Source organism: Panthera leo, chromosome F3, assembly GCF_018350215.1.
Source record: "Panthera leo isolate Ple1 chromosome F3, P.leo_Ple1_pat1.1, whole genome shotgun sequence".
Classification (NCBI taxonomy): domain Eukaryota; kingdom Metazoa; phylum Chordata; class Mammalia; order Carnivora; family Felidae; genus Panthera; species Panthera leo.
The window spans coordinates 63,509,938-63,614,744 of NC_056696.1; the positions used below are offsets into that span (position 1 = coordinate 63,509,938).

Sequence of the window (104,807 nt, forward strand, 5' to 3'; positions counted from 1 at the left end):
GGAAGTCAGCAATCTCTCCCGAGGATTCATCTGAAGCTTGGCTTCCTGAGAACAAGTGTTACAAAACAAAGCGATTGTTTTCTTTGCCATCAGAGGAAAAGAAAGAAGACATGGAAACCAGAAGATGTGTTTGCTGAGAGTAGTCAGTTTTTTTTTTAATTTTTTTAAATGTTTATTTATTTTTGAGAGAGACAGAGACAGAATGCAAGTGGGTTAGGGGCAGAGAGGGAGACACAGAATCAGAAGCAGGTTCCAGGCTCCAAGCTGTCAGCACAGAGCCCGACTCAGGGCTCGAACTCACGAGCCGTGAGATCATGAACTGAGCCGAAGTCGGACGCTCAACCGACTGAGCCACCCAGGTGCCCCAAGAGTAGTCAGTTTTAAGTGGGACACTCACCCTATACTCCAAATCTTCCCTCTCCTCCACCTCCTTCCCATCACCACCTGCCCAAGATTTATATCGCTGGAAAGAAATAGACCTGTCTACACTCCAACCAATACGGCCTTTAAAAGGGAAAGGGAAAGTTGTTTTTATAGTATTTTATTATAAAAGGAACACACGGTCCGTGTAGAAAAATAAGGAAGGAAAATGGAAAGCACCCATAATTAACGCCATGACCCTGAAACAACCACTTTTAATGTGTTGGCCAATGTTAGTCTGTTTCATCATTTCTGAAATTGTACATACTCCCGTAATGTTTCTCATGTGCCTGTGACATAAATATTTCCCATGTTGCTACAATCTCTTAATAAATGTAATTTTTTATCTGCCGTGTGGGTGTATGCAGAAGAGTCTCGATGGTGAGAAGGACAGAGACGCAGAAGGACTCACTACAGTCAGTTATCTGGGGCCGTATTATCTTTGAGGACAGGGAGCTTCAGGATTCACACAGGTCGCTCTGGAAGAGTCCTTCTCCTTCTTTGGAACCGCAGCAGCCTCTTGTCCTCCCCAAGGGGAGTTCAGGCCAGGCAAGAATTCTGATTCTCCGATTCTGGCCCCTCTGATTCTCCTCCCCCGGTCTCAGGCAAGACAACGGAGATTAAATGTGGTTCTGGTAATCCGGCTCCTCTGCTTCTTCCTCTATGGCTTCCGGGTGCAAGAGAAGTGAATAGGTGATGGCATTCTCAGCCTAGAGAAAGCAGAAAGGAGAGTCACAGGGATGGAGGCAGCAGAAGAGGGGGGAGAAGGAGACGGCTGGGACAGCTCACCTCAACTTTGGCGGCATCTTCAGCATCCGTGAGATTGGCTGTGGGCAACAAGAACAGAGATCAGCCAGGGCACTGTTGCAGAAGAGGACCTACCACACTGCCGCAGAGGCTGCAAAGACAAAGCCCGAACCAGACCTGCAAGAAGGACCTGTAGGCCAAGAGCTTCGCTCACCACCCAGGCTCCCCACCCTGGGCAAGCTGGCAGAAGGAGGCAGTCTGTGCCGCGTGCGTTTCAGAGAGTGGCTGACTTTTTCTAGAGGCAAACTGGCCAGCTTGGGGGATCTGAGAACCGGGGAAGAGCTGGGAGCTGTTCAGTATCACAGGGAAGTCAAGTCCAGATTTTTGCCAACCCCAGGAGACCGGGGGTGGGGGTGGGGGGGGCGTCTGGGCATTGGCCAGATGCCCTGCATCTTGCTGGGAACTCTCAGAAGAAGGTGATGCTCCCTGACGTTAAAGGGAAAGAAAGCGCAACGGTGAAAGCGAGGGAGGGAAAGAGGGAAGCAAGCAAATCAGGCCAGTCAACTCCCTGGTAAATCGCTAAAACACACCAAATTCCCACATGTGTTTTGCCAAAAAGCTCACTTCGCCAGGGCGGGAAGTAGCCTCAGTATCTGCGAAGCAGCATTCCTCAGGAAGGGGCTGGAGGGTCTGGGACAATACGTTTAGTGTCTCCACTCGCCCTCTGAACACAAAGAGTCTCTGTTCGCCATGCTGCAAATTCTGGGGCAAACCTCTTCCCCAATTCTCCTTCCAATACATTTCTCAATAATCCCCGCAACCTCGCCAGCTGATGGGAAACAACCAGCCCCAGTGCCTGGCTGTGAAATAAATACTTGTGGAATATATTTATGCCGGTATGGACGGAGCCAGACCTCCAGGTGGCTGTCCCAGTTGTGCTGGGGCTTTATTCTACATCTGCTTTGGCCTGGTGTGGGCTCAGGCCCCGCGTCCCCACGTGACCTGGCCAAGAACGCAAGGGCCTTGCTCAAAGCACAGCGGGACGAACGCCATTTTGCTCAAGCTCTCGAATCTGTTGGTTCTTTTCTGAGTCACACTCCTGCCGTCTGACCCAGAGTCCTCGAGGGCCTCCTGTTCTTCTCTTGCTGCTGCTGGGGAGCCCCTCGAGAATGTCTTGGGTTCCCTCATGCTCCAGCTAAACTACAGTCAGGAGGTCGCCTCGAATACTCCTGTTCCTACCTCAGCCGGGGGTTGAATGGCCACTGACTCTCAGAGTGTCAGGCCTGGAAGGGCTTCGAGGTCATCCAGGCCACTCCACTCCTGTCCTCAGGGAGGTCCCTGCACCCCCATGGTGGGGAACATTCAAGATTCCACCTGATGATGATGACAGAGCTAGGACCACGTCCATGTTTAATAAACTTACTCAAGTGGCCATCAGAACCAAGCTTTGCCCACAAGTGAAGCTCACTGGTGAAGGCACCCAGTCCTCTAGAACTTTCTCAAGCCCAGATCTCCTCCTGATGCCCCACCCTTACCCCATCACTCCCAGAGACTCCTCACCATGTCCTGGGAGTATTCCCTAGGCCTCCCCCTCCTTTCCTCTCAATCCTGTTTGTCTCAGTCTTACCACTTCTAACCTCTGTCCCGTGCCAGCTTGGCCAACCCCCACAGAGAGGCCCAGATATCTCTTATTTCCTGCTCTGGAAACGTTCCCAGCGTTCCCGGCTCCGAAATTCGGACACGGCCCTCCCCTCTCTATCTGGGACAGGTGGTCTTCTGCCCCTCATCCCCCGTGAGGTCCTCTTGAGGCCCAGGAGTTAGTCTCAGAACTGACCAAGCGATTTGAGCCCCTGTCCTCCTCCCGCCGCCCCCTCCCTCTCCTGCGCTCCCAGCTGAACTCACACAAGCCGCTTCCTGCTGACTCCAATCCACCTGGCAGCCCCAGGCAGGGCACCTCAGGCCCCCAGGCGGGGAGCTGCACTCACCTGGTTCCTCAGGGAGGGTCTCTCCCATTTCCCTGTGCTCAGGGTATCCTAGGAGAGCCAGGGGGGAGGGGGGGGGTGCACATAGAAGGTTAGTAGGACAGTGGGCTGGGGCCTGAGTCCTGGGACAAGGACCCAGGGCAGGAATGGATTAGAACCAACACAGACCCCTCCCCCACAGAGACTCCTCCCCACGCCCTGGCTCTCCTGCCCAGGCCCTGCCTGTAAAAGGGCCTGGTCCAGAGAGACAGGTTGGGCGCTTGGGTTAACCGTGGCGTCTCCTGGGACCGCCAGAAAGGCCCCTCCGAGGCATCTTTCTCAGGCTCGTTCTGCCTTTTAAAAAAGCACTACTTTCTCCCAGTCAGTGTCTCTCTCCGCATCTCCGCATTTGCTTGCCATCAGTGGCTGAGGTGCAGGCTTGCAAAGTGCTTTGCGAGGTGTTAGTAACAGTCTTTCCTCCTCTCAATGGCTCTGAGTCATTTTCTGCCTTCCTCCCCTGGGTGTCTTCCGACTTCCTCTCCAGCAAGCCAGCTTTTCCACGTGATGAACAGCGACGATTTGCCTATTAGATCTCTATGGCACCTGCCCTCCTCTCTCAGCTCCTTTGCGTTAGTGCTAAGCGGGAAGGAGCTGGTTTCCAAGGGCCCAGAATCTTCAGCGCGCCCATCAGTGAACGGAAGGCTGCCTGGCAAACTGTGCTGGGTGGTGCTGAGGGGAAGTGAGCGAGGAGTTACGGCTACTTCCCTCCTGTGGTCTTGCCATCCTCTTTGGAACACAGTTTCGTTCTTTAATGTGGCCTCCGCGGTCTGCGTGACCCGGCCCTCGTCCATTTGCCTGCCTGACTCAGGCCTCCTTCCTTCGTGCCTTGCAATTCATGGCCTCAGTGCCTCCAACTGCCTCCAGCGCCCTCCTTGCCCTTCCCTCAAGTCCCAGCCCAGCTGCAGTGTTCCCCATTTCCATGTCTAGAATGCTCTTCCGGCCCACTTGGCCTGGCTAACTGCTCCCCTCACGTACGGCCTCCTCCATAATGACAACGGCTCTTACTTGCGTGCTGTTTGCTAGGTACTCGGCACCGTCGTGAGAGCTCAGCCTCGTTTATCCTCCTCCAATCCTGCGAGGTGGGTTCGATTAGCGTCCTCACTTTCCAGATGAAGACACGGGGGCCCAGAGGTGGGGAATAACTCACCCAAGCCCACAAAGCGGGGGAGCCGTGGAGCCGAGATCTAAACTCGGGTGGTCTGGCCCCACCACGTGCGCGTGGGTCACTACATGTGCCACCGCGTCGCGAAAAAGCTTCTCTGATGGCTCACCGCGTGCTGCCTCGTGTGGGCTCTCGTGTCCTCTGAACCCATAGCCTTTGCAACTCTCTACCATTGCTGTCATCCCACCCAGTTGTAACGATTCGCTTGTACTTCTGCTGTTCCCACATCTGTCGTTGCCCCTGCACGGTGAGCTCCTTGAGAGCGGAGCTCGGACTTAGCCTCCCCTGCCTAGCACGGCGCTGTGCACGTACACAAGTTCGTTCGAGCCTTGTTGAATGAATGAATGAATGAATGAATGAATGAATAAAACGTGGGTTGTGGGGGCACCTGGGTGGCTCAGGAGGTTAAGCACCTGACTCTTGATTTCAGCGCACATCATGATCTCACGGTTCGTGGGATCGAGCTCCGCACTGGGCTCTGCACTGACAGCAAGGAGCCTGCTTGGGATCCTCTCTCTCCCTCTCTCTCTGCCCCCCCCCCTCTTCCTCTCCCTCTCTCTCAAAATAAATAAATAAACTAAAAACAAAAACAAAACAAAACAAGGGGCTATGTCCGAATTACAAAGATTCTCTTAGCCCCAAGAGAAGGGTTCTGGAAATGTTTGGGGTTAGGGCGTTGGCCAAGTAGGAACTGATAACAAGAGGAACCAAGAGAAGCCACAAACCTGAAGTCTGCTTTTGCCTGTGGCGGAACCAGGCCACAACGGCAGCAAGGATGGCCACGGCAGCAATGCCAGCGACCGCGACCGCAATCATCACCGTCACTGAGGAGTCGCTCCAACTGGACCCTGAAGAGGAGAGACTTCAGGACAGGCAGTACTCTCCCACCTCCCACAGTGCTCAGGGCTTCTCCCTGGGAGCTGCTTTGTGTCTGGGTCCCTTGCAGATGCTACACTCACTTCCTCCCCCACCTCCCCTGAATGGGGTTGCTGTGGCTGGATGTGTGCCTCCCCCACACCAGGTGCCTCCTAGAGGCACTCGAGGGCCTGTGTGGGGGCAGAGGGAAGGGCTCCTGTCAGCTTCAGGGAGAGAAGGGAGGGGGGCCTGAAGCCTTCCTTGGTGGGAAGCACCACCACTGGACCCAGCAAGACCTTGAACTGTCGGGGACACGCCGTGCCTTGGGGAGCAAGCCAATGTACATGGCACGAGAACTAAGAAGAACCGAAACCCTCAGTTCTTGGGGACGTCCAGGAGCTCAAGGAACCTCTGCACCAATGAGGGAGCTCTGTGCCATTGCTGTCCTTAGTAGGCGCCTGCATTTTCAGCGGCACCCAGCCTTTTCAGCTGGGACCTGAGGCTGGGGGCTCTGAACCGTAGCCCCTACTGCTGCCCCTTGGCCAATATTTATCAAGCCCCCCCGCCCCGTGCCTCCCCCCTTTGCCTCAGCGCCCAACTGCTTCGGCTGTGGCATTTCTCAGGCCTCCGAGGAGGCCCGTAGGACCTCGGCCATAACTGTCCAGCCCCCAGTCCTCTCTCCATCCTGATGGGGCTCCCACCTTGGACGGTGATGGCCACGGGCTGTGACGCCTGCAGACTCCTCCCTATCAGTCCCGTGCAATGGTACTCGCCGCTGTGACTGAGGTTTGCCCGTGGGATGGAGAAGGTGGAATTCATGGGGGAAAACTGCTTGGATTTTCCATTCTGGAAGAACGTGATCTTGTACAGAGGCTTGTTCCTCCAGCTGTGGCACCTCAGCACGATGGGCTCCCCCTTCTGGAACACCAGGCTAGGGGTCTGGAGCACCAGCCAGTCTGAAAGACACAAAGGGACCCCAGGACCCAGCAGGTCTTGACTCAACTCTGAGACCCACCCTGTCCTTACTGGTGGGACACAGTGTGTGGAGGGAAGAGCTTGAGATCGCAATCCAGCGGCCCTGGTCTCCAAAGCTGGCTCCATCATTTGGGAGCTCGGCAATCTTGGGCCTCTTCTGGATTCCTCAGCTGTGAAAATGGATGACGTAATACCACGCATCTACAATAGTTTCTGGCACGTAGTAGGTGTTCAGGTTACGCCCGTCTTCTCTTTCCTGTCCTGAGAGAGGGCAGCTACAGCCCCGTCCTGCCCAGGAGGCCCTTGTGAGAAGGATACAAGAGACCGCACCCAAAAAGGGGGGGGCGCCTGGGTGGCTCAGTCAGGTAAGCTGTCGACTGCGGCTCAGGTCATGATCCCACAGTCTGTGAGTTCGAGCCACGCGTCAGGCTCTGTGCTGACAGCTCAGAGCCTGGAGCCTGTTTCAGAGTCTGTGTCTCCCTCTCTCTCTGCCCCTTTCCTGCTCATGCTCTGTCTCTCTCTCTCAAAATAAATAAACATTAAAAAAAGAAAAAACAAAACACCAAAAAAAAGACCCCAGGATGCGGTCCCTTCCTTGGGGGAGCGATGGGAGAGATCCAGTCTGACCTAGGAGGTAACATGTGAGGGGACACGGCAGCGACACGCATCTTCTGGGAGAGTATGAAATCATGGACATGAAAGAAATATTAGTTTATTTGGCGTATGTTGGTAACGTGGAGTTTTACTTCAGCGGGGTCTTTGCCTGAAGGCAGCATTGTCATGGGCGGGGCACTAGCCTGCTGCGTACCCCTTCCCCCCCAATTTTCATCCTTTTACCGAGGAAGAAAAAAATATTTAGTAATTTTGTTGTATAGGGAACAGAGCCTATGAGGGATATTTGTACTCCTGACCTCAGCCCAGGTACTCCTTTTCTTTTCTTTTCTTTTCTTTTCTTTTCTTTTCTTTTCTTTCTTTAATTTTTATTTTTGCGAGGGAGAGAGAGAAAGAGAGACAGAGACAGAGCATGAGCAGGGGAGGGGCAGAGAGAGACGGAGACACAGAATCCCAAGCAGGCTCCAGGCTCCAGCTGTCAGCTCCAGGCTGAAGCAGGGCTTGAACCCGCGAAGATCATGACCTGAGCCGAAGTCGGATGCTCAACCAACTGAGCCACCAGCCACCCCACTCCTTTTCTCTAAAGCCGGAGGACAGAGCTGAGCACGAGTTGGAAAGAGAGGTGGAAGAAGAGAGCAGAATTATAGGGAGGTAGGGGTGGAGGGGGGTGGAAGGGGCGGGAAGAGTGACAACAGCCAGGCGCGGGCCGGCCCCAACCAGAATGAGGCCAACCAAGTCTCTACACTGGCTGGTGACCCTGCCGCGGTTACAGGAAGAGATACTCAGTACCCAGGGGGTGCCCCAGCTACAGCGGGAAATCTGGGCACAGAGGATGACACCAAATCCTGCTACTTGGGTCCCACCGGCTAGAAAAGCCTACCCCTCCTGCTGGGGAGACGCGTTCCACCCACTTCCTCCCCTTTCCCTTCTGCAGATTCCTCCTCTCGGAGAACCGGGACCCTGGCTGGACACTGCGCTCCGGGGTGAGGCCAGGCGGCCCTGGTCCCCTGGACTGACTGCCTCTTTCAGAAGATGGGACGAGGGTAGGCAGGAATGCTGAGACTGTCAAGCTTTTAAAAACTAAAGTAGAGGGGCGCCCGGGTGGCTCAGTCTGTGGAGCATCCGATTCTTGGTTTCAGCTCAGGTCACGGTCTCACGGTTTGTGGGATCCTGCCCCGCGTCGAGTCGGGTTCTGCGCTGACAGCTCAGAACCGGCTTGGGATTCTCTCCCTACTACGTCTCTCTCTGCCCCTCTCCTGCTCACGTGCTCTGTTTCTCTCTCTCTCCCTCAAAATAAATAAACTTAAAAAAGTAATAATAATAAAGTAGAGCCCAGAGAAAAAGCCAAAGCTGCTGCCACGTGGCCCCAGCAACCGATTCCTGCACATCTCTTCCCTGTCTAGGTGACTGGCCCTTCCTTCCCTGCAAAGTCTGTGCTCGTACCAGGTTTGGACCTGAATACTGGGGAGTGTCCGCCTCAGGCTGGGTTGCGAGCGGGCCACCTGAGGTCTCCTTGAGCACATGGGTCTTGGGGCAGATCTTGAGAGCAGGGCCCAGTTTCGTGTTCGCGGCCCCCATATGTTCTTCGGGTAATCCAAGGGCCTTTCTGTCAATCTGGGAACGAAAGTCCTCTGCAATCTTCTGGAAGCCTCGCAGAGAAGGCGCACACAGCCCCTCCCTGCTCCAATGGCTGGCTGCGGACGCACTGGGGGGGGGAGGGGCTGGGGGGGCTTGGTTGAGGGGGATTGTCTCACCTCCTTCCCTTCCTGGAGGGACAGGGACACACAGGTCAAGGCCCTGCCGGTCCTCAGAGCTTTCCCTCCAGGCCTGTCACTTCCTGCTGGGCTGAGAGTGGGCCGTGGGGGTGGGGTGGGCAGCAGGCCCCGTGCTTTTGAGGAAAATTCGGGAATCAGGTGAGGGAAAGGGACGACAGGAAGAGTAACAGGGACGGTATGCATCTCAATTGCCTGGTGGCTTTTCTTCAGGGAGAAACTACTGTTTTGCCCGGAGCTTTGTATAAACGGTCCTCTGTTTAGCAAACATCCTTTAAGGCCTGCCCTTGTCAGGGGCTGGAAATGCAAAGATAGTTAAAACACAATTTTCAGGTCAAGTTGCCTGGAGGGCAGGGGGCAGGGAAATGCTGGTACCACCAGGACCCGGGGAAGGAGGCATAATTAGCCCCCAGGAGCAGATGAGGAAACAGGCCCGAGGGCAGACCGTAGCTCGGTGTTTACACGGCTGGTAATGTCCAGGCCAGGGACCCAGCTGTGGTCCGTCTGCGCTCCGTGACTGCTACAAAAATGGGTTTCTATGCAGTCAGAATTTCCTTCTGCTTCTCTCACACCCCGGGGCTGCTTGTTTGTAGCCCTCGTAAGGTTCTCGCTCAATCAGGAATCTCTTAGGAACACACACCGAGCAAAGGGGGTGGGTGAAAAGGGAAACAAGTGGAGAAAACAACTTCAACCAGCTCACGGCGATGCTTCCCGGTAAACAGGCCACCTCGCTTCCCTAAAAAACCTCTGTAAGCAGATTCCGTCTCTCCTTGCCCTCCCGGACCGTCCCCGGGGCCTTCCTCCACTGACCGGAAAACACATCCAGATACACGGGGTCACTGAGGCTGGTCTGGTCCGTCTGGCACGCGTACTCCCCTCTATCCTTCTCGGTGGCCTTAAAGCTGTAGTTGGGCCGGACCTGCGTGGGGATGGAGCTCCCATTATGGAACCACCGGATGGAGTGGTCCCCGGCTGTGTGGGCCCCCTGGCACTTCAGAGTCACATTGTCCTCCCGGAGCACGAGGATCCACGGGGGCTCCAGGTCCACCACAGCCTTCGGGAGACCTGCTCCGGGGCAGAGAGAAGGGGAAGCATGAGGAAAAGGGGCCCCAAGAGCCTAAGCGGGCCCCGAATTTCAAGCACCTGAGGTCCCGCTGGGGACATCAAGCGTGGAACCCGGCCCAGAACCGTTCTGCAAATGTAGGCAGCTCCTTTTACTCGTACACCCCACCGCAGGGGCCCCTGGGAAGCCAGGTCCCCTCAGAGAGTGTCGCCGTTCCTCAGAAAGATAGGGCAAGAGGTAAGAGAAAGGGAGAAGGGGCAAGGCAAACATTCTGGAAGTGTATCTCACCGGGGGCCATCCAAAGCAGGTCTTTCTTTCTTTCTTTCTTTCTTTCTCTTTCTTTCTTTCTTTCTTTCTTTCTTTCCTCTTTCTTTTCTTTCTTTCTTTCCTCTTTTCTTTCTATCTTTCTTTCCTTTCTTTCTTTCTTTCTTTCCTCTTTCTTTTCTTTCTTTCTTTCCTCTTTCTTTTCTTTCTTTCTTTCCTCTCTTTCTTTCTTTCTTCCTTTCCTCTCTTTCTTCTTTCTTTCTTTCCTCTTTCTTTTCTTTCTTTCTTTCCTCTTTCTTTCCTTCTTTTGTTTCTTTCTCTTTCTTTCTTTTTTTTCCTCTCTTTCTTTCCTCTCTTTCTTTCCTTCTTTTTTCTTTCTTTCTTTCTTTCTTTCTTTCTTTCCTCTCTTTCCTCTCTTTTTTTCTTTCCTCTCTTTCTTTCCTCTCTTTCTTTCTTCTCTTTCTTTCTCTTCCTTGTTTCTTTGTTCCTTCCTTCCTTCCTTCCTTCCTTCCTCTCTCTCTCTCTCTCTTTCACACACACACACACACACACACACACACTCTCCACATACATGCCCTTTTGGAACTCACTTTCCTCCCCTGTAACCTGAGGCATGTGAACACTGTGGATAAAGTCTCTGCAGAGCTGGATGAAGACCGTGGGAGCATCTGGTGAAAGTGTCAGGCATGAGGCAGACATCAGGTTTCCGTTCGGACCTGATGTCAATCTTTATCCCTTAGACTAGACCTATCCTCACCCAGGTTCAGTGGAGGCTCTGTGGCCTCAAATGGATAAAGAAAGAGAGAGAAAGGCTGGGGTGGGGGGGGGCAGTCTAGGGATCCTGGGTTCAGTGCCCCAGGGAGAACCTCCGCCTCCCCCCTGGGGGGCCTGGGACCTGGGGAGCTTAGTGGCAGAGAGAAAGAAGGCCCTGCAGAGTTTGCTTCAGCAAGCTGCACCCAGGGGTCTCTCCTCCTATTTCTCTCCAGGGAAACAGGCCCTGAAGCCCTCAGATACACCCAAAGTGGAAAATTTATCAACACGCGGAGACATCCCAGGCAGATGATGGGATTTTGTGTGCAGCTGAAACTAAAATTGTCCGGGCTCTTGATTTTACTTGGGGAGAGGAAGGTGCGAGAGAGACGACGAGTTACAGCTCACCAGCAGGGAACCGGAAGGGCTGAAGCCACCTATGCCCCCAAGGCTCCCCTGCTTCCCTGGGAGAAGGGGAAAGAGAAAGGAGGGGAGGGGGCGGGGCATCTTCCGGGAGACTCCACTTCAGTATGGGGTTACTGGTGCATTCAGGGCACCTCCAGATGGGGTGCTGGGAGTAGAGGAAGAAGGTGGCTGGGGGAGGGAGAGGATGTGGGGGGAGCACTTACCAGGTGTCCCAAGGACTGGACCTGTAAGAGAGAAAAGCAAAGATCAGCCTGGAGTTTAGATCTGATGATTCATCATTACAAAGCATCCCCTCAAAAAAAAAAAAAAAAAAAAAAAGGCCCCCTATGCAAATCCCCTTAACTTCCTTACCCTTGGCTGTCTCTGTATTGTCCCTGTCTTTACTGGTTCAGCTGTGTGTTACTAAAATCACCTACACAAGCAGGCAGATGGATGTTTCTATAAATTTGCGGTCACCATATTCAAAAGGACACTGAACTGTCATTCTGAAAATTTTTTTTTAATTTTCTTTTTTAATGTTTATTTTTGAGAGAGAGAGAGACAGAGACAGAGACAGAGCCTACGCAGGGGAGGGGCAGAGAGAGAGAGACACAGAATTGAAGCAGGCTCCAGGCTCTGAGCTGTCGGCACAGAGCCCGACGCGGGGCTCGAACCCATGAACCCCATGAACCGCGAGATCACCACCTGAGCCAAAGTAGGGCGCTTAACCAACTGAGCCACCCAGGCGTCCCTCGGACAATTTTCTCCAGTAAATTTGCTCTGCTGCCCAGTAACACTCATCTTTTCTCGCTGCCAAAACTTCCCTGCCCTCTGCCTTGGAACCCTTCTCTCCTAAAGCCCGACTCCTTCCTCCATAATTCACAGAAAACAAAAGCTGGTAGGAAACCTCACGCCTTCCCCCAGCTCAGTCTGCACCTCTGTCCAACTTCCTTTCTCCCTGTTCTCTGGGCAAATCCTCCCTGCGTCTCTCCCTGGTCCGTCTCCAGGCTGTGTTGTCCTCTCCGTCACCCTGGCAAGCATTTCCCTCTCTCTGTTACTCCCACCCTCTTCTGCATCATCAATTTCTCCTTCTCATCCGGGTCTGGCCCGTCAACGTAAACATATCCCAGGATCTTTCATTAAAAGAAAAAAAAAAAAAAAGCTTCTCGCTTGATCCCACATGCAATTCTAAAAGCGTTTCTCTGCTCCCTTTCAGAGCCAGATTTCTCAAAAATGTTTTTCCCCCCGTGGGCCACCCTCGTTTCTACTCCTTCCATTCACTGTTTCGTTCGCCGCAGTTTGGACTCTGCCGTTGCCGGTTCGCTCTAACGTCTCTCTCCCGTTCTTCCCCGCGAAATTGTACGTCTTCACTACCTACCCAGTTAGCCAAGCCTGGAAACTGCAACTCACCTCTATTCCCCTCCTTCTCCCAAGCCCCCCACCCCCTTTCACATCAGTGAATCTTGTTGATTCTGCTTCCCGCTTAGGCCCGGAGTCTGTCGGCTTCACTCCGTGCCCGTGACTGCCGTGCAGGTTTAGGTCACCACCAGCTTTTTTCCACCTCCTAACTCCTCTCCTCACTCCTGTGTCCCCCTACAATCCACTTCCCACAGAAAGGCCGGAGTTATTTGTAAAATATCACATCCGGGGCGCCTGGGTGGCTCAGTGGGTTAAGCGTCCCACTTCGGCTCAGGTCATGCTCTCGCGGTCCGTGGGCTCGAGCCCCGCGTCGGGCTCTGTGCTGACAGCTCGGAGCCTGGAGCCTGCTTCGGATTCTGTGTCTCCCTCTCTCCCTGCCCCTCCCCCATTCATACTCTGTCCCCCTCTCGCTCCCTCAAGAATAAACAAACATTAAGAAAAATTTTAAATATCAGATCAGAGGGGCTCCTGGGTGGCTCAGTTGGTTGAGCATCTGGCTTTGGCTCAGGTCATGATCTTACGGTTTATGAGTTCAAGCCCCATGCTGGGCTCTCCACAGACAGCTCGGAGCCTGGAGCCTGCTTCGGATTCTGTGTCTCCCTCTCTCTCTGCCCCTCCCCTGCTCGTGCTCTCTTTCTCTCTCTCAAAAATAAATAAACATTAAAAAATAATAATAAAAGTATCAGATCGTATAACATCACTCCCCTGCTTGCAAGCCTTCAAGGGCCTTCCTTTGCTCTTGAAATAAAGTGTACATCTTTATGAGGCCACACAGGGCAAGGGCTCTGCTCCCCTCTCCCCTCCCATCTTGAGGCCCTCTTCCCCTACTCACTGAGCTCCTCTTTAGATTCCTGACACTTGGGGCTTTTGTGTAAGCTCATCCCTCTTCTCTAGACCTACTTCCTTTTTCTCTTCCAATGGCTAGATCCTTGCTATGCTCAAAGTCTCAGCTCAAGGTCACCTCCTCAGAAAATACTTTTCCTATCATCCTGTTTAAGTGAGCCGCCCTCTCTTCTTCCCCACAAGGATTTTTCTTATAAGAGTATCTTGTTTACATCTTCACGGCCCTTTCCAATTTATATTTACGCCTCTGTGTTTGCTTACTTGTTGTTTATATCTCCCAGGAGAATGTGAGCTCAAAGAGGGCAGTAGCCGTATCAATTGTATTGGCCAAGGCTGTGGAAATCGCTTATTGAATGAGTCTAGGTGGGAAATAAGAAGGGCCACAGTCGTATTGACAATGGGAAGTGAAGAAGATACACACACGAGAGAAATTTAAGAGGCAGAACCGGGGACAGTGGTAATGTAAGCAGATGGCTAGGAGAAAGTTACTCCCGTTTGCACAGATATATGTGTTAGGAGGAGGTGTGCATTCGTAAGGCGAAGATGTTAAGTTGAGTTTGAGTATGTTTTGTTTCTGAGCTGGCATATCAACGTGGAGGCGTCCAACCGGCAGGTGGAAACACGCAATTGTAGTTGATACAAACAAGAGGGATGGGTTTGGAAGCTTTGACGTAGAGGTGAGAGCTAAAAACCAGTGTGGGACTGGCGAGAGGGACAGTGCGGGACAGGAGAGCAGATAAAGAAGTAGAGCCTACGAGGAGGGGAAGAGGAGAAACAAGAAAAAGATGAGAAGAGCAGAGAGAAGTCATCGGCCATTTATTCATTCCACACTCAACAAATGGTAGGGAACACACCCTCGGTAGAATCATTGTAAGGGAGACAAAGACCGCGTGCTTTAGGTCAGGAAGGCCGTCTGTCTTATTCATTGGTAAATCCCCAAGTCGTAGAACAGGGCCTGTACATAGCATTTATTTAATGTTTCAACAGGGCAGTTTGTGGAATCTGTAGAAATTCTGCAGGAAACGCAATGTACACATTGCCTGGCTGTAGAGGAAGATCCACTTGGGGCAATGGGAACATGGTTAAGAGGGTAGAATTGGGGCTTTACTGGGGCGCCTGGGTGGCTCAGTCGGTTGGGCGTCCGGCTTGGGCTCAGGTCATGATCTCACCGTTGGTGGGTTTGAGCCCTGCGTCAGGCTCTGTGCTGACAGCCTAGAGACTGGGGCCTGCTTCGGATTCGTGTCTCTCTCTCTCTCTGCCCCTCCCCTGCTGGGTGCTCTGTCTCTATCTCTCTCAAAAATAAATACACATTAAAAAAACAAAGAACAAAAAAGAAGGGAGGCTTTATTCAGTAGAGCAGCACTGGAGGCGTTTCTGAAGTGCCAAGACTCAGCTGTGGCCGTACTTGAAGAGGTCATGGCCTCAGTGTAAAGCATGGATTCAGAGTAGAGGAGACAAGAGACTCGAGGTGGGGTCAGAGGCCGTTCTAAAAGTTGAGTGATCGAGTGACGAAGACCTAAATGTGGTGGCCCAAGGAAGAATGGGAAAAATGGACCAAACCCTCGGTGACTTAGCAAAAGGGCAAACGGGAGAAAACATCAAGTGTCGACCAGGTGACCTGCACGTCAGTAGCACTGTCAGCAGAGAAGCATAGCCCCTCTCCAGGCCTGAGCTTCCCCCTGTGAAAAAGGAGACCGTCCAGTGCCCTTTTGACATGCTCTGCCCCTTCAGTCCATTTTATCCTGCTCCTGAGGGAACACCCTCTCTTTCTCACCTCCACCCCCTATCCCGGTATCATTCAGCACTGAGGGCCGAGGGCTCCCGGAGATGCCCAGATTTCATTATCAGTCAGAGTCCCTGACTTGCGGGGTTCTGGGGCCATCCTGAGGTGTATTTGAGGCTGGAAACTCTAGCAGTTGAGCTTGGAGAGACAATCCCGGCAATAGAGCTCCCCTAGTTGGTCTCCCCCGACTTCTGCCCAGCCGGCACCATCAGTCTTTGGCTCTCCATCTTGGCCTAGGACTCTGGCTTTCTCCACGATCAGACCCAGGACCTAGCCCCGCGCGTGTGTGCAGTACAAAGAGGCATGCGTGGTTTCTCTGGTCCTACGATGGGCGATTCCAGAATTGTCCAGGTTGGGTGTCCTCTGAGCCCCTGTTCCCTGGATAACCCAGACCCTCTTGTGCTCCTTCCCAGGGAAATCTGACACATGAACAGAAGAGGCTTCTGCTGCCTGAAGTGGTTTCAGGGGCACAGAGAATGGCTATTGCTTCCTCCCTACCCCTTGTCTCAGACAGCCTTAGCCCTCCCGCCTGAGATCTGGTCCCTGGGAAACACAAATTTCTAAGGAAGGGAAACGTGCTGGCCACTCATTAGTCACTCAAATCTAGGTCACTGGACTTTTCGGGTGTAATGAGTGGCAGAGCACCAGTGACCTGACTGCCCCGGGGATCCTGGGCAAAAGACACTAAAAACAACCACCAAAACTGCCAGTGTTCTTGTTTGCCAAGGCCAGCCGGGTTGTCCGAGTTTGCTCTTCATCAGCTGGTCTTCACCCTCCTCGTTTCCTTGATGGGCTTCCCGTGCCACCCCTCATCCTCGCCCGACCTCCGCCCAACCAGGGTGGCAGCAGCTGAGGTAGGAAAGTGCACCTGCCTCTGGGGACCCGGACTCACCCAAGAAGAGCAGAGCTGTCCACAGTAGCATGTCGCCCAAAGGGGGGCAGGGCACACACTCGGCTCGGTCACTCCGGGCAGCAGGGAGGGGGCGGGTTGAAGGGATCTGCATCAATTCCTGGCACACGGTGGCCCTGGCAGCACCGGCGTGGCAGTCCCAGACTTCTCTCGAGGCCTGACCGATTCCACCCGGGGGAGGACAGACCAATTCTGAAGTCCCAAAGAGGAAGTGAAAAGAAATGTTGTTTTACCATAGGCCCCTCCCCTTCCACCCTTTTTCCTCTCAACCGTTCCCTCCCAGAAGATTCGGAGCTTCCCAGAATGGATCTGGCTCAGCCCAATTCCAAATTCACAGAAATTTCAGCAACTGGGAAACAACTTCTTCCTCTTCTTTTGGGACACAGCCGGGCTCAGCCTCTGGGAGCAAGAGGGGAATGGCCACCCAAGCTCAGCTCGGACCCTCCTATCTGTTCCCAGGTCTTTAGAAAAAGCAGTGGGAAAGAATGTGGAGTCAGTCTTCTCTGACTTCTAGTTCCATTTGGAGGCCCAGGCGCCCACCATCATTCGATTTTCTTTATTATCCAATCCCTGACTCACTCCTGGATGGTGGAACAAGAACAAAGAGGTGTGTCAGGTGGAATCAGGATGATGATCCCCGTCCCCTTATTCCCCTTGGACATGCGTTCTTTTGCTCGTTCCTTCAACAGGGATCTTTTGAGCACCAAGCTGTGCCCTGGTTCTTTATCTTTGCCACCCTCGTTCCCATCCCTGTCCCTGTCACTATGGCCAAGCAGCGCGGGCCTTGGAGCTAGATAAGTCTAGTTTTGAGTGCTAGGTAGCTTCTCAGAACCTCAGATAGCTCATCTGTAAAAACGAAGGTAATCAGGGGCACCCGGGTGGCTCAGTCGGTTAAGCGTCCGACTTCGGCTCAGGTCACGATCTCCCGGTTCGTGAGTTCGAGCCCCACATCAGGCCCTGTGCTCACAGCTCAGAGCCTGGAGCCTGTTTCGGATTCTGTGTCTCCCTCTCACTCTCTGCCCCTCCGCTGCTTGCACTGTCTCTCTCAAAAATAATAAATAAACATTAAAAAAGAAGAAGAAGAAGGTAATCAGGACTACCCTTCAAGCAGAATTTCCCAGCCTCAGTACTTTTGATATTTGGGGCCAAACGGTTCTCACGGGGAGGGCCTGTCCTATACATTGTAGAATAATTAAGAGCACCTCTGGCCTCTACCAGCGAGATGCCAGGGGCCACCCTAGTTGTGAAAATCAAAATGTCTCTAGACTTGGACAAATGTTCTCTCAGAGGCAGAGTTGCCCTGGGTTGAGAACCACTGCATCCAAGGTTCTTTTAGAAGAGAAATGAAAACTGGAGGGCTAGCCAAGTGCCTGGTGCATCATGAGTACCCAATGAAGGCTAGTTTCCTTTTCTTGCTTTCTATCACCATCCTCATCACCGTTTCATCCCCAGAACATAAGATTCTCTTCTCAGGGCCCTTTCCTGGGGCCTCTTTCCCAAATGCCCTCACAGGAAGCAAGCTTTAATACTCAAGGAAATAACACCGTCACACCTCTTCTCACACCCGTAATTTTCAGAAACCTCAACAGCCTCGGCCCATCAGCTGCAGGCTTTTACTACTGGCTTCATTCAATGCTCCTAACCCCAATCTATTTCCAGCCCTTATCTGATTTTCAGGTGAATTTCTTCCCCGGTGACAAGACACCAATGATCGGACATCAATACTTGAAACATATCATTAGAAACCAATCAGGTTAATTTGTATCTCGAGACTCACAAAATGGAAGCCCCCCTGCCAGTGGCCTGGCCCACGTCACAAAATCTAAATCTAAGTCAGCCTGTGCTTACAGGAAACACCTGTCAAGGAAACCTCATGTACACCAATCACAATCTACCTACGTGGCTTTGGCTAGCTTTCCATATCCTAGAAAAGAGGGAACTGCCAGCCTTATAGGGAAATCTCCAACCTTCCAGCTGATCAGGCCATTTCCTAGTTGCCTCTTCCAATGATCTATAAAACTCACTGTTCCCCCAAATCCCTCAGGAAGAGTGCTCTACTGCTTGTGAGGTCCTGTACTCCCCCAACCCATGGAATGTTTTCCCTTAAATAAAGGACATTGAACTCGTTATTAATTGTTTTAGTTTTGTCATTTGGCGGTCTTGCCAATGAGGATGGGAGCCCAAGACGGTTACTAAGAATCTGGGGTTGGTGCCTAGATGCAGGCGAAGGTCTCCACAGAGCCGTTTTCATTCCCTGCCCCTTTGGCTGCTTTCTGGGATCTCCGGCAAACTTCCTTCCAGTTGAGCTCTGCCCGTTTCATACGCTGAGTTCTTCAAGTGTGTTTGTTCTACTCCTTCCAGGAGGAAAAGCAGGGTGTGAGAGACCGAATTTTTCACGGTGAGACATAGTGAGCCACCATATTTGGGTTTGGAGTCCACCTCATCTCCAAGGGAAGTGTCTTTCGGAGGTGCTGATAGGTCTCAGGGACGGTGCTCAGGCAGCCTGAGACAGCAAGTCTGGTTGAATTAAGGAGGATTATTTCAACAAGGGAAAATAGTGGGTCTTCTTCAATCAAAGAAAAGTGTGATGGGAGCCATTAGGGGGACGTGCAAAGCCTCAAGGCAAGTCCACAGCATAAAGAGTTGGAGGACCTAAGGAAATAAACAGAGACCAAAAATGTGGACCTTTCTGGTGGACAGCACATCAAAATCTAAGAAGACACAAGCAGACTGCTGAAATTCACTAGAGGGGCACCTGGCTGACTCGGTGGGTAGAACATGTGACTTTTGATCTTGGGGTTGTAAGTTCGAGTCCCCCATTGGGTGTAGAGATCACTTAAAAATAAAATTTAAAAAAAAATCCATTTGAGTGTCTGCCACTATAAAGAAATATTCTCGGGGGTGAAGGTGGGGGATAATCTTTGTAAAAAGGATAAGAGATCTATTGCTAATGAGAATCTTGGAAGCCAAAGCCACAAAATTAGTAGGCATGGGTCAAGGTCTTAAAAGCCATTAGAGCACTTACCACCCAAATCTAAGGTTCCCATGCTAGCAGAAGTTTGGTCATGGAACAGTTTAGACCGACACTAGGTCACCTGCTAACCCAAGAAAATTCCCAAGCACTGATGTCTGCTGGACAACACTACACAGCCCTCAACCCAGTGGCACATCCCCCTCGGTTATTAATTTGGCTCCGAGAGACCCACGCCTTAGCTAACGAAATGGGATCCTCAATTTTCAAAGAATCAAGCATTGTCGTCTGCCAGCACACCTGCGTCTTTGATGTCTGAGAACCACGGTCCTAGAAGCTGTAGACATCTATAAATAATGGCAAAGTCTTACTAAAACACACAAGAATGACCACAGCTATTCCGGGAAACATTCTAATAAGGCAAGATCATTCATTTAAGAAGTGCACTTGAGGGGCACCTGGGTGGCTCTGTCAGTTAAGCGTCGGACTTCAGCTCAGGTCATGATCTCGCGGTTCATGGGTTTGAGCCTGGAGCCTGCTTCGGATTCTGAGTCTCCCTCTCTCTCCGCCCCTCCCCAGCTCCCCCTGGGTGTGTGTCTCTCTCTCAAAAATAAATAAACATTAAAAAAAAAAAAAAGAAAGAAAAAAAGAAAGAAAACAAGAAGTGCACTTAAACGTAAGGTTTCCAACTCAAACAGAGTGAGCTCCCTATTTTTTAATTAATCAATTTATTTATTTATTTATTTACTGAAAACTAGACGTTACAGTTCATTCCATCTTCATAATTACAGACCTTACAAGGCAAATACAGCAAACTCTTCTCCCGTTTAACCAGGTGCAGCATTTGGGCACTTTTCTGATAAACACAGGTTGGCCTAATTAATCGGCCTGGGTTGAAAGCTGGCAACCGCAAATCTTTGCAACGCAGGATGTTCCTCCACAGTGACTCCAAGGATCTTAACTCCTCAGCTACACTGTGAGCTCTGAAATGGTTTTTACTGCAACATTTTTCAGGCTTTCACATCTTAACCTGAAATCTGACCCCTCGTCTTACGGCAGGGAACTCTGTTCAAGCGGTCTTCCTGTTGGCCAACCCAGTCCGCCAGCGATCTTAACAGTTATGTACAAATACAGCCGTGCTCCCGAGCGCTGATTAAAACTTGTGCTGGGATCCCATTTCAGAGCATCAGCTCCCTGAGGGACAAGAGAGATCCAACCAATTGCTTCCATGAGTCATAACCCCAGGACCGTGTACCTAATGTCCTTTGCAGCAAAACTCAAGAGGTCAGGCAATCTTCATCATCCTGACAAGTTTATCAGTGTTTCCATACAAAGGACATTCGGAGCTGATCCCAAGCACTGCAACCACAATCCCAAGAAATCATTCCGTTTTAGCACAAAGAGTGCCTGCAAGATGCCAGAGTACGCGAGAAATCATCTCGAAGCAAAGAGTGATGGTTCATCCTCTTACAAGCGAGAGGAAATCCAGGAGGAAAGAAACCTCCTCCCTCCTAAACTCCTCATTCACACTGATGGCTACTTTCATAGCCTTAACTGACGAAACCCAGTGCCCTTTACTTCCTGATTCAAGGAGTCTATTTTTAAGGTGACCGTCAAGGTCAAGAAGAACTGTGATCTATGAATTCTAGTTCTTCAGTGGGAAGCTCTTTCTCCATTATCGCTTTCTGAACACATTGCTGGTAGCGCTTGAAGAGGTCGGTGCGCGGGTCCCCAGAGCCGTCCCCGTTGAGGAACCTCTCGGCAAACCAGTGATTAAAGCACTTATCTTACGGGTGCTTCCTGTCCGTGCAGGCCTCCCCTGCGCTGTTCATGGTCATGGCGACGGAAGTGCTGGGCTACCTATTTTAATTGGCGTGAAGAAGCTTCCAAAAGTCTTCAAGATTCGAAAATAACTTCGTTGAGAGATTCACTGCAAAAGGCCAATGAAAAGTTAAGGACATAAGAGGCATCTAAAACAAAAGACTGTGAGACTAGCATGACTCCCCTTTTTCACTCGAGTATTCACACCCTACTCGTTCCTTATCTGAATTGCCTTCCACTCTGAAAAGACTACAAGGACATAAACACGAGCCTGACAAGGTAGTGACCTTGTGGACACCTCCCGTATCTACCCTCAGAGGAATTCTCCAGTCAATTGCTATCAGTTATTCCCTTAAATAGCCGAGGGGAAACTAAAATTAAAATTAGGGGTGTCTGGGTGGTTCAGTAGGTTAAGCATCTGACTTTGGCTCAGGTCATGATCTCAGGGTTTGTGAGTTCGAGCCCCGCGTCCGGCTCTGTGCTGACAGCTCGGAGCCTGGAGCCTGCTTCCGATTCTGTGTCTCCCTCTCTGTCTGCCCCTGCCCTGCTCACACTCGTTCTTTCCCTCTCTCTCTCTCTCTCTCTCAAAATAGTAAGTAAACATTAAAAAAAAAAATTCTTTAAGCTATTTTTAAAAAATTAGTGGAGGGGCACCTGGGTGGCTTAGTCAGTTGAGAGTCTGACTCTTGGTTTTGGCTCAGGTCATGATCTCATGGTTCATAGGATCGAGCCCTATGTCAGACCCTGTGCAGACAGCTCGGAACCTCCTTGGGATTCTCTCTCATTCTCTCTCTCTCTCTGCCAAAATAAATAAACTTTTTTTTTTTTTAATTAGTGGAAAACCTTTCCAAATTCAGATAGATAATGGAGCTACCCTCGACTTCAGATCCCTCTCAGTCTAGAATCTGCAGATGGGATCTTGGGGAAACTGGCAAAAACTGGCCAAGAGTAAGAATTTTTTTTTTTTTTTTTTTTAGAGAGAGATGCAGGGGCTTGATCCCACGACCCTGGGACCATGACCTGAGCCAAAATCAAAAGCCAGATGCTCAACTGATGGAGCTACCCAGGCACCCCAAAGAGTGAGAATTCTTATCCGAGTCAGCTCTCCTCCATCTCTGTAGTGCCTGGCCAAGAGAAGAAAATACAATTTCGCATTGTCTTTTCCTTTCTAAATTCAGGCTCCTGTGACTTTGGTTTGGGGGTATCGATTACTTCCCAAATCTTTCTTTCTCAGGAGCATCTACTGCCTTGTTATTTGTTTTGTGTCCTGAGAACTTCATGTGGCAACTGTGAGGTTGGAGGCCCCCAAAATACGGCTAGACAGAAACATGGGTTGCCCCTGTCTCTAGCTGGAGTCTTTCCAACTGCTGCCAGCTCTCAGAGAATTGTCTAAGTCCTTCTTTTGGCTGTCTTTGGGAGTGGCTCTGGATCTTGGGAGGATTAATACCTTTTGCACCCTCTTTGGGGGTGCCTCTTAGGTCCATGGGATTGTTTAATATTGCAGGGACAATGGGGTGCCTGACATAAAGAAGCAAATTGAAGAAAACGTAGCTGGCCTAGTGGGCCAGCCCTTTAAATGTCATTCAGGTTGCAACCCAATTCTCTGAGGAATTAAAAACAGCTCTTTTTGTCTTGTTGAATCTTTCAAGAACAGAAGGTCAGCTCTATGAGCAATTCAAAGCCCACCTACCCTTTTGCTGATTCCAAAACTTCCTCTATGTATTTCAAAAGGTTTGTGGGTATTGTTGAATTCTAATTTACGGAATGGAAGTCATTCTCGAAGAAACTTGCATTCTTTCCCTGTGCTTTCAAGATAGAAAATTCTACCCACTCTTCTCTAGGAACCCTTATCTGGGCTAGCTCTGTGAAGTGTAAGGTTTAGGAAAGCAATTCTTATCAGAAAAAAAAAAAAAAGAAAGAAAGAAAAGGAAAGGCTATTTGGAAACTAAGCGAATGAAAAATCTTTAAACTTTTCACAAATATTAAGGAAAAGTTTAGGGGCGCCTGGGTGGCTCAGTGGGTTAAATGTTCGATCGTGATCTCACGGTTCCTGGGTTTGAACCCCACATGGGGCTCTGCGCTGACATTTCGGAGCCTGCTAGAGATTCTCTTTTCCTCTCTCTCTGCCCCTCCCGTGCATGTTCTCTCTCTCTCTCTTTCAAAATAAATAAATAAACTTAAAAAAAAAAGTTTCCAGGGGCGCCTGGGTGGCTCAGTCAGTTAAGCGTCCGACTTCGGCTCAGGTCATGATCTCACAGTTTGTGAGTTCGAGCCCTGCATCGGGCTCTGTGCTGACAGCTCGGAGCCTGGAGCCTGCTTCGGATTCTGTGTCTCCTTCTATCTCTGCCCCTCCCCCACTTGTGCTCTGTCTCTCTCTGTCTCTCAAAAATAAATACATGTAAAAAAAAATTTTTCCAAAATCTTTTCGGTAACTTGAAATCTTAATGTCGTACTAAGATAAGTTAAATGATGGGTATCTGTTGCCTATCCAGATCATTTCTAAATGAAATACTGAAACGTTACTTCCTGAACAGAGGTTTATCCACTTTTGGCTTCCTTTTACAGAGTAAGTAAAGGTGTCTGGGTGTATTAGTAAACGTGGTTGGTGCCACATTGAGTGAGGAAGAAAATGCTAGAAATTATGAAATGTGTTTGTAAATTTGCCAGTCCAAAGAATGCTAGCCTAACAGTCCACAATTGTTTACCTCTTAGTTTTCACTAAGAATTAAGGATTCTGAGGGTTAAGAATTCTAATTAATATATGTAATTAAATCTACAAGAAATAATAAGGGAAACGTCTCTAAGCAAGCAAAGTAGTATGTGTTTTTGGTAAGAAGAGGTATGAGAGATGGAGATCTTTTTGTTAAGGGAAAAAGAGAGTAAGCTTGTCCTAATTAAAATAATTGTTCCAAAATGAGAAAGAGGAACAAACAGGACAAACTTTAAATGGAGATAAAAAATGTATAGAAGACTTATGGAAAATGAATCTTGGGAAAGCAATTTTAGGTGTGGTCAAGCCGGCTAAGATTGGAATGGGTCTATTTAAGTTTTGTTTTGTTTTTTGTTTTTTAAGAATTTTAACGTAGGAACACCTGGGGGCTCAGTAGGTTAATCGCGTGACTCTCGGTTTCGGCTCAGGTCATGGTCTCAGGGTTTGTGAGTTCGAGCCCCACATCGGGCTCTGGGTTGATGGCGCGAAGCCTGCTTGGGATTCTCTCTCCCTTTCTCTCTGCCCCTCCCCGGCTCTCTCTGTCTCTCTCTCTCAAAATAAATAAATAAAGTTGAAAAAGGAATTTTAATATAAAAAATACACCGATGCAAAATTAGAATTTGGCTTTCTCTTTGTCGAAAATGTAGCTGGGGTGCAGGTGTACAAGAACAGCAGGCTCTGGGAGTCCCAGACAGACAAGATCCGGCCACCCGCCCCTGACAAAATCCAAAGGCAGAGAGTTGAGTAGTGGTAAAAGAAGAAAAAGAATTTATTTCAGTGAGGCCACCACCAGGAAGACAGCAGAGGAACGGCTCGAAGACGGTCTCCAAAGTGCTGAAAATACGTCCAGGTTTATATAAGGAAAATGTGGGACAAAGATGGGGGAGTACGTGCATGTGGGCAGTCAAGGTCAGGTGCATCATTGTCTTAGGTTCAATCTCAAGCTGCGTCTTGCTGGCTCGGGGCACTCCTGATTGCTTGAGGGGTAGTTTCAGTTCCCATCACGGGAAGCTTTGCCCGCAAGGTCTGTTGCCAGAGTTGAGTTAAAGAAGCATTTCATCAATTAGAAAGTTTGAGGTCAAAGTGAAGGTAGTTGAAGTCCTCTTTCAAAAGGACAAAGTTTCCTTGGACTCTTGGTCAGCTCCCTTTTTTTTTTGATGGAAGTATCGTTGACACACAATGTTACATTAGTTTCAGGTGTACAACATAGTGATTAGACAAGTCTACACTACGCTATGCTCAGGCAGGTGTAAATACCATCAGCCACCATACAGTGCTTTACAACACCATTGACTATATTCTCTGGGCTGTATCTTTCATCCACATGACTTATTCATTCCATAGCTGGAAGTCTGTACCTCCCATTCCCTTTCGATTTTGCCCTTCCCCCCACTCCCTCCCTTCCGGCCACCAGCAGTTTGCTCTCTATTTATGGGGTCTGTTTCTACTGTTTGTTCATTTGTTTTGCCTTTTAGATTCCACTTATAATTGAAATCATCTGATATTTTTGTTTGACTTACTTCACTTAGGATATTCTCTAGGTCCAACCATGTTGGTCTGTTCTCGGTAAGAGCTGTGAAAGATTTTTTTTTTTTTCAGTTTCGTTATTCTATTTGAGAGAGAGAGAGAGAGAGAGAGAGAGAGAGAATCTTAAGCAGGCTCCACGCTCAGCACAGACTCTGACAAGGCTCCATCCCACAACCCCAGGATCATGACTTGAGCCGAAAGCAAGGATCAGATGTTCAATCCACTGAGCCACCCACGCTCCTGAAAGTTGTTTTTTGTTTTTTTTTTTTTAACCTTTTGGGTAATCTACCTGGAAAGCAATGATTTTGTGTCTTACCAAAATAATTTCCTGTGCTTCATGTTGTCTTTTTCAGGTCTTTGATTACTTAAGAAAATTCAGTCTTCTCAATATTAAAAGAGCTAAGTATTAGCTCATATTAAAAGAGCTAAGTATTAGCTCTTTTATTATCTTATTAAGCTCAATAATATTTTATTAAGAGCTCATAACTATGTAACCTTCCATATTTGCCTTTAAAATCTTTTATTGTCACTTTTATTAAATAGGTAATTATGTATTATTTCATAATGATCTGCGATGTTATTGAGTCAAATGTTCAAACCCTTTGCCATTTTGACAACTTTTCTAAATCATTCTAAATAGAGTCTTTGTGATTTGAGATTTCCTACAGGGTCCCTGGAAACCTCAAAGGACTTATCACCTCTGTGAAGGAGAGCTAGTAAACTAATTAGGCTTATTTGGTGTGTTAAGTTATATGGGAAGCATTATAAAGTAAGAAGTGATGTTAAACCTTCTTAGGTTATACGCATGTGGATCTATTTACTGATTTAGGTATTCCAGAAATTGTTTAAAGGTTCTAGAAATTTGTCAGTAGCCTCATTGTTCAGTTATCACCCTAAATTATTTTTTGCCACAGAAATAACTACACTTGCTTGTGAAATGAACTCTCATCAGATCTTAACCCACGGGCATTTTTAGGTTTTTTGGTCATTTACAGGCAATCACTGTTCCAGTCTGATGCTTTTGTTACTGAACAATCTATCACAGCCACGAACTCAGGAAATGAATGAGTCAGCCCCGGTGCACTGCCCTGGCCAACTGCTCCAACTAGGGGAATGAATCCCAAGGTTCATTGACCTAGACAAATCAAGGTCACCTGTCCTGTCTGGGTTTGCCAAGACTGTGGCCTAACAAGCAGCCAAACTCCTCACTCAAGAAGACAATAATGCAACAGATGAGGTTTGGGAAGAGAAAGGGGAAAATTGGTTTTGGTGCCAGCAGCCAGGGGAGGTGACAGACAACCAAGCCTTCCCAACCAACTGCTTCACTTACAAGATGGACACCTAGAATTTCATAAGGAGAGGTGGGGGGGGAGGGGCAGTACATACAAGAGAGCAGGCGGAGAGCACATGATCATGGGTGGGGGTCAGTATGTGTTCTTGATCATTGACCAGGAAAGGGGTGTATGGGGGTGGTCTTCTAAGCATCTCTTGCTATCAGGGCTTTTCTGGCCTGATGGTTGGAATGTTCTCTGGTCCTTGCAAATACTTTCATCAATGCTTCAAGAAAGTGCAATAAGAAATGAGCACAATGGGGGGCACCTGGCTGGCTCAGTCAGTGAAGCATATGACTCTTGATATCAGGGTCCTGAGTTCAAGCCCCACACTGGGAAAGGAGCCTACTAAAGAAACAAACAAACAACAACAACAAAAAATGAGCACCATGGGTTTCAGTTAGAGCATGAATTAAGTGGTCTTATTTGTTTCTGTTTTTAAATGTTGGGATCTACTTTTGAGCAAGAGAGTCCCTAACACTTTTACAAAAGTGAGACTCATAGAACCCTACTAAGAATTCTTGACTACTAATCGTGGGGTTTTGGAGTAGTGGGGGTCCGGAGCTGATGGCCAAGAAAAAAGACGTCTTTGGTGCAAAAAGGTGATTTTATTAAAGCACAGGGACAGGACCCACGGGCAGGAAGAGGGACACTGGGGTAGTGAGGAGTGACTCATTATATACTATGGAGTTGGGGGAGGTAAAGGCCAAAGGGAAGCCTCTACAAGGACTTTCATATGCTAAAGAGGACTCAAAAGATGCCAGGGGTTTTGCTATCGTCAAGCTAAGGTTGTTTTCCCTCTAGGAAGGCATTAACATTACCTCAGTAGGGGGTTCCTGGAGAAATGTTCTACTCTGTTTTTGCCTCAAGTATTTGTCACTGGGCTGCCAGTTATAAGGAAACTTAATTTCACCTGCCATTTCCTTCTTGCCTTGGTTCCCCATATCACGATGGAAGGGTGAGGTTGGGGCTCCAAGAAACCGAGTCTACAGGTTTCTGGAGATTAGGCGATTGATAAGATCGCCTTTTTCTTGTAATTTACCAAGATATTTGTAAACTGATGGAGACCCCAGTGCTCCGTGACTGTGATCTCTGATCAGCTAACCATGTTTTCCCCTTTCCTTTGTTCCTGGGCAGCCAGGAGAGCCTGAGGAATGTCACACCTGGGGTGGGGGGCCCTGTGTTTGTGGGTGACAGCTTGCCTGAGGCTCCCTCCTGGCTGCCACTGTTGCCAAATTACAAAGTGTTGAAATTTGAGTGCATATTTCACAACTGAAGGAGGCCCCACCTGACATCTGGTCCTCTACAAATGCCAGAGACATCAAAATCAAGCTCATTAGAACGAGAACATGCTGACACCACGGCAGGGACTTCTTCCGCCCAAGACACTGGCATTAGAATCCTGGTGCCTCCCCCTCTCATCACGACCCCCTTTCACCCTTTCACACGTGCTTTGCCATTCTTCTTTCTCATTCTGCCACTTGGAAATGTAATGCTGTTGCAGGATTTTCTTTACCTCAATACCCAGGGTTGGTTGTCCCGCGGCTTCGAAGACTACCGAGATGGACACAAAATGAGTAGCAGGCAAGAGCTTATTAGAGTGTAAGGTCAGAAAGTAAGAGTAGGAGGAAAGCTCACTTTACAGTGCGGACATTAGAAAGTGAATGCCCGAGGATCACAGGCCATGGGCCTCGTTTTGGGAGGTTCTGGTCACCACCCCCTTCCCTTCCCCCTTGTTCCTTCTCAGCTCCTACCCTTATTGGCTGGATAACTCTGGGTGCTGGGTTGTCCATTCCTGATTGACTGGTTTCCACTGTAGGAGGAGTGACCTATGGCCATACTTAGGTCTTTCAGTCAAATTCCTGAGGGAAACCTGAGGGGGAGTAGGTGGGGTCTGTTACATTCTTTTTTAATTTTTTTAATTTAGTTTTTTATTTTTAAAATTTACATCCAAATCAGTTAGCATGTAGTGCAACAATGATTTCAGGAGTAGATTCCTTAGTGCCCCTTCCCCATTTAGCCCATCCCCCCTCCCACAACCCCTCCTGTAACCTTTATTCTCTATATTTATGAGTCTCTTCTGTTTTGTCCCCTTCCCTGTTTTTATATTATTTTTGTTTCCCTTCCCTCATGTTCATCTGTTTTGTCTCTTAAAGTCCTCATATGAGTGAGGTCATATGATTTTTGTCTTTCTCTGACTCATTTCGCTTAGCATGATACCCTCCAGTTCCATCCATGTCGTTGCAAATGGCAAGATTTCGTTCTTTTTGATTGCCGAGTACTACTCCGTTGTATCTATATACCACATCTTCTTTATCCACTCATCCATCGGTGGACATTTGAGCTCTTTCCATACTTTGGCTATTGTTGAAACTGCTGCTATAAACATGGGGGTGCATGCGTCCCTTTGAAACAGCACACCTGTATCCCATGGATAAATCCCTAGTGGTGCAATTGCTGGGTCGTAGGGTAGCTCTATTTTTAGTTTTTTGAGGAACCTCCATACTGTTTTCCAGAGTGGCTGCACCAGCTTGCATTCCCATAGGGGCCTGTTACATTCTTAAGAGGAACCTTAAGCCTGAGGGAGTCAGACACTCCCAGCATTGTTCCAAAATAAGTGTTTTTCCCCACCCAGGGACCTCAAATCCTAATCCTTCCCTCTCTGCATATTTTATCCTATCTTTTCCTATCATAATGCTATCGTCTGTATTTCTGGAGCTCTAGCAAAGGGGGTAACCTATATGATTTTTGGGTTTGCCACCAAAGACCACACTTGGTCCACGATGCTGCTGATCCTGTCATTCTGCCCATTAAAAACTTCTCACTGATTTCCAGTGCTTCAGTTTAATGGACTAAATGAAGCCCCTCTCTGATGACTGAGCATGAGGCATGCTGAGGGGCCAAAGCACAAACTAGCACCCCACCCCACCCCACCCCCACCCTGGTGGGATCTGTGTGATGGGACACTCCTGCTACCCAAGAACAAAGGAAAGGGGTTTAAGTGCTTGCCATGGTGATGTGGGAAACTAAGGCAAATGAAAAATTAAATTCCCTTACTGTCTATATTCCATTGACAAGTCCTTGAAACAGGCAGAGTGACCTCCCTCTAGGAGCTCAGCTGCAAAAAGGATGACACTTTGCTAGTGGCAGAAGAAAACCTTGGCTTAATACTGTCCCAACCTTGAGGATCCTGTAATTCACTTCCTTTATTTCAACTGCCCCAGGTTATATGCTGGCAATCATGCTCCAAGCTTATGCCCCCCCCCCCCCCACCGCCCCTCATATGCATCTGAAGGGTCTCAAGACTGAGGTTTCATTAAAGGTGATAAATAGTGTTTCTCCACCAACAGCTAGCCCCTCAAGGTCCTGGAATCCTTGCTTCCAAAATTCCTTAGACTTAATCTATCCCTGACCCTCTCCCAACCTGAGGGCATATAATGAGTTACTGTCACAACCCCAGTGCAGCTCTTCCTGTCCACGGGTCCTGTCCCCGTGATTTAATAAAATCACCTTTTTGCACCAAAGACATCTTCAAGAATTCTTTCTTGGTCGTTGGCTCTGGATCACCCCACCATCACTCCAAAACTTCATTATTCTCTATCATGTCAGACTCCCTAAAATAAAGGACATCAAACTTGTTCCTTCATTGTCATTTGACAAAACAAAAGCATAGAGTAATATATAGTTAACACATTAAGAGACCAAAACTAATAGTTATGTAAGCATATGAATGCTTACCGGGGAGGAGGTATTTTATACATATTATCCTTAACACAACAATTTCAGAAGGTAAAGTATATCATCCTCTGCACATGAAGAAACAGTTAAAGGATAAACCGAGGCATATTAAAATGTCTTAGTTTATTTGAGCAAAAATCAATTCCTGTTGGGAATCTGGACGTGTTTTGGAGCAGTCCACCGACAGAAGCTTGGGGAAAGACTTCTATAGAGAAAAGGTGATAGCAAAACAAGGTAATCATTTTATTGGCTCTTGCTTAAGCAGTTGCATTATTTGCAAAAGCCTAGTTGGCTGTTGTTGATTTTTTGTGAAGGGGAGCAGAATATGCTGCCCCAAAACATGCCTCTTTAGCATAAAGATTATCTTGAGCTGGTTATTTTTAAGTAAGAGCAGACACAAGAGAAGGTCTGAAACCAAGTAGGAGTTAACTTTACATTTACATTTATAAGGGAATTTCCACTTTTTAAGGGTGTCTCTCTCTGTACCAAGATGAGAAGGATGACTCTGAATCACAAGAAACCCTTATCAATGGAGAGGGCACAGACTTAAGTCTCTGTAAGAACTTTATGTTTTCCTGTGCTTTTGCCAGTAACTTCCTATAACTGGTTCCCCCTTCCAAATTTTATTCTTTTGTCTTTAGCTGAAGATAACATTTAAAGTGATGGCTTGGGCCATCTTGGGGAGTCACTCAGTTTTCCCGGATGTTTCCATTGTTTTTTTTTTTTTTAATTTTTTTATGTTTATTTATTTCTGAGACAGGGAGAGACAGAGCATGAGCGGGGGAGGGGCAGAGAGAGAGGGAGACACAGAATCCAAAGCAGGCTCCAGGCTCTGAGCTGTCAGCACAGAGACGATTTAAAAATCAGGAAGTCCCCCCCCACCTCCCCCCACCAGAAAGTCAAGAAATTCCAGTGATTACATGCATAAATTTTGGAGACAGACAAACCCAGATGATCAAAAATCTCACCCTTGCTAGCTGTGTAATCTGTAAAAAAAAAAATTTTTTTTATACTTTTTTTATTTTTGAGAGAGAGAGAGAGCACAAGTGGAGGAGGGACATAGAGAGAGAGAGACAGAGACGGAGACAGAATCCGAAGCAAGCTCCAGGCTCTGAGCTGTCAGTACAGAGCCCGATGCAGGGCTCAAACTCACAAACTGTGAGATCACGACCTGAGCCAAAATCGGACGCTGAACCGACTGAGCCACCTAGGGTCCCCGAGCTGTGTGATCTTTGATTTGTTATCTGATGAGGAAGCAGAAGGCAAGCTGAGGGCCAAGCACAAGCTAACAACCCCCCACCTCCAGGTAGGATATGTGTGATAGTCCTCTGGCACTCCTGGCTGCCCAAGGACAAAGGAAAGGGACAGAAAACCAATGGTTAACTGATAGAGCTCACAGTCCTTTGGGACATGAGACTCCTTCAGTTTATAAATATCTTAGTAATATTACAAGAAAAGGGCAATCGTATCAATAGCCTAATCTCCAGGAACTCCTACTGTGTTAACGATAATGCTTTGCTAGAAGAAAGACAACCTTAGCTTGACAATAGTAAGGTCCCTGGCATTTTATGAGTCCTCTTTAGCATATGAAAGTCCCTCTGGAGGTTTCCCTTTGGCCTTTACCTCCCCTAACTCCACAGTATATAACCAGTTACTGTTCACAACCTCAGTGCAACTCTTTCTGTCCGGTCCCCATGCTTTAATAAAATCACCATTTTTGCACGCCAAAGACTTCTCAAGAATTCTTTCCTGGCTGTCAGCTCTGGACGCCCATCACTCCAAAACCCCATCAGTCATAACTGTCATTAAAGGACCGGGAGAGTCTAGTCTACTGCTTCCAGTGGGGAACATTATCTATGGACCCACTTTGGAAAGGGCCAATTAATGCTATAAACTCCAAGGACCCCAGTGCCAGACACTCTCCGATTCTGGCCACTTGATACAGAAGGTGCTCTTTGCTCTTCTCTGCTTGGCTGGGTTTTGTTTCTCTTCCTCTTAATACTCTGACCACCCTTTTAGTGGATCCCCGTGATTGTTTTATCAGTTCTCTCTAGGGTTTCCTCATTACAGCCACTTCCTTAAGAACTGAGCCACCCCATGCAGCACTACAATCAGCTGCTGATCCAAAAGAAGAGAAAACCTGGGAGGAAAGACAGCCAGAAGGGAAGAAAGGAGAAAGAATGACTGAGTTATGGAGACTCTGGTTTGAGGTATCTCGGCCAGGTCACCGCACTAACCTCACCAGCCTACCCCAGAAACTTCCTCTGAGAATTCATGTATTTGTGCTAAAACACTGTCATCTTTAACAACCTCTTAGAAATGCAAATGTCCTAAGCTAAGTGGGTCATTAACTTCAGACTATGCATTTGTTTACTGTTTCCCAAAGCAGCAAGGTACTGAAGAATTTTGATGACAGGAGAAGGAACTACTATGACAGAAAGGCTATTTCCCAGGAAGCTGAGAGCCATGACAAAGTGGCGGGGTGGAGGGGGGGTGGGGCTTAGACAACAAAAGGCTATCCCTGGGGACCTAAGTTAGGAAGAAAGAGATGAGACCTGATTTTAGACCTACCTTTCCCACTCAGTGGTCTTGGACAAGGCATTTTGCTTCTCTGGACCTCAGCAGAATGAAGGGAATGGACAGGATGCTCTTTATCAGATAGGACTTTTGCAAATATTCTCTTCCAGTCTGTGACTTGTCGTCTGATTCTCTTGACAACATCGTCTGTAGAGCAGAAGTTGCTAATTTTAATAAAATCCGTCTTGTCAATTCTTTCTCTAATGGAGCATACTGCTGTGTTACACGTAAAAAAGTTATTGTCATATCCAAGGTCATCTAGATTTGTCTCCTTTGTTGTCTTCCAGGAGTTTTAAAGTTTTGCATTTTACATTCGGGTATATGGTCCATTTCATGGGCAGGAGACACAAAAAAACTTCCATGTTGTTCCACCATCTTGGCTCCTCTCAGGTCAATGGTCCATTTTGAGTTACTTTGTGTGAAGGGTTTTAGGTTGGGGGCTAGATTCACTTCTTTGTAGGTGGGTGTCCAGTTAGCTGTTCCAGCACCATTTGTTGAAGAGACTCTTTTTCTCCATTGGATGGCTTTTGCTTCTTTGTCAAACATCAGTTGAGTGTATTTATGGGTCTATTTCTGGGCTCTCTATTCTGTTCCATTGATCTATTTGTCTATTCTTTTGCCAATAACCAGATGTTCCTTAAGAGTTCTTGTTCTAACCAGTTCTTCCTATTCACTGACCTATATGTTAATGAAGATAAACGTGGACTTATATTGGGCAGGAAACGTTTCCTCTACCCTACAATATTCTTTTGGTTAGTCTAAGAATTGATTTGACATGCAACAGATTAACAGGGGAAAATCAATTTAATTGCATTCATACAGGGGCTCCATCAGGATAGGAGGCCCCCAGTCAGTCAGGCAATTAAGTCTTATATGCCATCCAGAGCTAAGGAGAAAGAGGTAAGGGCCTGGAACTTCATTTTTTTTTTTAATTTTTTTAACGTTTACTTATTTTTTTTTGACACAGAGAAAGACAGAGTATGAACGGGGGAGGGTCAGAGAGAGAGGGAGGCACAGAATCTGAAACAGGCTCCAGGCTCTGAGCTGTCAGCACAGAGCCCTACACGGGGCTCGAACTCACGGACCGTGAGATCATGACCTGAGCCGAAGTCGGACGCTTAACCGACTGAGCCACCCAGGCGCCCCGGGTCAATTCATAAGGGAAGGAAGTCAATTCATAAGAAGATGAAAAAGAGTACATTTTTTGTAAACAAATATCTGCTGGACCATACAGAAACAATGGAACGTAACTTCCTCCCTGTGTACCCCTAACTCACATCATACTGTAATCCTCTATGGAGATATGGTGGTAGCTCCCTTTCTGGAGAAGATCCTTGGTCTAAGTTCCTTTAGGCAGTTACTGTAAGATCAAAAGTTCTTCTTGAGCCTTTGGTTTCTTAAAAGTAATTAGCCTACAATTATCCACATGCCAAAGAGACTCATTTTGGGGCGGTGAATTTTGCTCCTTTGAAACTTCTCCAAAAAGTTTCTTAGTCCAGAGGCTAAGTTGGTAGATGATTTCATCTTACTGAAACAGTCTCTTAGTCCTGACAACAAGTCAGTTCAGTTAAACTCATTTCAGAAGGCAGCGATGCAGGTATGCTCCCAAAGTTGGGCCAATGGTTCAAGTAATCAGGTATTAAATAAGAGACATTTTTATGGGGATAAAAAAAAACATTAGTTAATGATTGGAGCAAATTATCAACTCAGCTTCTGAGTGCTGAAGGCAGCCAGTTGAGATGACTTTTAAGTGTCCATCTTGAAGCACCTCTAGACAGAGTGAGAGCAGGCCGTGTCAATCTGGCATGAAGATTATCCATGCATGAGCTGTTGTGGTGATTTCTCTAAACTTTAGGTTAAGTCATTCATATTTCGTTGGTAGGGCTTCAGGTAAAAGAGTAGCTTCATTTCCCGATGATTTCAAGTCAGATGGGTGAGACAAAAATTGAAAGCATTCGTTTGGAGAGTTGTCAACAGACATTAGAGGTCCCTGGTAGAGTTGGGATCTAGTCCACTTTACAATGAACAGTATCAGAATCTAGTAATCCCAAAGGTGTGCTACTGAAACATTTTTCCCCTCCATAATCACCTCAATTTCTGGCAAAGATAAACAAAGTAAGAGCAATCTATTTGCAACATAAGTCTAGTTTCAGCAAACTTGGCCTTTATTATTTGCATAATTTTATGATTTGCATAATGCTTTATTATTTGCAAAAAGAATGGAAGTTAATCATATAGGCGGCAACTTCTCATAAGGAATCTCCAAATTAAACTTCTGATCTCGAGACCAAGAAGCCAAGCCAAATACTTGGCATCAGACTTCACCTGCAAAATTTATAGATTTGGGTTCATTCTTCTCTTCTCAAGGTCCCTGAAATATCCTGAGATTCCTGCACCTGCCAGGAAGTGGCATTCTTTACTCACCCGGTAAGCTGCTGGGAACCCTATAAGCAAGGTATCAGGCCAGTATTTCCAAAGGACTTCACTGGCTCCATAAAGTCAATCTTAGTTCCTTAAAGCTCTCTGACCACATCTGGGTCTATAGACATCTCTCTCAAAGATGACATTCCAGTCAAAGCCTTGGTAATATAAGCAGTATTTCCAATCATGTCCTGTTCCAAGGAGAATAGATTCTCATATGCAAATAAATATACTGGCATAAAAATAAGAATATTCACTAGGTTTTCCAATTCTGGAGGGGTCCAGAGGGAAGAAAAAGATAAATGTTTCCATTCTGCTTACAATTTGCCAAATTGCTATAAGTCATAGTTAGTTTAAGAAGAAAAGTTTTGTTATATCTGAAAAAACAAAAAATTAAAGAACCAGCAATATTTGAAACAAAAAGTCATAAAAGTTATAATCATCCTCAGTCTATTCAGTCCCATGTAATTAATTCTTGTTCTCCTTAAATCCATTTTTTTCCCCATTATTCCTTTTTCTGGAATACTCAGTTCAGTTTCAAGATCTTTTTTTAAAAAATGTTTGTTTGTTTGCTTATTTATTTATTTAGAGAGAGAAAGAGAGTGTGGGGGAGGGGCAGAGAGAGAGGGTGAGAGAGAATCCCAAGCAGGCTCTGCACTGTCAGCCTCACAAACTGTTAGATCATGACCCGAACCAAAATCAAGAGTTGGATGCTTCACCCACTCAACCACTCAGGTGCCCCCAGTTTCATAACCTTAAAGGTGTTTTCTAGCAATCCTTATCAAAATAACACTAGCATTCTTCACAGAGCTACAACAAACAATCCTAAAACTAGTATGGAACCAAAAAAGGCCACGAATAGCCAAAGCAACCTTGAAAAAGAAAACCAAAGCTGGAGGCATCACAATCCTGGATTTCAAGATATATTACAAAACTGTAATCATCAAGACACTGGCACAAAAACAGACACTCAAATCAATGGAACAGAATGGAGAACCCAGAAATGGACCCACAAACATATGCCCAACTAATCTTTGACAAAGCAGGAAAGAATATCCAATGGAATAAAGACAGTCTCTTCAGCAAATGGTGCTGGGAAAACTGGGCAGCAACATACAGAAAAATGAACCTGGACCACTTTCGTACACCATACACAAAAATAAACTCAAACTGGATGAAAAGACCTAAACATAAGACATGAAGCCATCAAAATCCTCCAGGAGAAAGCAGATAAAAACCTCTTTGATCTTGGCTGCAGCAACTTCCTACTCAACACGTCTCCAGAGGCAAAGGTAGCAAAAGCAAAAGTGAACTATGGGGACCACATCAAGATAAAAAGCTTCTGCATAGCGAAGGAAAGAATCAGCAAAACTAAAAGGCAACCGACAGAATGGGAGAAGATATTTGCAAACGACATATCAGATAAAGGGTTAGTATCCAAAATCTATAAAGAACTTATCAAACTCAACACCCAAAAAACAAATAATCCAGTGAAAAAATGGGCAAAAGACATGAATAAACAATTCTCCAAAGAAGACATCCAGATGGCCATCCAACACATGAAAAAATGCTCAACATCACTCATCATCAGGGAAATACAAATCAAAACCACAGTGAGATACCACCCCACACCTGTCAGAATGGCTCACATTAAAAACTCAGGCAACAACAGATGTTGGGAAGGATGCAGAGAAAGAGGATCTCTTTTGCACTGCTGGTGGGAATGCAAACTGGTGAAGCCACTCTGGAAAACACTATGGAGGTTCCTCAAAAAATTAAAAATGGAACTACTCTATGACCCAGCCATTGCACTACTAGGTATTTATCCATGGGATACAGGTGTGCTGTTTCAAAGGGACACATGCACCCCCATGTTTATAGCAGCCCTATCGACAGTAGCCAAAGTATGGAAAGAGCCCAAATGTCCATTGATGGATGAATGGATAAAGGAGATGTGGTATATATATATATATATATATATATATATATATATATATATACAATGAAGTATTACTAGGCAATCAAAAAGAATGAAATCTTGCCATTTGCAACTACATAGATGGAACTAGAGGGTGTTATGCTAAGCGAAATTAGTCAGAGAAAGACAAATACCATATGACTTCACTCATGAGGACTTTAAGAGACAAAACAGATGAACGCAAGGAAGGGAAACAAAAATAAAAACAGGGAGGGGGACAAAGCATAAGAGACTCATAAATATGGAGAACAAACAGAAGGTTACTGGAGGGGTTGTAGGTGGGGAAATGGGCTAAATGGGTAAGGGGCATTAAGGAATCTACTCCTGAAATCATTGTTGCACTATATGCTAACTAACTTGGATGTACATTTAAAAAGTAATTAGTAAATTAATTAAAAAATAAAAAAATTAAAAAGAATAAAAAATTTAAAAAAGGTGTTTTCTAGGGGTGCCTGGGTGGCTCAGTCAGTTGAGCATCTGGCTTCAGCTCAGGTCATGATCTCATGGTTTGTGAGTTTGGGCCCCGTGTCGTCAGTCTCTGTGCTGACAGCCCAGAGCCTGGGGCCTGCTTCGGATTGTGTCTCCCTCTGTCGCTGCCCCTCCCGCGCTCAAGCTCTGTCTCTCTCTCTCTTTCAACAATAAACATTAAAAAAAATTTTTTTAAAGGTGTTTTCTAGGTTCCATTTCATGAGTCTCCCTTAAGATGAAACACTTTTTCAGGAATTCTTTTGTAAAATCATCTGAGTAAAAAAGTAAATGTCTGTAAATGATAAAAGACTTAAAAATGGCATAAAAGTCTGATTAGAGTTCATTATAATGCAATTGCTGAGGAAATTTAGTTATTTCTGTGACATACAATATTTTCAGACAATAACTAGATTTATGACTGATAATGTTATACATATCACATATCATAATTTTAGGAATTTTATAGAATTTCTAGAACATTTATATTGATAATATTTACCCACACAGCATAATCTAAGAAGGTTTTACGTCACTTATTTGACAATGTTTCCCATGTAATGTAACATATCCAATAAGCCTACTTAGTTTAATAGCTTTCTTCTATAAAGAGAGAGAACAAATGTTTTGGTTTTTTTTCAAGGACCCTCTGAAAAAAGTTATTCTGAGGTTTAAAAAAAAAAAGCTTCGTGTAGGATTTGATTTTTTGGAACTTTGTGAAAAATATTAAAATTTGGGGTGCCTGGCTGGCTCAGTTAAAAGGGCATAAGATGCTTGATCTTGGGGTCATGAGTTCAAGTTCCACACTGGGTGTAGAGATTACTTAAAGATAGATAGATAGATAGATAGATATAAATAAGTAAGTAAATGAACTTAAATAAATATGTGTGTGTATAAAAGTTTTAAAAACAATCAAATAGGATCATAAGTTACTATGTAGTATTAATGATACTTAGTTATCCATTTAACCATGGTGACAAAGATTTTGCAGGCAAACACAGAACATTAAATGGCTGTAAGAAGGGAAAACGTAGGTCTTATGATATTGAGAAGATTCAGTTTTCTTAAGAAATCAAAGACAATCTGATTAAGACCACATGAAGCACCAAATATTATTTTGATAAACACAATTTTTTTTTTTTTGTTTTCTGGGCACATTACTTTAAAGGCAAAGAAAAACCCTTCATAATCTCTTGATATTAAGAGCAGACCAATAGTCCAAGAAAAGTTTGTCCTCCTAACCCATAGAAAAACCAAATTTGGAGGTGCCTGCTGGTTTAGTTGATAGAGAATGCAACTCTTGATCTTGGGGTTGTGACTTCGAGCCTCGTGTTAGGTGTAGAGATTCCTTAAAAATGAAATCTTGGGGCGCCTGGGTGGCGCAGTCGGTTAAGCGTCCGACTTCAGCCAGGTCACGATCTCGCGGTCCGTGAGTTCGAGCCCCGCGTCAGGCTCTGGGTTGATGGCTCCGAGCCTGGAGCCTGTTTCCGATTCTGTGTCTCCCTCTCTCTCTGACCCTCCCCCGTTCATGCTCTGTCTCTCTCTGTCCCAAAAATAAATAAAAAACGTTGAAAAAAAATTAAAAAAAAAAAAATGAAATCTTAAAGCCAAATTTTAATTTTGTACCAGCTTACTTTTGACATTAAAACTCATTACTTAATTAAATTCATTCCAATATTAGCCAGTCTTCGAATTTTGTGACCATACATAAAATTTACCTTCAAAGATTTCTTGCCCATAAACCTTCTACAACTTATTATTATTTTTTTTGACATTCAGATTTTGTCCTTTCTCTTTCCCATAACCAGTTTTACTTTAGGACAAGTTTTCTTTCTTTTCCCTCGACAAAACAAATCCATATCTTTTTCTTATCCTACTTTAATTGTACTATTATTTCTAGTAGTTTCAACTACATATATTAATTAAAATTAACCCTTAAAACTTTAATTTCTGGTGAAAACTAAGTAGCAAGCAACTGTGAAATATCTGTTACATGAGCATTCTTAGATTGGCAAATATATGAATACATTTCATAATTTCTAGAAACATGTGCTTCTCTATACGCAATCTTTCAATAAAACCCAAAACGTGTTTATTAACAGACCCAAACTTATCTTTACTTTCCCTGTAATAAGAAACCAGAAGTCGATAAACCTAGCTCAGTAATTAATGTTTCATTATTTTATCTTATGTGGAAATAATCTGGATATTTGATAAATTTCCATTATTTGACTTAACTTAGCAAAAGTTTAAGGTTTTAAGTTACCAAGGAGATTTGGGAAACTGTTTTTAGGTATGTATACTGGTGCAGAGAACAAAGGCAAAACAAATACAGAAAAAGTTAAAGTTTCTTATAACTTACAGCCTAGTGGTAAGTACTTGAGACAGAGTGACCTTCCTCTGGGACTTCAGCTGCCTCAATGTGAATACTTCCCTAAAAGCAAAAGACAACCTTAGCTTGATCTTAGCCCAACCTCCAGGATCCGGTAAGTCTACTTTAACATATGAAAATCCATTTGGAAACTTCCTTTATCTCTACCCCTCAAGATATATATTGGTCATCATCCTCCAAGCATAGGGTCCCCTGATACACATCTGAAGGGTCTCATGACTAAGGGTTTACCAGACAGTAGGAAATGACCTTATCCTAACAACAGCTTGCCCCTCAAGGGGGGAGACTTGGCTTCCAAATTCCTCAGAGACTCAAGTGTCCCTAACCTCTTCCCAACGTGAAGGTATATAATCAGCCACTCCTCACAACCTCAGTACCTCTCTTTCTGCTCTGGATCCTGTTCCCGTGATTTTTTTTTTCCCCAAAGAAATATGATTTTTAATTGTACTCAGTTTTCATCGTACTCATTTGTTGCGTGTATATTAAGTTCTATAAAATTGTATAACCAGTCTGGTTCCGTGCATCCACCACTGCCATCAAAGTACTAAACAGTTCCAACATTAATCGAATCTCTTGTGTTCCCCTTTTGCGACCACACTCATTTTCCTCCTCTGTTCTGCAAGCCATAAACCCCAGCAACTCTTACTGTCCTTTTTCCAGAATTTTTTCATTTCAAGAATGTTATATAAGTGGAATCATACAGCATGTAACTTTTTGGGATTGGCATTTTTCATTCGGCAGGATTCTTGGAGATTCATCCAAGCGGTGGCCTATACGGATAGTTTTTCCTGTGGGTAGTATTCCATGGTATGTATTCACTTGTTGAATACAGCCGGTTGAAACCGGCTGATTCCGGTTTTTGGCTATTATAAACAAAGCTTCTGCGAACATTTGTGTACAAGTTTTCGTGTGAAGATACGTCTTCATTTCTCTGGCATAAATGTCCAAGGTGCTATTGCTGGCTCTTCATATAGTTGCGTGTTTAGTTTTATCAGAAACTAGATTTGGCTGTACTATTTTGTCTTTCGACCAGCCACAGATGAACGATCCAGTCTTTTCATATCTCTACAACCGTTTGGTCTTGTCATTATATTCTGTTTTAGTCATTCTGGTAAGTGTGTAGTGATATCTCATTGTAGTTTTTTTTTAATTTAATTTATTTTTTTAATTTACATCCAAGTTACTTATCATATAGTGCAACAATGATCTCAGGAGTAGATTCCTTAATGCCTCTTACCCATACAGCCCATCCCCCTCCTACAACTCCCCCATCAACCCTCTATTGGTTCTCCATATTTAAGAGTCTCTTATGTTTCATCCCCTTCCTTGTTTTTAATTACGTTTGCTTCTCTTCCCTTCTGTTCATCTGTTTGGTATCTTAAAGTTCTCATATGAATGAAGTCGTATGATATTTGTCTTTCTCTGACTGACTACTTTCGCTTAGCATGATACCCTCTAGTTCCATCCATGTAGTTGCAAATGGCAAGATTTCGTTCTTTTTGATTGCCAAACAATACTCCATTGTGTGTGTGTATATATATATATATATATATATATATATATATATATATACCACATCTTCTTTTCCATTCATCCATCGATGGACATTTGGGCTCTTTCCATACTTTGGCTACTATTGAAAGGGCTGCTATAAACATGGGGGTGCATGTGTCCCTTCGAAACAGCACGCCTGTATCCCTTGGATAAATACCTAATAGTGCAATGGCTGGGTCGTAGGGTAGTTCTATTTCTAATTTTTTGAGGAATCTCCATACTGTTTTCCAGAGTGGCTGCACCAGTTTGTATTCTCATCCCGTGCTTTAATAAAACCACCTTTTTTGTGCTAAAGAGTTCTCAAGAATTCTTTCTTGACCGTTCCCTCCCAAACTCCAAGATTTTACATCATATGCCATAACATATAATTATTGCTAGAAATGTTCATCTAAAATCTTGTTCTCCTTACATCTATTCAATGTACTGGTTATCAATAATTATCCCTAAATTACCCACGAAGGGGCACCTGAGTGGCTGAGTTAGTTAAACGTCCAGATTCTTGGTTTCGGCTTAGGTTATGATCTCGGTGGCTCATGAGTTCAAGTCCTGTGTTGGGCTCCACTCTCACAGTGCAGAGCCTGCTTGGGATTCTCTCTCCCTCTCTCTCTGTCCCTCCCTGCTTGTGCTGTCTCTCTTTCTCTCAAAAATAAATAAATAGACTTAAAAGTTTTTTTAAATAAATTACCCATGGAAACTTCATGAAACATTAGACAAAATCAGCCATTGTTTTTTGCTTTATTTTTGTCCGACAATTTTGTAACAGAGATAATATAAACTTGTAACTGAAGCAACGTGAGTTCACTCCTTGGTGAGTTAGAAACTGCAAGTTGAGGTGTCCCACAAAGAAAACTTTCATTTGCCACAACTAAGGAGATCACAGGGAATGGTTTCCAAAGCTATGACCTTGAGAGAGGGTGAATGGATTCCTTTGTTTGGAGTTAGGATGAATATTTAGATAGGAAGCTTTTGTCATAAGGTTGCCCGTGTGCCTTAAAATAATCCTAGATCCTAGAACTTGAATGCATCTGGGTTAGTTTCTAAGTATTGTTAAGATTTAGAAATGCCTAATTTATAAGGTCAATTAAACAGAACTCTTTTAGAATTAATTTTAGCAATACCATCCAGTGGTTTAAAAAAACAACAAAAACCTTGTGGCACCTGGGGTTGCCAACTTAGCAGTTGGCTAAGCTCAGGTCATGATCTCGTAGCTGGTGAGTTCAAGTCCCATATGTCTCTGCTGTCAGCAGGGAGCCTGCTTTGGCTCCTCTGTCTCCCTCCTCCACTAACGTGCACACACATGCTACATACTCTCTCTCTCTCTCTCTCTCTCTCTCTCTCAAAAATAAACATTTAAAAACATTAAAAAAAAAAAACAACCCATATCTATAATGTACATACATATAGACACATACAGAGTTCTTATAGCTTCTGTTTCAAAACAATATAAAACACACTAGCTTATAAGTACTAGTTGGAATAAACATAATTTTACTCACTCAGATGGCTGGTCTTTTACTTTTTGTAGAGAAGACTTTTAAGATTTATATTTGTCTGTGTAAATAATCTTAAGGAGGCTTTGGTGTAAAGTTTGGGCACAACAACCCTTTATACAGTTTGTAGTAGTTGGAATAAACATAATTTTACTCACTCAGATGGCTGGTCTTTTACTTTTTGTAGAGAAGACTTTTAAGATTTATATTTGTCTGTGTAAATAATCTTAAGGAGGCTTTGGTGTAAAGTTTGGGCACAACAACCCTTTATACAGTTTGTAGTTTTGAAAATAACTTTTTTCCTTTCCTTTCCTTTTTTTAAATTTAGTCTTAGGTGAGTATGGGCATTGTTTTAGATACTTCTGTCATCAAAATCTAACCTTTATGCTTTGGAGCCAAAATATAAAGCAAAGACAGAGAATGGGTATAAAGAAGGGAGATAGGGACGTCTGGGTGGCTCAGCCGGTTAAGCGTCCGACTTTGGCTCGGGTCATGATCTCACGGTTCGAGTTTGAGCCCCGCATCAGGCTCTCTGCTATCAGCACAGAGCTTGCTTCGGATCCCCTGCACCCCCCTCTCTCTGCACCTCCTCTGTCATTCTCTCTTTCTCTCTCTTGAAAAAATAAATAAACTTGAAAGAAATAAAAAAATAAAGAAAAAGAGGGGCATCTGGGTGGCTCAGTCGGTTGGGCGTCTGGCTCCGGCTCAGGTGATGAACTCACTTTCTTGGGTTTGAGCCCCGCGTGGGGCTCTGTGCTGACAGATCAGAGCCTGGAGCCTGCTTCGGAGTCTGTGTCTCCCTCTCTCTCTGCTCCTCCCCTGCTCATGCTCTGTCTCTCTCTCTCTCTCAAAAGTAAATAAAGATTTTAAAACATAATAATTAAGAAGGAAGATAGTAGGTTGCTTTGCTGGGCAAAGGAGTTTGCAGCAGGCTAAGACTGCTGGAGGGAGGGACTGGGGTTGGGAGATTTAGAGGGAAATACAGGATCTAGCTGGTTTCAACAGGAATTGTGTGTGTGCTGCTAACCTCCTTGGTCGTTTTCAGGGTGTTACTGGGTTCCTGAGACAAAAGGTAAGAGAGGAGGAGGGGAGGCCTGCGGAAGAGAGGGTAAAGTTTACACTAAAACCGTGCTTCACTGAAGGATTCATGCAGCCATTTTAATTTTTGTTCAGCTTTGTGTTTTAAGTGAGAAGGAAAGCTGGTAAATGCGAATAAAAAGGGCCAGCCAGATGTCCGAGGCTTCTGCAATCTTGCTTGTCTCTTGCATAGCCAGCAGCCAGGAACCAGAAGCTTGAGTATACTAGTCCCACCCAACGTGGAAACACATATGTATAAAAGGTCAGTAAAACCCAAGCCAGATGCTCAGCCTTTGGAGGTGACTCTGCTGGGCCAGGACCAGTGCAAAATAAACAGTCTTTTCTGATTCCCCCGAGTGCTTGTCGCTTGTCTCTTCCTGGGCGCCGAGTATTTGCTATAATATAAGTGGTTTCAACTTCTGGAGTGTTTACATTTCAAAGGTATGGTAACATTTATATGTTCAAGGACAGAAAAAGAACATAAGTCCCTCCAAGAAGTACTTTGGTTTCCTAAGGTCATTGATTTACAAATCCTTGTGATGAAGTTTTGGGTGATGGTGCGGTTCGTGGGGTCCAGAGCCGAAGGCCAAGAAAGAATTCTTGAAGACATCTTTGGTGCAAAAAAGTTGATTTTATTAAAGCATGGGGACAGCACCCAAGGGCAGGAAGAGCTTCACTGTAAGTGTGGGGGGTAACCAATTTATGGAGTCCAGGGAGATAAAGTCAAAAGGGAGTTTCCAAAAAGACTTTCACATGCTAAAGACTTACTGGAGGCCTTGGCTAAGGTCAAGCTAAGGCTGTTTTTCCCTCTAGCAAAGCATTAACATTAAGACAGTAGGGAGTTCCTGGACTTTGGGCTCTGAGGGGATTGCCTTTTTCTGGTAATCTGGTGGAGACTTTTATCAGTTTGACCATTTGTTTTTTTGTCCTTTCCCCTTTGGACACTTAGTCGGGAGTGTCCAAGGAGTATCATGCATGGCCCTCCTGGTGGGGCGGCGGGGTGCGGTGGGGCTACCTTTCGCTTTGCCCCTCAGCCTGCCAGATGTTGGACTGCCTCTAGGGCTGCCTTTGTTTTTTGTTTTGTTTTTGTTTTTTTTTTAGTTTTGCACAGCTTTGTAAGATCAGGACAGGTGCTCTCAAATTTCTTTTCTTTTCTTCTTTAGTGCAGGGCAATTGTAGCTCCAATGCCCTGATTTTTTTTTTTTTTTTTTTTTTTTTTTTTACAATATCTGCAAATGTCTGAAAGCCAAGAGGAAGGGGTCTGAGTGGACTTCAATTTTTGTTCTATGCCTAATTTCTGTTTTCCATCTTGTTAAGGGAGTCCCTAAGCCCAGCTGTTACACCAATAAGACAATTGTTTAGAACGAGAGCTCTCCAAAAATTTTTTTTTTCTTTCAAATACAGCTAATTTAAAGGATCCATCATCTGACCATTGGTGAGTAGGATCTTATATCAATCTCAACAAGCCTTTTTATGGCTTAACCAAAAGTGTTCTCCAAGAGAAGGCAAAAATGCCGACTTCACAAGATCTAGAAAGTTCACACCCAAAGATAGTCTAAGAAAGTACAGACAGTAACTATGAAGGGCCCTATTCTAAACAACTGTTTCAAAACACAGGAAATCATGTGTTTTCCCTCCTTTTGAACAGAATAGAGTGACTAACCAAGTCAAAAGTTCACCACTGCCCCCCCCTTTTTTTGATTCCCTAAACTTGGGTCCACAGCTTATTCCGCTGCCTGCCAGCTGATGGAGACCAGAGAAGATTCTCACTGATCATAGACTAAAGAAACCAATGACCAACCCTGGGAGAAAGATCAATAGAAAATATTTACAACAAATTTTTACCAAAGTTGCTGTACCCAAGGAACCAGTTTCAGAAATATTTTCTCTTCTTAATCTAAATTTAGATTTTAAAAAATGTACTCCTACCACTGTCACTTCGATTAGACCCTGCAGGCAAATTTTCAGAAGAGGGCCTTGGTAAGAAGTCTCATCTGAGCAGGTTTTATCAGAAGTCCCAGGATCTCTCAGCTGTAGGAATCCTGGGGCAAACAGTGTCCAGTCAAAGTTTATCCTGGCAACTACACTAACTTTGGGGTAAGGAAAAATAGTCCCCTATTCTACGGTAGTCTTTTGATTGGCCTCAGAGTTATATTGATATGCGACAGATTAACGGGAGAAAATCAATGTAATTACATTAATACAGGGGCTCCATCAGAATAGGTAGACCCCAGGCAGTCAAGAAATTGAGGCTATCCAGAGCTAAGGAGAAGGGGCTAAGGGCCTGGGACTTCAAAGAGAAGGAAGTCAATTCATAGCGAGATGAAAAAGTAAATGTTTTGTAGACAAGTGTCTGCTGGACCACACGGAAACAATGAGACATAGGAATTTTAACAAACCAGCTTTGCTAATTTCCTCCCAGTCTACCACCTCTAGTTCATATTATATTGTAGCTCTTTATGGTGATAGGGTGATAGCTCCCTTCTCCAAGAAAACCCTCCGTCTATATCCCTTTTAGGCAGTTAGTGTGAGATCAAAGGTTCTTCCTGAGCATTCTGTTTATTTTTTTTCAAGCTTATTTATTTATTTTGAGAGAGAGAGAGAGAGAGCATGCAAGTGGGGAAGGGGCAGAGAGAGAGAGGGAAAGAGAGAATCACAATCAAGCTCCGCATGGTCAGTGAGGAGCTGAGATCCCATGAACCATGAGATCATGACCTGAGCCAAAAACAAGAGTTGGGTGCTCAACCAACTGAGCCACCCAGGGCACCCTGAGCCTTCTGTTTCTTAAGATTTGCTAGCATAATCCACATGCCAAAGAGGCACATTTTAGGATACAAATTTCATTCTCCTATGATTATTTCCAATTTTACCCGGTACAGATTCCAGACTCAACTTTCTCTTTAACGTTGATTCCCAATTTTCCATAACCTGTCAGGAACAAGAGAGAGCTGGGATCCTAGATCATACCCAGGCAGGCTGCCTTCTGGGGCAACAAACAGAAGGATGGGAACTAAGATATAGTATACTCTAAGTGCTAAATAGGGTGCTGTGCCAGGAGGGAAGATGTATACCACGACCTGGACAGAAAGCAGAAAAGACAGTAGCTAGAGAGGCCCACTCATGAGGTTTCTAGAGCAGAAGTACTGGAGCATGAAGAATCAGAGACAGATGGAGGTGTGGTGGGTCTAGACTCCGTTTGGAACAAATCTTATCAACACTAAGGCCCTACCATTCATTTTTCTTGTGCATTGACTAGAAGATTGCTAGGAAAGGACAAATCTTCAAAGTACAGGAATGTAAATGAAAGAGATCTCTCCTGACTATAGCAGTTGAGGGAGGTTGCAAATATAAAACGTATGTTGGGGGCACCTGTGTGGCTCAGTCGGCTGAACATCTGTTGATTTTGGCTCAGGTCATGATCCTAGGGTCATGGGATCAAGCCCCACATGGGGCTCCATGCTGAATGTGAAGCCTGCTTAATATTCTCTCTCTCTCCCTCTGCTCCTTTCCCCAACTTGTGTGTTCTCTCTAAAGTAAATAAAATAAAATAAAAGGTACGTTGTTGCTCATTGGAGACACTTAAGAAAAAGTCCCTCTAGGGAGTCTCAGTTTATTAGTCTAGAAACTGAGAAAAGTCATTTTGTACAAAAAAATAGTGGGAGTTGTTTGCTTAGCACCTGTGCTTTCCTGTGGCCCCTAGTCTCAGCAGAAGCCCCAGAAGAAGAGTTTACCCTGGTAAAGGTACGGAGCAGGAGGAAAGGGTAGAGGGAACTTGTGCCCTGGCAGAATTGCAGAAGTGAAGCTGGTCTTCTGGAACCACTGGAGGGAAATGATACTGAGGCTAGCAATAACACCAAATGCTGAGCAAGGGATAACTTGCCCAAGGGGAAGGGGTTACCTAGAAACTGAGTGACTCAGTTAATACCCAGTACTCAAGCCCTATGATTCTATGCTCATAAAAGAGGTGCGGGAAGGGTGGGAGGGGAAAATTAAGGAATAAAAAAAGACAAGAGTCTCTGTCCTGAGGAACTCTCAGTATAATGGGGAAAAGCTAATACATGCCAGAGACAGATATAAAAACAGCAAAACTACATCCTCTCTTTTACCCGTATTAGCAGAATACAAGGGAACTTTGAGCTTATGACTAAATCAAAAATTGAGGAAAAATATGAGTAATTAGAAAAAAAACATGATTATTGATTGTACAGCCAAAGAATTTCATCCAAAGGGTTTTGATTTTGGACACAAAATCAGGTTAGCTGCAAGGTAGGTCTGAGTATCAAGCAGTAATAACATAAATGTGAGTAACACTGAAGAACATGGTAGCTAAGAGAATGGCTTGTGCCATAAAGGGTTGGTGGGGGGAGGGAGTCATAAAATTAACATTATGCTTATATTACAAACAACATAGCCTCAGGGAAAACAAATATCAATATCCCATGTGGTGAGTACTTAGCACAGGAGAGATTTCAAACTGAATGTATAGTGGTGAAAAGAACATATAGAAAAGCCTGCCACCATAGCATGGCTCCTGCTTGCATAGCTCCCTTGTCATAGATGGGGTATAACTCTTAGTCACTTTGGATGAGGACTTTGAAAACACACCCTTTCTAGATAGAAACATGAAGAAAAGAACAATGAAGATTCAAAACAACCAGAAGGCAAGCAATAGATGGCAGTAGTAAGTCTTTACATGTCAATAATTACTCTAAACACAAATAGGTTGAATTCACCAATCAAAAGGTACAGAGTGGCTGGATAGATGTAAAAAAAACAACAAAACAAAACAAGACCTGGCTCCGTCAATAGACTATGTGACTCTTGATCTCAGGGTTGTAAATTCAAGCCCCACATTGGATGTAGAGGTAACTTAAAAAAAAAAATCTAAAAACAAACAAACAAACAAAACAAGACCCAACTGTATGCTGCCTACAGGAGACTCATTTCAGCTCTTAAGGCACATATAGGCTCAAAATGAAGAAATGGAAGAGGATATTCCATGCAAGAGGAAACCAAAAGAAAGTGAGCATAGCCATTCTTATATCAGACAAAATAGACTTCAAGCCAAAGACACTAACAAGAGACAGAGAAGGCCATTACATAAGGATGAAAGGGTCAATACAAGAATATATAAGTCATAAATATATATGCAGTCAACATTAGAGCACCAAAATATATTAAGTAAATACCAACAGATCTAAGGAAAGAAATAGACAACCGTACAATAATCCTAGGGGACTTTAATACTCCCAGTCAGCAATAAATAGGTCATCCAGACAGAATATCAACAATGAAACCTTGGAATTGAACCATATTCTAGAACAAATGAACTTAACAAGTGTATACAGAGCATTCCATCCAATAGGAGCAGAATATATTCTTCTCCAGTGCACATGGAATATTCTCCAGGATAGATCATATGATAAGACACAAGACAATTTTAGCAAATCTAAGAAGACTGAAAACATACTAACTATCTTTTCTGAGCACAATGGAATGAAACTAGAAATCAACAACTGAAAAAAAATGGAAAGTTACAAATGTGTACAAATTAAACAACATACTTCTAAACAATCAATGGGTCAAAGAAGAAATCAAAAAGAAATAAAACTTATCTCAAAACAAATGAAAATGCAAATACGCCATACCAAACTTATGGGATATGGCAAAAGCAGTTCTAAAAAGAAAGTTTATGACAATAAATGCATATATTAAAAAGTCAGAAACGTCTCAAATAAGTGACCTAACGTTACACCTCAAGGAAATATAAAAAGGACGAATTAATCCCAAAGTTAGCAGAAGGAAGGAAATAATAAAGATCGGAGTGGAAATAAATGAAATAGAGATCAGAAATACAGTAGAAAGGATCAATGAAACTAAGAGCTGATTCTTCAAAAAGATAAACAAAATTTACAATCCTTTATCTAGACTAACCAACAAAAAAGAGAGAAGATTCAAATAAATAAAATTAGAAATAAAAAAAGAGACATTACAACCGATACTGCAGACATACCTACGATCATAAGAGACTGTTATGAACAATTATATGCCAACAAATTAGATAACCTAGAAGAAATGGATACATTTCTAGAAACATACAACCTACTAAGACTACATTAGGAAGAAATAGTAAATCTGAACAGATCAATAACAAATAAAGAGATTGAATCAATAATCAAAAACCTCCCAGGGCACCTGGGTGGCTCAGTTGGTTAAGAGTTTGATTCTTGGTTTTGGCTCAGGTTATGATCTCACGGTTTGTGAGTTCCAGCCCCACAATGGGCTCCATGCTAACAGTGTGGCACCTGCTTGGGATTCTCTCTCTCATTCTCTCTGTCCCCCTACCCCGCTCGCTCTCTCTGTCTCTCTCTCAAAAATAAATAAATAAACTTAAAAAAATTAAAAAACAAAGAAAACACACACCAAAAAACCCACAAAAAAACCTCCCAAACACAGAAAATCCTAGAACCATATGACTTCGCTGGAGAATTTTACCAAACATTCAAAGAACAACTAACAGCAGTCCTTCTTAAACTCTTTCAAAAAGTTGAGGAGAAGGAGATACTTCTAAAGTCATTCTATGAGGTCAGCATTGCCCTATACCAGAGCCAGATAAAGACACAAGAAAACTATTGACCAATATCCCTAATGAATATAGATACAAAAATTCTCAACAAAATATTAGCATACCAAATTCAAGAACACATAAAAAGGATTATACATCATGACCAAGTGGGATTTATCCCTTGGATGCAAGGATGGTCTAACACATGCAAATCAACAAATGTAATATATTGCATTAATAAAATGTAAGATAGAAATCACATGATCATCTCAATAGATGCAGAAAAGACATCTCACGAAAGATAGCATTCTTCCATCATAAAACCCCTCAGTAGATTGAGTAACATACCTCAACATAATAAAGGCCATACATGACAAACCGAGAATTAACATTCTACTCAATGGAGAAAAAAATGGAAGATTTTCCTCTAAGATGAAGAGGAAGATAAGGATTCCCACTCTTTCCACTCCTATTCAATATAGTACTGGAAGTCCCAGCTATATCAACTAGTCAAGACAAAGAACTGAAAGGCATCCACACCAAGAAGGAAGAATTAAAACTGTTGCTATTTGCAGCTGATATGTTTTGTATTAGAAAGTGCCAAAGACTCAACCATAAAACTATTTGAACTAATCAATGATTTCAGTAAAGTTTCAGTATACAAAATCAACACACAGAAATTAGTTGCATTTTTATACACCAATGATGACACATCTGAAAAAGAAATAAAGAAAAATATCCAGTTCATGTTAGTATCCAAAACAACAAATACTTAGGAATAAATTTAACAAATGAAATAAAACATCATTCAACTAAAATTACAAGACTTTCCTGAAAGAAATCAAAGAAGACATAAACATATGGAAAGACATCCCATATTCATGGATTGGGAGAATTAATATTGTTAAAATGTCCATACTATCCAGAGCCATCTACAGATTCAATACAATCCCCATCAAAATACCAATGGCATTCTTTAGAGGAATTAGAAAAGGAAAAAAAAATCTAAAATTTGTATGGAACCTCAAGAGTCCCTAAACAGCTAAAGTAATCCTGAGGAAAACAAAACTGGAAGTATTATATCTCCTGACTTCAAACTATACTACAAAGCTACGGTAATAAAAACAGTACAGTGCTGGCACAAAAAAATAGATACATAGACCAAGAGAGTCCAGAATTATGTTTGTGTGGTCAACTAATATTCAACAAGGCAGTCAAGAGCACACAATGGAGAAAGGGTAGTGTCTTCACCAGATGATGCTGGGAAAACTGGATGAACACATGCAAAGTGATGAAATTGAATCCCTGTCATGCACGCTCCCAAAAATCAACTCAAAATGGCTTAAACATAAGACCCGATAATATAAAACTCCTAGAAAAAACTGTAGAAGTTCCTCAAAATTGGTCTTGGCAATGATTTTTTGGATATGACACCAAAAGCAAATAACAAAAGCAAAATTCAATGGATGGGACTATATCAAACATAAAAACTTTTGCAAGCAAAAGAAACAATGGACAAAATAAAAAGGCAACCCACAAAACGGGAGAAAAATTTTGCAAACCATATATTAAGTAAGGAATTAATACCCAAAATATATAAGTAATTCATACAACTCAACAGCAAAAACAAAACAAACAAGCAAACAAACAAAACAAACAAACAACAACCTGATTACAAAATGGGCAGAAGAACTAAGGAGACATTTTTCCAAAGAAGATATCCAAATGGCTAACAGGGACATGAAAAGATGCTTACCATCACTAATCACCAGGCAAATTCAAATCAAAACCACAATGAGCTGTCACCTCACACCTGTTAGAATGGCTTTCATCAAAAAGACAAGAGATAAGGGTGCCTTGGGTGCCTCATTCGGTTAAGCATATGACTCTTGATCTCAGCTTAGGTCATGATTTCATGATTCCTGAATTTGAGTTCCGCATCGGGCCCCATGTTGATGGTGTGGAGACTGCCTGAGATTCTCCCACTTTGTCCATCCCTCCCTCATGTGCTCTCTTTCTCTAAAAAAAGTAAATTAATTAAAAAAAAAAAGAAGACAGATAAAAAGTACTGCAAGGATATGGAGAAAAGGGGATACTTATACATTGTTGGTGGGGATGTAAACTGATTCAACCATTATGGAAAACAATATGGAGGTTCCTCAAAAAGTTAAAAATAGATTTACCATATGATTGAGCAATGCCACTTCTGGCTAAATACCAAAGGAAATGAAAAAAGAATTTTGAAGAAATATACACACTTCCATATTTACTGCAGCATTATTCACAATAGCCAAGACATGGGAACAACCTAAGTGCCCATCACTGGATGAATGGATAAAGACGATGTGGTGCAAACACACACAGACATGCGTGTGCGTGTGTGTAAATGTGTGTGTTCACGCACAATGGAGTAATATTTAACCATGAGAAAGAGGACATCCTGCCATTTGTGACAACATTGATGGACCTTGATTGAGCACATTATGTAAGTGACATAGAGAAAGACAAGTACTGTATGACATCATTTATATGTGGAATTTTAAAAAGCCAAATTTATAAAGACAGACAGTAAAATGGCAGTCACAAGAGTTGGAGGTTGGGACAGATGTTATTTAAGGGTACAAACTAGACAGCAATATTGTATTGTAATCATCAAACTTGATAAGAGACTAGAACTTAATTATTCCAACTGCTAAGGAAAGGATAATTATGTAATGTGCTAGAGGTGACGATCACCACTATAATGGCAATCTTATTACAATATATAAATGTATGAAATTAACATGTTGTATACCTTTAATTTATACAATGCTATATGTCAAATATATTTCAAATTTTTAAATATTTATTTTGAGAGACTGGGGGAAGGGCAGAGAGGGAGAATCCCAAGCAAGCTTCGGGCCATCAGCACAGAGCCTGATGCAGGGCTCAGACTCACAAACCATGAGATCATGACCTGAGCTGAAATCAAGAGTCGGACGCTTAACCGACTGAACCACCCGGGCACCTCTCTTAGCTTTTTAGATTATCAAGTCCTGTGAGGAACAGATATCCTCACCTAATTCCTGTGCCTACATGCATCATGCCTGGCCCTTCTGGTGATTTTTCATTTTGGACTTGGTCATTTTGGTTCAGTGGTATAAAAACAGCTTCAAAAACCAGCCACCTTAAATTACTTTAATTAGAAACACACACACACACACACACACACACACACAACGCCAGATAAGATTGAGACTCTTTCTTGAGAACCCTTCAGAGATCTGAGGCAAGAGTTTCTTCCAAACAGAGCTAGGACGGACGTGCTCACCAGCAACAGAGTGTAGGGGGAAGAAAGGGCTGCCATACAAATGGGTTAGAAAAATTCAACTAAAAGTTTAAACAAATTGCTAAAACCCAGGTGTGGCCAAGAACTGAGGGCTGCTGATGCAAGCGCCATTCACACCCGCTTCCAGGGTCTTCTCTGTGGATCTTCACCCGATGCTCATGAAGAGAACAGGAGCAGAGAGGGAAATCAGAGAAAGCCTCTCTGGTGACACACACCTAGATAACAGGAATACTGTGGGAAGGGCGTGAAGCCCTTCTCCCTGACCCCTTCTCCCTAACGGATGACAGATACCCTTCCATCACTAGAAGAAGGGCCCAGGGCATAGGTGAAAAACCATTACACCTGAAGAAGGGAACAAAAAGAAAACTTCTACCCCTGGGGGAGGGCCTCCAAACCATCCCAGGCCCAGAGCATGAGAAGGCTTCTATCATTGGAAGGGGTGCAGGATTATTGACAGGGTCCTATTCACAAGATCTAGGGACAGAGAGCTGGCCTAAGACTGAGGCAAGTCCGGCATGACAGAGAAATCCCTGTCCCCACCTCCCAGGCTAACAAGTCCTGAATAAGAAGCAGACACACCCTACCTTGTGGAGAGACCACCTGAGGTGCAGACACGTAGGAAAGCCTAAAGTGGAAGGGGGAGCAGAAACATTGAGAAAAACCCTCCAGGAAAACCAGCCCCGTACCTCAAGCAAAGATGACACTACAATAGACACCAACCATAGCAACCAGAAAATCCAAGCCCGGGTCTACTCCTGACAATTGCCTCAGTCCTCCACACTTAACAGAAGAAGGGGTGCTCATTTCCAAGCGTAAATAGCATTTACTCCAGTCTCTATGGTCCTATATATGATGTGCAGAATTCAATGAAAAATTATGACACTATGAGACGCCCGTGTGGCTCAGTCGGTTAAGCGATGGACTTCAGCTCAGGTCATGATCTCAAGGGTTCATGAGCTCGAACCTGGCATGGGGCTCCATGCTGTCCCCCTCTCTCACTGCCCCTCCCCTGCTTACATTTTCTTTCTCTCAAAAACAAATAAACATGAAGAAATAAAATAAAATGGGGCGCCTGGGTGGCTCAGCCAGTTAAGTGTCCGACTTCAGCTCAGGTCATGATCTCACGGTTTGTGGATTCAAGCCCTGCATTGGGCTCTGTGCTGACCGCTCGGAGCTTGGAGACTGCTTCGGGTTCTCCCTCTCTCTCTCTCTCTGTCAAAAATAAAATAAAAACATAAATTTTTTTAATAAATAAAATAAAAATTATGAAACTATATTTGCGCCTGGTTGGCTCAGTTGGAAAAGCATGCAACCCTTGATCTTGGGGTCGTGAGTTCAAGCCCCATGTTGGCTGTAGAGATTCCTTAAACAAATAAAAACTTTAAAAAAATTATGAAACTACACAAAAACACAGCCCTGTCAAAAGACAATGCAGGCAACAGAAACCATCTCAGAGATGATCCACATGCGATACTATCAAACAAGAAATTTAAAATAACTATATGTGGGGTGCCTGCGTGGCTCAGTGGGTTAAGTGACTGAATCCTGATTTCAGCTAAGATCATGATCTCACAGTTTCGTGGGTTCAAGCCCTGCGACGGGCTCTGCACACTGAGTGCCTGGAGTCTACTTGGGATTCTCCCTCTCTCCCTCCCTCTCCCGCACTCACGCTCTCTCTTGCTCTCTAAATAAATAAATAAATAAATAAACTGTAAATAAAATAAAACAGCTATAAGTAATATGTTAAACGCTTCTGTTACATGCTCTGGTGGAAAACACAACAACTTGCGTGGACAGATAAGGACTTTCAACGGAGCGATAGAAACTGTAAGAACAGTCAAATGGCAACGTAAGAGTGTTGTGAACACAACAGGAGAGAGGAAGGAATATATTCCACAGGGTCCTTCATGGACTCCATACAGCTGAGAAATAATCGGTGCCTTGAAGATGGGTTCATAAATACTAACCAAAGTGAAATCCAAACTGAAATTCAACAGGAAAAGAAAGTAGAAAAAAAAAGAGGTAGAACAGAATGTCCAAGAAATGTGGAACAATATAAAATGGTCTAATATACGTGTCATTGAAATTCCAAAGAAGAGAGAAAGAATGGGGCCGAGGAAACATTTGAAGAAATAACAGATCAAACCAGAGATCTAAGAAGCCGAGAGAACCATAGACAGACTAAGCATATACACACATACGCATGTGCACACACACACACATACACACACACCCCAACACATCTGACCCAAACTCCTACAAACCAAAAATAAAGAGAAAATCATTAAAATACCAGTAGACTTTTCTTTTTAAAAATCTTAGAGAGAGGAGCGCCTGGGTGGCTCACTGGGTTAAACATCTGACTCTTGATTTTGGCTCAGGTCATTATCTCATGGTTTTGTGAGCTTGAGGCCCAAGTTTGGAGAATGCTTGGGATTCTCTCTCCCTCTCTCTCTGTCCCTCTCCTGTTCACGCTCTCTCTCTCTCTCTTTCAAAACACAATGAGATATCACTATATGCACAGCTGATGGGCTAAAATTAAAAAGATTGGCAATACCCGTATATACTTCAATTAAAAACAAAACAAAACCAAAATTGGCTAACAGTTTGGGTTACCCCTCCTCAAAATCCTTCAATGACTTCCCATTGCCTTCAGGATGGGAGTCCTTCAAGATGGACCCTTCTTTTTTTTTTTTTTAATGTTAATTTATTTTTGAAAGAGAGAGACAGAGCACAAGTAGTGGAGGGAGAAAAAGGGAGACACAGAATCCACGAAGCAGGCTCCAGGCTCTGAGGGGTCAGCACAGAGCCCGATGCAGGGCTTGAACCCACAAATCGAACTCATGCACCACGAGATCATGACCTGAGCCAAAGTCAGACGCTCAACCGACTGAGCCACCCAGTCGCCCCCAAGATGGACCCTTCTCAATGGCACCTATACCCTTCAGGGTAGCACACATAGTGTGAGACAGCTTATCTATCACTGGTGTCCTCACCCCAATCCTGTGCTCCACGAATACCAAATGTCTTGTTGTTCCCTAAATCTGCCATGTGTTGCCATGTTTTTGCCCATCCCGTTTTCTGTGAGTAAAGCTATTTTGCCAACCCATAGTCCTTCTTCGAGGCCACTCCACGAGTGGCACACAGCTAAATTCTTGTTTGCCAGAGGAGGAGTCATCTAAGAGTTGCAGACTTTCCAGGGGCTTCCCTCCCTTCACAAAGATCTCTCCCGTCCAGTTCATGAATACATGAAGCGTGGTGTGTTGTATTTGGGGACCACTGGGGTCATGGAAACTGACTTTTTTTCTCTGAGCTGGGAAATGTAATCTGTCAGTGGCTCTCTACTGCCCTCTGTTGAAACAAAGTGGACAATGTGAGTCTCTTCTGCCGGACAAAGATCCCCAGTTTTCAAGAAGACTAAAGATCTGAGTGAATGGTTTGACACCAGTTGACAGCCAGCCAAGGGGCTAGGGAAGCAAGAGTGAGTCAGGTTCAGAAGCAAGAAGAACCAACCGGAGGACCCTCTTGCTTTAAGCCACCTGCTCTGCCCTTCTTGAGTGACTCTTGACAATGACATTCAAAAATGGTCTTGCTTTCATTCATCGGCACTCTGGCTTTAGTAGTGAGGGTAGGATTTGAAATTGTAGCAGGAAGCTAGGAGGTAGAGCCCAATATTTAAGGTCTGCAACTCAGATAAGCTTTGACCTCCTGCTCAGACCAGCTTGATACAGACTTAACTGTATCAAGTGCACAGGTCTCCAGCGAGCGTGAAGATTCAGGGAGGTAGGAACACGGTCCTAAGCCAAGCATGCTGCGGGCTACTTCTGCAGAGAGTGAATCTGCCCCACTCAGTAGCAAGTAAATACTTGCCCAGAACATTCGAAGCACTGTAAACAAGTTTCTAAGAGGTTCAAAATTATCTTCTCATCCCTGGAAATCCATCTACCTCAAGGCCTCAGCAAATAAGGGAATCACTTCTATGGCTCCCAGTTAATTTCCTAAAGTACAACTCAGCTCAAGTCTCTGTCTCTGGTTCTAGCCCAGCCCTCTCCTTCTAGCCGATTCCGACCACTCACTGGTATGTCCCGCAGGCATCCCAAGCCCAGAGTCTCCACATCTGGACTTATCACGTCCCTCCAGCTCCATCCTGGCTAAATTTCTTCCCTTCATATTTCCTACCTCAGGGAATAGCACCTGCTAAGCCAGAAATCTGGGTATCATCCTGGCTTCCTTCCTTTCTTTCAGAACTCGCATCCAGTCTTACCAGTTCTCCTTGCTGACTAGCTCAACCCCACCACCATTACCTTAGCAAAGGAATTCAAAGCAGGATTTTCAAGTGATATCTGCACCCCATGTTCATTGCAACATTATTCACAATAGCCCAATGCAAATGCCCATCAGCAGAGAGGCAGATAACGAAAACGTGACATATTCATTCAATGGAATCTTAGGCAGTGTGAAAAAAGAGGGAAATCTTCTCGCATACGACATCATGGATGAACTTCAAGGACATTAAACTAAGCAAGTAAGCGAGTCACAAAAGGACAAATACCGTATGATTCCACTCATAAGGAGTATCTAAAGTGGTTAAAACCATAGAAGCAGAAAGCACAAAGGTGTCTGCTAAGGGCTTGGAAGAGGGGAGAGGGAGAATTAGTGTTTCATGGGTAAAGAATTTCAGTTTTGCAAAATGCGAAAATTCGAGAGATCCGGTATGCAACAGTGTGAATAGATTTAATACTACTGAACTCTATACTGCAAAGTTGTTAAGGTGGTAAATTTAATGCTATGTGTTTCTTACCACATTTTTTTCTTAAAATTAGGAGCATAATAAGGTAAGTTGTTAGACCACTGTCAAAACTCACAAATGCATTTCAGAAGGAGCACAGAGTGAGTCACAAGAACCAAGCTATAGGAAGGGCCCTTGGGTGGTTCAGTCGGTTAAGCGTCCAACTTCGGCTCAAGTCATGATCTCGCGTGGTTCACGAGTTCAGGCCCTGTGTCGGGCTCTGTCTGTGTCTCTATCTCTGCCCCTCTCCTACTCATGCACGCTCTCTCTCTCTCAAAATAAATAAGGAAAACATTTCAAAAAAAGAAAAAAGAACCAAACTATAGGCAACCCAGAATACAATAGAACTGAACAGTGATCAAATTCTCTGAAGGAAGAAAGATTTCTAAGCCTGGGGTGGGGGGAGAGGAAAAGATCCTCATAAAACTTTTTTTTGAGAGAGAGAGAGAGAGAGAGAAGGAGCAAGTGAGTGAGGGGCAGAGATAGAGGCAGGGCTCACCAGAAGCGGGGGTCCAATTCTTGAACTATGAAATCGACTTGAGCCAAAGTCAGATGCTTAACCCACTGAGCCACCCAGGAGCCCCTCCTAAAACTTTTTAAATTTCTCAGTAATACAAAACTAAAACCAGCTCTAAATAAACTACCAATTGCAATCTGGAAAAAAAAAAAAATTTTAATTATGCCCCAAAGAGGTATTTTTGTTCTATAAGTAATTAAAGAGAAAAACAGAGTTTTGAGAACTAGGTGGGATGGGGGAGCCAACAGACATCCAAAGACATTTGATTACACAGACATTAAATGTCTAAATGTGCCAGACACTGGCTTAAGTGCTTCCCACCTAATGGAAATATAAAAGAGAAAACGCAGCCAATAAAATACATGGGAAATATTCAGTCCTACTAGTCATCACAGAAAGTTAAAATGATGAGATCCCATTTCTTGTCTATGAAGTTACCAAAGATTACGAAAAAGAATGTGAAAACAAATGAAAGCGAGAGAGAGAGAGAGAGAGAGAGAGAGAGACCAAGAAAGGGACGATACAGAACACCCTGCTGGTCACCAGAGGGGAGGTGGGGGGACCGGGGAAACAGGCGGTCGAAATGAGCAGCACATTTACCTTATGAGCATTGAGTGATGTAGACAATTGTTGAATCGCTATGTTGTAGGCCTAAAACTAACATAACGCTGTATGTTAACTATACTGGAATTAAAATGAAGAACTTAATTTAAACAAGAAAGTGATTGCATGGATTCTCATAGATTTCTAAATGGAGTACAAATGTACAGAATTGTTTTGGGGGCACGGGGGGGGGGCTCAGTTGGTTAGACCTCCGACTTTGTCTCAGGTCATCATCTCGCCGTTCCTAGGTTCAAGCCCCGAACCTACGTAGGTTCAAGCTTTCGGGCTCTGTGCTGACAGCTCGGAGCCTGGAGGCTGCTTCGGATTCTGTGTCTCCCTCTCTCCCACCCCTCCTCCACTCATGCTCTGCCCCTATCTCTCTCAAAAATGAAAAAAATATCAAAAAAAAATTTTTAACAAAGGAATTGTTTTGGAAAGAAACATGGAAGCACTATCAGAAAGCTTGGAGATGTGCAGAGCTACGACACTACAAACGCGGCCTTTGGAAATATGCCAAAAAATAAAATAAAATAAAATCTTGCTGCTCTTTGCAGAACTCTTGAGAATACCGAAAACTAGAAACAACCTAAAAATGTACAAATTCTAGCTTTAGGTTCACTGCTGTACAACTACATCAGCTGGAGTCGCCCTAAACACTGAGAGAGAGGTTTCTCTCTGCAAGTGCTAGAAAGTTCCACTCAAATGGCTTAAGCAAGAAAGAAATCTTTTATGATCTCACATGTCAAAGTTGTAGGAAGATGGGGCATTTCCAGCGCTGGTTACTCTATAACTCAGTAATGTCACCAGTAACCCAGATTCTTCCCTCTTTGCTTTGTTATCATTAGCCTGTCAGCCACTTCCCTCATGGGAGCAAAACAGCAGCAGCTGCACCCAGCATCACACCCGCAAACATCATCATATCCAAAGACTGACGGAGAATTCATTGCTTCTTGTGTTCCACAGCCCCCCAGCAGGTTGCCTCCGGAGGGTTCATTGTCCAGAACTGCATCACACGTTCTGTCCTAAGTCCATCACCGGCAGGGGGAGTGGTTCTCAAAGTGTAGTTCTTGAATCTGCAGGGTCAGCATTGCCTGGAAACTTATTAGAAATTCAAGCTAAGGGGTGCCTGGGTGGCTCAGTCGGTTAAGTGTCCGACTTCGGCTCAGGTCATGATCTCACAGTCTGTGAGTTTGAGCCCTGCATCTGGTTCTGTGCTGACAGCTCAGAGCCTGGAGCCTGCTTCAGATTCTGTGTTTCTCTCTCTCTCTCTGCCCCTTCCCCACTTGTGCTCTGTCTTTCAAAAGTAAAATAAAAACATTTTTAAAAATGCAAGTTAAATACAGAAAACAAACTGAGGGTTGATGGGGGAGGCAGAGGGGAGGGGAAAGTGGGTGATGGGCACTGAGGAGGGCACTTGTTGGGATGAGCACTGGGTGTTGTACGTAAGCAACGAATCATGGGAATCTACTCCTGAAACCAAGAGCACACTGTATACACTGTATGTTAGCTAATTTGACAGGAAATTACATTTAGAAAAGAAAAAGAAAAAGAAGGCAAATTCAGGGTGCCTGGCCAGCTCAGTTCACAGAGCATGCAACTCCTAATCTCAGGGTCGTGTGTTCAAGCCCTAGGTTGGTGAAGAGATTTTTTAAAAAAATAATAAGCAGAGGCACCTGGGGGGCTCAGTCGATTAAGCATCCGGTTTCAGCTCAGGTCATGATCTCACAGTTCTCTAGTTCAAGCCTCGCGTCGGGCTCTGGGCTGACAGCTCGGAGCCTGGACCCTGCTTCAGATTCTGTGTCTCCCTCTCTCTCTGCCCCTCCCCCGCTCTCTCTCTCTGTCTCTCTCTTTCTCTCTCTCTCAAAAATAAACATTAAGAAAAGAAATTTTAATAAATATGAAAAAAAGAGGAAGAAATACAAATTCTCAGGCCCCACCTCAATCAGAAAATCTGAGAGTCAGGCCCACTAATTTGTATTTTAACAGGACGGCCAGATGACTCCGATGTAGATCAAATTGGAGAAGTACGACTTGGACGGATGAAAAGTCACCTCCTGAGGCTGGTAGGAGGTTGAGCTTCCCCTAAAGCTCCGGGCCTTCGTATTTCTGAACATAATCATGTTCTGTTGGCAAGGGAGAGACAGCGGCGGGGCTGGCTGACTTCTTACCAGAGAAATCCCATTCTGGTGCCCATGATGAACTGAGTCTCTTAGAAATAACAGGTCAAAGTAGTAACACTGCCTCTTCCTTTCCACACATCCCTCAAAAATATTTTTGTAGCATTTTCCCCCTCCCGCTACCTAGTAAGGTGTACCTATGTATATGTGGAATTACTGTAAAAAAATCTAGTTGCAGAAAAAGCATGTAATACAATATGTAAACAACGTCGGCAAAAATGAACAAAATATAAATATATGTAGGTAGGTCTGTGCCTCCATGAATCTGAATGCACAGGGAAAGTTCTGGAAGAACACAATAGACTTCTGAGTGGTTACCCCTGAGGAACGGGGTACAGGTCATTAGAAGTCACTTTCACTTTTGCTTTCTTGCCTTCTGAATTGTTTTGCTTATTCCGCAGCAAGAGTATATTATAGCTTCGCGTGCATATTTTCCAGCAGAAAATGTTTAAAGCAAACAACGACCAGACACATCGTGGAGAGGGACAGGGACTGAATCTCTGGGGATGGTTCTGGGCTCTGCTCACACTCCTGTGGATGCCTCCAAACCCCCCTCATCTCCAAAGGGATGGCACCCAGTAACCAAACGAAACCATTTCCGTTTCTTTTTCCGAAACCTTTCTTTTTTGGTGTTGCCTTTTGTTTTCCTAGGTAGTGACTAGTGCGTGGGTGAGCGAAAGCGTGAGTTCAGGTTTTGTAACTGATTTTTAAATCTTAGAGGTATTAATCTGTTAGCTTTGCTAGAAAATTCCCTTAGCTCCTAAAATTTGTCCAGTGGCCTTTGTTACAATTTTTTTTTAATGTTTATTTTGAGAGAGAAGACAGACAGCGTGAGCAGGGAAGGGGCAGAGAGAGAGGGAGACACCGAATCCGAAGCAGCTCCAGGTTCTAAGCTATCAGCACAGAGCCCGACACAGGGCTTGAACCCATGGATCATGAAATCTTGGCCTGAGCCAAAGTCCAGAGGTTCAACCCACTGAGCCACCCAGGCGGCCCTTCATTAGGGTTTTTAGAAGCCAAAGCCTCCTGCATTCTGCAGTGTCTGGAAATCACATGGGAAGCCAGCATATTTAAGATAGAAGGGGGCTAGACATAATCATTACCTCATTTGAGGAAACAGAGGTTTAGGGAAGAGAAGTGGCTTGACAGCCAGCAGTGGTCATGCTGAAACCGAAAACTGGATTTCCTTCCTCCTTGGCTAATGTCCTCCCCATAACACGGCAACACCTTCTTTTGAAACTTTAAATGTTTGCAAGTCCAGGGGGACTCTAAGCATGTTCTGACATCGGATGAGAAGGTAGGGCATTTATAAGTCACTCTAGCAGATAACATCGAATTTCTGGGACACTCTTTTATGTCAATAAGCTATATTATTAAAAAAAATTTTTTTTAGTTTATTTACTTTGGGGGGGGGCAGAGAGAGAGAGGGAGAGAGAGAGGGAGAGAGAGAGAATCCCAAGCAGGCTCCACACTGTCAGCCCAAAGCCCAATGCGGGGTTCGATCCCACGAACCGTGTGATCATGACCTGAGCCGAAGCCAAGAGTCGGATGCGTAACCGACGGAGCCACCCAGGCGCCCCGATAGGCTATATTATTTTAACGCGCACAGCCAAAGTAACAGGCTGTAGCCTAAGGTCGCGCCACAAAGTCAGTTTTATTTCCTTGTGGCTTCCCACCCACCCCCCCCCACCCGCCCTTGCATCGATGACTTCCTGTTGTTTGGAGGTGACCCTTACCTTTCCCATGACTTCTTGCATGTGTCTCTGTAGGTGTGTCCGATTCCAGGCCTCTGTGTGCCTGTCCTATTATGTGTGTGTTTTCCGTCTACATTTGAGACTCAGTGTCTGTGAACCCAGGTAACTTTCCTGCTACCTTTTACTTCTCCAGGCTGTTTCGTGTTACCTTCTGTTCCCATTACATGTCTTCCCACCACACTCTCTGCCTTTCCCCTCCCTTCTCTGAGTCTGCCAGTCTCCTTTCCTGTTTCTTTTCCTAACTTTACGGGACATGTAATGGTGAATATTTTCATTAAATGACTTTGATGTCTATTGCAGTCGTAGTTCAGAGATTGCTATATTTTGCTATTAAAATGAACCGGTAGAATATTTCCTTAAAAGGCCATTACATTTCCTTTTGCCGCTCTGTGGGCTTTCATCGTTCATTTCTTGGCAGACCATCTTTCCTCTAGTTGACGTTCATTAAGACGGAATTCTTTAACCAGAGGGGATCTTGGCAAACAAGATCCTTCTACCTTCTTAGCTCACGGACCTCAGAGACTGAGATCTGGTAAGATTCAGTGCCTTGTTCCAGTTCACATAAACAAGGTCTACAACTCCTGGCTTCCCTGTGAATAGTTTCTCTTCTTCCTTAAATGCCAAGTTTTCTCCCTTATTAATTAGGAGGTCTTTCCAGAAAAAGAGGGGGGTTTTAACGTTTATTTTTGAGAAAGAGAGAGAGAGAGAGAATATGCATATGCAAGCAGGGGAGGGGCAGAGACAGGGGGACAGAGGATCCCAAGTGGACTCCAGGCTAACAGCAAGGAGTCCAATATGGGGCTCAAACTCACAAACTGTGAGATCACGACCTGAGTAGAAGTCGGATGCTTAACCAACTGAGCCACCCAGATGCCCCTCTTCTTTTTAAATGTTTATTTATTTACTTTGAGAGAGAGAGAGAGAGAGAGAGAGAGAGAGAACAAATCGGGGGAGGGGCAGAGAGAGAGAGGGAAGGAGAGAGAGAATCCCAATCTCAAGCAGGCTCCACGCTATCAGCACAGAGCCCAATGTGGGGCTCAACCCCATCAACCGTGAGATCATGACCTGAGCCGAAATCAAGAGTCGGAAGCTTAACGGACTGAGCCACCCAGGCACCCCAAGAAAGAGAGTTTTTTATTCTTTTAGTTGGTACGCGGCAAATACCTGCGTGTCCATTAGGATGCCTTCCTCTGAAAGCCACAAGCCCTGACTTAAATAGGCTTAAACAACAAGGAAATGTATCTCAAATTATGACAAGTCTAAATTGGTTGCTTCAGAAGTTCAGTGATGTCACCAAGGCCACATTCTATCCCTCGCCTCCCTCCTCTCTGCCCTCCTTGGTATTTTGGCTTTGGCCTCATGCTCACTATCCCCACAGTCTTAACAACAGCTGCCAGCAAAACTTGAGACATAATGGGTCCTTGTTCACAGCCAGTGGAAGAGAGACACCCTCTCTCCCAAATATGACGTATAAAAGCCATTCCTTTCTGCCTGAATGGATCTTTTGGACAGTGTCCCCTCTGCCCCCACTTAACCAATAAAAGCCAGGAGAACGCTACACCCTCAGTGGCTTAGACCAGTCGGGAGACACCTCTGCGTATGGGGTGATGCCAGTTTCTGAATAAAATCAGCACTGTATCGGGAAGGAGGAAGGATGGATGTTGGGTAGTTCTACCCCCTCACTGTACATTGTATAAGACTTGTGACGTCAAATGAGTCAGAGCAATTTTTGAGTTGCAAAGAACTCAGAGGTTACCGTGGATTCAAGTTCAAGACGTCCTTGTTTCCTAGATGTCTCAGCATTGTACTGTAGCCCTGAGCTAAGACAGTGCTATGACACACACTATTTCTTTGCTGCTATAATCTTACCCAAACTTTTGAGTCTGGGACGAGAGTCATGGATAATGTCTGTCTGGCTTTCTTCTCTCCAGTTAACACCGACTACCTCCCTTCTTCCTGTGGTTATTCTTTCTTTTAAATTTTTTATTATTGTGTTTCCAAAAAAAAAATTTTTTTTTTTTACATTTATTCATTTTTGAGAGGCAGCGAGAGACAGAGCGTGAGTGGGGAAGGGGCAGAGAGAGAGGGAGACGGAATCCGAAGCAGGCTCCAGGCTCCGAGCTGTCAGCACAGAGCCCGACGCAGGGCTCTATCCCACAAACTGCAAGATCAGGACCTGAGCAGAATCATGAAATCGGATGCTGAACCAACGAAGCTACCCAGGCACCGTGGGAGAATCTTAAGCAGGCTCCATGGAGCCTCAAGGCTTGACTTGACTCAAGGCTTGACTTGAGCCCTGGGGATCATGACCTGAGCTGAAATCAAGAGTCGGACACTCAACCGACTGAGCCACCCAACCCTCTCTGTTTTAAATATTTCCACTTTAATCACCAGACCCTCAAAGGATCAGGAAATCCCCAAAAAGTTACTAAAGCGGCTGGTTGCGACAGTATTGAAACATCGCTACAAATTCTTTGACACTCTTTCCATCGAGAGGTGGGATCTATATCCCCTACCCTTGATTCAGGATGGGCTTTTAACTGGTTTTGTTGCCAGGTGAACTGGGGAGACACCAGGCCCCGGGGCTCAGCCCAGCCTGTCCCAAAGATGTCGCTGAAGGTTTTTGGTCTCTTCATGAGAAAAAAAATTCAAGGACAGACACACCAGTGAATGAGTGACAAAATGGGGACAGTTTATTAAAGCGAAAAGTACACTCTCAAGATGTGAGAGCCGGAGAGCTCGAGAAAGAGAGAGCTGCTCCCCCTGGGGTTGAGTTTCTATCTTTTATTGGTAGTTGTTAACTAGGAGCTAGACTATTCATTTCTTGGTGTGGTGCAAGGTTTGACTATTTTCTTCCTTATTTGGTCGGGGGTTTTCTGCCGTGGCACCCGCTATCTGGGGCTTGTCTGGTTTGATCCGGCTTCCTGGGGAGTGCTTTGAGCCTCTGACTTTCCCCCCAACCATTCATCATAATGGCCATTAAAAAACTTAAGTGGCCTGTATACGAGTTGGCCGGAAGCCGAGCTATCCAACCAGCCTGATGGCGGGGCCTTGGCGGTGGACAGATCGGACTGCAGGCCGCCCACCGACAGCGAAGCTTCTTATATTCCCGCCTTTACGTAATTTGGCCTTAATAAAAGTACCTGGGGAATTGTCTGTTGGAGAATTGCCCTCCACAGGCCCCCTGGGAAAAGAACCACTGGGGAAAGAAAATAAGGTTCTGCAAGGAAATTGTGCGGCCCTACATTTAGCCCTTGCCACCCCCTATAAAGACTCCTCTACCTAAAGGAAGGATAGCCTCCTACATTTCCCAGCCAAGGAAGGAACAAATGGATTTGAAAGCCCCACTCCCGCAACAAAGGAGTGTATCTATGGGCACAAATTACTCCCACCCCTAGGCCCACTCCACCCCACTTGGCCCCCAGGAGGCATTCCAGATGATGACTGAACCTAGTCAGTACAGAATGGTACATTAGTTCCTAGGTGCATTGTCTCTCTGAGAATGTGTAAGGTGTGGGTTCCTAAGGCCCTCTTGGCCCCCTTCTAGCACCTTGGACCGAGGCGAACACTTTTGTTCCCCAAACCACCAATGGTTAGGGGAAACAGCTAAGAGGTCATGGCCCCGTAACTGTTCCACTTGAGGTGTTGAGAGATAGATGACCTTTCATGAAAACAGCAAAGCAAATGCTCTATAGATTATGGATAAACGTAGATACATAATGAAAATAATGTAAGAAATTAATCAATAAGCAAAGGGCAGGAGGGAACCTTATGAGAAAATAACCACGTTATTCCTTAAGGGGTGATTACACATAGGAACATTTTCAGAATTAGGTAACGCCAGAAAACATAGATGACGCACGCTACAAGGAAATTGCTAACAACTATAATGCCACGTTTGCCACAATAAAGCGGCCACTCTAACCCACTGCTGTGGTCTGTGTCCATTTTATTTTTGTTTTATTTTATTTTCACTTTTCCGCCGACGCCGTTCATCCTTCGGGAACCCCTGGACCCGCTGGAGCTGGACTCCAGCACAAGTTCAAGTCTTTCACTTCAGGCAACAAAACAAACGAACAAAAACAAAACTCCTCGTCTTTCCTTTCTTTGATCCCCTCTAGTTACCATCTTCTGGTCCTCCTTTCCTACTGTATCACTCAGGACTCTTGACTGTAAGCAACTGCACCAGAATCTAGACATACGAAGTAAAGGAAAGGAATTTATTGGATGGCAACTGGAGGCAGGTCAGCCTGTCCCACCACTGTGATGATTGGGACCCAACCATCTCCTTCCCTTAAGAACGCATCTTCCTGACATGTGAATAATGTCGGGTATTCGGGATTCAGCATCCCAGAGGAGACAGGTTGGCCAAGCCTACGTCACAGGTCTGCTCTTTGACTTCCTGTATTAGTCAGCTCAGGCTGCTATAATACATATATGGTCTGTAAAAATACCACAGACTGGGTGGTTTAAACAACAGAAATCTATTTTCTCATAGCTCTGGAGTTCAGCGGTCTGAGATCAAGGTGTAGACAGGATTGGTTTTTTTCCAAGTCCTCTTTCCTTGGCTTCTAGGTGACCATCGTCTCCTTATGTCTTCACATGGTCTTCCCTCTGTGCATGTCTGTGTCCTAATTTCCTCTTCATTTTATTTTATTAAAAGAAATTTTTTTAATGTTTATTTCTTTTTGAGACAGAGAGAGACAGAGCATGAGCGGGGGAGGGGCAGAGAGAGGGAGACACAGAATCCGAAGCAGGCTCCAGGCTGTCAGCACAGAGCCCGACATGGGGCTTGAACTCGTATACTGAGAGATCATGACCTAGGCCAAAGTCGGATGCTCAACCGACTGAGCCACCCAGGGGCCCCTACTTTATTTTATTTTATTTTATTTTATTTTATTTTATTTTATTTGAGAGAGAGAGAGAGAGCATGAGCAGGGGAGAGGGGAGGGGGCAGAGGAAGAGAGAGATTGAGAATCTTAAGCAGGCTCCACGTTCAACGTGGACCCTGACTCGGGGCTCGATCCCACCACCCTGGCATCATGACCTGAGCCAAAATTAAACGTCAGACACTCAACCGACAGCATCTCCCAGGCACCCCAGTAATCTCCTTTTCTCATAGGGGCACCAGTCATGTTGGATTAGGATGCATCTTAATGACTTCCTTTTAACTTCACCACCTTTCAAAGTTTCTGTCTTCAAATGCCGTCACTTTCTTGGGTACTGGGGGATTAGGACTTCAAAATATAAATCTCTGGGAGACACAGTTTAGCACATAACACTGGTCCAAGTAGGGAAAAGGGGGATGTGGCCTGTTTGGTTTCTGCAGTAGAAACCAGTCTCCACTTTCTATTAAGACTACTCGAAGTGGGAGCTTCCTCAAGGGGGGATGAGATGCTGATATGGACCCTGGACTGTCAGGACAAAGGTCCATGATGCCTTTATAACAGAGATTCTTTTTTAAAAAAATAATTTAATGTTTATTTATATGAGAGAGAGGCAGAGCGCAAGCAGGAGACGGTCAGAGAGAGAGGGAGACAGAATCAGAAGGAGGCTCCAAGCTCTGAGCTGTCAGCACAGAGCCCAACACAGGGCTCGAACTCACGGACTGTGAGATCATGACCCGAGCCTAAGTCAGAGGCCCAACCGACTGAGCCACCCAAGTGCCCTCATAGCAGAGATTCTTAAAGGGAGTAGCAATTCATTAAAACCCTTTTTCAGGAGCCTGGGTGGCTCAGTAGGTTAAGCAGGTTAAGCATCCAACTCTGTTTCAGCTCAGGCCATGGTCTCACAGTTCATGAGATCAAGCCCAGAGTCAGGCTCTGCACTAACAACGCAGAGCCTGCTTGGGATTTTCTCTCTCTCTCTCTCTCTCTCTCCCCCACCCCCCCACTTCTCTCAAAATAAATACACACACACACACACACACTTTTTCACTTCTACTCAATCTTCAACCAAAAGTTATCAAGTGTCTGTCCCCCCACCCCAGCCCCTGAAATTATTCAGGGAGAGGTCATGAATAGTTCCTGGATTGCCTCATTGAAAGAGCTTCTTGAACTTTCTACGGCACTTAATATGGTTGACTTCTCCCTTAATACGGAAGCCCCTGCTTCCCTGTTCTCCTCTCTTCTTTAGCCCCTCCTACCCAATCTCCTTTGTCAGCTTTTCTTCCTTTTCACCCTATGAAAGTTGCTGTGCCAATTTTCTCTCATTGTTTCCCCTTATCTCCTGCCCCTCCTCTCCCATCTCCTTCCTTGCCTCCCTGAAGCTCCCCTTTTTTCTCTCTCTGATAATCAGAGAAATTTTACCCCTGCTTTATCTTAACCTAGGATCTCTACATGGGCTTCACATGGGACTTCTTAAATCACAAGGAAATTTATGTGTATACTTATTTGCATTTTTTCTTAGGAAAAGGATCGAAGCTCTTATCAAAAGTGTAAAACACCATGCTGGTACCTCATAAACCTTGTGTTTTGTCCAGACCTGCCTCCTGAGTTCCAGGGTCGTGTGTCCAACGACCTGCTGGGAATCTCCACCTAAACTCACAGCTATTTCCAACTCAACAATGTCAAAAGCTGAGGTCATTATCTCCCCACCCAAAGCCTGCTCCTCTTCCTCTATTTCTTAGGTCCATGAAATGTACCACCCTCCTCCTCATCAGGCAGATCAAAAAGCTGACTGAGCATCACCCCCAGACCCCTCCTTGTCTATTACCCTCACAGCCAATCCCTTGTCCAAATCCTGTCCATTCTACCTTCTTCACACCTGTCTTACATGCTTCCCTTGCATTTCCACTACGTTAATGGCAAATCTCCTCTCAGCTACACTGTTAAAATAACTTCCCAACTTTTCCTTCCACCTTCAATCTCTCTCCTCTCCAATCTATTTATTGGACTATTATCAGGATGTTTTTTAAATGTTTTTTAAAAATTTTTTACTGTTTATTTGTTTGACAGAGAGAGAGAGAGAGTGCTAGCAGGGGAGGGGCAGAGAGAGAGGGAGACACAGAATCTGAAACAGGCTCCAGGCGCTGAGCTATCAGCACAGAGCCCGACTCGGGGCTCGAACTCAGGAACTGTGAGATCATGACCTGCGCGGAAACCAGGAATCGGAAGCTTAACCGACTGAGCCCCCCAGGTGCCCCCAGAGCAATTGTTACAATACATGAAACTGATCATGTCATTCCCCAGCTTTGAGTGTTGATGACTGGCTTTTCATTTTATGAACATTATTCTGGCAGCAATCTAAGAAGGTATAGACTGTTCACCGTGACAAAGTCCTCCATGATCACCCAATGAATACTGAGTGCCTAGTATGTTTCAGTCACTGCACTAAATGCTGAGGATACAATATAAACAAAGAAGAACAGTTTCCCTGCCCTCAGAGTCCTTACGGTTCACAGGTATTATGAGTACCACAAAGGAGAAGCGTGGGCTTTTAAAGGAGAAGGGACGAGGGTGTCATCCTGATTCAGATCACCAGGGACGGCCCCAACCTCCATGTTGCACTTCGAATAACAATCAGTAGATACGCGTCCGGATATGGAACCAGTGCCTTTGCAGACATTGTTTCATTTAGGCTTCACCTCGGAGTTACCACCGCTATTGTTAGCCCCATTTTACAGATATGAAAACCGAGGCCCTAGAAGGGTTAAGTAAGGGATGGAGTTGAGATTCTATCCCAGACTCATCTGAAACCCAGCGCCCTTCCGCTTCCACTTCTCCTTTATGGGACTCACTAACCTCGTGGCACTGTACGTACCCAGCTCTGAGAACATGCCAGCCTATTTCCCTCCATCTGTGGTCACGCTTCTCTGTTTGCCTGAAATGCCTATTTCCCTCCAAACCTGCCTGCTGAACACGCAATTACCTTCTGTGATCCAGTTAAAGTGTTCCCTCCTCCCACAGATGCCTTCTGTGGGCATAAACAGAACCGTGTCGATTCTCTCATAGTCCCCGTGGCGCATCTGGTGGTCTCCCCCTGAGAAAGTGTGAGTCCCGGGGTGGGGGTGGGGGGATGATAACTGATTGACCTCGGTAATCTCAGAACCCTGTGCTCTGGCTGGCGTTTCAACGTTGAAGGCAAAGTAAGGGAAGAGAAGAAGCCGGAGAGGAAAGCACGAAAGGAGAAAAGAAAAGGCAAAAGGATGAGGACAAACACTCGAGTATAAGAGATCCCAAGACTATCTGTGCTTCAAAAAAAAAAAAAAAAAAAAAGTGCATTCTACCCACACCATAAAAGTAGCCCTTACAACCTCAGGCTGGAGCTGAGGCTTGCTCAATGAGTGCTTCATGCAAACCTGCAGACAGCTTCCCACTCTTGCGTCCTCCTGTGCTCTCTCCTTCCTGTCCAGCCCATTTTCTGCAGCTAGCAATTCATTCCTCCCTCCATTGGAAGACCATGGACAGAAGCTGAGTCAGAGGCAAAAATGCAACTGCAAAGAAGGAAAGCTACAGTGAATGCCATGCGCCACGACTCACGTGCCCGAAAGCCACTCCGACAACTATGAGGAACAGAGCGCGCGCGTGGAGGGTGTCCCCTTCGGCCTGGGAAGCCTTCCACGGACGGCCCTGAAGGCACTCTCTGTGCGTGGGTTTCCCAGATAAGGACCTGAAGTGCCAGGAGAGGTAGCTAGCCGGATACTAATCTGGATTTTGCGAGGTGTAAATGCGGCACCTGAAAGGGAACACCAGACCTGCTGCCTGGTGCGTTTTCACTGTTGATGCTAAGCACACATCGAATCCCAGGGCCTGTGAGCGGAGAGGTTGCTGCAGAATGCGTGAAGGGGGCGGGTGGATGGGAGGGCGGCACCGGGAAACTCTACCTGGGAGCAACAGGAAACGAAAATCAAGTCCTGAGAAGTGGTTTTGAATACGACTTTGGAGCGGGGAGGGGCACTGGTCCAAAGCAGAGGTCACGGGCTCCTGTGCCGGCCCCGCCTCCACGCTACCCCTGTCAAACATCGCATCTGTCTGCTGTTCACCTCCCAGGCTTTCCCGCGGCTTTTATAAGCGAGGCCTGTCCCAGATGTCCAGGGACCCCCTGGGGCCTTGGCACTGCTAAGCAGAGCCATTTGATGCTGTGTCTGGGACCAGGATTTAAGCGAAGAGGGGGTGGGAGGGGGAGGGCACAGAGGTAGGCGCGGGTGTTGGGGGTGGGGCGCGCTAGGGAAAGCAGAACAGGTTAGCAATCTCACGACTTCCTGGCCACAGCGCCTCCACCTTTTCCAGTCAGGAGCCCTGGGACCGTGGCTACAGGCTCACAGAGCAGCCCAGAGGCTCCCTGACAGGCTAAGCTCACCTGAGCTGCTGTGACTCAGCCCACCCCTGGTAACGGTGGATTGAAGGAAACAGCTCCCGGCCTCCCCTCCTCGCTGCTTTCCCCACTGGTCCCCCTTTCCTGCCTTCCCTTCAACCAATCAGTGGCATCCCAGGGCCCCGTTTCTGTCTCACTGCCCGGGTTTCCTTTAACAGAAGGTGTGAATCTCATGGTCAAATTCACCCTAAGAAGCGCATTACAGACCCCAAGGCACATGCTTTTTGAATTTTGAAAAATACGTCAGTGGAGAGATCGCTGGGGGGACAGACATACTTCTAGGGGTCTGAAGGTTTAAATGACTACTTCCCGTATGCAGGCAGGTCCAGGCTGGCTGGAGGCAGGTCTGGGCCAGGCGGGAGAGTGACAAGGTCTGAAGTAGAGCGCCAGATCCCCCGATGAATGCCCTCCCTCTTGAGTCTCATCCCCAGGGTCCCGATATCTTGTTCTTGGCACGGAGTAGATCCAAACCTACCAGGTGGGGGAAAAACCTTGAGATTTACTGGGACGCGTTCGGACAGACCCTGTGTCACTAGACGCTTAGCTGTAGACCTATGTGGACCAAAGGGGGAGCCTCCCTCAGCTCCTCTTCCAGGCTCTTCTCCTCTTCCTGCCCTATCTTGGGGCTCACTGGTCAGAATTCAGATTCAGAAATCAGATGACTTTCCGGGAAAAGGAACCTAGAGAGTAATGAGCTGGGGGTGTGGGGGAGGGGGGGTGAGGGAAAGACAGTTTACTTCCTCTCTTTGACTCAGCTCTGTCCCTTCAGAGCTCAGTGCATCTGCAGTGACTTGTTCATTCTACCGTGGCAGCATGTGGCGGCTGCTGTCCCCGACAGCCCTGCTCCTTCTGGGTAAGTCAGAGTCACCTTCTGGGTAAGTCAGGGCCACTCTGGCTGATGGAGAAGCTCAGGACGCCCTGGGTTCAGCAGATCCCACTTCTCAGGTCAGGGAAGGGAGCCCTCCCAAGGAATAGGACCCCTTACCCCATCTCTAGCGCTAGATTTCCTTCCCAGGACAAACATTTGGGGGCTAAACATGGGAGCCCTCTGAGGTGGGCATAACCAGGAAGTAGAGGGGGACTGTGAGGTCCCTGTGCCCTCACCCTGCGGGGTCTCAGTTTCCCTATCCGTAAGATGAAGACTGTGGACCCGATAGATGCTCTTTAATTTCTGTCTCTTCCATTCTGACATTCTGGGCTTGCCCGCTAAGACTTTTAATTTCCACCCTTTTGGGGGGGGGGGGGGGGACACGGGTCGAGGTTGTTTCTATGGCTTGATTCAGGGAAATTCAGGCTGTACCCTTATTTTGGGAGTTTGACTAGGGACTAAGGAGTAAGGTTATGGTGTTGAAGACAGGGACTTGGCTGGAGAGGAGAGCAGGGGGCACAGACACGGGAGAACAGAGGGCGGGCAGCGGGACAGCTAGCCATGTATACGCCTTGATTCCTGGCAACGCTGGACTCTCAGGAAAGGGATGGGCTAAGGAATTTACACCCGCTCTGGCCGCCCTGCTCTCTGCCTCTGCTCAGTATTTGTTTCCCTCTTTTGTCTTGCAGTTTCTGCTGGCACGCGAGCTGGTGAGTTGGCTTTGTGCCCTTGGATTGATCAAGCGAGGCACATATATGGCGTGTAATGGCCACAGGGTGTTGGGAAATGCCTTCTGCCTGGGAAGCTGTTGAGGGTTGTCAGGGGCACTTCCCCCGCACAGTGGGGCTTGGCGCTAGGCTTCTCTGGCTACTTTTCCTCAAGATAAGGAGAGGCCAGAAATGGGACTAAGCGCCCTGAAGCCAAGATGCTCCAAGCCTGAGTCACAGGCCAAGGCTGAGTCGCCAACGATGGGTTTGCAATGGGCTCGCTCTGGCTCCGAGCGTCCCCGGGGAGTGCCGGCGTAGGGCCTGCTCACCTCCTTGCCCTGACCCACCTTCTCCTCTCCTGGCTCCTCAGCAGACCTCTCGAAGGCCATGGTGGTCCTAGAACCTGAATGGAACAGGGTACTCTTTTCGGACAGTGTGATTCTGAGGTGCCAGGGGGCCTACCCCCCTGGGGACAATTCCGCACAGTGGTGGCACAACGAGAGCGTCATCCCCCATCGGGCCCCCAGCTACTCCATCAAAGCTGCCAGAAGTGAAGACAGTGGCGAGTATAAGTGCCAGACGGGCCTCTCCGAAGCCAGCGACCCGGTTCAGCTAGAAGTGCATATTGGTGAGTAGGGGAAGGGAAAGGAGGGAATCTCCAACAAAGGGTGAAAGGGGAGACGCTGAACGACTCGGGGAGAGCCAGAAGATGTCATTCTTGAGGGTTACAACTGAGATGAGAGCCTCTGTGGTCCCCCTGAAGGATATCAGAGTTGTGGTTCTAACCATAAGCGGGCCTCCGGCAAAAATGTCAAAACCTGGGGGGTCATGGGTACGGGACCGCTGCGGGGCGCAGTCCCAGCCACTGCGGCTCACGTAGGACGCGCCCGGCACCCACGGTGTCCTCCGAAGGTCGGCACCTGACACCGGCGCTCGATAATATTTACTGAATAAAGTGACGAATCTGTTTTTCTGTGAGCTCCATTTCCTTCTGACTCTCAGACACACCGCGCCCTAAGCTCTCCTCCTAACCTTCCTAACCGCCTAGGGTCATATTTAGCCCCTTCCACCCCCCATCAGGGCCCCCTCTCTCACTCACTCTTCAGTGCAAATCACCTAGTGGAGTGCAGTGTCGCCTCGCAAGCCCGACTACTTCCAAGGCTCACTTGCCCACCGGGTGTGGATGAAACAAGGCGGGAGGGGGGAAGGAGGGCCTGGCGGAGGTGGGCTCGCAAAGAGTTTCACGGAACTGGGCCTCTGGAACTGATTTTGTTTTTAATTTTTTAATGGTTATTTACTTTTGAGACAGAGACAGAGCACGAGCCGGGGAGGGGCAGAGAGAGGGAGACACAGAATCCGAGGCAGGTTCCGGGCTCTGAGCTGTCGGCACAGAGCCCGATGTGGGGCTCAAACCCACGAACCGTGAGATCATGACCTGAGTCAAAGTCAGATGTTCAACCGACTGAACCACCCAGGTGCCCCTGGAGCTGATCTTTGTGGTTCCTTAGCCCCTGGCTGTCACGCAGCTGACATGGTCGTCACACTACAGAATTACAAGGAGGCATGTCTCTTACTAATGAGGTGAGAGATGGCCTCCATGGACCAAATAAAAGGGGGAATTATCAGCAGGACGTAAGAGAAAAATCAAGTCTGAGAATTATAAATTTGCCTTGAACCTTGATCTAGAAACTGGCTTTAGAAGGCCCGTCAATGAGGGGGCACCTGGGTGGCTCAGTTGGTTGGGCGTCTGACTTCAGCTCAGGTCATGATCCCACACAGAGTTTGTGAGCTCGAGCCCTGTGTCGGCCTCTGTGCTGACAGCTCAGAGTCTGGAGCTGCTTCAGTTCTCTGCCCCCTCCCCTCTCTCTCTCTCTCTCCCTCTCTCTCTGCCCCTCCCCCACTCACACTCTGTGTCTCTCTCAAAGATAAATAAACATAAAAAAAAAAAAAGAAGGCCTGTCAATGAGGACCATATGAAAATGAGACTATGAGCATTAACTTCACCAGGCCAACACTTGATTATCATTGTTATTACTTCACTTACCTCCTCCTCTGATAAGTCCTCTTTACTTTTTTGGAGATCACCAGTCTCTCTCTCTCTCTCTCTCTCTCTCTCTTTCTGCACACAATTAGATATACACACATGTATATGTATATATTCTTATAACCATAATCTTATGATAATAATGATGTATCTCTTCACTGAAAAAGTAAATGGATATATGGGTACATTGTCTTTTGATAAATATCTCTGGATAAGTAATTAAGGTTACTTTCTGTTTGGCAAATCTCCCAAGCAGAGAATTTTTGTGTTCTACCAATTTTGTGTAGCGTAAGGCAGCAGACCTTTTTTTTTTTTTTAATTATAGGAAGTTTTATTGTCCTGTTCTTATTACAAAAGTCGTTTGGGTTCAATCTCAAAACTATGTAAAAGAAACGAAAATAACCGTAATCCCATCCCTCAGAGGAAACCCCTGTTAATATTTCAGCACATTTTCTTTCTTTTCCTTTTTTCCGTGCTTCTGTGCTTTCTGTATTCTGTCTTTTTCACTTAGCATTATCTCGTGACTGTTTTCTTGTGTCATTGTAAAATTTATCTGCAATGTCATTTTTCATTATTCAGGTCAACCTCCTGGCGGTGACTGTCGTGTTCTCTCTGTGTGAAATGTGGTTACTTGGTGACAGAGTTGTGAGAACAAGTATCCTGGTGATACACGAATTTTCTCTCTAGCAGGCTGTGCTCAGTGATGAGGGCCCTGGGGCCCTTCAGAAAGTAGCAGTTACCATGAGCACTACCGTTCATGCCCCTCTTTCCCCTCCTTGACTTTTTTTTTAAGCTATTTGAGCTTTTATTTTAATTTTTTTGTTTATTTATTTTGAGAGAGAGAGAGAAGTCACGTGTACGCAGGTGCGCGTGTGAGCGGGGGGGGGGGGGGGGGGGCAGAGAGAGAGAGGGAGAGAACGAATCCTAAGCGGGGTCCATGCTGTCAGTGCAGAGCCTGATATAGGGCTCGATCCCACAAATCCTGAGCCATGATCTGAGCCGAAGTCAAGAGCTGGGCGCTTAATGGGGCGCCTGGGTGGCTCAGGCGGTTAAGCGTCCAACTTCAGCCCAGGTCATGATCTCACAGTCCATGAGTTCGAGCCCCTCATCGGGCTCTGTGTTGAGGCCTGGAGCCTGCTTCAGATTCTTTGTCTCCCTCTCTTTCTGCCCCTCCCCTGTTCATGCTCGTTCTCTCTCTCTCTCTCTCTCTCTCTCTCAAAAATAAATAAACATTAAAAAAAAAAGAGAGAGTTGGGCACTTAACCAACTGAGCCACCCAGGCGCCCCTCCCCTCCTTGACTTTTATTTTGAGTTCTACTTCACGATTTCTGTAGCAACTCCCGTGGCCATCCAGTGACCTCACTCCTGACTGGCAGGAGTCTTCGAATATTCCTATAATTATCTATCCTTTCTGATATCTACCTTTCCTTGGATGGGGCAAATCATCACGTTCAAGTGCAATGTTTACTCTTTGATCTAGAACCTACGGCGGCTGCTTATCAGCTGCCGTAGCAAACCCCAGCGCAGGCCTTAAGGACCCTGTGGATAGCTCCTCACCTACCTCATCACTTAAGTCCCTCAGCTCTAACCTTACGGTTTGACGTGTGCGTCTCTCTTTCCCATTGGACAAAAAGTCTTGGTGCGACTTGAGCTCTCCTGCGGGGCCCAGCGGCCTTTTTCCCAAAGGGAACTCTGCAGGGATGGCTCCCAGTCTGGCTCTCCACGACGTCCCAGGATCTGGGTGGTGTCTCCTTGGGAAGGTGTTTGCTCTCATCGCTGAGGCCCCCGGGGCCTGTGGTCTCGGTGTCTTTCAGGCTGGCTGCTGCTTCAGGCCCCCCGCTGGGTGTTCCAGGAGGGAGACACCATCCAGCTGAGGTGCCACAGCTGGAAGAACAAGACTGTACAGAAGGTTCAATATTTCCAGAACGGAAGGGGCAAGATGTTTTTTCATAATAATTCCGACTTCTACATTCCAAAAGCAACGAGCAAACACAGTGGCTCCTACTTCTGCAGGGGGCTTATCGGGAATAAAAATGAGTCGTCAGAGGCTGTGAACATCACGGTTCAAGGTGAGGCTGTGCAGCCCTAAGAGGGCCCAGAGCCCCCTGTGCGTGGGGTCTGCGTTCACCCTGGGAAGAAGAGTTCAGAGGATCGTATGCTTTTTGCTTTGCGTCCTGATTATTGCCGAGGCGTCTTTACGAGGGGTGCTGAGGGGCGTCATTCACTCTGCAATGTGACGGCAGGAATGGAAACCGCGTTTCCTTCCCCATAAATGCACCTGTCCTCACTTACGCCAGTCAAACCATGCCCGCAAGGGTATGTGTGCACATGATGCTGGCCATCTTGACCTGCCTTCCTGTCCTCTCCAAGCCCAAGGCTTAGCCACAAGCCCACCTGGTGGGAGCCTCTCACCCCCTCACGGAGAGGGCCTAGAGACGGGGTTCTGGTTTTGTGGCTCATTCATCGTGTGACAGTGGGCAAGCCACTTAGTCTCGCTGAATGTCAAGTTCCCCTTCTGTAACAAGGACGAGTTGACATTTATTGGGCAACTTCCGGTGTGTTGGACACTGTGCCAGGTGCTTCCTCACAGGCACCCAGTGACTCTTGACAACAACGTTAGGAGATCACTAGCTAGTTTGGAGTCTACTTTGCAGATGCAGACACTGAGGGGAAAAGGAGCCGGGGCGGGGGGGGGGGGGGCAGTGGTCGTGCAGGGAGCGGGAATAATGAACTTTTCTCCAGGATCATTCCCAAGATTCAAAGCCTATGTAGTTAACCACTGGACGAAATGAAATAATTGGACAGACACCAAACTTCTGCCTTAACGACTGTCATCTTTCTCATCCCTGTGCTTCTCCCGTTAGGTCCGCCAGTTCCCTCCACCTCAACGTTCCTTCCACATTGGTACCGAATCGCTTTCTTCCTGGTGACAGCACTCCTGTTTGTAGTGGACACAGGGCTGCATGTGGCTGTGCAGAGAGACCTTCAAAGCTCCGTGAAGGAGCGGAAGGACGGCAAAGTCACGTGGAGCCAGGGCCCGTAGGACAAACAGGGGCGATAAAATCGGCACCCCCGAACCTCTCTCTGGATTCACAACCCCATCGTCCCCGACAGGCAGCTCTGGGGGCAGCGTCCAGGCTGAGGGTCCCTCACCCCATTCCATTTGCTCTCGGTCTCCGCTGGGAAGGCAGGGCTGGCGACCTTCAGGTGCCCACAGTGACGCCCCAGTGAGTAGCCGCATCCCTCAGAACTGAAGTCTCAGAGCCACACAGATGCTCTCTCTGCACGACTGCCCTGTCACAGCAACGCGACAATGCAGAATCTGGACGGTGACCCAACATGCGAACGTTGTTCTTAAATAACCGAATGTGTAGGTAAGAGAATTATGGCCGAGGGCCAGCAGGCTGATGGTCTACGTTTGTTGTGAGGCACACTAAAACTCCTTCCAGACAGATCGTGGGGGCTGTGGAGGGTCTAGGGGAGACGGCAGAACCAGTGAAGCGGGTGACTGAGAAAGAACACGGCAGTCCAGGACAGATCAGAGAAGACCTCTGTCTTCCTAGGATATGAGCCATGGTGTGGGTGGCAGAAAGATCACAGGGGTGGTATAGAATTGAGTTTTTCAGGGGGCCCATGCCAGAATTGGGATGGTCTGTGAGTATATAATGATGGACCCTCTTGATGTCATGAGCCGAAGATGGTCCTGGAAGGAGGTTGGGGATTGGAGGGTGTTGGAAAAGAAAGCACAGAACAATCCCCACGTCCGCAGGAAGGAGGGCAGCATGGCTGTCCCAGATTGAGCTCAGTGAACAGAGCCATCTCGGGTCTGAACTGAGAAAACATGGCAGGAAAGAGTCCACCACAGCTGCTCAGGAGGCAGGACACCTGGCCAGGATAAGCCACAGTCGGAGAGAGGAGAGGCAGGGAACAGCAAACCAGCTTTCTGCTTCAGTATCTAATTCAGGTGCAGTTTTGTTTACATCACTCACCAAACAAACCTTGGCTAAGCGATACTCTATGCGCTCAGGTCTGCTGAGTTAAGCTAGGACAGTTGGAAATCCGTCCGCCTGTCAGTGACAATGAGTAAGGGTGGGGTCACCAGCATTGCTTGTGGAAGAAAGCTTAGCGACCTTATTTCTTTGTACAAGCTTTAAGCACATGTCTTGATTCCAATAAAGCATTTTACAAGATTTTGCGTGCTACTCTCAGCCAGAAGATGGAAAAACCGGGGTAATAAGACCTGATAATAAAAACCCATTTTCCCTCCTGTTGTCCGACATTCTACCAGGGATTAGTGTGGGGGGTAACTAAATCATGTCACCGCAGCTCATGTGAATCAGCCAGTGGTGAATTCACCAGTCCTGCTGAGGCAATGGGCACAGGAGACTTTTACAGGTGGTGTGGGATGGGAGTAGGGGAGGGGGGAAAGTTAGAAGTAGTTCCAGAGCAGGTGCTGGGCAGGAGAAGGCACCCCTGGGAAGGAGCCAGGGGCCTGGACAGAGGTATAGGGGCAGCCTAATTGTTATGAGCCATATGCCATAGCTCATAACTGAGTTATGAGCTATAGGTCAAGTTATGAGCTATAGGTCAAGACGATTCAAGCTTGATGTATGAATATCGGATGAGATTCAGACATAAGGCAGGTGCACTGGGAAACCCTGGGCATCCACCTCACATCTATTTAGGGCCTACAATATGCCCAGCTTGAGTCCAAGTGCCGAAGACAGAGACGTAGAGCACAGGGTCAGTCCCGGGAGGAGTCTCCATTCTAGGGAGAAAAGCCTTGAGGAGAGAGTGGAGAAAAGGCTGCAGTGTTCTTGTGGTGGTGAAGGAGGAGTTCGCCAGGCAGAGAGGAGGAACGCTGAAGATCCGTGGGCAAAGATTCCAAAGCCAGATTAGGGTTCAAGAAGGTGGTTCGGCCCTTTTCCAGTGTAAAGAGCCAGTGAGGGAGAAGAGGGAGTTCAGGGGCCAGATCATCAAAGGCACGGCCTTCCAAGCAGAGGAGAGCGCCTCCGGGCCCCCAGCCAGCCGTGGAGGGATTTCAGGCAGAACGAGTTTTAGGAGGCCTCTCAGACGGTTCCCTCCTTGCAAGGAAGGGAGAGGGGAGTTGAAGACAGGAAACCGCCTAGAAACCTAGGTAGTTGTTGCAGTAACTCAAGGGGCGGTGGGGGTGGGGGGTGGGGGACTAGATAGTGAGGAAGTGAGTGGCAGCGAGGCTGGGGACGCAGGTGCCTATTGGAAAGATATTTAGAAAGCAGACTCTCCAAAAACCGGCAACCAGTCGGACGTGGCACGACTAGGGGCCCAGGCTCCGGACAAGCCCGTTTGATGAGTTAGGCAATACAAGGTCAAAGGCGAGGCAGGCACAGGTTTGGTAAGGAACTCACCTTCGGATTACCAGTGCTGGCTTCCTTTGGTCGCCAAACATTTTTAGAACAATTTCACGAGGCAGTTTTCGTAGAACTGAAGTCAAGCGGCTAAAATTCTCACTCCTGACCGCAACCCTACCCAGGCGGACCTCCTGCTAGGAAACCCAGGCTACGGGGGCGAGAGACGAGGGGCGAGCGAGAACCTGGCCACGCGGAGGATGCCCCGCGGCTTCCGGGAAGAACACCCACGCCCGCGGTTCAAAACGGTCAGGCCCCGTCCCTGGGTGGGCTCGAACCACCAACCTTTCGGTTAACAGCCGAACGCGCTAACCGATTGCGCCACAGAGACAGGCGGAAGCCAGGGCCTCTGCCAACCCAGTTCACCGAAGGAAAAAAAACTCGGCCGCGCTTTCTGCTTCGCCCCGAAGAGGTGCTCGGGGCTGGTGTGGGAACCCGTGGGGCGGTCCCCTTCCGGCGCGCCGGGTGGCCCCAGCCAAGCAGGCCTTTCCCCCGCGCTGCGGAGGCACCTGCCTAGACCTGGGACAGGCCTCGGTGCGCACCCAGATGATGCTGAGAAGCCGCAGCAGCCCAGCTCCTTCGGGAGTCCAAAACGAAGTCTCTCCGTGCGCTCGCGAGTTCACTGGGCTTTGCTCCGGGAGGTACAGTCGACTTTCCTGCTGATCTGGACGATTTATGCGCTCGTGCCTGGGCGAGTGGTAACTCACAATCAGCTTGCTCTTGTGAATGTTTAAAATACCGTATCACGTGTCCAATCACGCCCGGCGAAATGTAACGTCTAAGCAAGGAAGCCCAGTAGAACAAGACTAATCTCCAAGCCCAGCGGTTTTTGAAAGGTTGCTACTCGTGCATTAGGCACCGGGACAGAACACAGAGTTTGTAACTGCCTGTAATTTAAAGACTCTCACACTGGCAAATCCAGATCTAAATATCTGAGGGCAGAGACCCCTCATCCAACATCACCAGCACAGGGATTCTGGTCAGTGCCTGGCCTCTTCTCTGCAGCCTGGAGGGAAGCTTCTCTCTTGTTCTTGGGTCATTTCGCAGCCGCAGGCTTCCTGAGTCACATCACCTCCGCCCCTGGCCCCCCGAACCCCTCTACCGAGCCACACCTCTGACGCACCCAGGCACCCACAGGCAGCCCTTCTCTGTGGTGCCAAGTCCCCACCCTCCGCCCAGAACCTTCTCTTCCTTCTACACCTCTGCGCCCTACTCAGTGGATTCCAGTTTGGGTGCAGGTCGGTGTCCAATGCTCTTCAGAGAATGAGAATACACAATGCCCATATAGGCCCAAATTATGTGTGTGTGTGTGTGTGTGTGTGTGTGTGTGTGTATCTCAGAGAAGTTTGCCAAAAGAACTCTATATTGAGATTACCTTTTTTTACACTTTTAAGTTTGTTTTAAAATGTTCTTTGTTTTATACAAAGCAGTGTCTGCGGTTGTTTTATTAATTTCCTAATTCGGCAAAATAAAAAGTTGGCAACTCTATATTGGTCACCAACATTTTATTTTATTTTATTTTAATGTTTATTTATTTTTGAGACAGCGAGAGACAGAGCATGAACGGGGGAGGGGCAGAGAGAGAGGGAGACAGAATCGATAGCAGGCTCCAGGCTCTGAGCCGTCAGCACAGAGCCCGACACGGGGCTCGAACCCACGGACCGCGAGATCATGACCTGAGCTGAAGTCGGACGCTTAACCGACTGAGCCACCCAGGCGCCCCGGTCACCAACATTTTAGGGGAAATTCAACTTATCTGCAAAGTCCAAGTTTGGGAACCGCTACTCTCACCTTCACCTGTTTATTGGATTGGCAGTAGAAATTAAAAATTACTTTCCAGTTTATTCTAAACACGCATACATTTCCCATGTTTCGCTTTGCAAGTACAAGACAACAATCTAAAAGAAGGCAAAACAAGAAAAACTGAGTTATTAAAAAAGAAAGTACAGGGGTGCCTGGGTGGCTCAGTCGGTTGAGTGACTGACTTTGGATCAGGTCGTGATCTCACACCTGGTGAGTTCGAGCCCCGCATCAGGCTCTGTGCTGACAGCTCTGAGCCTGGAGCCTGCCTCAGACTATGTGCCTCCCTCTCTCTCTGCCCCATCCCACTCGCATTCTGTCTCTGTCTCTCTCAAAAGTAAATAAACATTAAAAAAAAAATAAAAAAGAAAGTACAAAATGGGATGATGAAATAAATCCAAATATATCAGTAATCACAATAAATATAAATGGAGAAAATTTGCCAGTGAGAGTGGATTTTTTAAAAATATATTTTATTCTGTTTTAGACAAATGACATTAAAACAGGAAAAAAAAAACCACAGAAAGACTGAATGGAAAAGAATGGAAAAAGATATGACAGGAACAGTCTAAAAGAAAGTTGGCACAGGGGCGCCTGGGTGGCGTAGTCGGTTAAGCGTCCGACTTCAGCCAGGTCACGATCTCGCGGTCCGTGAGTTCGAGCCCCGCGTCAGGCTCTGGGCTGATGGCTCGGAGCCTGGAGCCTGTTTCCGATTCTGTGTCTCCCTCTCTCTCTGCCCCTCCCCCGTTCATGCTCTGTCTCTCTCTGTCCCAAAAATAAATTAAAAACGTTGAAAAAAAAAATTTAAAAAAAAATAAAAGAAAGTTGGCACTTAGCTAAGTAATACCAGACAAAATAAAGTTTAAGAAATAATGCATCACAAGGGATAAAGATGTCACCACATGATGATCAAAGATTAAACTATGATAAACATATAACAATTCTAAATACATATGTATCTAATAAAATGATGTTAAAACATAGAAGCAAGAATTATTAGACCTCTGAGAGAAAACTGACAAATTCATCTATAGTTGATTCTTCAAATTCTACAGTGAGAGAATTCAACTTACTATTCTCAGCATTCAATAGGTCAAGCAGAGAGAAAAAAATTAAGCATATGAACACAATTAATAAGCTTGGTTTAAAATATATATATTTAGGGGTGCCTGAGTGGCTCAGTTAGTTGAGCCTCCGGCTTCCGCTCAGGTCATGATCTAGCTGCCCGTAGGCCCGAGCCCTGCATTGGGCTCTGTGCTGACAGTTCAGAGCCTGGAGCTTGCTTTGGATTCTGTGTCTCCCTCTCTCTCTGCCCTTCTCCCACTCGTGCTGTCTCTCTCTCTCAAAAATCAGCAAACATTAAAAAAATAAATAAATATATATAATTAGAACTCTGCAACCAATAATTTTTGGCTACATAGTCTTCTCAAACATTTACAAAAATTCACTTTATTATATGAAGCCATAAAACATGGCTTCATGGAATTGGCACTATTTAGAACACATTCTTTGAACATAACGGGATTTGACTTAGAAAGCAACTACAAAAAAAAAAAACCTTTTTAAACCCTCATAAATGTGGAAAATTTTCAAACGTATGCTTTTAAAATAATTCATGGATCAAAGAGAAATTGAGTGGAAATTGAAAAATGCTTAGATCCGGTTGCCTGGGTGGCTCAGTCCATTGAGCCACTGACTTCGGCTCAGGTCATGACCTCATGGTTTATGAGTTCAAGCCCTGCGTCCAGCTCTGTGCTGACAGCTCGGAGCCTGGAGCCTGCTTCCGATTCTGTGTCTCCCTCTCTCTCTCCCCTCCCCCATTCATGTTCTGTCTCTCTCTGTCTCAGAAATAAATAAACATTAAAAAAAAATTAAAGAGGGAGCCTGGGTGGCTCAGTCGGTTAAGCGGCCGACTTCGGCTCAGGTCATGATCTCACGGTCCGTGGGTTCGAGCCCCGCGTCCGGCTCTGTGCTGACAGCTCAGAGCCTGGAGCCTGTTTCAGATTCTGTGTCTCCCTCTCTCTCTGCCCCTCCCCTGTTCATGCTCTCTCTCTGTCTCAAAAATAAATAAACATTAAAAAAAAATTTAAAAAAAATTAAAGAAAAGAAAAATGCTTAGATGGAGTAGTAACAAATATATAACATACCCACAAACTGTTGATTGTTCAGGGTTTTACATGTGCACCAGGGAAAAGGAATGCTATACCGACCTTCAATGCTTAGCATACGTATTGCACGGGATCTGCGGGTCAATAAATCTGCTAGAAAAACAACAACGACGACGACAACAGAAAACTTTTGGAAGACAATTAATCCTGTGACAAGGAGGGAAATGTATAGACGGTAACATTCTGATCGGTCAGTGCCATACCCGTTAACTCCCCCTCAGAAAGAATCGTCGTCTGGGTTCTGCTTTGGCTGTCCCTAGATACCAGAAAGCCAGTCCCCATGCCAATGCTGGCCAACTCTAAAGAATTCTACATGAGCACTGTCAAGAGGCAGCTCAATGCCTCCCAGCCTACGGGTCCAATTTAAGCCAGCCTACTGCAAGTCCTGGTAATAGGACTGTCCTATCCCAGGACAGGGCCACCCGAACCCTGGTCCAGTTAACAAAGGCCCAGTGTCAGTTTGGCTCCCCGACACTGTGGCTGTCTGCTACCACTCATTACTACTCAGTAGTCACCCTTGCCTGTGGCCACTTGTAGGAACCACAGCCTCCACCCAAACTTGGTACCAAGAATCAGGAAATAACAGAGAACGGGCAGGCAGTAATGCGTCACACAAAGTATCAGCCACATGTTGTGGCCTCTGCTGGCCGTCCCGTGATAGGATGGAGACTGGGACGCAGACTGGAACATAGGGGAAATTGGGGGCTAACAGGTGACGGAGGGGCAGGTGCCCCTTTCCCCCATCTGTATTGTGGTTCACCTTCATTTCATGGAACAGGTTTGTTTGTTTTTCAAACCCCAAACATCCTCCCACCGCGGGTAATTGTTTTAGTAATAAAGAGGATAATTAATGCTTGCTCATTGCCAGACACCATTCTAAACACTTATTAACTCATCTGAGAATTATAATCGTCATCATTACCCCCTTTTACATATGAGGAAACTGAGAGAAGGGGAGCCAAGTCCAAACACGGGAAGCACAACAGAGCCCATGTACCTCACAATCCCGTTAGTTGCCTCATCCAGCCTGATGACACATATCATTCCAATAAATGACTATTGTGTGATAGAGAAAACAACCCTCAGACAGTATTTCAAAGGCTGGAAAAAAAAACTTATCACGATTGCTGTTAGTTTAACAGAAGATGTCAAAGGATTCAGTATCCTAATTTTAGGAAAAAATGTTCAGCTTACACAAGTCACTGCATGACTATCAGTGTATTGGACAGAAAGTGGGGGAATTTGACGCAGGAAAAGCAGGGTTCAGAGAGAGGCATCATTTAGCCAGTGACAGCTGCATCAAACAAAACCAACAGTTATTAAAAATCAAACAATTTGGAGATGATTTGAAAGGTTAAATAGGACTCGCACGACAACTACGTTGCCTGGAAATCGGTTTTATGAGACCCGTAAACACACAGATCTATACGTGCAGTTAAGGACTAGTAGGGAATAGTTGAAATACAGAATCCTGCAGCTGTTTTAAATCTTCTGAATACCATTAATGGCTATGTGTCTCAATATAAATGAATCCTATAAAAATAATATTTAGGGGGAAAAAACGCTGGTTGCAAAAGAATACATACTGCCTGGTACCAGTTATAAAACCTTTAAAAGCATGAAAATCCAAATAATACATATATTTGGCAACACATACACATGTATTGAAACTGTTATACAGGCCAAAGGAATAATGAATATAAAACCCAGAATAAAGTATGCTCCTTATTGGGAGAAAGAGACACCCGATTTAGAGAGATTCCTTAGATGGCTTCTCATTCAAGGATGAGCACAGTAGGATCCTTAACTGCAAACAGCAGAATCTACTGTAGCTTGTTTAAATACAAAAGGATTTATTGAGGGCTATGGATAATTCGCCAGGCATCAGGAAGACTGAAGAAACAGACTCTAGGCTAACTTCCGGGAATAGCTCCCCAAACTATTCTGTTTATCGGGCTACCACACTACCCAGCAAAACCTGCTATAAAACAAATTAAAAAGCTTCCCCAGTCTCTGGTCTCTGGCTCCAGAACACTGGCTGCAATGGCCACTATTTACACAACCCAAATTGTATCCCCATGTCTCTCCCATGTAACTCAGTTACAAATCAGATCTCACTAAAGTACATCTGGTTGGTGGAACGTAAGTCATAACCAGAACCCCCGCTGCAAAGGAATCTAGGAAATGTAGTTTTTAGCTTCCCAGCCTCAATAGCACAGGAAAGCAAACCAGAATGGTACGGGACCGGGGGCTGAGCAAACCAGGGGACATATCCACTACAGTGAATAAACTGAAAAGCAAAAATAAAATAAAACCAACTCCAAATTAAAACAAAAGCAGATAACGCTTCCACCTCCACCTCTGATGCGGGGCTATTAGATACTGAGGGGATGAAACGATCTAAAGAACTATGTAGTCTTGGGCTACAGTTGTGGGTATATTGTGATAATATATACCTTGCCACCAAGGATCTGTGTAGCTTTTTGTTCTTAAAAGACAACCCGGGTGCGGGAGGAGGGAGCGGTTCCAGGTCCCTGTGTTGGACTCTTCCCAAATTCCTGTGGAAAAGATCCCAACAGTGGAACAGAGAAAAGTTTATACCATCCCGTTGATCCACGATACCTAAGAGAAAGCATGCAATCTACTGGGTTCGTGATAAACAGCTCATAATCCAAGATGGAGTCAAAACTGTCTTGGGAATCAGACCGGGGCGCCACTCACATAGCCAAATATCAAAAACGTGAGCAAGAAGAGACAACAAGGGACGGCAGCCTAAGGGACTGTAAGCCATTGACACCCAGTCATTCACAGTATCCAAGAGGAAGCTTGATATCTTCTGGTTTCACGTTTAGCTCATGGATCCAAGCTGGGACTGGAGTCAAGTGTGTCCCAGAGTTTTTGTGTTGTCTTCTTTGAGAGGGATGGATGCATTAGTACCCATCAATGATGTCATTTCAAATCAGTGGTTGAGGGGTGGGCTATGCAATGAATTGAATGGAGAACCACCAGGTGGAGGGATGGGAATAGAGTTATACTTACCCATGTTACATCTCAAAATGGTTTCAAAAAGAATTAAAGGGATAATACCAAAAAAGCAAAAGGAAACACTTAAGAAAATAAAGGTAAAAACTGATCTGATATTGGGGTGGGTAAGAGTTTTCTACTTATGAAAAAAGTTAAGAAACTACCAGGGAAAGTGTTTGTCTCCATAAAAATTAGAAACTTCTGTTCAAAAATGCTATGAATACAATTAGAAAGTTAATTCCTTTCCATACTGGTGGGGGAGTTTGTGTGGTACTAACCACTGTGCCCATAAGAATTATAAACTCTGGACAAATTAAAAAAAAAAATCTATAAAACACTGGAAAGCGATCAAAGGAGATAGAAAATAAAGAGGGTTTTATATGTTAACTAAATTGGATATAAATAAAATTTAAAAATAAAAAAAAAAGAAAAGAGGATTCAAGCTATAGAAGGAGGAATCATACGGGTAAGATCCTCGTTCTGAGGGCACTCTCCAGGAAATGAGACTCGGGAGCATAAATTCAGGCAGAAAACCAGTCTTATACCTCATGCATTGAGGCAAAGTTGAAGGCTGCTAGACTGGCTGGATATTGAAGGAGCAAATCTCAGAGAAGAGATAGCCTGATTCCGGAAAACCAAATCTGCAAATAAATCTCTCCTATCTCTGGCTTACCCTCGAACCAAGTATCTACCGAGCACAGATTTCAGGGAGGCCATGGTGAAGAAAAAAAAAAGAAAAAAAAGCTTCGTCGTCTCCCCGTCGGGGAATCGAACCCCGGTCTCCCGCGTGACAGGCGGGGATACTCACCACTATACTAACGAGGAAAACCGCGAAACGACCGCCAAAGTCATTGTTTACAAACTTACTTTTAACTTGCCAGGACAATTTCTTCCATGAAACGTTACTGGCTGCTGGCAACGCTATGCCCTTTTTCCTGCCTCGACTGGTGCGTCGCAACCGACACATGCCGAATGCCCTACATGCAATCTACATTTTCTTGCAGCCACACTAAAAATTAAGAAACGGGTGGCTTTTAATAGCACATCTCCTTTAGCCCAAGAGCTCCAAAATATTATTTGGACATGTAACCAATATGAAGATATTAGAATTTTTTTATACTTCGTCTTCAAACCAGTATGTATTGGACACTCAACAGACAGCAGGTTGCACACTCGGGCGTTAAATTTTCATCGGAAAAACTGGGTGGGTACTTAGATTTCATAACGTTTACAGTTGAAAAAGGGGATTCATATGCCCAAGTTGCTCCCAGCGTACTTAGACTTTCTTCAGTGGCTGAACTGGGTGTCCATTTATTGACTTCTGCTAATTATTTAGTTTACTGTCGTACACCTGCAAGCGCAGTTCTCCCGACGCACTCGCAGGGCAGCCGCACGGACCTCGCGCACCTGCACGCAGGGCCCTCCGGAGACCTGGCTCCCGGCGCTCGGCACTCGGTACCTGGCACCCGGCGTCGCGCAGGTTCCTCCAGAGGTGGCAGCGGGGAAAGAAAGGCGGGGAGGAGCGGCAGACAGGAAAGAAAGCCTTCCGAGTCGGACACTGGACCCAAACGCGGCTGGGCGGAGAAGGGGCTCCCCAGCGACAGATGAGTCCGGGAGAGAAGGCAGTGCCTGCGGTTCCTAGTTTGGGTTCAGGCTTTTAAAAAAAAAAAAAAAAAAAAGGAAATCCCATGTGGCTTTCCTCGGGAAGGGGGAAAAAAAAAAAAAAAAAAAAGCTGCGTTGGCCGGGAATCGAACCCGGGTCAACTGCTTGGAAGGCAGCTATGCTCACCACTATACCACCAACGCCGGCGTTCTTAGGTTCTGGGAATTTTCTATATAAGGCAAATGGAGGCCGTGGCTTCTCGGACCACGGTGTTCCACGATTCTGAGGTACGTGGAGCTTTCCTTTAACGAGAATGGGTCTCGGCCTTGCTCCTAGTCGATCCTCCAGCTACGGACAGGGACTGGAGGCCGGGACAGCGCGGAGCCCAGCAGGAAAGTAGACGCCTCGCTCGGCCCAGGGATTTTTCCCGCCCCCTGCTCTCGTCCGCGCTCCCGGCTCTGCCACTGGGCTCGTCCCAGCGCTGGATCCGCGGGGCGTGGGATTCGGTACCGACGATTTGGGACGGAGGGTCTGAAGGAGACCGGCCGGCGAGGGGCCCACCCTGGCGAGATTCCGCCGCGCTAGAGGAGTGATTGGAGGGCTAAAAAGGGCGAAAGTTAAAATGGATCCTTACCGTTTAGGATGGTGAAGTAGGAAAGAGGAGTCGGAGACAGTTTTATTTTCCGTGCTTTGACAAGGATCCCATGGAGAGTTCTAATTTTATATAAAACAATAAATACAACTTTGATGTACGTTAACGTCGTGATACAGTACTGTGGAATAATACTAAAGGAAAATAAGACAACACTATGCGCGAAGTCAGGATGGCCGAGCGGTCTAAGGCGCTGCGTTCAGGTCGCAGTCTCCCCTGGAGGCGTGGGTTCGAATCCCACTTCTGACAAAATGTTGCTTTTACTTTTTTTCCCACCAACAAATAGAATTGAATTCATGGAGAAGGGAGTATTGATTAATCGACACCTCTTTGTCCTGAGTATCTATATATGAATATTATGCTTCATTGTAAATATGAAACAATTTTTTTCTGTTATAGGCAGGAGACTGGTCTAGGAAATCAGGAAACAATTGACACTAAGATCTATCCCTAACTGGAAAAAAAAGTGTTTCTGCCTTAGACTCCGTCCTCTTGGTACCTATTTATCCATTCCTTTATCTAACAACAATATATTGAGCCCTTCCTATGTGCCAAGCATATTAGGGCAGGCCGTTCATCTGTCGCAGGGTGGACTGGGGAGACCCCTTGGCCCTGAGGCCTCCGCGCAGCCCCTCCCTGGGATGTCACCGCAGGCTCTTAGGCTCCTCCCAAGAGAAAAATTCAAGAACAGACCAGACACTGGTTGAGTAGTGCTGGAAAAGAGATCATTAAAGGGAGAGAGAGTGCACTCTCCAGATGTGAGAGCAGCCCGCTCAAGGGAGAGCAGGGCCCAGGGTTTGGGTCTCTATCTTTCATCAACAGTTGTCTACCAGGCGGTGGAATATTATTTGGGGAGGGGATTTCTTTGGGAGCAGGGTTGCAGGCCTTCTTTGTCTTGGGCCTGTCTGATTTGATCCGGTTTTCTTCCGGCTTTAGTTTTGGAATGTTGCCAGGACAGGTATCTGACTTTCCCCATAGCTGACCCTGACTCCTCCCTTGCTGGCGTCCAGACGTGGGGTTGAAACCCGACTACCTGCTTGCGCTAAAACCACCACCAACTCTAATTCAGTAGATTTGCTGTGTCACCAAAACCCAGGAAAATAAATCAACAGAAAAAATCTGGGAAAGTAATACGGAGGAAAGGTAAACTCGTGGAGTTGGGTGTTTCGAGAGCTCCTTTTTCCTGAAGGTCACAGATAAGATGCTTTCTGATGGAGGAGGAAGTGGCTATGAAAAAAATCTTGTTGCCCTTTTGGGAAGAGGGACGAGCTGTCAAGCTGAATGTGTGAGGTTCACAGGTGTGAGATTGGAAGGATCTTTAGGTCAATTGGTGAAATTGGTGAAACTTCGCCAGATAAACTGCATTCTTTGCTATTTACTAGACCAGACCGTGACCTCAGGAAGCTGCCAGCAGTATAGTAAGTACACTGAGCTGGTGGGAGGCTTAGGTGAATACCTAGGGGCTTATTAGAAATGCAAGTCGCAGGCCACAACCTCAGACCCACCAAATCCAAAGTTCGTAAGGTCTCCAGGTGATGCACACGCATCCGAAAGCTTGAACAGCACCGATCTAACTTAGGTGCCTTTGCACAGGCTGATCTTGAACTTGGACTACCCTTTCCCTTGCTTCTCACCAAGGCAGTTTCAGATGAGCACTCACACTATGTCAGACACCGCACTTAGAACAGAAGGTGTCTACGCTAAAGCCGATGGCAATGCATTCACAAGAGAGACATGTAAAAAAACAAAGTTGAACCTTAACCATGTGATCAAGGTCACAGTCCCACTGACCGAATTCATGGAGATGGGCACTTCTTAAAAACCTCAGTCTAATCATGAAAGAATATCACATAAACCCAAATCGAGGGACAATCTGCCGAATACTGACCAGTGCTCTTGGAAATGTCAAGGTCATGAAACACAAGGTTGGGAAACTGTCACAGATTGTCGGGAATGATGTACAAAACAAAGGCAAAAGAAAAAAATTAAATGTCCTTACTACCTACAGCCCATTGATAAGGCCTTGAGACAGGCAGAGTGACCTTCCTCTGGGAGTTCAGCTGCCTTGAAGTTGACACTTTGCTAGGGGCAAAAGGCGGCCTTAGCCCAACCCCACAGGATCCCGTCTAACATATAAAAATTCTTTTGGAAACTTCATTTTTGCTGCCCCCCAAGATACATGTTGGCAATCATCCTCCAGGCATATGGCCCCCAGATATCCGAAGGGTCTCACGACTGAGTTTTTTTTTACTAACAGTAATAAATGACGTTTTCCCAAAAATAGCTAGCCCCCTCAAGGTCCTAGAAACCTTGTTTCCAACATTCCTTAGAGACTTCTGCTATCCCTAATCCCCTCCCAACTTGAACTTACATAATCAGTCACCTGTCACTACCCCAGGACAGCTTTCTGCCCACGGGTCCTGTCCCCATGCTGTAATAAAACCACCTTTTTGCTCCAAAGACGGTTCAAGGATTTTTTTCTTGACCATTGGCTCTGAACCCCAACCCACATCAGGGAAGATATGATAACCAAAACCAGCATGGTATCCTGGATTGGCTTCTGGAAAAAAAAATTAGTGGAAAAACATGAAATCTGAATAAAGTCTATAGTTCACTTAACTGTATTGTACCAATGTCAGCTTCTTGGGTTTGATAAGTGTACCATGGTTATGTAAAAATCTTAACATTAGGGGAAGCTGGGTGAAGGATATATAGTAACTTTCTTAACAGCTGAGCCACCCAGGCACCCCTGGATATATAGTAACTTTCTGTAGTATCTTCCCAACTCTCTGTCAATCAAAAGTTATTGTGCAATAAAAAGGCCCAAAAAAAAAAAAAAAAAAAAAAAAAACAACACCCCGAAACGAAAAACACTTGAAAGTAGCTGCCTGTGAGGAATTGAGAGTAGGGCAAGAAAATGCTGTTTTTACATTAGAGGGATTGTAGCAAGATTTCATTTCTAAGTAATGGGCATGTATTTTGATTTAATTTGTTGTAATATTTTTGGGGAGGAACTGGGTGACATGGTTGTTATTACGCTAATCAAACTATGTTAAAAAGAAAACGACAGACCCCAAAACAAATAATCCAGTGAAGAAATGGGCAAAAGACATGAATAGACACTTTTCTAAAGAAGACATCCAGATGGCTAACAGACACATGAAAAGATGCTCAACATCACTCATCACCAGGGAAATACAAATCAAAACCACAATGAGCTATCACATCATGCCTTTCAGAATGGTTAAAATTAACAACTCGGGCAAGGACAGATGCTGGGGAGGATGAGGAGAAAGAGGAACATTTTTGCACTGCTGGTAGGAATGCAAACCAGTGCAGCCACTCTGGAAAACAGTTGGGAGGTTCCTCAAAAAATTAACAATAGAACTACCCTAAGACCCAGCAATTACACTACTAGGTATTTATCCAAGGGATACAGGTTTGCTATTTCGAAGGGGCCCATGCACTCCAATGTTTATAGCAGCACTATCAACAATAGCCAAATATGGAAAGAGCCCAAATGCATCCACGGATGAATGAATAAAGAAGATGTGGCATGTATATACAATGGAGTATTACTCGGCAATCAAAAAGAACAAAGTCTTGCCATTTGCAACTACGTGGATGGAACTGGAGGGTATTATGCTAAGCGAAATTGGTCAGTCAGAGAAAGACAAATATCATGTGACCTCACTCATATGAGGACTTTAAGATACAAAACAGATGAACAGTAGGGAAGGTAAGCAAAAATAATACAAAAACAGGGAGGGGGACAAAACATAAGAGACTCTTAAATATAGAGAACCAACTGAGGATTGCTGGAGGGGTTGTGGGTGGGGGATGGGCTATTTGGGCAAGGGACATTAAGGAGGACACTTGTTATATGTAGGGGATGAATCACTGAATTCTACTCCTGAAATCATTACTGCACTATATGCTAATTTGGATGTAAATTTCAAAAAAAAAAAGAAAGAAAAAAAAATCAACATACATCAAAAGAAGAAAGAAAGAAAGAAAGAAAAAGAAACGACAGGTCCAAGGTGGAGTCACTTATGCTGGGCCAAGTCACCAAACTGGGGCTTAAATCCTAACCTAATTGCAGTTTAAACCTCTCCCTGAAATTTAGTCTTAACCAGTCAGTCAGGAATTTTCCAGTCTGCACCAATTAGGGTAAGAAACCCCGCCCTTGCCCCTAAGGGAGGGTGACCTTATCTGGAGCAATCCTTTTGTTTCTTTTGCTAATAACTTGTCACCCCACCCTCCTGCCTATAAAAACCTTCGGTTTTTGTAAAAGGCCTCAGAGTTCCCCTTGACTTGCTGGAATGGACGTTGCCCAATTCTTGAATCACTTACAAAAGCCAATTAGATCTTCAGAGTTACTCGGTTAAAATTCTGTCCTTTGACAACTATATACAATATAAAGATGTCTTATCAAGGACACCTGAGCGGCTCAGTCGTTTGGGCGCCCGACTTTGGCTCACGTCATGATCTCTCGGCTTGTGAGTTCAAGCCCCTCGTCGGGATCCGGTGACAGCTGAGATCCTGGAGCCTGCTTCGGATTCTGTGTCCCTCTCTTGCTCTGCCCCTCCCCCGCTCGTGCTCTGTTCCCCCCTCTCTCTCTCAAGAGTAAATCTTTAAAAAATTAAAAAAAAAAAAAGATGCCTTACCAGGCATACAAGAAATAGTCCCCAAAGAAACTAAACCATTAACAACAGTCTCATTCAAAAGTAGATGAAGTAGTGTGTTTAAATCCCTCTATGGAAAAATAGATCCCATACAAATGAGAGGATCTGAAATGTTTTCCCAACACAAGACAATTTTCCTTCTTACACCCTGTGTATGTTTTTAAGGAGAGAGAGAGAATATGTTGTTGGAATGCTAAGAAACTATCTTGACCCTGTGAGTGTTAGAATAGGAAGTTACTTAAGCTCTGACAGGATACCTGGAGGCCAGCAACCAGGAAGCTGTGGCCGGCTGTGCGAAGGTCAGAGGCCTGTCCAGGCAGCACTCCACAGGAAGCCCCATCAAAGCAACAGGCCCAAGTTGGCAGATACCCTAACAGGAAACCCCTGACCAAATTAGGAAGAAAAAGCGGGAAACCCTGCTTCCTGCCCCAAGTGATAAATATTCTGCCCCCCTAGTTAACAACTGTCAATAAAAGACAGAAACCCAAACCCCACCTCTAGAAGGCACTCGCTCCCTCTCTCTGTCTCTCCCTCCACCCCCCCTTGCTAGCCTGCTCTCAAATCTCAAGAGTGTACTTTTCGCTTTAATAAACTTTTCCCACTTGTGTCACTCGACCGCTGTGTTGCATGTCTGTCCTTGGATTCATTCTTGTGACAAGACCAAGAACCTTTGGTGACTCCTTCAGGTCTGACTGGGTCAAAGCCCCGGGGCCCAGGGTCTCCCCAATTCACCCAGCAACACGAGTATCATTCCTCTTGGGAAGTCCAAGTTGGAAGTTGGGAGGAAATTCTGGGAAGGGAAAGTGTAATATAGAATGTGTATGTGATGTCATCTTTTCTGGGCAAGTTCTCTCACTGTGAAACCAGCATGGCCAGCACTAAGCCCAGGTGCAGGAAAAGAGAGCAGTTAAAAATGGGAAGTGGCAAGTATGGGGCCAAGTGGGTTGTTCTGCAATCTCCTCGTCACCCGCAAGAGGCGCCCCTGAACCAACTGTAATGCAGCCTTGCTCTGGCCAAACCCGCCTGCAGTTCTGAGATAAAAGTCTATCTTCCCGTTGCTCACAGGAGAGACCCAGTGTGGACTGGGTTAATTGGGAACTAGCTGACGCGAGTTTATCCTTGTTCTTACATCGGCATTTGCTCAACTGGCAGTAAAATTGAGCCCGAAGATACTTCCCAGCTTCAGCCACGTGCTGTAAAAAACATGTATCAGTGAATAATATAACTAATAAAAAAAATATATACCTTTTCTCTCCAACTGTGTTCTAGAGGAATAACATAGCCAATTTCACGACATATTGGGAAGTTTTGATAACAAGTAGAGTCACCGCCTGTTTGTGAGGTGACAAGGCACAGGCTCTAGAATCAGGCAGGACGGGATTCTCAATTCCAACCTGCCCCTCCCCCACAGTTAACAGCTATGCGAACTTGAGTAAATTGTTTAACCTCTGTGAACCTCAGAATCCTCATCTCCCCAAAGAAATAAAACCCTGTGATGTTGCCGTGAGGATTAAATTAGATTGTGTATGTCAAGTACCTGCTACATAGATGATGCTCAACTAAAATAATTAGTAATAGCTAATATTTGTGGCTCATATGCTGTATGCATAACTTTCTTTATCGTTTCTTACATGTACTAATTAACTGAACCCTCTTACCAATCCTGAAATAGGTCCTATTTCATCATCATCCCCTCTATATAGAAGGAGAGACCGAACCTCGGAGAAGTGGGTTTTTTTTTGTTTTTTTTTTATGTTTTTTTATTTGGGGGTGGTGGGGAGGAGAAGAGAGGGAGACACAGAATCAGAAGCAAGCTCCAGGCTCTGAGCTGTCAGCACAGAGCCTAATGCAGAACTCGAGCCTATGAACCATGAGGTCATGACCTGAGCCGAAGTCAGACACTTAACTGACTGAGCCACCCAGATGCCCCCAAACCTTGGGAAGTTTAACTTCCACCAGATATAAAGGAACAGAGCTGAAAACCTAAGCAATCTGGTTTCAGTATTGCTATTATGATACAGGGCTGGCATCATCATCATTATTATTAATCATCACCCTTAGGGCCCATCAGAAGAAACCAGAAACTTCTCACACACAAGATCAATAGTAACTTTAATTACACCCCTAGATGTACTCTCCAGAGACAGGATACACTACATCCCAGAGTTCAGGACGTGGGGTTTATTCTCTAACACGACATGGATAGGGGCACCTAAGGGTCTCAGTCAGTTAAGCCTCAGACTCTTGATTTCAGCTGGGGTCATGATCTCACAGTTCTCATGGTTCTCATGGATCGTGCGTTCAAGCCCCAGCATCAGCATCGGGCTCAGCAATGGCAGTGTGGAGCCTACTTGGGATTCTCTCTCCCTCGCTCTCTCTCCCTCCCCCACATGCGCACGCTCTCTCTTTCTCTCTCAAAATAAATAAACAAGCTTAAAAAAGGAACAATGGATAAAGTAACTCGATTAGAGCCAGCTAATTATCATATAAACTATCTTGTCAGTGTATTAGGACATATAGACAGACAAACTAAACTAGAATCCCAATACAGGATTTTTTTTTAATCTTAGGGTCACACATGGGAACCTTGCTGGGACTTAAAGTTTCTCTCCATTCTCTACTTTTCCAACTCTCATCTCCTTTCCTCTTGCAGCAGATAACTCACAGCTCGCTCCTATCAGCCCTCAGACTTCAGTACCCACTGGACATGTCTGCCTCAAACTCTCCCTTAGCCTGTTTTCCCCTGTGGAAATCACACGCACAGGCTTGTGAGTTTTCTTCACTTCCTTCCTTCAGCACCCACCCTGACATTTTCTGCTTCTGAAAGCCTTGCCTCTTTATGTATTTAACTGGACTGAAAACCAAGGAGGAGTTTTAAATGTTTATTTCCATGTATGTTTCACAAAACCCATATATTAACAAAATCCATACATGCAGGTAACAACAGCACCAAAGTAGGCAAAAGCGATGGTAAAGTGCCCCACAAATGTTAATAATGATGACTTCTGCCAGTCTGAAATGGGAGAGAAAAGGATTTTACCAAGCGACGCGGGCACAGGCCTCAGTGGGACACCACGGCGAGAAGAAAGCTCCCTGATTGGAGGATTCCTCTGCACTCCCATTCTTCAAGTTCAGGGCAGGATCACAGAAGACAGAGGGACCACAAGCCCAGGCCTTACCATCACAGATGACCTGCCAGGAGGGACCATTCAATCAACCTGCTCAGTGCGGAGGCCACTACCGGGGAGGGGTGGGGGGCTCCCTGGCCGGCGTCAGTCCCACAGCGGCTACCCCCAGGGACACGTAGGGCCTGGGGAAGGTGGGGTGACAGACTTTGCTCCAGCTCCCTCTTCTGATTCTCATAGTCCTCCTTCTCTGCCAGCTGGTTGTGCTCCGGCCAGGCAAGGACTTCCCGACACTTGTACTCTGGGCCTGTCCTCTTGGGAAATCTTCCCTTGCTTCCGTCGGAACTCCTTCCCGAGGCGGCTCACCAACCTGTCGTCGAGCCCTCCCCACCCAGCCTCAGGAGCCTCGAAGACACCCGCGTCGACAGCGAGAATGCATACGGTCGAAGGTGCTCCCGCCCAGGTCGAAAATGAGCGCATTTTGCTCCCCCGCGCCGCGCTGATCAGCCCGTCGGCGATGGTGGCCGCCGTGGCCTTGTTGATGATCCGCAGCCCGTGGCGCCCCACGATGGCACCGGTGTCCTTGGTGGCCTGGGGCTGGCGGGTCGTTGAGGTAGGCGGGCACCGTGACCAATCTCCTGCACCTGGCCCAGCACCATGGAAGAGACCTCCTGGGGGTAGGAGGACGTCTCCTGCCCCCGGGGGGGGACACGCGCACCCAGGCCTTGCCGCCCTCCCTCGGCCCCCTGCAAGGGTCAGTGCTTCAGGTCCGCCAGCACCGCCGGGACCGCGAACCTGCGCGCGTGGCGTCCAAGCAGGTGGTGCGCCGGCCTCTTAGCTACGCGCGCACCAGCCGCGCGCGGTCCTGAAGGCCACCTAGCCGGGCGCTGGGCGCGTGCCCTGGTCGTGGGTGACTGGCAGCCGCCACCACCCCGCCTCCCTGCAGCACGCCGACCCACGAGCACGTGGGGCTAGGGTCGGTGCCCACGGCCACTTCGCTGGTGGTTTCTCGCGCTCCCGGGCCGCGTCGGACGCCTGAGCCCTTGGGACTCCGGGCTGCTTGGCTGGGCCTCCAGGAGCCCTTCATCCCGCGCCGTCGCGCCGCCTGCCGGTTACCCGCTCCTGGCTCGGCGTGGAGGGGAAAGTTCCAGCTCCTCCCCGCCGGCCCGAAGCGAGATCCGAAACCACTTCAGGTCGCAACTCCCCACGAGGACAAATGCGCCCCCTGGATGGTTGATGAGCCGGGGGAGCCGAAAGCGTGTCATCGTCATGCCAATAGAGCCTCAGAGTCAGGACTTTAAATAGCTTTTGTTGTTGTTGTTCTGAGTCCTAACGTTCTCTGTCTCGGAACATAAAGACAGTATTTTCAAACTGGTGGCTCAGCGGTGACTCAAGCGGGAGCCTGATTCACATCATGGAACGGAGCTCGGGATAGAGATGAAGCTAAGGGATGCCACCACGAATCGCAAGTCGGGAGCATTGGTGGTTCAGTGGTAGAATTCTCGCCTGCCACGCGGGAGGCCCGGGTTCGATTCCCGGCCAATGCATCGTAGCTTTTTGTTTTCTGATCCACACGTTTTAATTCAGTCTTTTTCTATTCTAGGATTTGCAACACTGAAATAAGCGAAACCAGCTAGCTGAGGCCTGCATTGATTGGATTTGATTCCCCTCCTTTATCAAGTCCCTTTCCTCTGAAGGCCGAGGGCGGGGGCGGGGGCAGGGGCGGGGCCGGGGAGGGGGAGGGGCGCGCCGGAAGGAGGATGTGCCTGAACTGTGGGAACGCCCTCCTCTTGAGCCACGTCCTTGTCGCTGGCGTCCCGAGGGGCATCGTCCCAGAGGCCTGCTGGAAAGGCTCTGCATGACAAAAGGAGGAGACTTTTCGAGACGTGAGGGTAGAAATGGAGGAAAGAAAACAAAATGTCCTTGTCATTTGCCCGACGGCGAATGGAACCTGACTGTCCCAGGTGGCAGGCAGAGACACTAGCGGCTACACTAAACAGGCGCAGCGTCTCAGGGCTTTAAGCTTCAGTAAAGTTGGCTGTTTTGTAATATATTGTTATTTGCCTAACTCAAAGGAAACCAGTTTTTTAAAAAAGAGAAACTGAAAACCTGTGTCCCATAAGTGGCTATTTTCTCCTCAGGCCCGAGAACCCTGTGGAAAGCTCAGGGGGTCCTTGGAAGGAGGTGGGAGTCAGCATGCAGAAGTCAGTCCAGCTTCTGGACGGGGTTTCTTAGTCAACCTTCTCCCGGTGCAGTGGTGCGAAGGCTTCGCAAGGTTTGCTGCTGGAGAGATCAGCTCTACTGGGATCAGTCCAGGTGATCGGTCCAGGAAAAAAAGGGAATGTGAGAAGAAGTGTGCAGTGAATGCCTCCCATAGTGGAAAAATCAAACCATCCTCAAAAAGGAGAAAGCTAGTCTATAGCCCCGGAAGAAAGAAGCCGTCAGCTTTAAGTTCATTCCCTCTTAGAGTCTAGGCCGGTCCGGCCTGGCTGTCACACTCTGGACACTTGTAGCCAAGGGTCTGCAAGAGAAGGGTCCTCACCTCAGAAGGAAAGGTGGCCTGGCTTGGGATCTGTGTCCTGGCCTGTTCAGGGACTGTCTTGTCCAAGTTCCTCCAGCATTCTCTCCCAGCCCTCAGCAACTCAAAACCCCACCCACCCACCCACCCCCCAGAGCTCCAGGTGTAGGCCTAAAGTGAGCACCTCTGTACCTGGACATGACCCACACAGTACATCACAGGCACTCTTCCAAAGTCATTTCACGTCTTTACTTTTTAATTCAGAAAGTTTCCAATATAGAGGAATGTATGTTGCAGGGCCGTCTTCTCCCATGCACTGAAATATATCCACTTACGTTTCGTAACTTAGCCTGAGTGTCTTTAGACGTAGAACAGATTTTTTAAGCGATAACTTACCTGGACATCATGAAGTGGAGGGATGCTTGTGATACTGAGCGCACTATCAATACTGAGCGCAAAAAGCAAGCTGTCGGAGTGCCTAGGTGGCACGGCCTGTTGAGCGTCCGACTTCAGCTCGGGTCAGGATCTCATGGTTTGAGCCTCGCGTCGGCGAGGAGTGTGGACTATATCGTTTATACAGGACTTTCTAGGTTTACATTTCTGATGTCAAACGCTGAAGAATTTTTATTGAGTGCTTTATCATGTGCCAGACACTCTAAGGCAGAAGGCAGTGAGCAAATTCAAAGGCCCTGCTCTCCTGGAGCTGTCGTTCTGATGGGAGGCAGGGTAGTCAGGCAATACACAGCTAAACAAGGGAACACAGGGTACGTCCATTGGCAGGAAGTACAATGAGGGGAAATAAAGCAGGAGACAGGGGTTAGGAGATGGTGAAGGGGTGGGTTGGAGTTCTAGTGAATGATCGGGGAGGCCTCCCTGATAAGGTGACATTTGAATCAAGGCCATGACGAAGCATGATGTGGATATCTGTAAGGAAGAACATTCCAGAAACAGAAGTTAACATAAGCCCTGAGCAGAGGTCTAATTGGTGTGTTCAAGGAAGAGCAGTAGATGAGGTCAGACAGTGAGGTCAAGATCATGGATCACGTCGTGGAGCCCTGCAAAGCTTTAGCATTTGTTCTCAAGTGCAGGGACAAGCTCTTGCTTAGTTTAAGCAAGGAAGCGGCAAATACAACGCACATCTTAGAAGGACCACTTTGGCTGTCCTGGTGAGAGCAGACTGTAGGGTGTCAAGGGCGAGTGTAGGGAGACCGGTCGGAAGCCTGTGCAGTAATCCGAGCGAGGGACGACAGTGGCTTGACCCACTTGCTGGTGGTAAGTTTGCTGGACTTATTTTGAAAGTAGAAGCAGAATGTACTGAATTTTCATCTATTTAAGGAGCCTCTGTCTAAAATCTGTGAAAATACATTTGCCGTGAGTCCTTACAGAATTGGGTGGGCTGAGACCATGCTTTGATCTTCAGAAACCCAGTGAAGGTGGGGTCTGTTACCAGTTAGGTCTGGAGATCAAAGGCTCTTTTTATTTTTCCTCTGGAGGCTAATGGGTGGTGGAAGGCTCCTTAGCCAGGTTGCTGTCAGAAGAGGGGCTAGAGGAGGAGGAAATCTATGTCCTGAACAGATGCTTCTACTGATGAGGGACGATGGGGCAGGCTGGGGGCAAAGTACAGGCTGGCACGCACCCCCCTCCAGGTGGGATGCGTGTGACATTCTGCGGGCACTCCTGGCTGCCCCAGGACAGGGGAGGGGATGGAGAACAGATGGTTGGATTATAGAGTCTCCATCAGTTTACAGGGATCTTGGTGGATTGCGAGAGAGGGGCAATCTTATCAATGGCCTAATCTCCAGAAACCTATAGACTCAGTTTCCTGGAGCCCTAACAGCACCCTCCCCTCCACGGTGGTGTGGGAAACCAAAGCAGAAGGAAATGGCAGGGAAAATTAAATTTCCTTATAACTTGCAGTTCATTGACAAATACTGGAGGCTGCCAGAGTAGAACATTTCTCCAGGAACCCCTACCGTCTTGATGTTGATGCTTTGCGGGAGGGAAGGGCAGCCATGACTTGGCAGTGGCTGGGCCTCCAGTGATCTGTGGGTCTTTGACGTGTGGGGACCCCTTTGGAAACTTACGTTCTGGCTTTGCCTCCCCCAAGTCCAGAGTGTAGGGCCAGTCACTCCTCATAACTCCAGAGCAGCTCTTTCTGCCTATGGGTCCTGTCCCCGTGCTTTAATAAAATCACCCTTTTGCACCAAAGATGTCTTCAAGAAATCTTTCTTGGCCCTCAGCTCCAAATTCCACCCTCACCCTAAAACCCCATCAGGACCCGGTGCTGTTACACCTTGAGATGAGAGGCCGTTTGCCCTGAGGGCCCTGGCTCCATTTGACTTTACAATTTCTCCAGTTTCCCTTTGAGCTTTGAAAGTCTCTCTGCACAGAAAAAGATGGTTCCGTGTCCACTGCCACTGCAGGAGTCCCATCAGCAAGCAGAAAGTGATTTGACACCAAGGTGGAAAAATGAATACAATTGCTAGACCTCACAGGAGAGGGATGGGGAAAATGAGTTGTTAAGTCAGAGATTTGGAATAAACAAGTCCCCTGTGGGGGAACCTTTGTGAAGTCACTCAGGCCAGGGGCTAAGACCAAGGCCAATGGCAGTCAGGGAGCCCAGGATGTCTTCAGAGGTTCTCTTCTTCTCTCTGACTTCCCAAATAAAGCACTGGGTCAGCATTTCCCAAAGGGTGACAGTGGCCACATCTGGTCTGAACGACACTGATAAAAGTTACAGAGGAAAAAAGATTCTGTGGTTATCGAGGTTTGGCAAATGCCTTATAAAATTTAGTTTGAAAGTTCTCTTTGCAATAAGGCTTCTTGGAGCGTTTAATGGGCATTATGAATACACAAGGAGAGGAACAGTGTATGCAGAATGTCTGCATTATTTTGACCACGGAGCCCTTCATTCTGAAAAACCTCTCTCAAGGAGTTATGTGGCTGGGGAACAGCTTTTGGAAAACACTGAACTAGGGAATCCAGACCAAATCTACAGATATTCACTTGCCACGTCCTCTGAGCTCAGGACTGGGTGGTACTCACTGGCTAACACTGGTGAGAAAAAAAAGACCCCAATGATTAGACAGCAACAGCTAACAAACAAGATGGACTCCTTCCTGTCA

The 104,807-nt window shown here is 46.1% G+C and overlaps 2 protein-coding genes, 2 long non-coding RNA genes and 5 other non-coding genes across 11 annotated transcripts; 3 read left to right on the top strand and 6 right to left on the bottom strand.

Annotated features, from left to right (window-relative positions):
- Positions 1-307: 307 nt before the first annotated feature.
- LOC122211950 (low affinity immunoglobulin gamma Fc region receptor II-like) lies at positions 308-16,270 on the bottom strand. 2 transcript variants are annotated; one of them, XM_042925511.1, is made up of 8 exons: positions 15,984-16,270; positions 11,271-11,291; positions 9,375-9,629; positions 5,907-6,161; positions 5,076-5,198; positions 3,153-3,200; positions 1,210-1,247; positions 308-1,130 (listed from the first exon to the last, which is right to left on the bottom strand). In XM_042925511.1, exons 1-8 carry the CDS (start codon positions 16,093-16,095, stop codon positions 1,041-1,043), a joined length of 942 nt encoding a protein of 313 aa, XP_042781445.1. In that variant the 5' UTR covers positions 16,096-16,270; the 3' UTR covers positions 308-1,040. The 2 variants fall into 2 exon arrangements, with proteins under 2 accessions (XP_042781445.1, XP_042781446.1); XM_042925512.1 differs by lacking the exon at positions 3,153-3,200 and having other exon boundaries at positions 15,984-16,269.
- A 3,480-nt stretch (positions 16,271-19,750) lies between these two features.
- On the bottom strand, positions 19,751-72,473 carry LOC122211827. Its single transcript, XR_006198861.1, has 3 exons — positions 72,086-72,473; positions 39,903-39,974; positions 19,751-20,902 (listed from the first exon to the last, which is right to left on the bottom strand). It is a non-coding gene; the product is annotated as an uncharacterized LOC122211827 (long non-coding RNA).
- Positions 72,474-72,999: 526 nt separating this feature from the next.
- Positions 73,000-80,908, top strand: LOC122211825 (low affinity immunoglobulin gamma Fc region receptor III-B-like). Of its 2 annotated transcripts, none has more exons than XM_042925267.1 (6): positions 73,000-73,132; positions 73,871-73,954; positions 74,659-74,679; positions 75,050-75,304; positions 78,535-78,789; positions 79,585-80,908. In XM_042925267.1, the coding sequence occupies exons 2-6, from the start codon at positions 73,915-73,917 to the stop codon at positions 79,761-79,763; spliced, it is 750 nt and encodes a 249-aa protein (XP_042781201.1). In that variant the 5' UTR covers positions 73,000-73,132; positions 73,871-73,914; the 3' UTR covers positions 79,764-80,908. The 2 variants fall into 2 exon arrangements, with proteins under 2 accessions (XP_042781201.1, XP_042781200.1); XM_042925266.1 differs by having other exon boundaries at positions 73,001-73,132; positions 75,047-75,304.
- Positions 80,909-82,364: 1,456 nt separating this feature from the next.
- On the bottom strand, positions 82,365-82,438 carry TRNAN-GUU. The gene has a single exon. It is a non-coding gene; the product is annotated as a tRNA-Asn (tRNA).
- A 7,414-nt stretch (positions 82,439-89,852) lies between these two features.
- On the bottom strand, positions 89,853-89,924 carry TRNAD-GUC. The gene has a single exon. It is a non-coding gene; the product is annotated as a tRNA-Asp (tRNA).
- A 333-nt stretch (positions 89,925-90,257) lies between these two features.
- Positions 90,258-97,368, bottom strand: LOC122211826. Its single transcript, XR_006198860.1, has 3 exons — positions 97,285-97,368; positions 91,337-91,416; positions 90,258-90,753 (listed from the first exon to the last, which is right to left on the bottom strand). It is a non-coding gene; the product is annotated as an uncharacterized LOC122211826 (long non-coding RNA).
- On the bottom strand, positions 90,834-90,905 carry TRNAG-UCC. The gene has a single exon. It is a non-coding gene; the product is annotated as a tRNA-Gly (tRNA).
- TRNAL-CAG lies at positions 91,521-91,603 on the top strand. The gene has a single exon. It is a non-coding gene; the product is annotated as a tRNA-Leu (tRNA).
- Positions 97,369-100,640: 3,272 nt separating the features above from the next.
- TRNAG-GCC lies at positions 100,641-100,711 on the top strand. Its single transcript has one exon. It is a non-coding gene; the product is annotated as a tRNA-Gly (tRNA).
- The last annotated feature ends 4,096 nt before the right edge of the window (positions 100,712-104,807 follow it).

Coding starts and splice junctions, on each gene's coding strand:
- LOC122211825 (XM_042925266.1), top strand. CDS start 73,915: ATGTGGCGGCTGCTGTCCCCGACAGCCCTGCTCCTTCTGG. Junction 75,305..78,534: donor TCAGCTAGAAGTGCATATTG/GTGAGTAGGGGA, acceptor GGTGTCTTTCAG/GCTGGCTGCTGCTTCAGGCC. Junction 78,790..79,584: donor TGTGAACATCACGGTTCAAG/GTGAGGCTGTGC, acceptor TTCTCCCGTTAG/GTCCGCCAGTTCCCTCCACC.
- LOC122211950 (XM_042925511.1), bottom strand. CDS start 16,095: ATGCAGATCCCTTCAACCCGCCCCCTCCCTGCTGCCCGGAGTGACCGA. Junction 5,199..5,906: donor CGTGGCCATCACCGTCCAAG/GTGGGAGCCCCA, acceptor TCTCCTCTTCAG/GGTCCAGTTGGAGCGACTCC. Junction 1,248..3,152: donor GACCCTCCCTGAGGAACCAG/GTGAGTGCAGCT, acceptor TGTTGCCCACAG/CCAATCTCACGGATGCTGAA.